General features: G+C 45.8%; 3 protein-coding genes and 4 non-coding genes across 11 annotated transcripts; 2 read left to right on the top strand and 5 right to left on the bottom strand.

Annotated features, from left to right (window-relative positions):
* Nucleotides 1-1,333: 1,333 nt before the first annotated feature.
* MPZ (myelin protein zero) lies at nt 1,334-7,101 on the bottom strand. Its single transcript, XM_047840712.1, is given in 6 exon segments — nt 1,334-2,902; nt 3,027-3,084; nt 3,519-3,654; nt 3,909-4,122; nt 4,361-4,527; nt 7,018-7,101. Coding segments are annotated over 6 exon segments (936 nt in total). The 5' UTR covers nt 7,085-7,101; the 3' UTR covers nt 1,334-2,608.
* A 3,811-nt stretch (nt 7,102-10,912) lies between these two features.
* SDHC (succinate dehydrogenase complex subunit C) lies at nt 10,913-46,864 on the top strand. Of its 3 annotated transcripts, XM_047839848.1 has the most exons (7): nt 11,321-11,358; nt 11,998-12,042; nt 16,460-16,516; nt 17,898-17,999; nt 27,217-27,278; nt 42,751-42,914; nt 45,996-46,864. In XM_047839848.1, exons 4-7 carry the CDS (start codon nt 17,932-17,934, stop codon nt 46,098-46,100), a joined length of 399 nt encoding a protein of 132 aa, XP_047695804.1. In that variant the 5' UTR covers nt 11,321-11,358; nt 11,998-12,042; nt 16,460-16,516; nt 17,898-17,931; the 3' UTR covers nt 46,101-46,864. The 3 variants fall into 3 exon arrangements, with proteins under 3 accessions (XP_047695803.1, XP_047695802.1, XP_047695804.1); XM_047839847.1 differs by lacking the exons at nt 11,321-11,358; nt 11,998-12,042 and adding an exon at nt 10,913-10,950; XM_047839846.1 differs by having other exon boundaries at nt 11,231-12,042.
* A 1,603-nt stretch (nt 46,865-48,467) lies between these two features.
* CFAP126 (cilia and flagella associated protein 126) lies at nt 48,468-76,946 on the bottom strand. 3 transcript variants are annotated; one of them, XM_047839845.1, is made up of 7 exons: nt 52,596-52,678; nt 51,787-51,891; nt 51,629-51,691; nt 50,161-50,223; nt 49,881-49,959; nt 49,219-49,395; nt 48,468-48,883 (listed from the first exon to the last, which is right to left on the bottom strand). In XM_047839845.1, the coding sequence occupies exons 4-7, from the start codon at nt 50,220-50,222 to the stop codon at nt 48,545-48,547; spliced, it is 657 nt and encodes a 218-aa protein (XP_047695801.1). In that variant the 5' UTR covers nt 50,223; nt 51,629-51,691; nt 51,787-51,891; nt 52,596-52,678; the 3' UTR covers nt 48,468-48,544. The 3 variants fall into 3 exon arrangements, with proteins under 3 accessions (XP_047695801.1, XP_047695800.1, XP_047695799.1); XM_047839844.1 differs by lacking the exons at nt 51,629-51,691; nt 52,596-52,678 and adding an exon at nt 76,831-76,946 and having other exon boundaries at nt 49,881-49,961; nt 51,735-51,891; XM_047839843.1 differs by lacking the exon at nt 51,629-51,691 and having other exon boundaries at nt 49,881-49,961; nt 51,735-51,891.
* Nucleotides 76,947-85,001: 8,055 nt separating this feature from the next.
* TRNAV-CAC (transfer RNA valine (anticodon CAC)) lies at nt 85,002-85,074 on the bottom strand. The gene has a single exon. It is a non-coding gene; the product is annotated as a tRNA-Val (tRNA).
* Nucleotides 85,075-91,569: 6,495 nt separating this feature from the next.
* On the top strand, nt 91,570-91,641 carry TRNAE-UUC (transfer RNA glutamic acid (anticodon UUC)). The gene has a single exon. It is a non-coding gene; the product is annotated as a tRNA-Glu (tRNA).
* Nucleotides 91,642-92,441: 800 nt separating this feature from the next.
* TRNAE-UUC (transfer RNA glutamic acid (anticodon UUC)) lies at nt 92,442-92,513 on the bottom strand. Its single transcript has one exon. It is a non-coding gene; the product is annotated as a tRNA-Glu (tRNA).
* Nucleotides 92,514-100,403: 7,890 nt separating this feature from the next.
* Nucleotides 100,404-100,477, bottom strand: TRNAN-GUU (transfer RNA asparagine (anticodon GUU)). The gene has a single exon. It is a non-coding gene; the product is annotated as a tRNA-Asn (tRNA).
* Nucleotides 100,478-101,050: the final 573 nt, after the last annotated feature.

The following is a 101,050-nucleotide window of genomic DNA, read 5'->3' as shown; positions in this document are numbered from 1 at the left end:
TTTGACAGAGAGAGAGAGAGAGAGCATGAGTGGGGGAAGGGAAGAGAGACAGAGGGAGACACAGAATCCGAAGCAAGCTCCAGGCTCTGAGCTGTCAGCACAGAGCCCAACGTGGGGCTCAAACTCACAGACCGTGAGATCATGACCTGAGCCGAAGTCGGATGCTCAACCGAGCCACCCAGGTGCCCCTTGTTTTGGTTTTTTGATAGGAGCCATCCTAATGGGTGTGAAGTGGTTTATCTCATTGTAGTTTTGATTTGCATTTATCCAATGAAATCTATTAGCTTTTGTATTAAAATGAATTTGGGTTAATTTTTCTTTATAAAAAAGTAGAAGACCGGGCTGCATGGGTGGCTCAGTTAGTTGCGCATCCAACTCTTGATTTCAGGCTAGGGTCTTGATCCCAGAGTTATGGGATCTAGCCCTGTGTTGGGGCTCTGGGCTGAGCATGAAGCCTGCTTAAGATTCTCTCTCTCTCCCTCTCTCTCTCTCTCTCTCTCTCTTACTCTGCTCCTCTCCACCCCCACTTGTGCACACTGTCTGTCTAAAATTAAAAAAAATTTTTTTAATCAAAAAATAAAAAAGCAGAAGACATGGCTTGAAATAAATGAAAGCACTCTGGATTTGGGCAAAGCCGGTGTTAAAAAATCTTATCTTTAACCTCTTAATAAGGTGAAGAAATAACTTGCAGGAGCCTTGGGTTTTTTTTTTTTTGCCATCAGTGACCCCCCCAGGAAAATTTTATATATATCTTTCCACAATCATCTTAGTATCCCAGGCCATTAATGGTGTACCTACGTTAGCATACCAACAAACTAGATAATGAGGTATTAATAGCATAGCTAAAATAGTGCACCAACTAAAGTTACACATGCCTGTGTTGGTAGGGGGAATGGGATTTATGCTAATTTGTAAAGTGTAATCCTTTAGGCAAGATGTAGAAATATCTTCAAGCAATCTTTTTAGAGAAGGAGACAGTGGGGAGGGGGAGAGAGAGGGGGGGAGAGGGAGAGAGAGAAAGAGAGAGAAAGAGAGAATTCCAAGCAGGCTCCATGATCAGTGAGGAGCCTGCTGTGGGGCTCAATCCCATGACCTCGGGATCATGACCTGAGCGGAAATCAAGAGCCGGACACTCAACCAACTGAGTCACCCAGGCGCCCCTGTAGAAACATCTTTAAAAGACTGATCCTTAATATCTTAGTTGCATATCCATTTATGGTTTACAAAGGTTTCCATGTACAGGATCTCATTTGCTTCTCAAAAAAATTAAGCAGGGCAGGTATCATCTCAATTTACAAAGGCAGAAACAGAAAAGTCAAATAACCAGCCATGGGCCACACAGATGGGCGGGCATATTTTAAAAACTCAGATCTTGGTAAAGAGGGAGTCTGTGTTCTAACCCATGTAAACACAGAGGCTGATACACAGTTCAGCACATAGGATAAACTCACTGGATATTTGCTGAAGGCGTCTTGTGAGCCTTTTTCAGAGTTCTTTCCACTGTACTATGGAAGGGCCGTAACATAAAGCCAAATTCTTAACAACCGAAACCAGGTGATGAGGAAGAGGGCTGGGAGAGGGGAAGGATGGGGGAATGTAGGGGGCTGGGGATGGAATAGGGGGCAGGGATATTCCCAGGAGAATGAGGAAGTTGGAGATGGAGGCAGCACTTCTGGAAATGTCAGTGTTTATTAAACATTTAAGGACATTTGGGAGTTTGAGAAGAAATATACAGAATGTAGAAAAATCCTAAGAGTCCCCTGTGGCTGGGAGTGCAGCCTTCCCCTCCCCCCCATCTCCCGTTTATTTTTCCTTTCTGTTTGGTTGTTTAAAGCCCTTTCTTGAGGCTTATTTGCCCCGTCCTCAATGCCCTGACCTGTGAGGATTCTTTGCCTCTCTCTGTCTCTCCTTCCCCATGACCTCGAGTCCCAGAACAGTGCCCTAAAGTGGTCAGGGGCACCAGCCCTGTAGCTGAGGATTGAGGACCAGGGGCCCCTCTGCTCGGGCTAGCTCTCCGTGAAGGATTTAATGGGGAGGGGGGAGGGGGAAATGCAAAAACCACATGACGTCATTGGTACTCAGTCATGGGGGGAGGGCGCCGGTAAACAAACAAACAAGACTGGATTAAAAAATAAAAAATAACTAACAACCTAAGTAAACCCTGAAGGAGAGTCTGATCTGGATGTTCTGGGTGTTAGCCAGGGGGGACAGAATATGGAGCTGGGCCACCTGATGAAGGGGAGGGAGGGTCAGAAAGAAAAGAAGGAGGGACAGGCTGGGTGCCGCAAGGGATGGGAACGCCAGGTGGCCTGGAGCTGAGGCACGGGGTATCAAGGTCCCTTTCTTCTCGGTGCCAGAGGGACAGGCACCAAACACACAGTCCTTGGGGCCGGTGAAGGGGAGGGTGAGGCCCCCGGGTTCCCAGAAAGCCGGGGGTGCAGGTGGGGGGAGATGGGAGGGGCCTGGGGCGTGAACTTTGGAATGAAACTTACATCTCAAAGGGTGCTGAGGGCGGGGCAGGGCTGGGGAGTTAAGGAGGAAAGCACCTAGACGGGGGGGAAGAAGAGGAGCCTAGGTCCCCCTGCTCTGGGAGGGCCCAGGGGGGTGGTCACTTGTCGGAGTCCAGACCCATCATGTTCTTGAGGGCGTTCTTGAGGCTGGTTCTGCTGGGGGACTTGACCGCAGGCCGGAGCTCCGAGCTCTGCTCATCCTTCCGCAGTTCCATCTCTATGACCACCACCTGAGAGCCTTTGGTGGGCTCCCGCCCTGACCCCCGACCCCCCGCCCGGCCCGCTAACCGCTATTTCTTATCCTTGCGAGACTCCCCCAGCCCCTTGGCCTTCTTTTCACTGGCAGCTTTGGTGCTTCTGCTGTGGTCCAGCATGGCATACAGCGCTGGCGTCTGCAGGGAGGGGGTCACACCTCAGTCACCCTTCTGGGGGGGCCCAGCCCCACCCTGGTCCCAGCCCATCCCTTACTGCTGCCAGGTAGCTCCGCGCCTTGTCCAGGCCCCGAGTTCCACTGACCTGCCGGCCGCGCTTCGAGTCCTTCGCGGCCTTGTGCAATTTCCCCTTCTCCATGGCGCTGCAGGGAAAGGCGGTGCTGTGGGTCTGCCCCGCTCCGGGCCCGGGCCCCCCTGGAGAGCAGCTATAGCTTCCTCCTCCCTTTGCCGCTCCCCTCCACCCCCGCCCGCCAAGAAGTTTCTGCCCCCGATGGGGAACAGTGGGGTTAAAGGGAGGGTCGCCGTGGGGCGCCCGGGTGGCTCAGTCGGTTAAGCGTCCGACTTCAGCTCAGGTCACGATCTCGCGGTTCGTGAGTCCGAGCTCCGCGTCGGGCTCTGGGCTGATGGCTCAGAGCCTGGATGGAGCCTGCTTCCGATTCTGTGTCTCCCTCTCTCTCTGACCCTCCCCCGTTCATGCTCTGTCTCTCTCTGTCCCAAACATAAATAAACGTTAAAAGAAATTTTTTTTAAATAAAAAAAATAAAAAATAAAGGGAGGGTCGCCAGGCTCCCCTTACCTGAGCCTCCTCTGCAGGGCCGCCTGTCTGCGTAGCCAGCAGTATCGGGTCACATAGAAAAGCAGCAGCAGCAACAGCACCACCCCCAAGACACCCCCGATCACGGCTCCCAGCACCACCCCGTACCTCGTAGGCACTAGGAGGGGAGGGAAAACAAGTAAAGGGGTGAGCGGGGCCACGCACCTTCGGTTCCTAGCCCCACACCCATTCCCTGCTGTTTCAGAGGTACTGCGCTCAGCCACGGCTGTCTTCTGCCCGCCCTCCCAGAGCCTGAAGGGCATTAGCCCAGGTATTTTGCCTCTTCCCCCAGCCCTTCCCTCCCCCCCACACCCCCCCCTGCCCCTAGTCCTCCCCGTACTGCCAGACCCCCTGGGCCATCTCCTCTCACACCTTTTTCAAAGACATAGAGTGTGACCTGAGAAGTCTTGCCCACTATGTCTGGTGGGTTTTTGACGTCACAGGTGAAAGTGCCGTTGTCACTGTAGTCCAGGTTGTGTATGACAATAGAGCCATCCTTCCAGTGAGGGTCCCCTACCCACTGGATGCGCTCTTTGAAGGTCCCCACCTCGTCAATGTAGGGTTGTCCCTTGGCATAGTGGAAGATCTATGAGGAATGAGGGGAAGTATGTGGGTCTAGCCTCAGGGTAAGGGCTCCTGGGCTGGAGAGGGTAGTTGGGGGTGGGGGAGACAGTGTAGAGAGGCCCTAGTCAGATGGCTACTTACCTTGCCACAGTTAGGGTTAGGGCTCAAAGGATGTCCCCTCGGTTGCCCAAGTGCTCTTTTCTGTTGTTCTTCGGAGCACCGTTTGGTTATCCAATCCCAGGACGCCCCCAGGCACTCACCGAGATAGCATCGCGGCCCCCTTCGGGCTGGTAGCGCCAGGTAAAGGAGATGTCATCTGAGATCCACTCGCTGGACCAGAACGAGCAGTGCAAGGTCACCTTGGAGCCCACAGCGCCATGGACCTCCTTGTCCGTGTAAACCACAATGGCCTGGGCCAGGGGGAGCACTGCAAGCAGAGAGGGGAGTCAGATGGGCGCCCGGGACCCACTAAGGGATCCAGAGGAAGTGAGACCAATAGGAAGCCAAGGGCTGAGTAGAGACCATAGCAAAGCTGGGGCAGAAATGATCCACTGTCAAGCCCGGATTCCTCTGGGCCAGCTCAAGAGTTAGGCAGAAACGCTGCATTGGGTTCAAGTTCAGTGTGTTCATAAGAGGAAATGAAATCAGCAGTAACAGAACTCTCTTGAGGACTTCCAGAAGGTAGATTCTGTCTCCAAGTCTCCCTCTCCCTTTGGGTCAGTATTTAACTCTTAAAGTACCCCTAAGATGCAGGCTTAAAAAAATTTTAATTTATAAGTTATATGGTAATACATATTGCATTCTTTTTTAGAAACCATTCAAATAGAGATAAAGCTAAAGTCTTTCTTTAAAAAAAATTTTTTTTTAATGCTTATTTATTTCTGAGACAGAGAGAGAGCATGAGTCAGGGAGGGGCAGAGAGAGAGGGAGACACAGAATCAGAAGCAGGCTCCAGGCTCTGAGCTGTCAACACAGAGCCCGACGCGGGGCTTGAACTCACAGACGGCGAGATCATGACCTGAGCCAAAGTCAGACGCTCAACGGACTGAGCCACCCAGGCGCCCCGCTGAAGTCTTTCTTGACGCCTCCCCCAACAAATGCTTTTCCTGTAGTCCCCTCCCAAATATGACCACTGTCAATCAGTTTGGTAAGTAACCGTTTTCTATGTATCAAGTGCAGTGTAAACCCGACAAACTCAAAACATGAAATAGTTTTGTCTTATGGAGCTTTTCTTTCCTTTTTGAGATACATTGCATTATATTGTACTTGGCTTTTTTTCACTTAAGAGGATGTATAATACGCCTATGTGTCTGAGGGAACTTCCCATGTTGATTCATAGAGATCAATCTTATTTTTAACAGCTGCGTAGTATTTCACAGCATCACACATTCAAATTTCTCACAGAAAAAAAAATGAAGATAATTAAGACTGTTTTTTCCTGGCCCAACTGTCCTCGCTGCTGAATCCCTGGTTGCCATACAGCTTGCTGTCGACTGGGAGGTCAGGGAGCTTCTCAGGGGAAGTTGGGTACAGAGGAAGATCCCAAGCTCAGAGTTCAGATGACTTTGCATGTGAGCCCTCTGTGGCTTGACCCTTGTCACCCTCCTCTTGGCCATGCTGGCCCAGTGCCACTCCCAAGACTCACCCACACAAGGAAGGCCATTCCAGGGAGATTATGTGTGTGGGCTGGCCCGGGGTGGGGGCAACTGTAGACCCTTTTGTTCTATGGGAGGGGGAGGAAGCGACCAAACAAACAGAGACCCATTGTCTGACCCATGTTGGGGGCTCCTGCCATCCCCAGACCCCATAACCACCCCCCACTCCTGCTCCATAGTCTCAAATCTCCCACCTCAGCATGCAAGATCAGCGACCCGCTTCTCCTTAGAGGTCTCTTGGGAATCCCAAATGCAACAACGAAGGTTATTCATTGGATCTAACTTCTATTCCTCCTGTTCTAGCATCAACCACTGCTCTTCAGCCCTGCTCAATGGTACTGTGAGAGGGACAGGTGCTAGAACAGAACCCTCTTCCTTATTCTCCAACACTCCTTCTCCCCATTGCCCTCACTATGACCTTCTCTAACTCCTTGTCTTCAACATTTTCTCTGGGTGTCCCAGACTAGTCCAGCACAGCACCCAGAAGGGTCTGGATCCTGGGGTTAGGACTCAAAGAGCTGATATCCTGAGCAGTTCTCCCCGACCCCCAATTTGCCTACTACTCATCTACTGTGTTAGGCTTTGGGGCCGTTTGGAGAAGGGAACTGTCCATTCAAATGTCCCTACTTTTGACTTTCACTTGCCCACCCAACATCTGCCACGGGGTGAGAAAGGGTTTGGTCACCTTATAAAGGAAGACTGCTTTAGATGGACAAGATCTTAGAATCTCATAGAACCTCCCTCCTACTCCTTTTGCCTGCATAATAGACAATGGATCCACAGAGAGAAACTGAGGCACCAAGAGACAAAGGATTCGAGGAGTTGGGACCACAGACCTTGGGCTCCTTCCTTAGATCACATTCCCCGACCTTCCTATTCAGGGGAACTAAGGTTAAGTACCTCAGGCACTGCTAGGGAATGATTAGGTACCCGACCCAGGTGTCTGTCCTGTTCCTTACCGCACCGTAACACTGCTTCCCACCAGGTGCTCAGCATGGCTTTGGGGGCATGTTACTACCTTCCCACCTGGGTCCAGTCAGGTCCACCCCAGGGAAGCTCTCTACGCTCTTTTACCTTCTCCCTTCACAGAATACCTTTATTGTCTCCCTCTAAGCTATACATATTTTTTCTCCGACTCTAATATCACCTTCCTGCTCCTGCTCCCTCTTTGGTGGCGGTGGGGCATGCAGTGAAGGCAGGGAGAAGGTTGCTGAGAGGCAAGCTGAGCTCCAGGGCTCCCAGACTGGGGTGGCTCCACTTACCCAAAGAGGAGAAGAGCAGCGCAGCCAGGATAGGACTGGGGCTGGACGAGGGAGCCCCAGGAGCCATAGCTGGGGCAGGGGCAAGGGCTCGGAGCGTCTGTGGGGATGGGAGAGTGGGGGACAAGGAACTGAGCGGGGGGTTCCTGGAATCCGCTTAAAATCCCCTGGGGCCCCAGTATGAGGGGGCTGTCCTGAGCCAGTAACCAATTGCAGCCTGGCATGTGCAGTTGAGAGGTGGTGGGGAGGGGGGAAGAGTACAGGGAGCAGAAGGGGCATTGTGTCCTCTCGGTGGAGGGGTGGGGGGGGGACACATACCACCCCATACACAGAGGGCTTTGTGTCTGATGGCCTCCCCCTGCCCTAGGCTGGAATGCCTGGGGGGGGGGAGGTGAGGGAGAGGGACAGAAAAAGGGACATAAACACACTTCTCCGAGGGATAGATGGGCAGGGGAACCTGAATCCTTAGGCCATGAGAGGGAATTTCTCTATAGCCTCCTTCCCAGAGAATGGCTCCCCCAGAGAACTCTGAAAATGGGATATCCCTTGTCTTTTTTTAATTTTAATTTTTAATTTTTTCGATGACTGTTGGTTGCATTATAGGCTTCTTGAGATGACCAGGTCATTTGGGAGTCCTTCCCCCCACCCCCTATCTCCCTGCATCCTGGGTGATTCTTCCCTGATAGAAGCTTTCGCCACTGGAAAATATCCAGGAAACAATTTCCCTGAGCTTTCCCTCTTTGTCAGGGAATCTTTCAATGCCTCATGCTGCAGTTTAAGGCCATTGCGATTTAGGACAAGGCAACAAAATTGTATTGAATGCCAGCTATATGTAAAGTATGGGTTTGTGGGTAACAGAAAGAGGAATAAAAATGAAGTTTCTCCTTGAAGGAGTTTAAAATCTAGTTGGCGGGGGGCAGAGAGGGGAGGATCAAAGGACAAATCCATCAATACCCAACATGATCAACCATCGTGCTTGCCATAGCAGAGTGATGAACCAAGTGCTTAGTATACCCAGGAGGGCACAACCAGATCTGCTTGAACATGCGCAGTAGTTCACAAACATCCGGGAGATTAAGTTAGTAACGGAGGGTTAAAAACAAAAACAAACCATTTAATAAAGGAAGTTCAGAGGCAGGGGAGTTGTGTCTAGAAGGCAACTTTAGATATGGACCAACTTTGAAGGATGTGTGCCATTTTGAAGAAAATGAATGGGTAGTGAAGCTATCCAGGTAGATATAGCAAAAGCAAAAACAAAGACAGAAGAAAATGTGTGTGTGTGTGTGTGTGTGTGTAGGTTTCTGAAGTATTGAGGATATTCAAGCCAGATCTTGTGGCCTCCACTTTGACTTGATTTAGGGGAACATGAGGGGCATCATAGGAAACAAGTCTGTACAGGAAAGTTGAAGCCAATTGGTGAAAGGCATTAAAGGGCAAATGAAAGAGGGTGGGCTTCATTGGTTCATCATAAGAATTTCCTGATGGTTTGAGGGTGATATTTTGGGTTAGAGATGGGAGTGTCCACATGGTCAGAGCTGAGTTTTAAGACAAACCTGGCTAAAAAAAAAAAAAAATCATTCCCACCAGAGCTCTCCTAATTGTTGTCTCCTTTGTTTCCTTTCTTGGGATTATCTGAAATGATTTTGTTTTTCACTGAACCTCTCATACTTCCATTTGAAATGTTTCCCCTTCTTTTTCCCCCTTTCTTTCTCTGACCTCAGGCCTTGGATAGACCCTGCTTTTTCTCTCCTGCTTATTTGAAAGATAAACCCTGGTGATAAGGGGCTTGACTTAATACCTTGTTTGAATTTCAGTGTAATTAATTTCAATCAGTTGTGAGCCCTACAGGGTTAATTTGAGGGGAGAGGCCACTGTTTTCCTGCGATTGGGACCACTGCAGCTTCACCTGTAAAGCCACAGGCTCCTGGTACCCACCGGTCATCTCCTTACACAGGAGATGGAGGGTTCCATGATTAGTATTGGATTTGAGCTGTGGAACTCTAAATGTGGGACTTGATCATAAACGCCACAGGCAAAATTGTCAGTAAATGTTCACGGGATGTTGTAGTCAATTACACCTCCCTAACCACGTCTCCCCAGCTGCGAATGACCCACTTTCTGCTTTCATCCACCCCTTTTACCTATACCTCTTTCACGGGGTTGCTAATTTCTTTGTTGTATTTACTTACTGATCCTGCTAAGGCATAAGCTGCTTGAGGACAATTACGTTTGTGTTTTTGAATCCCCTGAAGCACTTTCACATCCTCTACAAAAAGTTTATATATATATATATAGGCATATATGTATATGCCTCTTGTACTTAGCTCTTTAAATGAATTCATTATATATATAATTATTATTTATTGTTATTATGTGTGCACGCATGAGTGAGTAGAGGAGGGGTAGAGAGAGAATCCCAAACAGGTTCCTGTGCTGTCAGTGCAGAGTCCAATCCTGGGCTCAAACCCATGAACTGTGAGATCACTACCTGAGCCAAAATCAAGGGTAGGACGCTTAACTGGCTGAGCTACTCGGGCACCCCCAATGACTGGAAGTTCAATAGCAGAAAACTGTATTTTATTTTTTTTTTAAAGATTTTACTTGTAAGTAATCGCTACACCCATGTGGGGCTCGAAATCACAACCCTGAGATCGAGGGTCATATGCTACACTGACTAATCCAGCCAGGCTCCCCAGAAAACTTTATTTGAATGTAACAACTTTCTAATGATTAAGCAGTTTACTAAAAAAACAAAAACTTGTGTTTTGAGGTAACCTTTACCGAATGTGTTAGTGTTGAAGATGAGTGGCCATCAATGTTGTATAGGAGATCCCTGCACTGAATAGAAACTAAAGTTAGAGAGCCGCTAAGGTCTCTTAACAGTCCAAAAGTCTATAGAAGTGCTTTCTTTGTCAAGTATTATAGAAATGCACAACAGGATTTTCATTTGATGCAGAGATAAGTGAATGTGTGCTATTTAAATCCTGAAAGTGCAGGAGTGCTAAATATAAATGAGATCTGAATAGTAATGTTAGCCGAATGTTTTATTGTAGAATAGGAGTTGCTCTAGGCTGTCTCCTTCACTTCTCTTTGCCCCGCCCTCGCCCGCAAAAAGACTCAAGAACTTTTTCAATTTTCTATTCCTGTCTCCCTTTTTCTTCCTTAAGTCACAAATGCTCTGCAGTTGATTGCAGTGCTTGGGTTCCTCAAAACCATATGTGTGTGTGTGTGCGTGTGTGTGTCTATGAGTGTATAAATCAAAGCGAGTTCTCCCCCACTCCAGGTTCTTCTGGCTGTGGGCGTCACCCACACAGTCTTGAAACAAGGAACAAAGGAGTGTTGTATTTGGCTAGTGGGCGTCCAGCTCAGGCGGCAGCTGAAGCCCAGGAATTGTGGGCACAGAGCTGATCCAGGTGGTTAGACGAGGCTCCCAGGCCTTGGGATGGTGGTCTACGTAGTTCTCACGATCCTTCCTCAACTTGGGCCTCAACTCGTGTTCTCTGTACTCTGTTGCGGAGCTTCCCATCAGAACGGATGGAGCCCGTTTCCCTGGGAGCCTCGGCCGGCCTACCTGGGAAAGAGGGAGAGCGAAACTATTCTGGAGTCCCTGGTGAAGAATCAGGGCAAGTCAGAAGTTCAGTGGTGCGAAGCAAAATGAATATGTTCACAGGTGAAACGCAGACCGCAGAGTCTGAGTCAGCGCCATTTCTGCCGACCCCCTGGCAAATTCTAGCAGAAGCCAGCCGAGGGAAGCCGTGCAGACACACAAACCGGAAAAAATCAAGCGTGAACAACGCTGAGACGGACCGCCTGCGAGCCTTTTAAAGAGCCGGAGGCGTCACGTGACACAGCCCCGCCCCCCCCCCCCCAGTGGCGGAGACGTTGTGCGTCACTTCCGTCCAGGCCGGAACTCAAGATGGCTGCGCTCCTGTTGAGGTGACTTTAGCCCGGGGCTGGGAGTCTGTGTCCGCGGCCCTGGGGAGGCCTGCGCTGCCCCTTCTGTCTTGCTGACGACTGTTTGCACCGTCCCGGGGCGGGGGAAGGGCCCGTGGGTGCGCGGGTCGCGCGCCCTGGCGTCCTAGGGCCCCTTCCCTTCCCCCCCAGCCGCTCCGGTCCCCGGGGTCACGGGCCCGTTATCTCCTCCTGAACTCCCTACCGAGGAGTCGCGCGGCTGTCGCCCCTTCTGCTTCCCCCAGCTTCAATACTTTCCCCCCAGGTTGCGTTCGGGGCTGCACCCAGAGCCACGCTCCGAGAGAGTAAATAGTTAGAGGACTTCGAGGTCAGCGGACCGTCGGTTGTACGACTTCGAGCTCTTATTCGGGCCTCGGGAAGAGAGATCTTGGTGTACTTCGCTTTTGCTTCGAACTCCTGCAGACACTAGTTGCTGGCAACGAGTGGCCACTGAGTTCCTAACGGGCCCCTGGGGGAGGGGACAGGAGTCCTGGATCCCTACCGCGCCGGCGATTAGAAATAGCGCCCATAGCGGTCGCTCTACTGTCCTAAAGCAGCCCAGGGAATTCAGTTTCAATTTATCTTTCTCTGTGGGGTAGGGAGTGGATGTCTCAGTTTTTCTATACAACGTCATTCGCCGCCCGGAGAAGTATCCTAGATTTTCTTCTGTTCTGTCCTGTCCACTGTCTAGACCTCATTCTCCACTCAGAGCCTTTCTAGACGCGGCAACTCGAGTGACTTTAGACACTCCCGGTACAAATCCCAGCATAGTTTCGTGCCAGGCCTATTTTTGGAAACTATTTGTTATGGAAAGTTAGTTTTAATGTCGTTGAGATTTAATTCCTGATTTCCCCAAATGCCTTCTTATTTCTCTTTCCACAGCAGTACACCCAGTATAAAAATAGAGGGACTTTATTTAGTTTTTCTCTGTGACAGAACGATTCCTTTCGGAGTTGAGATCAGGAGCGGGTTATCTTAATCCATCATTTTCCTCCTTCCCTCTCATTTCCAAATGTATCTTTTTTTCCTAAGGTGTTGCCAGCCCCAGTCTTGCCAGAACTGCACTCTTTATTCCAGGTAGTTTTACCGTAACTGAATGATTTTGAATCCTTGGTGTATTTTGGTGGGTGTCGGGGGCCTTTTGGTGGAATTCATGTTTAGCTTGAAATGATCATGTTGGTTCTAAACAGTTCGTTTTAGGAGTTTCAGGATTATTGTTTGGAAGGTGACAATTATCATACTCAGTAAATATGTCCAGACAGTATCATTTTGAGATGTGTACGACTGTCACCACCAGGATTCAATGCCAAGAAATAGACTTCTTTTTCATTAGTATTCATCTGAAGCTCATGGGAAGGGCGCCTCTCTCTTCTTTTTTCACAAGGGATTTCTTAGGAGGGGGCATAGGGAATTTAAAAAACAACAACAATTTCTTTTTCTGATTGAAATTCTGAGTCTAATTCCATTTCACTAGAGGGATTTGGAACTGTTTATAACGTGCTAACTTAGCCTCAAAGAAAAATACCTTCTAAGAAATCCTAGGAGCTAGATTCTAGTTCTAGTGTCACTAGTTCCATTTATTTTGGACAAGTCAAGGTCATCAATCCTCATTTGTGAATGAAAATAGTAATAACTTGGACCCACTTAAGAGAAGTATTGGCTAAACATTTTTAATGTTGGCTAATTGGCTAACTAAAAATGATTAGTTTTCAAAGTACCGTACATCATGGCTTTTAAATAGTGCTCTGTATTTTGTATATTCCCTAAACAGTTCACAGACTAGCCAGGAATGAATAACCAGCTGAGTAATGCAACGCCATTGGCATTTAGTCAAGGAATGGTTTGCCAAAGCCAAGACGGAGATGGAGAACTAAGCAAAGAACAGCTAGGCTTCTGTCTAATAAAGTTCATGCCGCTTAGGCACAAAGTCGCCAAGAGTTGTTAACTATGTGCACGTTGCTCATCATATAAAATACTACCTGTGAAACACCTCTAAAAATAGGGCTTAACTTTAAATATATAATACTGCTCCTTAAAATAAGCATACCTCATTTACAAACCTTTTTTTTTTTTTGAGCCTCTTCTATGTGTCAGACATTATCATAGGTGTTATAGACACAGAGCATTCCAGTCTTATCCTTGAGGAGCTCAAAGTCTAGTAGAGGCGATAAATAGATTAATTATTAAGCACCATAATATGTGTTGCTATAGAGATATGAAGAAGCGGTGTGAGGCATGGCAGGGGCAGCAAGTAAGGCGAAAGAAACTGAAGTTGCCATCCAGGAGTTGTTGGGTTTTCAAGGATGAGTTTAATCAGACTGTGAGGGAGGTTCCAATCAGAGAAGAGCATGAGCGAGGGCATATAATCCTAAGAGGGCTTGCTCTGTCTGGGTGTAGTGCAGTACTCAGTGTGGCAGACATATAAGGGGCTGACGGGAATTTGGAGGAGAATGGGTCCAGAGAGTTGGAGTGGGCCGTGTTGAGAGCGGCCTTGTTTGGCTACGGTGTGGACCTTACACTACAAGCAACGGGGAACTGTTAAAAGACTTTGGGCAGAAGACCAATGAAATCAGCTTTATTTTTCAGTAAGTTAGCTTTGGTAATATTGAACGATTGGGAAGAGACTGATGGTAGGGAGATCAGTTCAGGAGCTCCTCTTATAGTTCTCTTTGTGAGAAATGGAGAGGGTAAGGACTAAAACAATGGACTGAAGTCCTGGATAGCATTGATAGGACTGGGTGATGCCTCACGTATATATGGGGGTGAGAGAAAAAAAATCAAGGATGACTTCTGTTGTCGTTTGGGAGTGGGTGGGGGCTAACAGTCATGAATCAGAATTTTCGTCTTTAAGTGATTTCTCTTCATCCTGTTCTTCGAGGTTATACGTCTATTTTAGTGTTGCTCTTACCCCAGATATTTCTGAAACTTTTTGGCATACCATCAGATCAAGTTTAGAGGTCATATAAGAGAAACTCATTATATTATAGTCGCATCTTGTTTTGGACCAAAAATGGTTTTATTTAGTTTGATCCCGTAGACTTGGCTTTGAAGAACTTTTTTTCCCCCCAAAAGTCAAATCCATTTTCAGCAGATGAATATTTTTATCACCACTGATGGTTTTAAAAAGAATGTGATGTGAATTCTAAAGACCTTGGGGGAAACCAGTGAAATACTGGTCGTATCTGAAATACTGGGCCGAATTGCAGTTTGGAGAATGATTTTCTGGCCATTTTCTTACGTAATCCTCCCAGCAACCTATTAGGTAGGTCGTTTCAGTCCCATTTTATAAATAAAGAAGGTGAAGCTCAGCGGTCCCCTAAAGTTACATGATTTATGCAGAATCGGAATTCCAGTTTTTACTTTAATATTCTTCCTGTGTCGCGGTTGTCACCCCAGTCCAGAGAAGAGTTTCACAAATGATTTGAACAGCGATTACATTTTTTGGGTACACATGTATAATGCATTTAGAAAGGGACAGTGCTAACTAGAATGGTAAGTTCTGGCTTGTTCATTAAAAAGAAAACAAAGTACGATTACTTTTTGGCCATAACCTAGAACACCAAGTTCCTTGGTGGAACTTGCCAGAGTTCCTGGTTTCCCACAAAAGGCAAGGATTGATACCTACTTTGGTCCTCTTTCAAATAAGGCTATGGACTTCGTGCACCTAATTTCTGTGAGGGCCTTGTGGAAAGCTTACATTGGTATTTGTCTGGGAAACAATAGCATTAGACAGAGTGCTGTAGATTCCAGCCCACATCTGCAAACTCTTGCTGGGCAGCCGAGTGACTGGACCTAGCCTGGTGTGCGGAATGCATGTCCTGCGAACTTCAGAACCACAATTACTTCAATTGATTAAAGAGATTTGTTCCCACTTCCTTCTGGGAGCCTGGGGTACACAATGTCTGCATTCACCTCTTGTCTCCAGGGCTGGAGAGAGAGAGGAGCTGAAGGAAGTGTTGGCTGGATTATTTTACCTTCAAATAGCGTACCCTTCCACTGTCCTAGTGTAAAGCAGAGGGATTTTGAAACGTTTGTGCCTCTAATAGCGAGGGTGGGATGGACACTGTGAGCTTTTTTACAAGGTCATCGGACCTCAGTGTGATTTTATTTCCCCACGGTGCCTTGCGCATAGGGGATATACAGTAAACTTTTGTGGAAGCAACATATTTTTCATTTTAATCCCAGTGCTTCACTCTGATACCTTTCTTAAATACTTCTGGAAAGATTTGATATGATAACGTGAATAGAGGGGCCTAGTAGTCATATTTTTCAGTTCGTGTGTGCTCTCTGGATCAGTTAAACTCTCTTTACATAGAATGCCCAGGCACGTCTTAGTTTTAGGCTTGAGGAGCAGTTCTGGTACTGTTTTGATGCATTTCGAAAATAGCAACTTTTTAGTAGAAAACTTGTGTATCCTCTTGGTGCAACTCTTCACGTGGTCCATGAAATCTTTGCATTCCCATACTTTTTGCACTATTAGAGACTTTTTTTTTTTTTTAAAGTAGACTCTATGAATGCAGTGTTTGAACTCAGGACCCTGAGATCAAGACCTGAGTTGAGATGAAGAGTCAGGTGCTTAACTGAGCCACCCAGGCGCCCCTGTTACAGACTTTTTGACTTGAAATTCATCTGTGTTGTCGGGAACTTGATGGTAGTTCCTAAAATGACAGCTTAATGTTTAAGACCCTCTTTCTACAAACCCCTTATTCTTCAGCCTTCTTAGTTCCTCCCTTTGCAGCAGTTAACTGGGTTGTATTCTTGTTCTTCTTCTTTACCCCAGTCTTTTTTTTTTCTTTAAAAAATTTTTTTTAACATTTAATTTTTATTTCTGGGAGAGAGTGTGAGTGGGGGAGGGACAGAGAACGAGGGAGACAGAGGATCCGGAGCCGACTTTGTGCGCTGACAGCAGTGAGCCTGAGGCGGGCCCAAACTCACAAACTGCGAGATCATGACCTGAGATGAAGTTGGACGCTCAACCACCTGAGCCACCCAGGCGCCCCCACCCCTGTCTTTTAACCATGACCTCCTTTAAAACCTCACTTAAAAATAAATCACATTCTATATTTCTCTGTTGAACGTTACCAACGCTCATTATTCTTTTACCTTGTATTATTTGTGTTGGACTAAAACTTTATTTTGCATTTGGAGGTTGTATTTGTGATTATTCTCAAGTTATTTAAAGTTGTAGCTTTCTAACTAAAAAATCATTTCAAGGACAGTGATACTGTCATTGTTTTCATCTTATTCTTAATTTTTCCTTTCACTCCTAAGTCTAATATGGTACAAAAATAGAGAACTTGATAAACTGAAATTGATCTCGAAATGTGTGTTGCTTTTTATTCTCTTTCTCTTTTCTTTTTAAGATTTTATTTTTAAGCAATCTCTACACCCAACATTGGACTTGAACTTGCAACCCCAAGATCAAGGGTCACATGCTCCACTGACTGAGCCAGCCAGGTGCCCTCCATTGACTCCTTCTTCTCTTATCTTGCAGACAGGCTGGCCGTCATTGCCTCCGTGCCCACCTTAGTCCTCAGCTCTGTATCAGAAAGTAAGTTTCTAAATTTGTGGAGGCTATTATGACTTAACATTTTTTCCTTCGGGAACAGCAATGGGTTGTTGTTTAGATTTGGGGGGTATGTGTGGAAGAAAATAGTTGTAGATGGTTGGCTGAAAACTTAGTGATCGTGGTCACTATTTTTCTCATCTGGTAGTAGAAGAAGGAAGGATTAGAATATTAAATTTTAAATTTGGGAAATATTTTATACTTTCAGAAAAGTTGGAAGACATTTGCTATGTTTACTTAGAGCTCTGTGTATTTTATTTTTTTTATTTTTTATGTAAGAAAAAATTTTTTTAAGTTTATTCATTTTTGATAGAGAGAGAGAGAGAGAGAGAGAGAGAGAGAGAGACAGCAGGGGAAGGGCAGAGAGAGAAGGGAGACACAGAATCCGAAGCAGGCTCCAGGTTCCAAGCTGTCGGCACAGAGCCCGACGCGGGGCTTGAACTCACGAACTACAATACCATGACCTAAGCCAAAGTCAGAGGCTTAACCAACCGAGCCACCCAAGGCACCCCGTTACTGACGTTTTTGAAGAATACGGGCCAGTTGTTTTGTAGAATGCCTTTCAGGTTGGGCTTGTATGATTCTTTGCTATGATTAGAGTCAGGTTACCCATTTTGGGCAGGAGTAATATGTAAGTATGTTATATTCCTGGTTATATTCACATCAAGGGCATGTGATGCCATTTGTCCCATTGCCAGTGATTTTAACTTTGATCATTTGAATAATGGAATGTCTGCTAGGTATTTTTCCACTATGAAGTTATTGGGTTTTTTCTCTTTTTTATAATTAATGGGTCATCTGTGCGTAGGTTATATTTTCTTGAGGGGGATGGAATGTATTTAATACAGGCATGTAATAAATTATTGGACGTAGCTGTTCAACACTTAGCTTCCATCCACCCCATTGACAAGGGAAACCCAAGAAACTGTTCAGAGGTGCTGAGGTCTTGATTTTTGAGGATGTGAAAGGGAGTCTTGACAAACCAGATGAGAGCAGGTGGTGCTGATGTAGGAGACCACACCCGTGCCCTCGGGAAAGGATGATCCATTTATATAAATGATTTTGAAATATTGTACTGGCTCTGCTGCCTGGCACCAAAGAAGTAGAGCTTCTGTGGCAGGACCTGCGTGGTGGGGAATTGGAAAGAGTTTTCCTCTGCTAGGACTTCCTTGGGTGATTGAGGTTGTTAATAACTGAGTCAAACTTGGCCTAAAGATAAGAGGATTGGACAGACATGTTTTCTTTATACAGTGGGTTCATCCAGCCCAGCTTAGCTTTTTTTATTTTAACTTTTTGTTACGTAAAATCTTGAGACAAGTATATTTCTAATCATTTTAAAGTCTTCCATCTTCTGGTTTTATTTTAGTGCTGTTCCTTTGGGAACCACAGCCAAAGAAGAGATGGAGAGGTTCTGGAATAAGAACGCTGGTTTAAACCGTCCTCTGTCTCCTCATATCACTATCTACAGGTGAGCGCTGTGGAACCAGGGAATCTAGAGGTAATGGGTGAAGGTCCTGGAGGTTGGGCCATTGCGCCCCTGATTATTTCCCTCAGGCCTTTTTTATAAGAAGACGACTGTTTTTTGCCTTCTGGCCTTAGAGGGTAATTTGTCCTGAAGAACTACCATTTGGAAAATGGCAAGTCAAAATGTAATTTCTATTAGTCGAAAACCAGTATTTTGAAATGATTTCAAATTTATATAGATGTTGCAAAAACAATACACTCATTTCCTGGATACTGTTGTGCACATTCCCAATTTGTGAACATGTCCAAGTGATTTAAGATCAAGTGCAGAGATGATCGTGTCCCATTACTCCTGTGTTAGCTCTTATGCTGCTGTAACAAGTGATCATAAACCTTGTGGCTTAAAACAGCACATTTGTTATCTTACAGCTCTGTGGGGCGGAAGTCTGACAGGTCTCACTAGGTTAGAATTAAGGTGTTGGGAGGGCTGCATTCTCTTCTGGAGGCTCAAGTGAAGAATCTGTTTCCTTGCCTTTTCTAGTTTCCAGAGGCTACTTCGAATTCCTTGGCTTGTGGCCTCCTCCCTCCATCTTTAAAACCAGCAGTGATGGGTGACATTCTTCTCCCTCCCATCACTTCCGCCCTACTTCCATTGTCACATTTCTTCTCTGATTCCCTTCTGCCAGCCTCTTCCACTTTTAAGGACCTTTGTGATTATGTTGGTACCATCCAGATAATCCGGGCTAGTCTGTTTAGCTCAAGGTGAGTTTATTAGCAAACTTAATTTCATATGCAACTGTTAATTCTCCTCTGCCATTTAAGGTAAAATACTCACAGGTTTCAGGGATTAGAATGCGGACATCTGATTAGAATGCGGACATCTTTAGGAGGATCATTACTCATTACTCAAGTAGGCTTAATACTTGAGTGCATGTTTCATAAATTCAAGGACACTCTGTAGTACAGCCATCACAATCAGAAAGTTAACTTTGACCCTATGTTACCATTTAATCGTCAGATCTCATTCAAGTGTTGTCAGTTGTCCTAATATTGTCCTTTATAGGTCCAAGATCCAACCCAGGATCATGTAGTGCATTTAGTTATCTCTTTAACTCTTTAATCTCCTTTGGTAAGGAAAGAGTCTTACCTTATCTTTTATGACCTTAACATTTTTAGAATGTTCCTCAGCTTGGGTTGTTTGCCTGATGTTTTTGGCAGGAATGCCTCTAACGTGATGCTGTGCTCTTCCCAGTGCGTGGGGCCAGGGATAAACATCATGATGATTTATCCCATTACTGGTGATGTCAACTTTTTTTTTTTTTCCATGTTTATTTATTTTTGAGATATCGTGAGCAGGGAAAGGGCAGAGAAAGAGGGGGACGAAGGATCCAAAGCAGACTCCATGCTGACAGCAGTGAGCCCGACGCAGGGCTCGAACTCACGAGCCATGAAATCATGACTGGAGCCGAAGTCGGACGTTCAACCAACTGAACCACCCAGGTGCCCTAAGACACGTTTTAACTAATGATAAAAGTTATATCACCAGGGGCACCTGGGTGGGTGGTTCAGTTGGTTGAGCGTCCAACTTCAGCTCAGGTCACGATCTCACGGCTTGTGAGTACAAGCCCCACGTTGGGCTCTGTGTGGACAACTCGGACCCTGGAGTCTGCTTCGGATTCTGTGTCTCCCTCTCTTTCTCTCTGTCCTCCTCCACTTGAGAGTGCATGCGTGCTCGCTCTCTCACAAAAATAAATAAACATTAATAAATAAATGTGTCTGCTTCGGTTTCTCTGTAAAGTTAATGAATAAAGATAGTGTGCTTATTAGTTGATCATTATTTTGTGGGGAGACTTTTACCACCATCTGTTGATGGTACTTACCATCAACATTTATTAGTTATTACAATGAGTTATTACTGTGACGGTTGCCAGATTGTAATTTTTCTAATTCCATCATCCCTTCTAGATTTATTTGTAATAAATAAATTAATAGGATGAAGCATACTTTATTGGTGCAGACTCAAGGAATCCTAAAAGGAAAAACTCTTTTCTACTGTGATGACACCAACTAAAGGAAAAACAACCTCCTTTCCTCTCTGCTGTTGATACTTCTGACATCGAATGTGTGGAGGTTTTTCCCACACCAACCAGTTTTCCATCTCTGTGGATACCAGTTGGGTATCCAGGAATTCAGTCATGACGCTTACTGTGTGGAGTTAGTGCAGAGCCTACAGGTTAGGGGCTCAGTCCCCCAGGCTGTCCCCCGCTTCAGATGCCTGTTTGCAAGTCCTGTGCTTTTGACTGACCAGCTATAAGTCAAGAGTTCTCTCTACCCCCTCCTTAGGTTCAATCATTTGCTAGAATTGCTCTCAGAACCTGGAAACATTTACTTAACATTTACTAGTTCGTCATAAAGGGTACTACAGATGATACAGATAAGCCATAAGGTACCCTTTGATGCACCTCTATGTGCAGAAAAGTTCTGAGCACAGGAGCTTCTGTCCCCATGGAGTTGAGGTACACCGCCTTCGTGACATGTGGTTGTGTTTACCAACCTGGAGACACTGAACCATTTACTTTTGGGATTTTTGCGGAGGCTTCATGACATAGGCACGATCAATTATTAACTCAATCTCTAGCCCCTCTTCCCTCCCTGGAAAAAGAGGGAGTGGACCTAAAAGTTCCAAATTTCTAACCGTGGCTTGGTCTTTCTGGTAACCAGCCCCCACCCAGAGTCACCTCATTAGAGCAAAGGACGCTCTTACGGCCCAGGAAATTCCAAGGGATTTAGGAACTGTGTGTCAGGAATCAGGGTCAAAGACCAAATATTAGAACAAAAGATGTTCCTAGCCCTCCTATCTCTATGGAGTTGATAAGGGTTTTAGGAGCTCTGTGTCAGGAACCAGGAAGAGAGACAGTGTAGATACATATTTCTTATTATTTCCCAGTGCCTATTCTGCCTAAAGGGTTACGCTGTTACTCTCCTTTATTTTGATGTTCAGACTGTCCCACACTTAGCCGGTGGGAGTGCTTCAAGAAGGCTCCTGCGAAATCAAGATCTGGGTGCTAGATGTTCTCATTGCTACCAGGATGTCATTGCTTGTAGGCCCTTTTCAGTAGACAGAGCTAGGATATGTGTGGATGCAGATGCAGGTGTCCGTGTAGGTATGTGAGTGTATACATATACACAGATGCATCTGTAGCTGTTCATCCGTTGTCCTCGGAAGTAGCATCGATAACTGGTAAGCTGGTGTCTTCAAAGAAAAACCCCTCTAGATCTGCTCCTTTCCAGTTCATGCAGCAAAGCAGCTGGAGCCCCGCTACCCTCTCTACTTGGGTTCCTGCCAGGGAGGCTGGCCGTTTCTTTACCACCTCCGCAAATACCACAACCCTTCAGATTTTTTCCAAGCCAGATTCCAGAAATAATTCTGATTGCAGAAATTGGGCATTCTACTAAAACAGAAGGAGACTAGTAGGTGATCTTAAGCCTTGCAACTTGGTGGAACTTTTTTTTTAAGAGAGAAAATATTTGGGGAAAAATGATAATGATGAAGAACTTCTCAAATTACTCTGAATCTGTATTTAAAGCCCTGGTCTTTTTGCTTGGGTCACGTAACGAATGTTAGTAGGCTGGTGGCGTGAGTCTTTCACTACCTTCTAGACATACTTGTGGGGGGAAAAAAGCATCAGAGAGCATGGGGCTGTTTCCAAGGTGATATGTCCAGGAAAGATGTCTGATTTATGTTTTATGGAATCATATTTTCTATTACTAACTTCTTTAGAGTTTTTTGGAGGAGGCATGGGAGGGAGTAAATGGTCAAGGGAGCACTTTATGAAGTATTATTTATTTCACTAAATTGCATCAATTTATCAAAGCTTAAGTTATCAGGAGAACAAGAGCCACTGAAAAGGATGTTAGAAAACTTTTTAAAACTTAGGGTTGAAACTTAGAGATGAAAGGGGCCGTAACATTTAATTTCCTCATCAACCTCATTGGTGTTTTTTGTTTTTGTTTTTTAAGATTTTACTTTTTAAGGAATCTATACACCCAACGTGGGGCTCGAACTCACAGCCCCAGGATCAAGGGTCTCCCACTCTACTGACTGAGCCAGCCAGGAGCCCCAACCTCACTGTTTTAAGAACGTTCCTTGGGACTTTGGCTATTCCACTAAGCTTCTGTGGGTAGTTGTGTGTGGCTGGCCAACATGCAGCTATGGGCCCCGGCCCTGGGTAACCAAAGCAACTTCACTTTGATCTGTTTTACATACAGTAAAACCTTGGTTTACAAGCATAATTTGTTCCAGACACATGCTTGTAATCCGAAGCACTTGTATATCAAAGCAAATTTCTCAATTAGAAATAATGGAAGCTCAGATGATTTGTTCTACAGCCCAAAAATATTCATAAAGAAATGATTACAATACTGTAACATAATACCAAATAATAAAGAAAATACAAAGTCTAAAGAAAAATAAACTAACCTGCACTTTCCTTTCAAAACCATGGCTGGTGGGAAGGAGACGAGAGGTGGGTTATTGTGTAGGACGTCTTTCACTATCACCAATGGATGTTGGCTACAGTACAGTATTTTTTTTTTAATTTTTCTTTTAATGTTTTATTTATTTTTAAGACAGAGAGAGACAGAGCATGAGTGGGGATGGGGCAGAAAGAGAGGGAGACACACAGTCTGAAGTAGGTTCCAGGCTCTGAGCTGTCAGCACAGACAGCTCAGATGTGGGGCTCGAACTCACGAACTGTGAGATCATGACCTGAGCCGAAGTCGGACACTCAACCGACTGAGCCACCTGGGCGCCCCTACAGTACAGTATTAATAAACTCTTGTCATGTTCTGTATTTAACGTAACTGGCAATAAGGCAGCAGAGGAAAAGGTCTATATCTGCAGGCAGCCTGACCTAGAATGAAGCAAAGCATTCCTAAGCTTACTCTTGGATGGAAAATAAAGGACTGCCCATAGGTGCTTTGGAGTGACAAAAAATACACAAGTGCCAGAGTGGGCACCTTCCAACGTTCTGAAAAAAATTACTGATTTCTGCCAAACACCGTGGCCTGAGACTGAGCATCCGAGCGTGGGAGACTATCACTCACAATCCTGCAGAGAGAGAGAGAGGAACCGTTGGCTCATTTGGGATCATGTGACGTTCCACATCACATACTACTTGTATTGCAAGACATCGCTCGTTTATGAAGTCAAAATTTACTGGAAATGTTTACTCGTCTTGCGGAACACTCGCAGAATAAGTTACTCGCAATCCAAGGTTTCACTGTATTGGGTTTTTGCATTTTAAGAAAGGTGCTGCTCACCAAAAAAAAAAAAACAGAAAAGAAGTTTAAAAGTCACGGTTGTACCTGATGAGTGAATCTCTTCTGCGTTATTTTCACGTGGTTGTCTCTACCTGGGCTTATACCCCTCTAGCATACAAGGAACTCCCTACCGCCCTTTTCCAGTTTGGGAATTTCTTTATCAGACCCTTCTTTTATTGAAGTTGCTGCAACTTATTATTATATTTTTAAATTTTGTATGTTTATTTATTTTTGAGAGCGAGAGAGTGAGCCGTGGAGGGGCAGAGAGAGGGAGACAGGGCACTGACAGCAGAGAGCCCGACGCAGGGCTCAAACCCACAAACCATGAGATCATGATCCCAACCGAAGTAGGATGGCTGAGCCACCCACGCACTGCAGAAGTTGCTACAACTTACATCTTCTATCCAGTGGCTCTGGGTTTACCTTGAGTCATGTGAAATAAATCCAAGCACACTTTTTCTCCAACATCCATCTATTGATTTTCATGTGCTTATTGGCCATTTGTATGTCCTCTCTGGAGAAAGGAATATTCAAATCCTACGCTCATTTGTTTAATTGGGTTGTCTTATTTTTTAACATTTTTTTTATTGCGGTAAAATATACATAATATACAAAACTTGTCATTTTGACTATTTTTAAGTATACAGTTCAGTGGCATTAAATGTCTTCACCATTGTACAAACCATCACCACTATCCATCTCCAGAATCCTTTTATATTCCTAAATTGAAACTCCATACTCATTAAGCAATAATTCCCATTCTCTGCCTCCAGCCCCAACCCCTAACCACTGAATTTCTGTCTCTGTAAATTAGACTACTCTGGGTGCCTTGTGAAATGGAATCATACAATGTTTGTCCTCTCGTGCTTGGCTTCTTTCACTTGGCACAATGCCTTCTAGGTTCATCCATATTGTAGAACGTGTCCGAATTCCGTTGCTTTCTAAGGCTGAACAGATGCTTTGGTGTACGTATACATTGCATTTTGTTATCCATTCATCTGTCCACGGACATTTGTGTGGCTTCTACCTCTTGGCTACTGGGAATAATGCTGCAATGAGCATCGGTGCACAGATACCTCTTTGAATCCCTGCTGTCAGTTCTTGTAGGTATATATCCAGAAATTGAACCGCCAGGACATATGGTAATGATTTAATTTCTTGAGGAACCCGCCATACTGTTTCCTACGGGGAGGTGCGCTGGTTTATGTTCCCACCAACACTGCCCGAGGGTTCCAATTTTTCTGCATCCTCACCAGCGCTCATTCTTTATTGTTTTTGTTTGTTTGTTTTTAACAATAGCCATCCTAACGGGTGTGAAGAGGTATCTCATTGTGATTTTGATTTGTGTCTCCCTAATGATTAGTGACGTTGAGTATCTTTTCGTATACTAACTGGCCATTTGTATATCTTCCTTGGAGAAATGTTGTTTACTTTGTCGATGGTATTATTTGCAGCACGATTGTTAAGTCACATGCTGAAACTCATATATCCTAGGTCTCTAGCTTTTCCTTGATTAGCATTCTATTAGCAGTCCAAAAAGGAAATAAAATGAATACATTTCAAATCAGGTATTTGTTGATTGTTCAGTGTGCTTGATACTCTTTTAGGAGTTGGAAATACAGAGATAAGATATCATCTGTGTTCAAAGGGATCTCATGTCCTGAAAAAAAAATTTCCTAAGGGAAAATTTTAGTGGCTCTTAGTGATTATCTTTTCTGTAAATGAATTAAAACAATCTTGATTTTCTATACTGGACTCTTACCTAATGTGTGAACAGGAAATCGTGGAAATGATTTGTCTTTGTGATATTTAGGCCTCAGCTAGAAAACACAAAGGCTGGGGCTGAATTAATCTGAAGATCCATTCACTCCTATGTCTTGGGTTGATTTTGGCTTCTAAAGGCACCGTCATTTTCTCTCCACCCGAGTCTTTCTCCGTGATCTCTCTGCATAGGCTATTTGGGCTTCCTCTTAGCAGGAGAGAGTGTGTTCTGGAAGTCACGCAATGTCCAGTCTGCTACGTTCTGTTTCTTGAGGCGGTCAGTCATGAAGGTTCAAAGGGCTAAACGCTTACTTGCCTGAGTTACAAGGAGTTATAAGGAGTGACAAGTGACAAGATTCTGGAAGGTCACGTGAAACTGGAAATAGGACTGTGGTTGTTTGGGAAATAAAATCTCCTTTACCTACTCAGCACTAAGCTAACCCAGGCTATGGTTTTAACCATTTTTGAAAATTAGGGTAACATTTGACTTCAGCAGTTTCTCCTATCGCTCCCATTTTCCACTTCAGTATGTCTAAATACCAGAGCAGTTCACATGTTTTATCGGGTAGCTCTTTCAGTCATGGGATTTCATTCACTGGCCATGGGCCCTAAGTGCATTCGGAATGCTAAGCAGTGTCTTACAATTTCCCCACCTCTGTTTTTTTCAGTTCTCTCAAATCAATATTTGTTCTGTCTTTTTCAGTCTGATAATCATTCTCTTTGACAAATAAAATAGTTGAGCAATCTGCTTTGTACTCTGTCATCTATTAACATAAAATTGTCCATCCCGGTTAGGAGGCTTTCTTTCCCTGAATACAATTTTAAAAGCCCCTTTTTGTTGTCCTTGACATTTTTGCAAGCCTCAGCTCATTCTGGGTTTTAGTCTCCTGATTTATCTAACCAAATTATGTCATTGTTCTCTGCTTGTCCTTTGTTATGTGGCTCTTCTTCCGCCTTTTATATTTATCCTGTTAAGTCTGAGTTAAGCAGAGTGGTGTCTAGCCAGTTTTTTTGGTTTCTTTGGACATTACTCCTTTCTTACTGTGACCATTTTCATTACATAGTTAGAATTTCTTTTTGAGATTTTTTTCAACTTGCTTGGGTACCTTCCCTCTAGAGTGTTGAAAATATGGTCTGAGTAGGCTCAGCATTTCCTATCTAAGCTGACTCTCTAGGGTGAATGTTCACTTTATCCAAAGACTTCTGTTCTTTCCATTTCACTAACCAGTTCTCTCGAGCATGAGAACCAGGTCCAGAATATAGCAGTGTTAGTTGTCCTTCTGTGGAAACGCTTTGGCAAATTAATGATTCAGAGCGTGATTTAGAAAGGGGTTTAATGACAAAGTATTTCAAAACTACCGTGGATTAGGAAACATACACTAAATCCAGGAAAATTGGATTTAAAAATTTGGGATAGGTAATTTACCAGGGAGTAAATGGTATGCTCAATTTGAATATTTACGGGCATATAGTAAGAGTTCGGGGTGACTGTGTGTTCTGTGAAACTAGATAAACAAAGCTCACTTGGTTTTCCTTTTCCTCCAATCTTGTGACTAGAGCAAGGGAAGACCCAGGTGGTTGTAGTCTGGTGATTATTTTCTAACTTGATGCAACTTTAATTGGCGTCTTTGACCCACCCACATTGTTCCTTCTTAGGAAAGGAGTTTCCTTCTGGTGAAAGGGAGGGATGCTTCTCCTGAAATAAATCAGTTTTCATGTATTCAAACTAGAAAGTGGAAACAAGAATGCAAAAGCTGTTTTTGTTTTTATATGTAAATAGTGCCTATATCCAAGTAGTTTATCTTCTCTTCGCCAAAATGGGCTCTGTATTGGGATCCCTGGGTGGCTTAGTCGGTTGAGCGTCCGACTTCAGCTCGGGTCATGATCTTGCAGTTCGTGAGTTCGAGCCCCGCATGGGCTCTGTGCTGATAGTTCAGAGCCTGGAGCCTGTTTCAGATTCTGTGTCTCCCTCTGTCTCTGGCCCTTCCCCTCTTGAGCTCTGTCTCTTTCTCTCTTTCTCTCTCTCTCTCTCTCTCTCAAAAATAAATAAACATTAAAAAAAAATTTTTTTTTTTAAATGAACTCTCTATTGTGTCATATTTTCCTTTTTTTAATTGCCTTTGTGTATTTCTTTGCAGTTGGTCGCTTCCCATGGCGATGTCCATTTGTCACCGCGGTACTGGTATGGCCTTGAGTGCAGGTATGGACACGTGTATTTACGCATACGTGCACACCGGCACACGCACTTTGAAGAGCTTTGCTGTTTCTGTGTCTCTTAGCACCCCCTCCTGTGCAAATCAGCAACTTGATTTAGAGAAAATGATGAGTCCATTTAAGCTTATTGTTCATTTGTTCCTTTAACAATTCATCATGAGTTCCCAGTAAGCTTATGTTCTTTCCTTAGCCAGGTGTTTTGTTTGTTTGGTTTTTAGTAAGCTTCACACCCAGCGAGGAGCCCAATATGGGGCTTGAACTCACGACCCTGAGATCAAGACCTCAGCTGAAATCAAGAGTCGGACACTTCACCAACTGAGCCACCTAGGCGCCCCTATCCCTAGCACACTATTATATATTTATTGAAATTACAGAGAACAGAGGTAGAAATGTCATAGAGATGTGTGGGTCGACTACACATTGACCAAACACCGTCCAAGATTAGTCATCAACCTTATTCTTCCAGAAACTCAGCTTTAGCACCCATTCTGTATCACCTAGAATTGATTAGGCCCAAAAAACCAAGTCCTTCTCCAGTCTTGCAAAATCTTGGTTTACGGCCCAGAATGTCTATTTATTTACTCACGTGGTATGAATTGTATGCTGGTCTTAGTGCATCCATTTCAGGTAGTCAGGTTTATTACAGGCAGGAAGGATGCAGATTTTAATCAGGTTTTGGGATCTGATGCATCTTTCTACAATAGAGAGATACTTTACAAGAGGATCAGCTGTATTTTAAATTTTTCCCTGGCTGGTACAGGAAATATGGACATATTTTTGTTTTCTGTGATGTTCTTCAGGGACCGCCCCCCTGGACTCCTGTAGACTGTGGGTTTTTTTTGTTTTTTTTTTTTAATTTATTTTTTTTTCCAACGTTTATTTATTTTTGGGACAGAGAGAGACAAAGCATGAACGGGGGAGGGACAGAGAGAGAGGGAGACACAGAATCGGAAACAGGCTCCAGGCTCTGAGCCATCAGCCCAGAGCCTGACGCGGGGCTCGAACTCACAGACCGTGAGATTGTGACCTTGCTGAAGTTGGTCGCTTAACCGACTGTGCCACCCAGGCGCCCCCTGTAGACTGTGTTTTTACAGAAGTGCTCATCAGCGGGACTGCTGGCTCAAGTGTAGGGACCCTGTATTTAGGCAGCTGCTGCTAAGACATTGGCAGAAATTAGCTAATGCCATGTCTTTGCCGTTCAAAGTCACATTTGTTGGTAATCAAGTAGGGATAGGAACTCCTACCTAAGATCGGCTATTATCATCCCTACTTATCATTCCTTTGGTTGGTAAAGGGATGATTGCTATTGTCTTAGAATCTGTGTATAGTTTCTGGTTTTTAACCCACTTGGACTGAAAATAATATAACAGACTTCAAGATTAGGTTATGCTAGCTGTAAATTCAGTTACTTTCTTTCTGCCTACTTTGAATCTTAGAATTGCTAGATTGATTCTGTATGCTTAGTTTGGTGGTGTTGATGAGCAAATTTAATCCTAAAAATCATTGAAAGAACAAGAGCAGTTTATCAGGCTTTAGTTTCCCTTTTCATCTCAGTGTATTTATCACCACCGAATGAGACAGAGGATGTTGACTCTTTCATAGACCATACTAATTAAAAAATATTCGTTTGCCAAACATAGCTAACGGTGATACATATTTTTTTCACAACCCTACTTAGCAGCAACTTACTTCTTTCCTATCTTTACCCCCTTGAAAGACCTTGTATTCATCAGCACGTATCCAGTTTATCCCTAACGTTTTCCCCTAATTCCAGGATGGAACGTAGTGGCTGTTGTGTATATGGTAGTAGTTTTCCTGTTTCCCTCAAATGCTGAAGGTCCATTCAAAACTGGAAGGGAACCTATTTTCAATAGGTGGGTGACGCAGGCAACCCGGTCAGCTCTCTGAACCTCAGTTTTATTCCTTGTTAAAATGAGCATCTTATTAATGCCTCTCCCAGAATTGATGGGATTTCAAGAAACCACACTCTGGATGTTGACTTAGGAAAACAGGAATGAGAAGTACGATAAATTTAATGGCAGCGGTCTCTTAGAAGATGAAGTGCACTGGACCAGATGGTGAATTTGGCCTGAAATGAAGTCAGTCCCAGCATCTGTGATCTTTGCATTCTTGTGGCTCTCCTCCAGTCTGTTCTTCACTTAACGGCCGGAGAAACAAAACCTTATGAAAATAAATTGAATCATGTCACACTTAGAGTCACCCTATCACTGCATTTGCCTTTGCGCTTAGATTAAAATTCAAATCTCCACCGTGGCATAAAGTGCCCTGCCTCGTCTGGCCTTGCCTCCCCTTGCTTCCTGTGCTCTGGCCACACTGGTCTTTGAATTCCTTTGAATGCGCAAAAGCCTTTCTCACCCCAGAATCATTGCATGATTGCATTGACCAGAATCATCAGGTCATAATCCCAGGGTCAAGGGATCAAGCCCCACATCGGGCTCCGTGTTGAGTGTGGAGCCTGCTTGGGATTCATTTGTTTCATTTATTTTCTCTCTCTCTCCCCCCTAAAAAAAAAAAAAAAAAAAAAAGTACTTTGCCTACCACCATCTCTAATTAAGGAGTTTCCAGTTCTAGTTCTTTTGTTAATTTTCTGTTTCACAGCACTGTTCCTTCATAGTTCTTATTGCACTGGTCGCCTCTTTCAGAGCTTTTATTACATATTTGTAATTCTTTTGTTTGCTTACTTTTTATAAATCTGTCTCTTTTATTAGACTGCTAACTCTACAGAGAGTGGGGACTGCATGTACCTTCTTTACCCTCCATACCCACTGGCAGACACGCAGTAGGTGCTTAGTAGATCTCCGTTTACTAAATGAATACAACCATCTAAGTCATTTTGCTCATGGGGGTCATTTCAGAAATGTTCATTTTTCCTGCCTTCTAGTTCATCTCCTGCTTGCATTAGACATTAAATAGTGATAGTAATGGCCCCTACCCTCAAGGGCAGAGGAGTCTAAGGAGTAAGATTAATAAATATATATAATGCTCTGCAATAACTTTTTCATAGAAATATGGGGTCCCTGAGGAGACACCATCTGTGAAGGAGTTGGAGAGCTTGAGAGAAGGATGAGGAGGAGAGTTCATTAAGAGGTGGTAGAGGAGGACATTCCAACAGAGAAACTACCTTATGGCCTAGGGGTTGGGAAGTGTCCAGAGTCACTGGATGGTGATGACTGGGTCTGGTTGTTTGAGAGTAGTGTTTACGGGAGAAGTGGCAGAAGGTAAGGCTGGAAAACGTGCTAGACAGTGAAGGACCTTGACTGCCGTGTGGGGAAGTTGGAACTTGAGCCTGTAGATCTTTGGAAGTCATAAAAGTTTCCTGTTTTCGGGGTGCCTGGCTGGCTCGGTCAGCAGAGCACTTGACTCTTGATCTTGGGGTTGTGAGTTGAAGCCCCACATTGAGCATAGAGCTTTACATTAAAAAAAAAAGAAAGAAAAGTTCCTGTTCTCATTCCAGTAATAGGACAGGCTGGCTGGGACAAGTCCACTGTAGAGATTTTGCAGCCAATATGTAAATTGTGAAAAGCATGTTGAACCAAAAAGTGTGATGACGCTAGTTTGACTTTAAAATAGAATTTATTGCAAAGGGACTTCGTAAACAATCCTTTAAAATATGGGAAGAGATGGCCAGTAATACTCTTCCATTGCTTAGATGCTGTAGGGAGTAAAACACTCATGGCTTTTCATAGTGACAGATGGTATAACAGTCTTGATGCGATCAGGTCAGTCCCTTGAGAGTGGCAGGTAGCGGAAGCTGCAGCAAGAGTGAGGCTGGGGGAGGCAGTCAGGATGCGGCAACACCACCGGAAACCCCGTGAGTTTAGAAGAAGCCCGGGTGGGTGCAAAATAGCAGGTATTCAGAGGAATTGCAACTACAAATGAAGCTTACAGTGACCTCAGAGGGGTGTGGGAATGGTCCTGAAGGTCTGGGGTTGTTAGTAAATACGGGTCAGGTCAGAGACCTTCAGTGAGAGATTGCCTGAATGCATACACGAGCCTTCTGCTCAGGCCGTCTGTTTCTTTTCTAGAAAAGCTAAAGGCCTTACAGATTTATAAAGTAACTAATGGAACTTGAAAATGACTGCTTTTTTCTTCTGGGCTTGTCATGAGATGGGGCATTAGTCATTGATTCTCGAATGTGTTAGGGATCCTAGTCACTGAGGCAGTGGAGACAAAGTAACAAGAGTAAACTTTGGGAGTAGGACAGATCTGTGTTCGGTTCCCAATGTGTCACTAACCAGGTACTATACAGGCTCACTTCCTTTCCTGCTTGTATTAATGCCTAGTTAGGATTGTGGGAATTAAACACTAGATAGAAAGTTCTGGCTGTAAATCAGAGTCTTCATGACCCCTCCCTTGATAATTTGCTAGAACGGCTCATCAGAACTCCTGAAAACACTTTACTTACATTTAGTGATTTTTTTAAAATGAAGGATGCCCCTCAGAAGAGCCAAATGGAAGAGGAATGTAGGACAACATATAGGGGTGGACGGGCGGCTGTCAGTGTGCGTGGAGTTCCCATGCCCTCTCTGGTGTATTTAAAATAACACCAAAGTTCAGCTGAGTAAAAGTGAGGATCTGATTGGCTTTATGAATTGATTCATGAATTGGGCAGCATCCCTTTTTAGCAAGGAGATGCTCTGCTGAGCTAAACAAAAGAAAGGTTTTTAAAGGTAGAGAGAAGGCATTAAAAAAAAAAAAAAAAAAGAGGGGCGCCTGGCTGGTTGAGTGGGTAGATCATGTGACTTTCAATCTTGACGTTGTGAGTTTGAGCCCCACATTGGGTATAGTGATTAGTTAAAAATAAAATCTTAACATGCTTATTTATTTATTTTGAGAGAGAGAAGAGAGAGAGAGCGAGCAGGGGAGGGACAGAGAGTAGTGCGATAGAGAATCCCAAGCAGGCTCCGCGCTGTCAGCACAGAGCCGGATGCGGGGCTTGAACCCACGAACAGTGAGATCATGACCTGAGCTGAGATCAAGAGTCAGATGCTTAACCGACTGAGCCACCCAGACGCCCCCAAAATAAAATCTTCAAAAAAATCTTCAAAAAAAAAAAAAAGGAAAGGAAGGAAAAGGAAGGAAAAATGCATTGTTTAGGCAAGGTTGCCCTCCTGAGGGGCATGGAAGGTATCTATCAGTAAATTTCCTATCAGTAAATTTACTCAGATTGACCAGGAAATTCCGTGTTGACTGGTTACACTGCTGGGAAGTTGAAACTGCAGTTAGCTTAGGTATCAAGTTAGGTTTGCTGCTTTGCCCTAAGCGTCACCATGGTCGGCCTGTGGGTTTTTCTAACACCACCCTTTCTGCACCTGATGTGTTCAACAACTTGAAAGCAGCTCAAAACCTGTCGTTCAGGGGGTTTTATGGAGGTTTCTCACGTAGGCAGGATTGATCACGTTATTGGCCATATTAGCTCAAGCACCAGCCACTCCTTTGCAGAGATGTGGGGGGTGGGGATGGGGAGGAGGGGGTGGGGATGGAAGTTCCAACCCTCCATCCCTGCCTTGGTCTTTCTGGCAACTAGCCCCCGTCCTGAAGCTGTCTAGGGGCCCCCAGCCACCGGTCATCCCAAGACACTCTTCCCACTCTAGAAGTTCCAAAGGTGTCAGGACTGGTGTGCCAGGAACTAGGGGGAGAGACCAAATATATATTTCTTACCATAGCACATCTTTGAACAAGGAATGTCAATCAGTTAATTCAGTCAAAAGTGACTTTGGCCAAACCTTTCCTCATTATAAGTGAAAAAATATGAGAGGAAACCAAATATGCGATTTCCCAAATTCCCCTCTGATGCCTAGTATACCAGGAAGCTGGTGATAGCCTCTCCTCCAATGACCTCAGTGCCCAAGGGGGGGCTCCTCTAACAGCTAAACTATGTAAATTAGGAAAACAAAGCCACTGAAGTTGTCCCATCTAATCAGTCAGACAAATTAAGTGGTGCTTTCCCTGGGCTGTGGGGACCAGCTCTGGCCTGCTGCACTGCAGTAAAGCGCTACATACAGAGCCCCTCAGGTTGGCAGCAAGTCCTGTGGCCACTTCCAGAAGCCATCCGAAGCCCTTTCAGACCCTTCTTCCCAGCACGGCCCTGCAGATGTCCCTGCAGATGAGAACGGAAACCTGTGCAAGAGCCTTGCTGGAGCCGTCCACGTGATGGTTCACCCAGCCCCGGTGACAGCACCTGATTGTTCTTGTATCCGAAGTGCTCGCACACTAATCTCATCATGTCCTGTTGTGCCTGTCGGCCTCCCTGCAGCCTCTGGCGGGGTCGGCGGCAGGAGGGTTCCTGCACTGAGAAAAAGTAAAACCCTTCGGAGAAGCATTTGCTCTTCTGGAGACCATCGATTTTGCCAGGCCACTTCATCCTGGTAATGCGAGGACAGAACCGTAGCGCTTGTGAGTAGGAAAGGCCGAGAACAAGCTCTTCAGCTGCAGATGATGAGACATTTTCTGAACGGTGCAGAAGTATCCCAAGCATTCACAGAAAGAATAATCGCCACCAGGCCTGTATTCGGAAATTCACGTCTAGTATTTAATTTAATTCTCACCATCCTAACTGGCATTAATACAAGCAGAAAGGGAAGTGAGGAGTAAGTGGCTGGTTAGTGACAGTAAGAACTGGACTGCTTTGTCTTACTGCACAGGTTGTGCTGCTGCTTTCTCCACGCCGCCTCAGTGGCCAGGATTCCTGCTGTGTCCGTAACACGCCACATTTGAGAATCAGTGACTGATGTCCCTTCCCTCTCATGCCAAGCCCAGAAGAGAAAAGCAGCCACTTCAGAGTTCCGCTGATTACCTATAGGTCTGTACGTAAGGCCTTTGGCGTTTCCAGAAAGGAAGCTGACTGCCTGAGCAGAGGTTTGCCCGTGTATGCGAGCAGTCTCTCACTGAAAGGCTGATCCTTCCGCCTGGCCCGTGTGAGAATCTGTGGACCTGGAAATGATGATGGTGACGGCCAGTCTGATAGCCGGGGTTGGAGAAGTTGTGCAGTATTCAACAGTGTATACATCCCATTAGTAAGTCATTGTGGTTATTGACAGCTGAAATTAAAAAGAAAATTCCTCTTGCCATTATGTGAATAGTTTTTTTGTTTTTTGTTTTTCCAGATGGCTGCTAAATTGTCAGGACATAAATACTTGAGTTGTTTGGATCTAATTAGTTAAGAAACAAAACTGTTAGGTATCTCTTTTGGCTTAGGGATACCCTTAAAAAAAAAATTACTGAAAACACTGAGGTACCATGAACTGAGAGAGTTTGAGAAGATTTGAGAAGATATGGCCCAAGAGGATTCAAGGATCTTTGGATAGATTTGGTCTGGATAGATAGAAAGTTAGAAGGTCACAGGACCCCTCCACTGTTCTTGGAATTTCAGTGCAAACCTTCATCCGAAACTTTGATAGGCACACATATGCCTAAGATATCCAGACAGACTCCGCTCTGATCTGTGCACACCATGTAACAGCAGTCTAACTGCTGAGTCCCAGGAATGGCCGCTCATAGCAACACTCCCCTCCCAGAAGACCAGACTGGTCAGGCTGCCTCATCTTAGAATAACACCACCTACTCTGGGATAACCTTCCAGAGTCAAAACTAATGGAAATCCTGGGATGTGAACAGCAACATCTTCAGCCTTTGCTTCTATGAATGTCATAGAATTTTGTCAGCTTAATCAATTTGAAAGCAAACAAACGTCTCAAAATAAATCAGTTGTTCTCGACACCATTCTCCTCCATAACCCCGAGCCAGTTTTTTTAAGATCAGTATTTTTTAAACAGTGGAAACACCAGCAAGTCTGAAAAAACAATTACGAGTCAGGAGTTTATAAGTGCTTAAGAAAAAAGTGTGGTGTTAGCAGAAAGGATCTGAGTTTTGTGTTCAAATCCCAGCCCGTTCACTTGATGCTAAGTAAACTTGGATATGCTTCTTAATGTTTCTGAACCTCATTTCATTCACTGCTAAGTGAAGATGGTGCTAATTTTTCAGATGGTTAGGAGGATTAAATAATTATGTAAGTTTTCAGTAAACGATGGCTGTAGCAATAATTGTATTTGCAGTAGGTGGTATTTTTCTGATATGAAAATGACATGAAATGACACAGTGTCTCTGGATATACACAAAATGGTTATCTCTGAGTAGTGGGATTATGGGGAACCTTTGTAAACCATACTCTTCTATAATGTTGTAGTTCTTTGCGATGTATTTTTGTAATCAGGAAAAAAAAAATTAAGTGATGTTTCTGGGAGGTCAGGGAGATCTGGGGATCACCACACAAATTCCAGTCTATGTATAATTAGAGGAGAGACCGTGTTGGCTGGCTGCCTTTATGTTCTTTTTAAAAAGGGCTTTTTTTTTCTGGGGTGCCTGGGTGGCTCAGTCAGTTAAGCGTCCGACTCCAGCTCAGGTCACGATCTTGCAGTTTGGGAGTTTGAGCCCCACATCTGGCTCTCTGCTGTCAGTACAGAACCCGCTTCGGATCCCCTGTCCCCCCATTCTCTCTGCCCCTCGCCTGTACGCACACACCCATACATACTTGCTCGCTCTCTCAAAAATAAATAGACATCAAAAAACAGGGGCTCTTTTCTGAACTGTTTTACACACAACGGTCTGACACCAAATTCATATTTTTCCCATTAACGACAAATTTTTCAATTGTCCACGCACCGAGTGTCCTCCAATTCAGTTCAGTAGTGATACTCACCACTCAGAGTTAGTGCAGACCTCACGGGTTAAGGGGTTCAGCCCTTCGGGCTGATGGTCCCCCACTTCGGGCTCCAGTCACAAGTCCCAGGTTGCCACCTGTACTCCTCGACCCAGTCGCGTAGAGACCTTGGTTTGTGCCGGTCGCTGTGTGAAATGCTGTGGTTACAGAAATGAGTAAGTCATGGCCCTTGCTCTTGAGGACCTCATCGCCAGGTGGATTTCCCTCCCTCAGTTGCCGCGTCCACACTTCAGACTTCACTTATCACTGACCTTGGGATGACGCTCAAATCTGTGTCTTCAGGTCAGAGCTTTAGACCTTGATCCAGCTGCTTACTGCATATGCAACCTTGACGTTCCTCCCGTACCTCCACCTTAGGTGTCCTCTGAATTGAACCTGTCTTTTCCTTCCCGGAGTATCAACGTCAGTCCTCTGACAAACCAAACCTGAATGTGTTTCCCTCATTCCCTGTGTGGGTAAAGGGCATTATCAGTCGCTCATGCAAACCACCACCCTTGACTTCCCTCATTTACCCCATGTCCCCAGATCTTACCTCCTTACATCTTTTTTAGTTGTCCATTCTTTATTCTGTTACTGTCTTCAGTCAGGCTACCACCTTCATCCACCGAAGACCCGGAATTACCCACAGCCTCCTGTTCAGACTTCCTGCCTCCCCTGTGATTACTGTCCTCTGTCCCCTGTGGCTGCCAGGTTGACCTTCTCAAAGGGCATATGTGACCATATCACTGTCCAGTTTAAAACCCTTAATGATTTATCAGTCCCATTAGGAATGGCAGGATTTGGGGCACCTGGGTGGCTCAGTCGGTTAAGTGTCCAACTTCAGCTCAGATCATGATCTTGTGGTTCCTGGGTTCTAGCCCCACATTGGGCTCTGTGCTGACAGCTCAGAGCCTGGAACCTGCTTCAGATTCTGTCTCTCCCTCTCTCTCTGCTCCTACTCTGCTCATGCTCTGTCTCTCTCTCTCTCTCTCAAAAATAAATAAACATTAAAAAAAAAAAAAGAATGGCAGGTTTTGGCTCAAGTAAACATCTCCTCCTTCTGAGCCGAGGGCAGATCAGTGTTTGTGTATGTGATACAGCCTCACAGTCCTTCTCACTACAACACCTTTTTTCTGGTTGGTTGTTTCAGGTGTACAGTATATTGATTTGACAACTCTGCATTTCTCAGTGCTCAGTATAAGTGAAGTCACCACCTGTCCCCGTACAATGTCATTACAGTATTACTGACTATATCCCCTGTGCTGCACTTTTCATTTCTGTGATTTGTTTATTTTATAACTGGAAATTTGTACCTCTTTTTTTCTTAAAATTTTTTTAATGTTTATTTTTGAGAGAGCATGAGCGGGATAGGAGCAGAGAGAGAAGAAGACACAGAATCTGAAGCAGGCTCCAGACTCTGAGCTGTCAGCACAGAGTCCGACGCGGGGCTCGAACTCACGAACGGGAGATCATGACCCGAGCGGAAGTTGGACGCTTAACCGAGCCACCCAGGCGCCCCAGAAATTTGTACCTCTTAATCCCCCTTACCTATTTAACCTCTTCCCCCATCCACCTCCTCTCTGGCAACCACTAATTTGTTCTGTGTATTTAAGAGTCTGTTTGGTTTTTTAGATTCCACGTATGAGTGAAATCATATGCTGTTTGTCTTTTTCTAACTTGTTTCACTTAGCATAATACCCTCTCACTCCAGCCATGTTGTAGCAGATAGCCAGGTCTCGTTCTTTTTTATGCTTGAGTAGTATTCCACTGGGTGCATACACATCTTCTTTGTCCATTCACCTACCAGTGAACACTTGGGTTGCTTCCATATCTTGGCCATTGGTAAATAATGTTGCCATAAACATAGGGGTACATATATCTTTTTGAATTAGTGAATTTTTTTAAGTTCATTTATTTAAAAAAAATTTTTTTTGATATTTATTTTTGAGAGAGAGAGAGAGAGAGGAAGACACAGAATCCGAAGCAGGCTCCAGGCTCTGAGCTGTCAGCACAGCGAGGCTTGAACTCATGAAACGTGAGATTATGACCTGAGCTGAGTCGGACGCTTAACCAACTGAGCCACCCAGGGGCCCTAAGTTCATTTATTTATTTTTTTAGTAATCTCTACACCCAATGTGGGACTTGAACTCATGACCCTGATGTCAAGAGATACATGCTCCTCCAATTGAGCCAGCCGTGTGGCCCTGAATTAAATTTTTGTTTCCTTTGGGTAAATACCCAGTAGTGGAATTACTGGATCACATGTCATTTCTGTTTGTCATGTTTTGCGGAACCTCCATACTGTTTCCCACAGTGTTTGCACCGATTTACATTCCCATCACCAGTGCGCAAGGGTTCTCTTTTCTCCACATCCTTGCTGACGTTTGGTATTTCTTTTCTTTTTGATACTAGCCATCCGACAGGTGTGAGGTGATGTGTCCTTGTGGTTTTGATTTGCATTTCCCAGGTGACCCTTGGCGTGCATCTCTTCGTGTGCCTGTTGGCTGTCTGCATGTCTTACTGTAACACTTGAGACAGTCATTATTAATTGGTACGGATTGGCGCTGAGGTGAACTGCGTTTGATTGGTACCAGGATGAAATCTCATCCTTTTTTTTTTTTTTAATGTTTTTATTTATTTTTGAGAGAGAAAGAGAGAGAGAGAGAGGGACTGAGTGCGAGCAGGGGAGGGGCAGAGAGAGGGGGAGACACAGACAAAGCAGGGTCCGGGCTCTGAGCTGTCAGCCCAGAGCCCGACGCGGGGCTCGAACTCACGGACTGCGAGATCATGACCTGAGCCAAAGTCGGACGCTCAACCGACTGAGCCACCCAGGCGCCCCTGAAATCTGTCATCCTTGACTGGCAGGATCAAGTTTAAACTGTGTAGTTTGGCATGTAAGGCCCTCTTTGATGTATCCCGCCACTCCCCACTTTGCTGTCCCCTTATCTCTTTTCTCAAAACTCAGCTCAGGGGCGCCGGGGTGGCTCAGTCGGTTAAGCACCTGACTCAGTTTCAGCTCAGGTCATGATCTTCAGGTTCCGTGAGTTGAAGCCTGTGGCAGGCTCTGTGCTGACAGTGCAGCATCTGCTTGGGATCTCTGTCTCTCTCTGCCCCTCCCCTGCTCACACTGTCTCTGCCTCCCTCAAAAATAAATGAATAAACTTAAACAAAAGATTTTTTGAACTTAGCTTAAAAGCACCTCCGCGAGAAAGCTTTTCAGGGTACTCTGCTCCTCCCACCAGATGGATCTTGGTTGTTGTCTTTTGAGTTCCTTAGCGCCCTGTGCACACAGATACCTTGGTTGTGGGCTGGTGCCCTTTAGCACCTTACTTGGTCCTGTGGATTGATTTCCCTAAGTAAAAAAAAAAAAAAAAAAAGCTGGACACTAAGCTTCCTAAGGGCAAAGACCAGGTCTTCATTTTTCTGTCTGCAAGCTTCATACAGATTTAGTACGAAGGATGCTTTTCGTAAGTGTCTGTGAAATGGAGGCGTGTGTGTTTGCCACACTTGACAAGAGTGGAGTAGAATGGCCTTCTAGAAGTTACACTCCCTGCACGCTGTCTTCCAACTCCTGCCGCTGTAAATATTTCACGTTCTTTTTTTTTTTTTAATTTTTTTTTTTCAACGTTTATTTATTTTTGGGACAGAGAGAGACAGAGCATGAACGGGGGAGGGGCAGAGAGAGAGAGGGAGACACAGAATCGGAAACAGGTTCCAGGCTCCGAGCCATCAGCCCAGAGCCCGACGCGGGGCTCGAACTCCCGGACCGCGAGATCGTGACCTGGCTGAAGTCGGACGCTTAACCGACTGCGCCACCCAGGTGCCCCAATATTTCACGTTCTTTAGGATCTTCTTGGAGGGGCGCTTGGGTGGCTCAGTCGGTTAAGTGTCCACTCTTGATTTTGGCTCAGGTCACGATCCCTGGGTTGTGGGATCGTACCCCTCACTGGGCTCCATGCTGAGCGTGCAGCCTGCTTAAGATTCTCACTCTCCCTCTGCCCCCTCTCCCTTGTTTGCTCGCTCGAAGAAAAACAGATCTTCTTGGAAAGAGTTTGCGTAGCCATCCCAATAGCCTGACTTGCACAAGATTCCTTCTGGTGCTCAGTTGCCACAGTTCTGGTCCCTCTTCTACCTTGAGTGGAGATGGAAAATTAGATGCTTGTTAAAATAAAGTTAATAGCCTTTCACCGTGCTGTTGAGAATCACTCTGTAATGAGCCACAGTTACCGGTGGAAATGTGTAGGGGTGGGAACTAGGTGGCAGCTATTGGAGTAGAGATTGTTTCTCATGACCGCTTTATTGAGACATAATTCATACACCATGCAATTCACTTATTTAAAGTGTAGAATTCAGTTTTTAGTATATTCCCAGAGTTGTATAACAATCACCATGATAAGATTTAGAACATATTTTTTTTAAATATAATTTATTGTCAAGTTGGCTAACATACAGTGTATACAGTGTGCTCTTGGTTGTGGGGGGCAGATTGCCGTGATTCATCGCTACATACAACACCCAGTGCAAGTGCCCTCCTCAATGAAAATTTAGAACGTTTTAATCATTACAAAGGGAAACCCCATATCATTTATCACTCCCCATTTCCCTCCCAATCGTCTAGCCCAAGGCAAGCACTTACCTACTCGGTCTGTGTAGACTTGTCTGTGTGGAACATTTCATATAAGCAGATTCTGCAATACGGGGTCCTCGGTGACAGGTGTCTTTCACTTAGGATAACGTTTCCAAATTTCCTCCGTGTTGTAGCATGTGTCCGTATACGGCTAGACTGTGTTTAATTTACTCATTCGTTGATTGATGGGTATTTGGGTTGTTCCCAGTTTTTGGCTACCGTGAGTAATGCTGCTATTGTGTATAAGTGTTTGAGTAGACTTCTGTTTCATTTCTTTTGTGTGTATACCTGGAAGTGAAATTGTTAGGTCATGTGTTAATTCTGTTATCATTTTGAGGAACGCCAGACTGTTGTCCAAAGTGACTGTAACACCATTTCACATTCCCACCGGCAGTGTTTGAGATCCTAATTTGTCTGCATCCTTGCCAACACTTGTTATTATCTGTCTTTTTATATTTATGTTACTAAAGACAGACTGAACGCTTTTGATACTTATATAAATGTGCATATTTTATGTCAAGGTGTGCGTAATTTTATATTTAGATATAGCATCCTAGTAGATGTGAAGTAGATTCTCACTGTGATTTTTTTTAAGATTTTTAAAAATGTATTAGAGAGAGAGGGAGGGGCAGACAGAGACAGAGGATTTGAAGTGGGCTCTGAGCTGACAGAGACAACCCAGTGTGGGGCTTGAACTCACAAACTGTGAGATCATGACCTGAGCCAAAGTCGGACACTTAACTGACTGAGCCACCCAGGGCTGCTCATTATGGGTTTGGTTTGTGTTTCCCTAATGGCTAATTGTGTTGAGCATCTTTTCACGTACTTATCAGCCATTTATTTATCTTTACTATTTAGATCCTTTGCCTATTTTTTTAAGTTTATCTTTTTTAGTAATCTCTGTTAGCAGTGTGGGGCTCGAACTCCTGACCCCGAGATTAAGAGTCTTACCCTCCTCTGACTGAGCCAGCCAGGTGCCCCTCCTTTGCCTGTTTTTAAATTGGGTTTTTTTTTAAATTTTTTTAACGTTTATTTATTTTTGAGACAGGGAGAGACACAGCATGAACGGGGGAGGGCCAGAGAGAGGGAGACACAGAACCGGAAGCAGGCTCCAGGCTCCGAGCCATCAGCCCAGAGCCCGACGCGGGGCTCGAACTCACATACCGCGAGATCGTGACCTGAGCCGAAGTTGGACGTTTAACCGACTGAGCCACCCAGGCGCCCCTGAGTTGTCTTTTTATTATCGAGCTGTAAGAGTCTTTGATGTATTCTGGATACAGGTCCCTTATCAGACAGACGATTTACAAACAGCTTCTGTGTTTTCCTACTTTTTCTTTTGAGTGTAGTTGACACACAGTGTTGCGTGTTTCGGGCGTACAAACACTGACTTAGCTTCTCTGTACATTATGCTGTGCTCGCTGCAAGTGTAGCTACCATGTCACTATATGTGTCTGCGTCGCTGTTACGGTGTCATTGACTTTATTCCCCATGCTATCCTTTTATTCGTCTTTTGACTTTGTTGATGACATGGTTCACAGCAAAAAAAATTTTAATTTTGATAAAGCCCAATTTATTCTTTTGTCACCGATGGTTTTGCCATCATATTAAGAAGCCAGTGCCTAATCTAGGGTCATAAAGATTTACTCCCGTGATTTCCTGAGAGTTTTACTGTTTTAGCTCTTCCATTTAGCTCTCTGATCCATTTTGAGTTACATTTTGTGTGTGTGTGGGGTAGAGATTTGAACGACTTAAAAAATGTTTCTCAGTCTTGACATAGGACTGAATATCCTGTTTTTATTTTTTCCTTCCAGAGATGATAATCTAGATGCGGTCAGAAGGTGACTTCTGGAGTGGCAGGTGTCACTCTTGTAGAGAGGGATGTTGACGGGAGGAATAATGTGCTAACGTGTGTGGCAGATTTCAGAGATTAGGGTCAGGTGCCAGGCAGCCTCCCGCTCACCACAGACTCGAGCATTAGTTTAAATCTTGCCGTTTCAGGATGGGTGAGAATCGTACGACAGGTGCCAGGGGCTGTCGTAGAACCAGTTTTGTGTGTGACGTTAGCCGTAGCGGGTGGGCAGCTCTAATGGGCTTATTTGGTTTTCTCGTCAGGGGTCTCTCTGTTTGGTTTGTCGGCCCTCTTGGTCCCTGGGAACTTTGAGTCTCATCTGGAACTTGTCAAGTCCCTGTGTCTGGGGCCATCGCTGATCTACACAGCCAAGTTCGCTCTTGTCTTCCCTCTCATGTATCACACCTGGAATGGGATCCGACACTTGGTAAGTTCATTGTTTACGCGCTTTCGGGGTGAAGGGAATATAGGGGAACGTAGGGTTCTCTCCTTTGTTGCCTGGGTTTGGTGCTGCCCCTGAAGTTAGTTGTGCTGACCTTTGCCCGGGGGCCGCTTGGGGAAAGCTCAACGGGTCCCCGGGTCCCGTGCCCTGCTCGGCAGCCCCGCCGAGCACTGGCTGTAGGCCAGCCAGACCCTTGCTTGGTCTCACTGCGAACTCGTCCGTTGTGTGAGGCGCGTCACTACAAGAGACCCCTGAAGCCAGGACGTCCCTCTGGCCTAGGAGGCGTACTTAGTACACGCGTAATTAACTGGCGCCTACTGTGTGTCAGCCTCTGTTCTAGAGCCTGGGGTTTCAGTTATGAGCTAGATGGTTGCTGATTCCTGTCAATCCAGGTGACAAACTGCTGGAGTCAAATATATTAACTTCTGTTAACTTCTGTTATCTTAACATCGGATCGAGTTGACTGTTGTTTTTTTTTTTTAACTGGAAATAAGGGGTGGAGTGCTTGGTTTTTTTTGTTTGTTTGTTTTTGTTTTTTAGTGTTTATTTTTGAGAGAGATAGAGTGTGTGTGTGAGTGGGGGAGGGCAGAGAGAGAGGGAGACACAGAATCCGAAGCAGGCTCCAGGCTCCAGGCTCCGAGCTGTCAGCACAGAGCCCGACGCGGGGCTCAAACCCACAAAGCACAGGATCATGACCTGAGCTGAGGTCGGGCGCCCAACCGACTGAGCCACCCAGATGCCCGAACTGTTTTTGGTCTTTTGTTGAGCTGTTAGAGAGAATGGGGCCACCTTTAACAGCAGCTGGGTAGCTAGGATCCCAGATTTTAATATTGGGGTTAAAAATTTGTTGATGGCCTAAAAGCTGTCCTGGTGTTGCCTCCTGTGTGACCTTGGGTCAGTTCAAAACTAGTGTTTCCGTCTCTATTTTATAAAGGGATTAAAGCTTAATCACGCCTGCCCCGGGTCAGAGATTAGTCTCTCCTCCAGCGTTTTAAGATTTTGTGATCTCCCTACCCCAGCCTTGCTTTCTTTCCCAGGAAGACAATTTTGATTCCATTGTTTCTAATCTTCCTTCCTTCTGAACCTGAGTCATCTGCCAGATGGATACTTTTGCCTTAATGTGACCTTTAAACCTTCCACATCAGAGTCTAGAGACAAGCACTTTCTAAATTTCAGTCTGGTCCAAAAGACACTTTAATGGAATCAGAAAAGTGAGGGACTGAATGACCTATTTAATTAAGTGTATCTATCAACTGTTCCCTGGGGTGGTGTCCAGTTTGATTCACAATGACTTCACTGCCCTCTGGGAGGGGATAGGGAAGGAGGGCATTTCCATTAATGACTTCTTATTCCGCAGAACAGATCTCTCTAATGAAAATCAGCCGATCAGCTTCCTCTGGTCACATCCTGGCTCAGGCGGGGTTTGCCCTGTATCTGCTTTGGTCTCAGTAAGAGGGGGGGTTAGGGGAAGAGGTCTTGCAAAATCTCAGAATGCAGTCAAGGTTTTTCTGCCCTGGTTCCTGCCTGTAATGGTAATCTCTTTGTTGACACAGTGGGGAGCCTAAAGGCTTTTCTTAAGCCCTTAAATCTGCTTTTATTTTTTTTCTTGTGGCGAGTGCTGGCTCTGAGTGTGGGACAGGATTTGGTCTACTCTGCACGGCAGTGCCAGCTCTCGCCCTCTGAGCCTCTCTGAGCCTCTCTGAGCCTCTCTGAGCCTGATAGCTGCCTTCCCTGAAGACCTGATGGGGCGTGGTCAGTGGCATTGATGTAGGAGACTGAGAAGTGACAGGGTCTCTGGTGTTCTGAGGAGTGTCCCTCCATCACTACCAGCCAGTAGGGCTCCTTTTTTCTGTTTTGTTTTGTTTTGGGGTTTTTTTGTTGGTAAAACACCGTTCCTATGTAGGCAGAACAGCTCTATGTGGAATCTGCTTGACTCCTAATCTGGTCCAGGTAGAGGGAGGCCTGACTCCTACTCCCTGACCCCGCGCTGGGCTCTCCCTGACTTTTCTCTGAAGTGCTCCTGACTTAGCTTAACCCAGAGTGTGGGCGTTGGTGCTGTGCAGGGGGCAGCCAAGTGTGGAAAGTGTAGAACCTAGAAATTCTGCTTTTGCCCTAGGGGATCTTTTAGTGACTCAGAGTACAGTATGTTAGTGTCCCTGGGGTACAAGAGAGTCGAGATCAGTGTTTTTAAACCCCTGGTTTTTGTTGCAATGGGTAGAAAATCAGGTTAGTGGGTTATTACCCACAAAACCAGAAATTAGGGGTGCCCGGCTGGCTCAGTCGGTGGAGAGTGCGACTCTTGGTCTTAGGGTCGTGGGTTCAAGCCCCACATTGGGCATAGAGGTTCTTTAAAAAACAACAAAACAGGAATTTAGTAGGATGCGGCATACAGAACGTAGCACACACACGCTAATGGTAAATATCGCTTATTCTTTCGTGAACTTTCGCTATAAATATACTGACAAACAGAACTGAGACGTCGTGGTCTAGATCCCAGAGTATTTTCTTAGGGTACTGGTTCTCTGACAGATGTGACTTCTCAGCGGGGGTCCCGTGAGCCACCGTGTCTGAGGAATCACGTGTAGTGCGCCCCCGTTGTGGAGCTTCGCGCTGTACGTGAATAAGTTGTTTCAGAAGTCTTGCAGCTAAACGGCCACCAAATTCACTTGACCATAGAAGTTTTCTCGTGCAGTAACTCTCAGCATTCTGAGGGACTGGTTTGTGGAGGGACACACTTGGGGAAACACTGATTTGGTGGTGGTGTCACGAGGGAAAGTTACATCTCTTCAGTCTGGAAGCTTCTGTATGTAGGGGCCGAGGATGCCTTTCCTGTCCCCGGGAGAAGGGGGGGGTGGGTGCCATGTCGCACGGGCTTTGAGAAAGGTGGAGGTGGGTCGGGTGTGAGAGAAGCACTTTCCCCCTTGACCCGGGCTGAGGGCGGTTGCCCTCCATGAGGTGGGGCTCCTGTGTCAGAAAGGACAGTAGCCAGGACCCTGATTGCTGAAATCCTTTCTTGCTTGCTTTCTTCTCCTTCTTTTTTTTTTTTTTTTCTTCTTTTTTCTGCAGATGTGGGACCTCGGGAAAGGTCTGAAGATCCCCCAGCTGTACCAGTCTGGAGTGGCTGTCTTGGTTCTTACTGTGTTGTCCTCTGTAGGGCTGGCAGCCATGTGAAGAGTGAAGTTCCCAGCATTGTCTTCCCATAAATGATTCACTGACCTGTCTTCCTGTTGGTGACTCTCTTCTCCAGCCGAGGCGCAGTTCTCCTGATTTCCTCAGACCCTTTGTGCTCGCACATCCCCTTGGAGCTCAGTAGCAGTAGATACCTTATAGAGCCATGGCAGTGGGAAAGGGCCCAGTTTCCCCTCGTTTCTAAAGATGGAATGACTCAAAAATTCCCTTTTCCTGCCCCCAGCCTACAGCCTACTCCGGGCCTGGGAGCCCTCATTCTCTGTCCATATTGGGCCTTGATTTGTGCTGACGGTCAGCTTTTGGCTCCTTCTTCCTGAGACAGTGGAAACAATGCCAGCTCTGTGGCCTCTGCCACGGGGACCGGGAGTGGGGCTGTGGGCGCCACCGCCTGTGGGTTGCTAGCTTAAAGGACAGTTCTGTTCACTGGTCAGAGCCCAGGGTCTTCAGCGCCCACACAGCATGACCGAAAGCACAGGGGTGGGGGTGGCGGGGAATTAGCCTGTCCCAGCTAGAGGGAGATAAAGAGAATCAGTTGACTCTTGAAGCAGGTGCTCGGGGGGGGGGGGGGGGGGGGGGGGAGAGATACACAGCTCTTGATGCAAAAGGAAGACCCAGAAAGTTATCGCTGAACCTATGAAGGGTTATTTTTTCCCCCTGCGTTTCTGGAAAAATGAGCCTCTTTGCTAATCCAAGTTCGTAGGGCATCTTTTTCTGAAACTGAATTAAAAAAATCGTTTTGTCTTTGACTCTCCTTGAAATCGAGAGAAACCCAGAGAACGGCGGTCGGGGAGGAGCCAGTTTCCTCCCCACTCCCTCTGCTCTCAGGCGTTCACATCCCCCAATCTGACCTTTCACAGGAGGGAAACCGCTCGTCCCTCTGCCACTGACCACTGGAACGGTCTTTAGGGAATCAAATGCAAGTAGCCAGAGATCGAATATCATACAGAAGCCTCAGAGACGGAAGGAGCAAGAGAAAGGAAGCTTAGCATGTGGAAGCTCGGCGTTCCCACAGGCTCCAGAATCCCGCTGAGAACTGCTTATAAACCTCCTGGTGCAGTTCAGCACGCTGTGAGCCAGGAAGGGAGCCAGAGCCCCAGAGGTGGCAGCTGAGGGATCATGAGCTGGGTACATAGACTGGGAGAGAAAGGGGGGCAGAGACGAGACAGGAGGGATTATTCAAGACCCGGCAAAAATTTGTAATTTAATGGGAAGACTTGCTGCTTTGAAAATCTATATGAGCCAGGCTCTTGGGTCCCTAACTCCCTTGGTGGGAGTGCTGTTTTGATATTCTTTGGAAACTCAGGGGTAACATCTGTCTTGTCTGTCTGACCTGTTGGCCAACTGGTTAATGCTGTGGGTTGGAGAGGAGGAACAGGGACTGTGTAACTGGTGGCCGTTGGGCAGGAAGACCTCGTTTAAGCCAAGACCGCGGGGACCTGCTGCCACAAGAGTCTTCCTCCCGGCCCCCAAGGGGTCTTTGGCTTTCCACGCTGATTGCTTCTCCCTTTTTGTGCAACTAGCCCTGAAGAGTCTTTGTAGCCTTCCTCCGCTTAAACCCTATGTCCTTTGTCCTTGTCCTTGGAGTGAGGGACAAATGTCCATGAGGGAAGGTTTTGACATCGGAACCGGGAAAGGTTCGGCAAGGGCATTGCATTGAACAGTCAGCACCAGGACGATGTAGAACAGGAGAATGGTAAACAGGTGTTAGAAGCCGGGAAGCGGATCTTAACTTTTTTGGTGGCTTCTTAACCATTTGACTGGTTGGGGTTGGGGTCCAGTGGTCATCAAGTTTGTTATTCTGCCCTCAATTCCTACTTACCATCTCTCTTTGTTTTTTAGGGTTTTTTTCCCCCCCCCTCTATCTTCTAATCACTTTTGTATCTTCAGTTTTCAAACTATGGATGTACGTTTGCTTGAGTTTCACTTTTATAGCTCTCTCTAGTTTGTCTTCCTGGTGTGTTCACCATCCTCAGGTGTGAAGTCTTACACAAAGGTAGTGTCTTCTGCCCGTGTCTGGCTTTCCTTACCTTTTCTCCCCCATCTTCTCCAGACACACGCATGCAGCCTCTACTCAACGCCTGTACTTCCGACCCAGAAGTTGCAGTAGGAATGCTCGGGGTGAAAAATGAGGGGTGGCAGTGAGGGACTGGTGGTTTGAGATTTCTTTTGCTACGATTCAGACCAACTTACTCTTGGTCGCTTTTGGAGTATAAGTGACTCAACCTGTGTAAACACGTATTCCACCTCAAGCCCCTGTCATGTTCTTATTCCTATTCTGTTTCCTCCAACCCTCCTCCTACTAACGGGTTACCGGGGGCAACCATAACAGGAGGAAAACATCCAAGTCACTAAAAGATTCAACAAATGATGTTTATTTTCCAAACGTACCTTTATTCCCACCCTGAAATCTCCCTGTTCTATATCCCTCACCAGGGGTCTTGCTTCCTTCGCTCAGTCTCCAGACAGGTTTTCTCAGTGGGGTCCCTGGGTGTCTCCGGAGTTCCAGGTTTGTACGTCTGGACCTCAGCTAAATTAGGACCTGCCCAGTGCTCCGGCATGCGCGGGCTCCCAGGTGGGCTCTTGGGAGAGATGGCTGGGCTTTGGGGGCCTGGAGTGTGACCTGCAGAGGGGTGTGAGCTTTGGGGTTGGTCTGGGGAACTGAGGTTTACAGCTGGGGAGTTGGGGATTATGGTGGGACTTGGTGCTTGTTGTACGGTCTTTGTGATCCACTTCCCGAGTTTCCTCTGACTGTCTGGGTCCTGAGGCTGTCGGGTAGAATGCAAGAGTTATGTTTCTGGTCAGGCCTAGATCGTTCCTGGTCCTTAGAATCCTTAGAATCCTAGCTCCCTTTCTCCCCGTACCATGGACAAAAGGTCAGGTCAGGTCATTTTACACTGGGCAGGGGGGAGGGCGTAAGATGTCATTAGCTCCTCTCCTTAGGTGTCAGAAGACGGGGACTAGACAGGCTAAGACAGAGCTGGTTAGAGGCTCCCCTGCTGGGATAGTGATGCCGTAACAAGAGGCATTTTTGAGGTTGAAAAGAAGCGGGGGGGGGGGGGGGGGATAATAGGATTTGAGGTTGGGTGGGAGGAATAGATACCTTGCCGAAGATTTCAGGACGCAGCCCGTTGGAGGCCTTGAGTAAATCCGGATTTTTCTGTATCCACTTGGTGAGGGAGGCAGCACCAGCCACTGTACGGGAGGTCAGGGTCACCCGGGCGGGGGGCACCTTCAGAGGCATTTGCCAGGTGCCCATGAAGGATCCCCAAGGACTTGCCTAAAAGGAAGATGACGCGGTCCTGCGGCAGGGTCCCCACTCCCAGTACCACACCTGTTGGCAGGTCTGTTGTCTCCCTTCCACCCTGTACCCTCGGGAGGCGTGGCGACGAAATCAGTCAGAGACACAGCCTCCCCACCCTCGCTTTACCCCCTTTCTCATTTAGGCCACTCTTATTTTTTTCAGCATATTAACTCTGAGGGCCTAAATTAAATCCTGTGTCCTTGGGCTAAGTCTGACAGAGTGCCCACTGCATAAGTATCATCACGTGAAGGTGTTCATCAGTGTAAGGAATTCTGGGTGCTCACTCTGTCATGTTGGATAAACTGGCAGTTTGGGGGTGGTCGTGTTGCAGTGGTGAATTAGATGGAATTTTAATTTCCAGATAGTGGCTGTGCTAGATTGCAAACCTCCAGTCTCGGTCACCCCAGTTCTGTGCCTCAGTTCTTTACCTTTCTCAGTAGGGATGAAGATCAGTATCTCACCTTGGAACGGGGCACCGAGGGCAGCAGATGGCCACGATCATTGGCGATAAACTGAGTGTAGCCTTCGTGGGAAGAAATTCTCTAGGGTAGAAGCGAGGAGAGAAGTGTTTGTGAAAATGGAGTGGAAAAGAGAGAAGGTGTCCTAGGGGCTTGAGGTAAGGGCTGAGGGAGAGGAGGGTCTTAGACTTTAGAACAGGCTAAGGAGTTCGGTGCCAGTCAGTGACAGAGAACATGGGGTAAAGAATCAGAAACCGGCCTTGCAGGAGCCCTGCCCATGAACCTCTTTTGTTGGCTTGGCGGGAGACCAGTTCTGCAGATACTTGGGTGAGAAAGCTTTTTCATACTGTGGAGAGAAAGACGAGAATCTCTGTGAGGCTCAAAGGCCCCATGCCCAGGAAATGATAACTAGGCGAGTCCTTGAGAGCGGAGGACCAAAGACCTGAAGGCTTTAACTCACTGTAGAAGGGATGTACTCTTGGGTCTGCATGTGTGCTGTTCAACATGGGCCACTAGCCACATGTGGCTAGTAGACACTTGAAACGTGACTAGTCTGAATGGTGGTGCTTTGGAAATAGAAAATACAATGAAGACAGTACAAAAAAGAGAATGCACACATTTAAAGTATTGATTAAACATTAAATAATATTTTGGACTTACTAAGTGTATCATTAAAATTAATTTTATTTCGGGGGCACCTGGTGGCTCAGGCAGTTGAGAATCCTACTCTTGATTTCAGCTCAGGTGATGATCTCCTGGTTCGTGGGATCGAGCCCTACATTGGTCTCTGTGCTGAGAGTGCGGAGCCTGCTTGGGATCCTCTCTCTGCCCCTCTCTGCCCCTCCCCTGGTCACGTGCGCACACACACACACATACTCTCTCTCAAAATAAAATAAACTTAATTTGATTTCTTTTTAATTTTTTTCATGTAGCTACTAGAAAATTTTCAGTTACGTTGCAACTCGCATTATCTTTTTACTGGGGACCCCTGGTCCAAAACAGGGGTCAGCAAAGTGGCCCGTGGGCCAAACCCATCCTCCAGTCTGTCTTGGGATGACCTGAGAAAGCTAAGAATGTTTTTTATAGACGAATATTTGCGATTGATATGATAAAAGGTAACACTAGCTTTGTATCCCAATTAACTAAAATGTTTTCTCATCCCATAAGAATTCCATTTTTTTCGGGGCTCCTGGATGGCTCCGTCAGTTAAGCGCCTGACTCTTGGTTTCGGCTCAGATCATGATCTTGCAAGTTCATGAGTTCCAGCCCCATATTGGGCTCTGTGCTGACAGTGCGGAGCCTGCTTGGGATTTTCTCTCTCTCCCTCTCTCTCCCTCCCTTCCTCCTTCCCTCCCTCTCTCCCTCTCTCCCTCTCTCCCTCTCTCCCTCTCTCCCTCTCTCCCTCTCTCCCTCCCCCACCCTGCTGGTGCTGCCTCAGTCTCTCTCGAACTTAAATAAACACGATCTAAAAAAAATCGTTTTTTCATTAGTATTCCCAAAAATATGCAGTTACTATATTTTCAATCTTGTCAAAATTTTATGGAAAAATATTTTGCTGATGTAAGTACCCACATAATATCTCTGATTGTGTCTCTTGGCCCTAAAAATAAAATATTTATCCCTTTGCCCTTTACAGAAAAAAAGACTTGCTGACCTCTTGTTTAGATCCTACAAACTTAACCCTGAAATACCTTTTGCTCATCATTGGGCCCTCTACCCTGAGGAGCTAAGGAGGTGAAAAATAGTCTCACCCCACTTTCAGCTGTCCATTCAATAATCAGAATCCCATGGGAGGGTCAGTCCAAACTTGGAGTCTGGAAGGCAAGATGAAATGTTAGAGATGGGAAAAGAGCTTACCTGGTTTGCACTGTAGTTGGTGGCCATGATCCTGCCACTTTTCGCTGTTTACCTTTGTTGCCTGGCAACTGCAGAAGGCAGACCTTCCGGGACTGCCGGTCCCTTCTACTTGTTCTTCGCTTTCTCCGATGACACTGCTCCAACCTTTCCCGTGACACTTAGGTTCATTTTCGTTTTAGGGATGTGAGAGAGTAAATAAACATGAAAAAATTAGCTCAATAGCAGCCCTCTCTCTTCTTTAAAGAAACTTTTTTTTGAAGTTTGTTTTGAGAGAGAGTGAGCAGGGGAGCGGCAGAGAGGGGGAGAGAGGGAATCCCAGTTAGGCTTTGCACTATCAGCACAGAGCCCAACATGGGGCTTGAACCCCTTGAACCATGAGATGGTGACCTGAGCCGAAACTAAGAGCTGGGTATTTAATCGACCGAGCAACCCAGGCACCACCCTCCCTTCTAAACTCGTGTAGACTCATTTGTATTGTGAAGATAATAGGGCCTCCCTTTACAGGGTAAATGAGATAAAGTGCAAAGTGTCTAAACAGTGTCATTGCATAGGAGGTACTCAGTACTAGGGCAACTGTTTATAGGTCCCCTACTTCATTTTCTCAGACAGAAATAATGTTTTATAACGCGACTTAGATTTATCCCCAGAAGGAAAAAGCATCTCTTGTCCTTTGTCCTTAAATGGCTCCTGTCTCCTCCATCACTTCAGAATCTCAGGGCTTAAGAACACAGATACTTGGTGTTGGCAGGGATGGGGTAGGATCAGGAGCCGGTGGGGGGAGATCGGGCAGGGATGGTGAGAAAACCATGGTGTGGAAGGCACCAGATTTGGGGAATTAAGTGGTGGTGCCAGGGCACAAACCTAATGTTTGTGGGACTGGGCAAGCCCTCTGAGACTCCTGTAAAATGGCATCAGCATATCCATTTACTGGGTTGTCAGAATTCATGAGAAAGTGGCACTGCCACATAAGTTGTAAAGTCTGTTTATACATGAGATGTTGACATGAAAAAAGTCAGTTCAAAGAAATGATGATGGAGAACCAAGAGAGCGTCATAAGGGAGAGTCGTCAGTCCCTTCTCCCTTCCTCTCCCCCCACCCCCACCCAAGTCACCACCCCAACCAACACACCGGGTATAAGAACACTCCTGCGCTTCTAGAATTGGAGGTACAAAGAGCCTTGGTTCTGTAGGCTCTGGCAGTTAACCCCGGGATAACCTGAAGTCTGGAAAGGACGTGTGTGCTCATTCCCTGCGGTCCTCAGCACCCTAGGGTGATACCATTAAGAACCAAGGACTGTGCTCTAGGGTATCCTTTGTGGTCCTGAAAGCACAGTGACAGTTAAGCAACTGCATTTCTCATGGAACTTCTGCCTTCAGCTGGTTCGCTCTTCTGATAGAGTTGTAATTATCTGATGACCGCATTCTTATTTTTAAGAATTAACTAGTTGTTGTTTAATGGGCGAAGTAATGTACTGGGGGTGGGGGGAGTTCCAGTTTTACAGAAGGATGTCAAGTCTCCACCTGACTTCAACCCCCAGTCTTGCTCCTCAGAGGCAATTACTGTTACTATTGCTGTCGTAACTACTTGACCATTTAGGTTATTTCCAGCCTTTTGCTGTTATAGACGTGCTTGCAATGAAAATCTATATATGCATATATATCTTTATGAATAGATATAGATAGACCTGTATGTATTCTTACGAACGTACGGGATTGATAGGATACGTTCCTAAACGTGAATCGGAAAGTCAAAAGGCTTGTGCATTTAGAACGTTGAGTAGACAATGTCACGTTGCCAAAGATACTATGCCAGTTTGTACATCTCCTGGAAGTGCACGAGAGGGCTAGTCCTCCACTCTCTTTCTAAAACTATTACTAATGTTTTTCCTGTTTTTGTCAATCTGACAATAACAAGCATAGTTACTATATACCAGCCACGGTTTTAATTGCTTTTTATTACATTTTCTTACTTGGCTCTCGTAACCACCCCAGCCAAGGAAACCGGGGCATACCCAGGAAGGATTAGAGCCAGGATTTCATCCCAGGTATTCTGACTCTACAGCCATCAGTTTTAACCACTTCCACCATATTATCTCTTAAAGTTGGAGGTAAACCGCGGTAAATCATTGGGGGCGCCTGGGTGGCTCAGTCGGTTGAGTGTCCAGCTCTTGGTTTCAGCTCAGATCATGATCTCACAGGTCATGAGTTCAAGCCCTGCATCAGCGTCTGGGCTGAAAGAGTGGAGCCTGCTCAGGATTCTTTCTCTCTACCTCTGTCTCTGTCCCTCCCCTGCTCCTGCTTATTCTCTCTCTAATTAATAAACTTAAAAAGAAGGACAAACCATGGCTTATCATTGTTTTAAATTTGCATTTCTTCAATTATGATTTTTTTCCCATATGTTTATTAGCCTTTTTATTTCTCATATTTTTTTTCCCTGAAAATAACCTTCTGTGTCTTTTGCCACTTGCAATTGGGCTGTTGATCATTTTTTATTAATCTTGAACTCTTTATATATTAAGGAAATTAGTTCTTTTGTCAAATATGCTGCAAACATTGCAAACATTTCCTGCCAGTGTGCTTGTCATTTAATTTTTTGTTGTGGGCTTTTTTTTTTTTGGCCATGGATGTGTTTTTAATATTTACATAGTCAAATTGATTACTCTTTCTGTGCTTCTGTATCTTAAGCTTTGAATGGCTTTTTGTAAATTTGAATGTTTAAAAAAATAATTCATAGTTTCATTTTTTATATTTAATTTTTTTTTTAATTTATTTTGAGAGAGAGAGAGACCAAGTAGGGGAGGGGCAGAGAGCGAGGGAGAGAATCCCAAACAAGGCTCCACGCTGTTAGCGCAGAGCCCAAAGTGGGCTCAGTCCCATGAACCGTGAGATCGTGACCTGAGCTGATACCAAGAGTCAGACACTTAACCAACTGAGCCACCCAGGTGCCCCTAGCTTTAAATTCTTCCTGGAATTTATTCTGGTGACTAGACTGAGATCAGGCCCCAGATGCCTAACTAGCTGTCTTGGAATCATTCATTGAATATACCATGGTTTCCTTGCTGACTTGAAATGCCACCTTTATTTTATTTCCTAATTTATTTAGGTCTATTTCTGGATCCTCTAACCTATTGTTCTTGGGGGGAGGGTAACCATTTTAGGTTGTCTCTTTAAAATCCAATCCGGGCTTGGACCCGTGTCAACTCTCCAGTTAGAATTTCACAAAGACTAGGAAATTGTAAATAATAACAGGCAATTTTCAAGCTTCTTATAAAATTGTACTGAAATTTTAGTCTTTCTTCAGATTGATTGGTTGACTTCCGGAACAGGAGATGGTCTTTCATGGGACCAGATTTAACTCTTTCAAAGTTGGAAGGCCCCATAAGGGTCCCAGTCACAAAATATGCCTCAAGATATTTTCATTGTTTGCTTCAGTTCTGTGATGCCTGAAATTAGACCTCAGGAAGTCTTTCATTTGGATTCCGATCACTCATCACTCGCTGTGGAGTTGCAAGTCTGCTTTGTATCTGTAGGTAATGTGTAAATTGTTTCTAGCTGAGGGTAACCACCAGCCTGGACCCTGGAGTCAAACTGCCTGGTTTAAATTCTGGTTTTGCCTGAACACGTGACCTTGGACAGTGACGACATCTTTCTGTGTCTCAGTTCCCTTGTGGTGTGAACTGGGGAGAGTCTTCGTTTTGAGCGGTAGACACATCTGATATGCCCAGATAGCAGATGTTTGGGTCTTAAAGAGTTCTAGAATGCAGAAGGTAGAACGTGGTCACGAAGAGAGATTGCTTTTCCTCCATCTGTGTTTTTCCCTGGACTGCTTTCTTCCTCTCTGAAAGCCAGCGTTCCCTCGTTGGCAGCCATCATCCTGAAATAACATAGGCTTTACCTTTCTTTTTAAAGTTTTATTTATTTAAGTCATCTCTACACCCAATGTGGGGCTCAAACTCATGACCCTGAGATCAAGAGTCACACACTCTTCCGACTGAGCCAGCCAGGCACCCTGGGCTTGTACCTTTCTTGCAACCTAGTAAGAGTCTTAACTAATGTCATAGAATTTGGGAAGAAGAAAAAGAATACTGGTCAGTTTAAGTGGAGAGAGACCATAGAAGGTGAAAGTTTCCTGCTTTTGCTTTGAACCAGTAGATCTTAAAAAAAAAAAAAAAAAAGTACCTGGAATTAAAAAAAAATAGTGATAAAAATTTTTAATTAAAAAATAAATAATAAAAACAAATAAATGAAAATTTAATTAATTAATTAATTAATTTAAAATAAGGAATAGCTTTCCGAAACCAATGATCAGTTCTTGTATAGTTTTACAAACTACACTTTGTAGTTTGTGCCTACACAAAAACTAGAAATAATAAATACAAACATGTATTTTATTCATCACTGTTATCTTTTACAATAATTATAGCAAGCTATACTACTTACTTTTAAGATTAAGAAATATGTTTAGGAGGCACCTGGGTGGCTCAGTTGGTTGAGCGTCTGTCTCTTGATTTAGGCTCAAATCATGATCCCAGCGTTGTGGGAATGAGCCCTGAGTCAGGCCCCATGCTTGAGCACGGAGCCTGCTTAAGATTCTCTCTCTCTCTCTCTCTCTCTCTCTCTCTCTCTCTCTCTCTCCTTCTCTCTCTCTTTCTCTCTCTCTTCTCTCTCTCTCTTTCTCTCTCTCTTTCTCTCTCTCTCTTTCTCTCTCTCTCTCTTTTCTCTCTTTTCTCTCTCTTCTCTCTCTTCTCTCTCTCTTTTCTCTCTTTTTCTCTCTCTCTCTCCTTCTCTCTCTCTCTCTCTTTCTCTCTCTCTTTCCCCTGCTTGCACTTTCAAGGAGAAAGGAAAAGAAAGAAGGAAGAAAAGAAAGAGGAAAGAAAGAAAAAATGAAAGGGAGGAACAAAGGAAGAAAGAAATACATTTTTGGGGTGCCAGGCAGGCTCAGTTGATGGAGCATGCGACTCTTGGTCTCAGGGTTGTAAGTCTGAGCCCCACGTTGTGTGTGAAGATTACTTAAAAATATTTTTTTTTAAAGAAACATTTTGAAAAGAAATGTAAAGTTTATTTTTGAGAGGGAGAGAGAGACACAGCATGCGAGTGGGGGTGGGGGGGTGGGCGCAGAGAGAGGGAGACACAGAATCCGAAGCAGGCTCCAGGCTCTGAGCTGTCAGCACAGAACCCAACGTGGGGCTCAAACCCACAAACCATGAGATCATGACCTGAGCCGAAGTCAGAAGCTTAACCAACTGAAGCCACTGAGGCGCCCCTAAAAGAAATGTATTTTGAATATCATTACATATTAGTGTATCAAGAGCCTCCTTGCTTTTTTTATAACTGCATTACATGGATGATATATTACACTTTAATCAGTGTCCTATTATTGAACATTTAGTTTGTTTCTTGCTATTACAACAATGCAGAGATGAATAACTTTGTACTTGTGTTGTTTGCATCTCTGAGTATATTTGTGGGATATGTTTATAGAAGTGAAATTATAAAGTCAAAGGGTATTGCATTTTTTTTTAAGATTTTATTTTGAGGTACTCTCCCCATCAACGTGGGGTTGAACCCACAATCCCTAGGTCAAGAGCTGGATGCTCCACTGACTGAGCCAGCCCGGTGCCCAAAGGGTGTTGCATTTTGATAGACATTGCCAAAGTGTCTTCCAAAGAGGTTACACTCCCTCCAGCAATGTGTCAGAGTTCTCAGGCAAATTTTGGAATCTTGATAGATTGATCAGATCTCCCACGTTGTTTCCTTTCACCCCATACTCCTTCCCAGAAATTAAAGGGATCTAGAGCAACTTCTCCCTCAAAAATTTGCATTGTTAGACAAACTCCCTTATTTGGTGCTTTCTAATTTATAACAGCCAAAAGTCAGCAACTTATACTTTTCATGTATCCCCCCCCCCCCCCACGGTAATTTTTTAAATCAGAAAAATCATTAGTGACCCCTTATGACTAAAACTTTGGGTATCTTATCTATTATGATTTGGCCTCCTGAATCACTGTCTCTGGTCCTACCATCAGCTCTCGAAGGTTTCTTCCAGATAGTTCCAAGGGTACCTTCATGCTACTTTACTGGGGCAGATGGCGGTGAGTCTTACATGAGAAACCAGGCTTGTGGCTATTTTCCTGGGCTAACAGGATCTTATCCCACCGAGTACTGGCCCAACCTTGAACTATCTATCTCCCCTGGCTTCTGTATATTCCCTCAGAGTTCCAGACATAGTATAGTTCTAGACACAGCACAGAAGAAATGGAGGGCCCAAATACACAAGCTATTTCAAAGTTTCTCTATAGATTACAAATTGCCAATTCTGTTTTCTTCCTGCGAGGAATCTAAGGCTCCCTCTATTGGAAACTACTACATCTCCCCACACACACCGGAAAAGAATATTCTTGATCAGAACCCTTCGTGAGGAATCTAGAGAACAAACTGTACGCAACCAACATGAGCAGACACCGATATGTGTCACTAGTGGTGAGAGTTAAACTTACGTGTCCTTGCACAACTAAGAATAGCGACGGCTGTGATGGACACAGTGTGGCATGTGCTAAGCCATGTGCTCGGACAGCACGCGGGGTGGCCCTACCTTTGAGAACAGATACGATTATTCTCCAGCGTATTGAAATGTAATCTCCACAAACCAGTAATATGTATTCTTTTATGTCAGGTTTCGTAACCCTGTAAATGTAGTACAGCCATCAGCGAGGAGAGTTTGGGGAGAATATTTAAGAAGTAGACTGCGTCCTGATTGTCAGGTACAGACGTCAGCTAGGACTAGCAGGTGTAAAAGTACTCAGCAAGAGATTTTTAATCTTTTTATTTTTTTTATAATGTTTTAAATGTTTCCTTATTTTTGAAAGAGAGATCGGGAGCATGAGTCGGGAGGGGCAGAGGATCCAAAGCAGGCTCTGTGCTGACAGCCCCAACGCAGGGCTTGAACTCAGGAACCTCAAGATCAAGACCTAAGCCAAAGTCGGAGGCCCAACCGACAGCCCCCCAGGCACCCCCTCAGCAAGACATTTTTTTTTTTTTTTTTTTTTTAATTTTTGGGACAGAGCGAGACAGAGCATGAACGGGGGAGGGGCAGAGAGAGAGGGAGACACAGAATCGGAAACAGGCTCCAGGCTCTGAGCCATCAGCCCAGAGCCTGACTCGGGGCTCAAACTCACGGACCGCGAGATCGTGACCTGGCTGAAGTCGGACGCTTAACCGACTGCGCCACCCAGGCACCCCGAGACATTTTTTTTTTTTTAAAGGAGAGACTCCTAGATGGGTTTGCTGTTTCTCCATATTAGGGGTTTTTCAAACACACTGCTACCACGTTCACACCACTGCCGACACCAGATGTGTGTGTGGGTTCCACACCAAGCAAATCTGTGGCTCCTCCAGCTGGGTGCCCTACAATTGAACTCAGTTCTGACACTGTCCACCTAGAGATCGTATCAGGTCCCTGAGGCGAAGGGCTCAGTCCCACAAGACCGCGCCTCTCCAGCCACCCCCAGTTCAGGTGCCAGTTGCAAGGTCCAGATTGTCACCTGATAGCTATAAGCGAGAAGTTCTCATGACGCCTTCCTTGAGTTTAATTTGGTAGAGCGGCTCACAGCACTCAGGAAAGCTGTTTACTTACTGTTTACCAGCCTCCCGTAAAAGGATACGATTAAGGACACAGAGGAACACCCAGATGAAGAGATGCTTAGGGCAAGGGATGCGGGAAGGGGTGTGGAGCTTCCCGCCCTCTCCAGGTAGGCCCCTCGCGGCACCTCCCCGTGTTCGCCAACCTGGAGAGCCCTCCAAACCCTGTACTGTTGGGATCTTGATGGAAGCTTCATCGCGTAAACATGATCAATCACTAACTCCACTTCCAGCCCTTCCTCCCTCTCTGGGAAATGGGGGTGGGCCTGAAAACTCGAGGCTTCTAATCTTGGCTCTTGTCTTTCTGGTGACCAGCCCCTCACCCAAGAGCCCACCCAGAGTCGCCTCATTAGAACAAAAGACACTCCTACTCCCCAGGAAATTCCAAGGGATTTAGGAGCCCTGTGTCCGGAACTAAGGTCAGAGACCATCTATTGGCACAAAAGATGTTCTTAGTGCCCTTATCACGTAAGAAATTACAAGGGTTTTAGGAGCCCTGTGCTGGGAACAGGGATGGGAGGGGCCGAGACCAATATATCCATTTCTTCTATGTTCTCACACAGACAATAGCCAAAAAGAGAGAGAACTTACGTATTATATAAAAGTTTTAGGATCAAGGTGACCATTAGAACAAGAATATAAACTCTTCCTAAATGCCAGGAAGTATGTTAAAAAAAAAGGTGGGTGGGGGGAGGAGGGAGAGGAGGAAACAAGTGAAAGAGATCACATGGCATAAAACTAAAACATACAACGAATGTAACATAGTAAGGCAGATCTGAAGTCAGACATATTGATCACGTTAATAAATATACTAACAAGTCCACCATGCCCATCAAAGGAAAATGATTTTCACGTCGAGTAACGAAACAAAATCCAACAGTATGCCGTGTCAACGAAACACATCTGAGATGAGGAAAATCAGGAAGGCTACAAATAAATGACAAAAACAAAAACAGGCCAGAATTTTTTTTTTAAACATAAGCAGGGATTACAGTTGTAATTATCCAGGAAAAGAGAGTTCTGACTAAACTGTTTTAAGAGAGAAAGTTCTACCACAATTTAAAAAAAGGAGAAAGAATTAGATGTAACACAGGGAGAAACATAGGCATACCAATAATTGGAGATTTTAACAAATCTTCTCAGATGCAGCGAGCACAAAATTAGTAAGGGTGTAGAAAACCTAAATAACATAATAAGTAAGATTTAATGTACATGAAACTCTGAACCTTGGTAATACAGGATACACTTTTCCCCCAAATGCATTCTCAGGCATTCACAAAATCCACAAGAATGTAGCACATTCACATCAAGAAAATCTCAGTGAATTTCAAAGGGGAAAAAAAAAATAAAATCGTACTCTCTGGCCACAGTGTAATATAACAAGGTATCAACAACAAAAAACCCAAAAGGCACTTCTAACAGGAAATGTAAAAACATGCTGTGAAACCACTCCTGGGTCAAAGGGGAAATGCAACACAAATTGTAGAGTTCTTTTTGAAAATAGTAATAATGAAAACCAGAATCTCTGGGAAATAGTTAAAACAGCTATCAGAGAAATATTTATGACATTAAACACCTATATGGATCAAAGTAAAAAGGAATGAATAAACATTACAACTCAAGAAACTAGAAAAAAAAAGTAAACCAATGCCAGCAGAAGGAAGAAATAAGTAAAAAGAAAGGCAGAGATTAATGGGCTCAAAAGCAACAGCAACAGAAAGTAACACTAATAAACGCAGTTTCTTGGGAACAATAAAATTAACTTCTGAGCTAAACTACTCAAGAAAAAGGTGAGACAGCACATATACATGAAATTAGAAATGATGAGACATAGAAGAGGAAATTTTAAAAATATTCTCTGTAAATATATTTGAAAATATTTTTTAATATCTCAAAATTTAATTTCAATATTTTAATACTTTATAAAATTTTTAAAATAAAAATTTGATTTAAAATTAAAAAAATTTTATTCATTTTTGAGAGACAGAGAGACAGAGCATGAGCGGGGGAGGGGCAGAGAGAGGGAGACAGAATCTGAAGCAGGCCCCAGGCTCTGAGCTGTCAGCACAGAGCCCGATGCAGGGCTCGAACCCACAGACTCCCACAGACCATGAGATCATGACCTGAGCCAAAGTCAGATGCTTTACCAACTGAGCCACCCAGGTGCCCCAAGGTTTTATTTTTTTAATTTTTTTTCCAAGGTTTTATTTATTTTTATTTTTATTTATTTATTTATTTATTTTCAACGTTTTTTTATTTATTTTTGGGACAGAGAGAGACAGAGCATGAACGGGGGAGGGGCAGAGAGAGAGGGAGACACAGAATCGGAAACAGGCTCCAGGCTCTGAGCCATCAGCCCAGAGCCCGACGCGGGGCTCGAACTCACGGACCGCGAGATCGTGACCTGACTGAAGTCGGACGCTTAACCGACTGCGCCACCCAGGCGCCCCCAAGGTTTTATTTTTAAAAGTAATCTCTACACTCAACGTGGGGCTTGAACTCATGACCCTGAGATCAAGAGTCACACGCTCCACTGACTGAGCCAGCCAGGCACCCCTGAAAATCTACATTAAGTGAACAATTTTGTAGAAAAATCCAATTTAACAAAATTGACCCCTGTGGGGACAGAAAGTCTAAACAGACTATTTAACATTAAAAAAAAAAATTACTAGCTAGAGTTCCTACAAAACAAAACAGGTTCAGACAGTTTCACTAGGGGATTCTATCAAACTATTAAAAAATAAAACCTTCTTAAACTATTCTAGAGAATGATAAAAGAAGGAAAACTCCCAAATTGATGTTATGAAATGAGTTATGAATTCCCAAACCTGAATTTTGGAACCGTGACAAAGACTGTAACAAAAAAGAGCAGTATAGGTCATTTCACTTGTTAATAATGATGCAAAAATCTTTTTTTAAAGTTTTGTTTAAGTAGTCTCTACACCCAACATGGGGCTTTAACTCACGACGCCAAGATCAAGAGTCTCACGCTCTTCTGACTGAGCCAGCAGGCGCCCAGATGCAAAAATCGTATATAGGGGCGCCTGGGTGTCTCAGTGGGTTGAGCTTCCAACTCTTGGTGTCCACTCCGGTCATGATCTCAGGGTCGTGGGATCGAGCCCCATGCCGCATCCGGCTCTGTGTTTATGCAGAGTCTGTTTAAGATTCTCTCACCCTCTGTCCCTCTCCCCTGCTTGCACTCTCTCTCTCTCTAAAAGAAGAATAAAAACAACAAAACCCCCAAAATCTTATATAAAACGTTGCAAACAGAATCCAACAGCACATTAAAAAAAAAAAATATATATATATATATACACACACACACACACACACACACACACACACACATATATTTATCATGACCAAATGGATAACTCCATGAATGCAAGAATGGACAATCAGGGGCACCTGAGTGGCTCAGTTGGTTAAGCGGCCGACTTCGGCTCAGGTCATGATCTCGCGGTTTGTGAGTACGAGCCCCACGTCGGGCTCTGGGCTGACAGCTCAGAGCCTGGAGCCTGCTTCGGATTCTGTGTCTCCCTCTGTCTGCCCCTCGGCCGCTTGCACTCTGTCTCTTGCATTGTCTCAAAAATAAACATTAAAAAAAATTTTTTTTTAAGTGGACAATCAAATTAGGAAATCTAATATCTATCCTATTAATTGATCCAAAGTGAACCAAAACATATGATTATCTCCACAGATGCAGAAGCACAGATTTTAATACATAATAACAACAAAAAGCCAAGTGAAAAGTCAACTGAGAAAAATAGTATAAATTATAGACAAAGAGTTAACATCTCTGGTAAAAAGAGAAGAAAACCAGAAGAGAAAGACCCTGATAACCTAAGAGAAAACTGAGCTAGAGATACAATCAGACATCTCACAGAGAAAGAAAGAAATTGCTGTGAACCATATGAAAATGTTCAACATTGTTTACAACTGTAAAAAAATGCACATTAAAACTACATGGAGATATCGTATCTCACCAGTGAGATTGGCATAAATCCAAAATCCAAAATGTAGATAGCACGCTCTGCCGGCCAGGCTGTGAGGAAAACAGGCTCTGTGATACGGTGGGTGTGGAAATGCAAACTGGTACAACCTCCATCACAGGGAGTTGGGCGATGTCTGGCCAGCTGACCACAGCCAGCAATACCTTTTTATTAAGCAATGCCACTTCGAGAAATCTGTCCCAACGATACTCCAGCAAAAAATATGAAAAGAAGTGGGCACTATTAAACACAGCATTATTTGTAACAGCTGGAAACAACCTAAACTACTGTACTATGCAACTGTAAAAAAGCAAAGAGGGGCTGGCTCCGTTGGTAGATCATGCAACTCTTGATCTTGGGGTCTTGAGTTCAAGCCCCACCTTGAGTGTAGAGCTTACTTAAGAAAAAAAAAAAAAAAGCAATGAGGTGCGCCTCATTGGCTCACTCAGTTGAGCCTCCAACTTTGGCTCAGGTCATGATCTGGCATTTTGGGCCTGAGTGGGGTCTCTGTGCTGAGGGCTCAGAGCCTGGAGCCTGCTTTGGATTCTGTGTCTCCCTCCCTCTCTTCCCCTCCCCCACTCGCGCTGTCTCTCCCTCTCTCTCTCTGTGTCACTCTCTCTCAAAAATAAACATTGAGGGGCGCCTGGGTGGCTCAGTCGGTTAGGCGTCCGACTTCGGCTCAGGTCACGATCTCGCGGTCCGTGAGTTCGAGCCCCGCGTCAGGCTCTGGGCTGACGGCTCAGAGCCTGGAGCCTGTTTCTAATTCTGTGTCTCCCTCTCTCTCTGCCCCTCCCCCGTTCATGCTCTGTCTCTCTCTGTCTCAAAAATAAATAAAGGTTAAAAAAAAAAATTAAAAAAAAAAAATAAATAAACATTGAAAATTGTTTAAAAAAAAGTAGGGAGGCAGAGGCTACTATGGAATGATCATCAAGAAATACTTCTAAGTGAATAAAGCAAGGTGTCGGACATGTGAATAGTATTTCTAACATAAAAATGATGGAAAATAAACGGTATAATTAAAGAGTGATGACCGGGGAGAGAGAAGAAATAAGGTGGAAAAGACAGGGATAGAAGATAAACTTTGACTATGCCTTCTTTTGCAGAGTTTGGAACCATGTAATTACATAAGTATAAAATTAGTTTAAAAGCGAAAGCAACTCCTAAAATTAAAAAAAAAAATGAGTTGCATTAACAAAAGAGGTTTTTTGTTTTTTTTTTTTTTTAAAGAGAGGTGTCTACAGTACAAAAGCTGTATAGACGAGTTAACACCTCTGCTTCCCCTGAGTACAAAGTTCCACCTTGTCTTTCGTGAGGCGAAGTCTCCCCCTAGTGGAGGCTGGTTTTACAACTAGTCCCGGCCACCCCGCGCCACAAAGGAAGAAATCTGCCCACTTTCCCCTGCCTCCCCGTCTGTAAATTACGTCGGTAGCAGACTGTCCAGCAGGAGGACGTGGTGCAGGGTACTGAGCAAAGAGTCAGGGGCTGAGTCAAGTTTTAGAAGGAAGTAGGGGTCGGGGTGGGGGGACGAGGAACTAACTGGAGAGGCTCTAAGAGCCTTGATGACTTGGGGGGGGGGGGAACTTGAGCTTCCGGTGGGTGGAGGTTTCCCACCGCCTCGGGCCAGAAGGAGGTGATTAACATGCTGACGTCACTGTGCTCTGGGGCAATAGCTTTTCTGGGGAGAAGTGGACGGCGCGGGTAGGGATTCTCAGGAGCCAGGTTAGGCGTCATGGGGATGAATTCCCGACGTCCCCGCCGTCCCTCCGGACTCCCCCAGAGCCCCAGTGACGCGATGATCAGAGGCGTGAACGCTTTGCCTTCCCAGAGACTGATGGGGGGAAAGGCCGTGGCACGGCCTCTCCGGTTCCTGGCAGGGAGGGCAGAGCCTGGCCCACCCTGAAAGTGGCCCCTGGGGGTGGGGGGTTGGGGAGGGGGATGGGAGGGCCCTTGTGTCCTGGCTACCCTAGCTCTCATCTGACCTCACCTACAGGAAACTACCCGGCTGGAAACTCCCTCAGCAGGGAAGCCTTTACGTGGAACTTCTTCTTCTCCGCCCCCCCCCCCTTTTTTTTTTAATTTATTTCTTTGGAGAGAAGGTTCACGGGTGGGGGGAGGGGCAGAGAGCGAGGGAGAGAGAATCCCACGCAGGTTCCATGCGGTCATCGCGAGCTCCGCGTGGGGCCGGGGCAGAAGTGGGGCGCTTAGCGAACTGAGCCACCCAGGCGCCCCGCGTCTACTCCGGTCTCAGAGACTCAGGTACGCAGGCTTCCACATTCCGTCACACTGTGGCCCTCCCCTTGGTGAGGAACGTTGGGGGCAGCCACGTCAGTGCGTGTATCTCCAGTCCCCTTTGCACTTCTCAACCGCAATACTAGAAGCAAGGAAGACAGTCTGGTTTCCTGAGTTCGACTGCTGGTCCTACAAAACCTAGCTCTTCAATTCGGCTCTTTTGCTCTTTCGCATAGCTAGCTGGAGAATGCCGTCCAGGGAGCCACCCTGGAATAATTATTTCTGCCATTCCTGCACCTCTCTTTGTCCTGCCTGCACTTCTTCTCTTCATTTTTATTTTTATGAGACAGAGAGCACGCAGCACGTGAGCAGCGGAGAAGGCGGGAGGGAGAGTGAGACTCTTAAGCAGGCTCCAGGTTCAGCACGGAGCCTGATGTGGGTGGGGCTGGCTCCCAAGACCCTGGGAGCAGGACCTGAGCCAAAGTCAAGAGCCAGATGCTCAGCGGCCCGAGCCACCCAGGCGCCTCCCACTTCTTCTCTTTAAAAGGTGAATTTCCAGGGGCTCCTGGGTGGCTCCTTGGTTGAGTGTCCAACTCTTGGCTTTGGTTCAGTTCATGATGTCACTGTTGGTGAGTTCAAGCCCCTCATCGGCGGGCTCTTCACTGACAGTGGGGAGCCTGCTTGGAATTCTCTTTCTCCCTCTCTCCTCGCCCCTCTCCCGCCCATTCTCTCCGTTTCTCTCTCAGAATAAATAAATAAACTTAAACATTTTAAGGAAAAAAAGGTGAGCTTCCAGACACTGAAATTCTGGAGGGAAAAAAATTGGACTAACTAGCTGTGGCAATGCTTCTGGGGTGCAAAATGCAACATATTTCTCTAGGAGTCCATTGACAAGGAAGATAGCTGATGGAGAAAGGGTATTTCTTTCCCTGAGCATGTCGCTAAAGGACAGCCCCCAGATCATAATTCTCTTTAAGATGGTAGTTTTTAATATAACAAAAAGTATTAGGAACCCTATACGAAGGAGTGTTGTTCTGCCTTGAAAAGGCAGGAAACTCTGGCACGTGTCACAACATGGATGAACCTTGAGGACATTATGCTAAGTGAAATAAGCCAGACACAAAAAGACAAATAGTGGATGATTGCATTTATATGAGGAACTTAGTCAAAATCGTGGACACGGGAGATTGGTGGTGGCCATTCTACTGGGAGGAAGGGGATGGACGGTGGTGTTTAATGGGTCCGGAGGGTCAGTGTTGCCAGACGACAGGACTTCTGGAGATGGAAAGACGTGACCAATATGCAGCAATATGAACGTACTTAATGCTTTTGAACTATACACTTAAAAGGGTTAAGGGGTGGCTCAGTCGGTTAAGTGTCCCGACTTCGGCTCAGGTCATGGTCTCGTGGTTCGTGGGTCCAAGCCCCGCGTCGGGCTCTGCACTGACAACTCATAGCCTGGAGCCTGCTCTGGATTCTGTGTCTCCCTCTCTCTCTGTCCCACCCCCGCTTGCTCTCTGTCTCTCAAAAATGAATAAATGGTTTTTTTTTTTAATTTTTTTTTAACGTTTATTTATTTTTGAGACAGAGAGAGACAGAGCATGAACGGGGGAGGGTCAGAGAGAGGGAGACACAGAGTCTGAAACAGGCTCCAGGCTCCGAGCTGTCAGCACAGAGCCCGATGCGGGGCTCGAACTCACGGACCGCGAGATCGTGACCTGAGCCGAAGTCGGCCGCTCAACCGACTGAATAAATGTTTTTAAAAATATATATATATTTTTTTTAAACATTAAGATGGGGGGAGCCTGGGTGGCTCAGTCAGTTAAGCATCTGACTTAGGCTCAGGTCATGATCTCACGGTTTGTGAGTTTGAGCCCCTCTTAGGGCTCTCTGCTGTCCTCGCAGAACCCGCTTTAGATCCTCTGTCTCCCTCTCTCTCTGCCCCTCTCAAAATAAAGAAACACTAAACATTTTTCTTAAATGGTTAAGATGGTAAGTTTGATGTTATGTGTATTTTAGCACAATAAAAAAAATCGAAGAAAAACAATTAATGAGTACTGTGAGCTTCACTACAGGCTGCCAGGGGTACCGAAGGAGGGTACCAGGGCCTGATGCTGGCAGAGGCTCTCTCGCCTCAGTTTACCCAGCACCAGCAGGAGCCCTTCTCTCCAGAGCCTCCGTATCCTTCCTTCCACGTGCATAGATCACACAGTCATCATTCATGCCCCTTGTCTGAAACATCTGGCCTCAAACCACTCCCAAATGTTACCCTTTCCTTTTTATTTGTCAACGAACCGGGCACAGAGTCAGTCATTTCCTAAAAACTCTAGATCAGACTACTTTCCTCATTATCAATCCTCAGTTTTTGAGCAATTACAAAATGCCGGTGTTTTAACTTACTTTTCCAACAACCCCGTGCAAAATTGGTGAGGGAGAGAGGCAGAAAAATGTTCACCTTTAGCCCAGAAGACTGACCCACAGCCTGCGTCGTCCCGATAAGGATCAAGTGAGTGTCGGGTGCTGCGTTCTTCAAGGGTCTCATGACTGCCCGTGCCTCTCACCGATTGTTAACCTCGAGCTGAATGATAAGCACCACAGACATCTTGCGAAAGTGGTTTTAGGAGTAGAAATTCGGAGAAATGTTTATGATCCAATACTTCCTGCATGTCTGTCGCCTCCCACTTGAGCGTATGACCACCAGCTTCAGACAGCCAAAGCGTGGCTCTTTCAGCCCGCGGCTCCTGTCCCCGTGCTACGTGCTGAAATAAACTAAGTTGCGCAGTAAAATGTCTCAAGAATTCTTTCCCGACTGGCGCGCTCAATGATCCCGCAAGAGAAAGAGAATAGCATTAGTGCATTTTACATAGGACAAAATGGAAGCATAGGAAGGTTAAATACTTTGTCCACAGCAGCACAGCTAGGAAGACGCAGAACCGGCTTTCACGTTCCTGGACTGGCCTGGCCCTGAAAGTCCAGACTCTGAAATCTGGACGCTCTAGCCCTCCTTGAATCTGATTGGGCTACTGATGGGAAACAGTCTTCTCAGATGCTTAATTTCCTAAGGCACACGGACGCTTCAAGGGTGGGACAGGGCTATACTATGCAGCATCACTTCAACCTATTTGACCACTGGGCTTCTTTTTCACGAAGCATCTCAACGAACTCTCCCGGCTGCAGTTTTGCAAAACTTTGCATCGTTAAAACAGTGTAATAAGCAACACTGCTTTTGAGAGAGAGGGAGACACAGAATCCAAAGCAGGTTCCAGGCTCCGAGCTGTCAGCTCAGAGACCGACACGGGGCTTGAACCCACAAACCGTGAGATCGTGACCTGAGCCAAAGTCAGATGCTTAACCGACTGAGCCACCCAGGCGCCTGAGAAAATTTTTTTTCTTGTGATAAAGATTTTAAGGTCTATTCTCTCAGCAACTTTTATTTTTTATTTTTTATTTTTTTTTCAACGTTTTTTTAAATTTATTTTTGGGGCAGAGAGAGACAGAGCATGAATGGGGGAGGGGCAGAGAGAGAGGGAGACACAGAATCGGAAACAGGCTCCAGGCTCCGAGCCATCAGCCCAGAGCCTGACGTGGGGCTCGAACTCACGGACCGCGAGATCGTGACCTGGCTGAAGTCAGAAGCTTAACCGACTGCGCCACCCAGGTGCCCCTCTCAGCAACTTTTAAATATACAATACAGTACTATTAACTCTACTCACTATACTGTACATCACATCCCGAGAACTTACTTATTTTATGATGGAAACTTTGTACTTTTTGATCTCCCTAACCTTTTTTGCCCATCCCTAACCCTCACCTCGGGCAACCACCAATCACTTCTCTGTATCTATGAGCTTAGTTTATTATTTTTGGTTTTTTTAGATTCGACATATAAGTGATATCATATGATGTCTGCCTTTCTCTATCTGACTCATTTCACTTAGCATAATGCCCTCAATGTCCATCCATGTTGTCACAATGGCAAGATTTAATTCTTTTTATTTATTTTTAATTTTTTAATGTTTATTTTTGAGACAGAGAGAGACAGAGCGTGAGTGGGGGGCGGGCAGAGAGAGAGGGAGACACAGAATCTGAAGCAGGCTCCAGGCTCGGAGCTGTCAGCACAGAGCCTGGTGTGGGGCTAGAACTCACTAATCATGAGATCATGACCTGAGCCTAGGTCGGACGCTCAACCAACTGAGCCACCCCGGCACCCCAAGATTTAATTTGTTTTAATGGCTGAGTAATACTCCATCACACACACACACACACACACACACACACACACACACACACACACACTCACCTTTATCCATTCATCCATCGATGGGGAATTAGGTTGTTTTCATGTCTTGGCTATTGAGTAATGCTGCAATCAACATGAAGGCCCATATATCTTTTCAAATTAAGTGTTTTTGTTTTCTTTGGATACCCAGAAGCAAATTGCTGGATGATATGGCAGTTCTATTTTTAATTTTTTGAGGAACCTCCATACCGTTTTCCACAGTGGCTGCATCAACTTACGTTCCCACTAGTAGTGCAGGGGGGTTTCCTTGTCCCCATATCCTCAGTAGTACTTGTTACCTCTGGTCTTCTTGAGGACAGCCATTCTAACAGGTGTGGCATGGTATCTTATTGTGATTTTGATTTGCATTTCTCTGATGATGAGTGATGCTGAGCATCTTTTCAGGTACCTGTGGGCCATCTGGATGTCTTCTTTGGAAAAAAATGTCTGTTCTTAGATCCTCTGCCCATTTTTTAATTGGAATGTTTGGGTTTTTTGCTATTGGCTTGAATGAGTTCTTTACATATTTTGGATATTAACCCCTTATCAGATGTATGATTTGCAAATATTTTCTCCCCTTTACTAGGTTGCCTTTTCGTTTTGTTGATGATTTCCTTTGCAAGGATGAAGCTTTTTAGTCTGCTGTATTTCCACCTTGCTTATTTTTTACTTTTGTTGTGTTTGGTTTTGGAATCAGGTCCAAGAAGTTATCACCAAGGTAAGGAGTTTACCACCTGAAGTTTTCTTTTGGGAGTTTTACAGTTTCAGGTTGGCACTAAATAATCTGAAGTGCTTGTTATGTATTCTTTCAAATTGTTATGTCTTCTGGTACTGTATACATTACTCGGCAACTTGCCTTCTTCATTTAACATATCATTGAGATAACAGAGTCCTTAGTTGAGAGAAACACAAACGGGGCACCTGGGTGGCTCAGTCGGTTAAGCATCCGACTTCAGCTCAGGTCGTGATCTCGTGGTCCACGAGTTCAAGCCCCACGTCGGACTCTGTGCTCACAGCTCAGAGCCTGGAGCCTGTTTCAGATTCTGTGTCTCTCTCTCTCTGACCCTCCCCCATTCATGCTCTGTCTCTCTCTGTCTCAAAAATAAATAAAGGTTGAAAAAAAATTTTTTTAAATGAAAGAAACACAAACTGGGGTGCTTGAGTGGCTCAGTCAGTTAAGCGTCTGACTCTATTTGAGCTCAGGTCATGATCTCATGGTTTGGAGATCAAGCTCCACATTGGGCTCTGTGCTGAGTGTGGAGCCTGCTTGGGATTCTCTCTCTCTCTCTCTCTCTCTCTCTCTCTCTCTGCCTCTCCCCCACTGGTCTCTTGCTCTCTCTCAAAATAAATAAACAAACATCTAAAAAGAAAGAAAGAAACACAAACTAAATCTGGCTAATTCAGCAGGAAAGTAGCTTATTAAAGGCCATTGTGTAGTTCGTACAATTTCTGGAAAGTAGGAGCATTAGATTTTAGATTATTAGATTTTAGGTTATTCCCGATTGTCCTGCGAAATGGCTACCCTGAACTGTCACTGCCACTGGGCACAACCACCGCATCTTGCACATGTGACTCACTGGTACTCTCTCGGCTGGCTCCATGGACACATGACCTGTGCGATCGCCTGTGGCCCTGCACTTGGAAAGGCCACGCTCTTGGTTGAATACTCTGCTGTTTCCATCTTGAAATTCCTAATAATTGTTTAACAAGGGGCCCCGCATTCTCATCTTGCACTGGGCCCTGCAAATCGTGCAGTCAGTCCTGGGTTCTGGACATTGGGTGCCTGCTCTTAGAGTCACTATCACCTCTAGAAACGGGACGAAGTTGCCCCTGTTGTCATTAACCCTCACCAGGATGCATTCACGCATTCCTTCCATGCCGCTCTCCCTCCCCTGTTTCCAATTCAAGATGTGGGACCCCTGCTTCTAACCTGCAGGTTTTCCAGCTACAATGGAGCTAGAAGAATGAATATCTAGTCTTTTATGGTGGGAGGAAAACTGTATCTTCTAAGGCAGAGGTGGGTGGTAGTCCCCCAAACATAGGAAGTAGGTTCAGATGCTCAATAGTTGAATGGAATCACAGCTGCTCAGTAAGATAGAGCCACATGAGTATGTATAGATTTGTCACATCCTTTTAAATAGCTGTCTAGGGGTACCTGGATGGCTCAGTTGGTTAATCGTCCTACTCTTGGTTTTACCTCGGGTCATGATCTCACGGTTCGTGAGTTTGAGCCCCGCATCCGGCTCTGTGCTGACTGTGCGGACCCTTCTTGAGATTCTCTCTCTCTCCCTCTCTCTGTTCCTCCTCGACCTGTGCTCTCTCTCTCTCTCTCACTCTCTCTCTCAAAATAAATAAATAAACTTAAAAAAAATAGCTGTCAGGCACCAGGTGGCTCAGTTGGTTAAGCATCCGACTCTTGGTTTTGGCTCAGGTCATGATCTCATGGCTTGTGAGTTCCAGCCCTGCGTTGGGCTCTCTGCTGTCAGCACAGAGCCTGCTTCAGATCCTCTGTCCCCCTGTCTCTCTGCCCCCCCCTCTCTGCCCCTCCCCCACTTGCACACACACTCTCTGTCTCTCAAAAATAAACAAACATTAAAAAAATAGCTGTCTTCACAGACATCTTTGTACATTTGACCTTATGTACTTACGGTTTTATTTCAGTAAGCTGGATTCTTAGAAGTGGAGGATCTGGACAACTGTGAATATGTTGTGTCTATGTTTAGTATATATTGCCAGATTACTTTAAAAAAAATTTTTTTTCAACGTTTATTTATTTTTGGGACAGAGAGAGACAGAGCATGAACGGGGGAGGGGCAGAGAGAGAGGGAGACACAGAATCGGAAACAGGCTCCAGGCTCTGAGCCATCAGCCCAGAGCCCGACGCGGGGCTCGAACTCACGGACCGCGAGAGCGTGACCTGGCTGAAGTCGGACGCTTAATCGACTGCGCCACCCAGGCGCCCCACCAGATTGCTTTTTAAAATATACAGTAATTTAGATTCCCACCAGCAAGATACAAAAGTGCCTTTTTCTTCCATCCTTTCAGTCTCTGAATATTATCACTCTTTTTATCAATCTCATGAGTGAAAAATGACATTATCAGTATTCTTTTGATTTCTGGTTTCTTGACTACTAGCACCTTTTCATATTGTTTATTGGCTACACGGAGTTCCTTTTTGATGCTTTGCCTGTTCCCATCCTTTGCTCATTTTTCTTTTGTTCCTTTTGTTTTAATGTTTATTTTGAGAGAGAGAGTGTGAGAGAGCACGATTAGCAGTTCTGCAAGGGGTGTAGGGAGGGACAGAGAGAGAGAGGGGGAGAGAGAATCCCAAACAGAGAATCCCAGCATGGGGCTCGAACTCACAAACTGTGAGATCATGACCTACCTGATGCCGAAATCAAGAGATGCTTAACTGACTGAGCCACCCAGGCGACCTGTTTTTTTCCTCTTTCTTATCAAGTTGTTGGTACCCTATGTGTATTAGAGATACTCTTTATTAGTCATATGTGTTGGGTTATTTCTCAGAGCATGTTTTTAGTGGTTTTTTGTTTGTTTGGGTTTTTAAATTCTATTTATGATATGCTTGAACCCACGAACCCTGAGATCATGACCTGGGCCAAAGCCAGACACTTAACTGATTGAGCCACCCAGGCACCCCTGGCTTAATTTTTTTTAAGGTAGTTAAATATGTCTTTTCCTTTGTGGCCTCTCTGTTTTTGTTATTCTTAAGGAAGTTTTATCATTCATTTCTGTGTTGACTGGTTACAATAAGCACATGTTACTTTTGTAAAAATTATATATGTATTTTTTAAAGGAAAAAATGTAAAAGCCATGAAAGAATATCTTATGAAGACTTGTATTCTTAGACCCAAATCTATTACCAGCTAGTTACAGCCTCAGACAACTCACCACGCCTCTCAGTATTTCCTTGTGTTAATTTTACCAACTGAGAATAATAGCACCACCCTGCTGACTTCACAGGGTCACTATAAAGATAAAATGAGATTTTAAAAAAGTAAAGGCTTGAGGGACGCCTGGGTAGCTCAGTCGGTTAAGCGACCGACTTTGGCTCAGATCATGATTTCGCGGTCTGTGGGTTTGAGCAGCGCATTGGGCTCTGTGCTGATGGCTCAGAGCCTAGAGCCTGCTCCCCATTGTGTGTCTCCCCACTCTCTCTGCCCCTCCCCCTCTCATGCTCTGTCTCTCTCTAGAAAAAAATTAAAAAAAAATAAAGGCTTGAAAAGTGTCAATAAGGGTTGTAAAAATATGATGTTATTAACATGCATTCCCTCATTACTTGAAAGGTAATGGGGTGAGTAAAAAGATCACTACATTAGGAACTCGTGTTCCATCTCAGGCCAATTACTGAGTGGTACACTTCTAAGCAACTTATTTAACTTCTGTGAGATTAACTTGCCTCATCCCTAAAATGAAAGAGTTGGTCTGTACGTTCCCTTCCAGTGTTAAGGATCTGAAGATACTACAGCAAAATCCCTAACAAGAAAGTTATTTAAATTTCTTTTTGTAGTAAAGGCATATTCTTAGGATTAAGTGTTTAAATATGTATCTTAAAGATGCATCAATGGAGAATGGGTTGGAAGAGGACAGCTGTGGGTGCAGACACTCATTAGGAGGGTCTGTGGTAGTTTAAGTGAGGGATGGTGGAAGACTGAACCAGGATGAGAGCAAAGGAAATGAAGAACAAGTGAATGAGGCTTCAAAGTCTCACCCGATCTTTTGATCCACCTTAAGGTGTTTGTTAAGTCACGGCAAGTACTGAAATGATGGATAGATGCAGGTATAAAAGCTTTAGCATCAAAACCAAAATTAATGTATTTCCCATCCTGATCCACATTTGTTACCCAGTTTGATTTCTTAAGGCCAGGACTCTTCCTAATGCATACTAGCATTTTGACATATGTAGTGGCTCACAATTTACTTAAAAAAAATTTTTTTTAAATGTTTATTTTTGAGAGAGACAGAGACAAAGAGTGCAAGTGGGGGAGGGGCAGAGGGAGAGAGGGAGACACAGAATCTGAAGCAGGCTCCGGGTTCTGAGCTGTCAGCACAGAACCCGATGCAGGGCTTGAATTCACAGACCGTGAGATCATGACATGAGCTGAAGTCGAACGCTTAACCAACGAGCCACCCAGGCGCTCCCCCCCCCCCCATTTACTCTTTATACTCAAATATGCAGGGGAGAAAAAGTGGCATATTCACAACTGATCTTTTTCCTAAGCCTCTGTCCCACAAGATGGGATGAAATAGGGGAAAATTTAACGCCCAATTAAATATCTCTGTTTTTTCTTGTTTTGCACAGTAGTGGTGACTGTGTTCCCAAAGATGACCACATCAATATCTCCCCTCCCAAAAGCTCTTTCGCAATGTGACCTAGACAATTACCCTTCAACAGATGGAGTCTACTTCCTCTCCCTTTGCATGGGGGTTAGCCCTCTGACCTGTTCTGACCAATAGAACCGGATGGAAGCACTAACATGTAGCTTCTGGGGTGCAAGCCTTAACAGACCTGCAGCTTCTGTCTCTTTTGGTTGGAACGTTTCTTCTTGGAAGTCAGTTCCATGTCCAGTCACCTTGCCAGAGATCAAGGCCATCGTGGAGCGAAGCCAATGGCTATTTTGATCGTTCCAGCTCAAGCCAAACTCCCATCAGAACAGCCCAGCCTAAGCCCCAGCCAAACAAAAGAACCACGAGAAATGGTGAATTATTTCAAGCCACTAAACTCTGAAGTGGTTATGTAGAAAGAACCAAAACATAGTGTGTGGAGGCTAACTCAGTCGTTCTTGGTAAAATGATCGCTCGTCATTCCTTTAAATCTTTCATTAAGACTGTAACAAGATATTCCACAACACGTGCTGTTCTTAAATGTGATGCGGACACTCCTCCCATTGAGGGCTGGAGTCAATATTCAAGTCTCCTCTTGAATTTGGGGGTGCCTATCGCTAAGGTGGAAGTGATACTAAGTTTTAAAAAAAGATGATCTCCTCTGCTTGGTTCTCTCGGGAGCCTCTCTCTTGGCATCCAGCCACCCTGATGTGTGGAAGCTGGGAGACCCTATGGGGAGGCAGCCTGTAGGTGTTCCTGCTGAGATCCTAGCCCACAGCCAGCACAAGGGAGGAGTGACTCTGGATGATTCCAGCACCGACCTGGCAAGTCACCTCTAAGCCTCCGTCTTCCCAGATGGAGTCCCAGAGATTTTGGACCAGACAAATGCTGTTTCTACTCCTTCCAAACTCTTGACCCTGTAGTGGTTTGTTACACAGCAGGAGATCATTAGAACACTCCCTAATGCCACTCAAGGTGGCACCTAGGTGAGTGTGGAACTACCATGGTAGCAGAGAAAAGGAGGCAACCTCAGGTCCCTGTGACTGGCCTCTGGGACCTTACTGCCCTCAGCTGTGTTGGCCTTGGGTACAAGGGCGGCGGATTTGGATGACCCTACCGCGACACCCCGGCTCTGCTCCGATTCCCTTCCGCGGCGTGTTACCGGCACTGCCGGGAAACGACACCAGCCCTTCCCCACCCTCTGGTAGTGACTCAGCCTCGCAGGCGGGAAGCCTCCCGACCGACGGGGCGGACACACGAGCGGGGGCGGGGGCGTCCGCGGGCGTGACCGCGGGCGGGAGGCGGGGCTGGACGTGACCACGGACCCGGAAGCCGGGACTTCCGCGGAAGACAGGCGGGCGAAGCCGGACGCGACACGAGGACTGGGGGAGCGATGACGTCCGCCAGCGGGAGGCGGGGCCGGACGTGACCGGGGGCGGGGGAACGGGGACGTCCGCCGGCGGAAGGCGGGGCCGGACGTGACCGGAGGCTAGGGAGGTGGGACATCCGCGGGCAGGAGGCGGGGCCGGGCGTGACAGGGGGCGGGGCGTGCGGGCGGAGACCTCGGTGGGCGCGGTCGTTGGGTGTCCTCGGGCTCCCGGGGAACGCTGGCTCACCTTTTCTCGGGCCTCAAGCGTCTCATCTGGGATTTGGATTCCCGGGATGTTTGATGAGGCTGGCGAGGTTGGCCGATGTGCAGGGTCGATGTCCCGGAGAAGACACTTCCGTGTCCCAGGGCACGTGGGTGTGGCTGGCGCACTGCGGGCACCCGCCCTGAGCCTGGGGGAGACGGGTCAGGGGTTAGGCGCAACTCGGACGCCCCCAGAAGTAGGAAGGCGAAATCACCACGTGACGAATAAGTTTTGGGGAAATAAGCGTTAATGTGGCCCCGTTTGTCTTTGTAATGAAAAGGTACTCATAATCTCGCCTCTGCCTGACTCTTCCTGGCTCTTCCTCTTCCTGGCTCATTTGACATGAAGCCGCCCGTCTTTTTACCGTACTCGCAATTCGGGTTGCACTGACCTTTCTTTTACGAACGTTTGTCATTTGGTAGCTACTATGTTAACGTGATAAAAATAAGTTCATGGGAGTGCGGAACCACTTCAGAGAAAACTTGGCCTCCGTTTTCACAAAGGAAAAAAAAAATAGGATAGGCTTCCGTGGTGCGAAGGGGAAAATGGTTTTTGTTTTCGTTTTGTTTTTAAATGGAGCCCTGAGGCATCAGCTATTATACTTGGGACTCTACCTCTCACTCACTATATGCTACCTTAAAGCCATTCAACAAGGAGTCCAGTAGGTATCTGAAACTCAATATTCAACGGACTCCTCTTTTTCAGCTGTATTTTTCAGGTACTGCGTGGTGAACGCCCCCCTCGTGTCTCTTACAGGGCCACTTTGGTAGTTGTGTATCTGCTCGTGTATGTGGTTTGACAAACCAGTTTTTTTTTTTTTTTAAACAAATGGCTTTTAAAAAAATAATAAGTTCAAACATTAAAGTACATGCAAGGAAAAGTAAATCTTTCCACCTCTGCCCTCAGTTCCCCATTCCCTTTCCCAGAAGCAACCAGTTACCAGGGTCTTGTAGGTACTGCACAGATAATCTACGCGTGTGTATTTCTCTATGCATATGATGTGGTTTGAAGGAGGGCTCAGGAGCCAACAGCCCAGAAGGAATTCTTGATACATTTGCATAATAAAAGGTGGTTCTATTATAACAGGGGGACAGGATCCCTGAGCAGAGAGAGCTGCCCCGGGATTGTGAAGGCAATTGATTTTTATACTTTGGAGTTGGGGGTGGGGTGGGTAAAGACCAGATGAGGTTTCCAAAAGGATTTTCTGACCTTAGAGAAGATTTGGAGGAATCTGGAGGCCTGCCTAGGGTCAAGCTAAGATTTTTCCCTTTAGCAAGGCATTAACATAAAGATGGGGAGTTCCTCGAAGAATGTTATACTCTCCCTGTCTCAAGTATTTGTCAATGGGCTTTAAGTATAAGGAAATTTAATTTTACCTCTAGTTTCTTTTGCCTTGTTCTCCACATCACTTACATATATGTCCTCCATTTTTCCTTCCCCAAACACCACATACTACACACATGGCACTGTACCCGAGTCTTTCAATTATCATAAGTTGGAGCCCCTGAATGAGTCCAAAAGTGAGGCGCTATGCAAGATTCTATGGTTGGGCTTTAACGTGCTTTCAGCTTTTTGACAAGTTAGGCAGGAGTCCCAGCTATGGGAATTATAGATGCATTTCTGGCCTCTGCCATGCACCGGCTGTTCCTAAACAAAGGGAAAAGGTTTGTTTAGTCTTCTCACTGGAGTTGGGCAGGAATGGTGATGCCTGAGACTCCTGACTCAGCCACGTGGAGCCCATCCCCCCGCCGCAGTGTGTGCGGCTCTTACCTGAAGCACCAAAACTTGAGTAGAACTACTGGCCTGTGTAGCGTGGCCTCTTTGAAAGCCAAGGCTGCTTTTGCATCAGTGGGGGTTCCCTGGGGCCTCACCAAATAGGTAGTGGTGATGCTTGCTGCCCGGGAGGCCACGTTCAGGCAGACAGGCTAGAGCAATGGAATATGGAAAGGGCCCACGGTTAGCACTTAGCTGAATACAAACAGGCCCATCAGGCAACCCACTTCAAAATAACCCCCTCAAAGTATTCATAGGCCGTAACTAACCAATGGACGGACTATTTACAACTAGGCACTGTTATCAAAAACTAACCAATGGACGATTTACAACTAGGCACTGTTACCAAAAAAGGGAAAATTCCAAAAGTCACCATACCTCCTTACTTCCCCCCCCCTTTTTTTTTCAACATTAAAAAAACTTTTTGGGGGCACCTGGGTGGCTCAGTCGGTTGGGCGTCCGACTTCGGCTCAGGTCATGATCTCATGGTTTGTGAGTTCGAGCCCCACGTCGGGCTCTGTGCTGACAGCTCGGAGCCTGGAGCCTGCTTCGGATTCGGTGTCTCCTTCTCTCTCTGCCCCTCCCCAACTTGTGCTCTTTCTCTCTATGTCTCTCAAAAAATAAATAAATGTAAAAAAAATGTTAAAAAAATAACTGTTTTGAGAGAGAGAAAGAGAGAGCGAGCATGTGCACATGAGCAGGGCAGGGGCAGAGGGAGAGATCCCAAGCAAGCTCCGACACGGGCTTGATCCGACAACCCTGGGATCATGACCTGAGCCGAAATCAAGGGTCAGATGCTTGGGGCGTCTGAGTGGCTCAGTCGGTTAAGCATCCAAAGTCGGCTCAGGTCATGATCTTGCGTTCGTGAGTTTGAACCCCACGTTGGGCTCTGTGCTGACAGCTCAGAGCCTGGAGCCTGCCTCGGATTCTGTGTCTCTCTCTCTCTCTGCCCCTCTACCACTCAAAAAATAAATGTTTTTTAAAAATTAAAAAAAAAAGAGTCAGATGCTCAACCCAACTGAGCCACCCAGGTGCCCCTCGCTTTCCCTGCTTAAAAGAAGCCCCCCTCCCACTCTCTTTGCAGACAGAGTCTCCTCCGCTGTCCTGCCCACCACTCCCCTGTGGTGGATTCAATAAAAATCTCCTTTGTTCTGCCTCAGGTGAAATCTTTCACCTCTCATGCCACCAGCTTCGGCCCATCATTACCCCACGTTTGGGGGCCCCCATCCAACCGGACAGACACCCCATTTAGGCAACGACAGAAGGTTCTTGGTTCATCATGAAAATGAAGTCAAGGACATGCACGCAGCACGGCAGATGGGTGACACAAGCTGGAAAGTTTATTAAAGCGAAAAGTACACTCTTGAGATAGGAGAGAGGCCAAGCTCAAGAGAGAGAGAGCTGCGTGCCTTTGGTGGTTGTGATGTGGAAGACGTTGGGGTTTGGAGTCAATGGGCAAGAAAGAATTCTTGAGATGTCTTCAGTGCAAAAAAAGTGGTTTATTAAAGCACAGGACCAGGACCTGTGGGCAGAAAGAGTTGCCCTGGGATTGTAAGGGGCAGTTGATTCTTTTTAAATTTTTTTTTTTAACGTTTATTTATTTTTGAGACAGAGAGAGACAGAGCGTGAACAGGGGACGGTCAGAGAGAGAGGGAGACACAGAATCCGAAACAGGCTCCAGGCTGTGTGCTGTCAGCACAGAGTCCGACGCGGGGCTCAAACTCACAGACCGCGAGATCACGACCTGAGCTGAAGTCGGCTGCTTAATCGACTGAGCCACCCAGGCGCCCCAGGGGCAGTTGATTCTATCCTTGGGGGTTGGAGGAGGGAAAGGCAAGGGAAGTTTCCAAAAGGACTTTCATATGCTAAAGAGGCCCAGCGAGGGTCCAGCTAAGGTGGTTTTTCCCTCTAGCAAAACATTAACATTAAGACAGTTTGGAGTTCCTGGAGGAATGACCTACTTTGCCAGCCTTTATAAGGAAATTTAATTTATCTGCATTTCTTTCTGCCTTTGTTCCCCACATCAGTTGTTTCATTTTTTTTTTTTTTTTTTTTTTTTTTTTTTTGACTGTTGTTAACTAGGGAATGGAATATGTGTTGCCTGAGGTGGGAAACAGGGTTTTGCACTTTTGCTTCGTAATCTGGTCAGGGGTTTCCTGTGGTGGCATCCGCCATCTTGGGCCTGTCTGGTTTGATCCGGCTTCCTGGGGAGTGTTTCCCGGACCGGCCTCAGACCTTCCCACAGCTGGCCACGACTTCTTTATTGCTGGCCTCCGGGCGTCCTGTCAGAGCCTCGCTAACTGTGTATGCTGACCTGCAGACTACCCATTTCAGGCCCAAAACACACGCGACCCAGCCATTTCCTCATTTCTAAGCAAGCCTCGCAGATTCTATCCTGAAACTCCGCAGAAGGCTCATCACACTTTTCCTCGGACCTGGGGCGACAGCAGCCTGGGTTCTGCCTGACGGCAGAGAGGGGACTTGTTTGCTCCCGCAAAGAAGGTCTGTGTCCCTGCCCCCCGAATTTCCCTCCTGCATTCCGCCAAGGATCAGACTTCGGAAGATGCTGACCAGTCTGGGTAGCACAGGCCTATCACCCTACTAATTCTTTGTGCTCTCCATAAAGCCCTGAAATATTCTGACCAACAGGGAGGGACTCATTTCAAGGTGCACAAAGCTCTGAGGAATTTGCCCTTCTCCCCGACTGACCCAGGTTTCTGGCGTCTACTCAGAAAGCAGCTAGCGGAATGGGTAACCTAGGAATGCTAGGTTAGTTGGTCTGGAACAAGGGTGAAGAAGAGCAGTCGACCACTTTGGGCTCAGGATAGAGAAGAAAGCAGGGCCACTGAGGGAGCTGTAGTTATTCCTTCCGTGCTGCTGTTTGGCTGCTGTTTCGCCATGTACAGCCGCAATGGCCGTATATCCATTCTCTGCCCTATTGTGCATTGCAGGGACACGCGTTTCCCAAGCTTGCAAAGCAAAAGCCAAATTTCTTAATATGTCTCACAGGGAATTCGACTGCCCCCTAGCTCACGCTGATCCAGTCACAGGGGTCTTTTTGCTATATCCGGAATACAGTAGCGCCTGCCACAGGACCTTTGCACTTGCTGCTGCGCTTGCTGGAAGCTGGGCACCCAGATATCTACAAGGCTAGTTTCCTCACTTCTTGTAGGTTTTAACTCAAAAGTCACATTCTCAGGACCCCTTCCTTGGCCGTGCTAAAACTTCCCATGCTCCCCCCCCCCCCCCCCCACACACACGCATATCGCTGACACTTCCTATTCTGCTGCCCTCTTTATTTCCTCTTAGTATTTGGGAGGATAGCATAAGTATAGTATGCTTAGTATCACTGAGCATACTATATGTTTTATCTTGTTATTGTCTGTCTCACCCACTGGACCGTAAGCTCCATGCAGGCAGGGATTTGTTTTTGTCTCTCGTTGTCATTACCGAATCCCCAGGGGTTAGAACAGTACCTGGCACTTAGGCACTCTGTACATATTTATTTAATAAAGAATGTATGATGGCATTGTTTGTCCTGGCAAGGAGTACGTGACAGCCTGGTATCCATCATGGGGGAAGGGGAGGTAAAATGGGTGAGTGCTCACTATAAAATTATTTACAGTAGTTAGAAACAAAGGACTAAATGTGCGTACAACCACGTGGGTAGACCCTAAAGTTACAGCGCTGAGTGTTTCACACCTATCAACTGCACACTTTACAAGGATACATACAAATCCAAGATATGAAACACATTAGAGAGGGTGGGAGTAAGGAATAGGGATAAAGGAAAGAAGATTAAGACAAAAATAAAGAGTTTTGTACCCATCCATGTGGACAGAGGACAATGAATTGAGATTAACACTGTACCTGAGGTCCGCCCAAAAACTAATTAATGTGAATATATATTTTTGTTTCATACAAACTTTTTTTTTAAGTTTATTTATTATTGAGAGACAGAGAGCGAGAGCATGAGCATTGGAGGGACAGAGAGAGGGGGAGACACAGACTCTGAAGCAGGCTCCAGGCTCCGAGCTGTCAGCACAAAGCCCGATGCGGGGCTGGAACTCAGGAACCGTGAGATCGTGACCTGAGCTGAAGTTGGATGCTCAACCAACTGAGCCACCCAGGTGCCCCTTGTTTTTGTTTTGTTTATTTTAGAGAGAGAGAATGAGACCGCATGAGCAGGTGAAAGAGGCAGAGAGAGAGAGAGAAACAGAGAGACAGAGAGAGTATCTTAAGCAGGCTCCATACTCAGCACGGGGCTCAGGACCTGAGCCGAAATCAGGTCAGATGCTCAACCCACTGAGCCACCCAGGCACCTCAAAAGGTTTTTAATATTTAAAAAATAGTTTTTATGAAGGAAGTGGCCTACAAACGTCCAGGTGCCTATGGCCAATGAAAGTCACAATATAGATCTGCTACGATTAAGACAATGAGCATATTCATCACCCCCTTCAAACTTCTGCGGGCCCCTTTTTATTTATGTATTTAAAGTTTATTTATTTTGGAGCTCATGGGTGGCTCAATCAGTTAAGCTTTGGACTCTTGATTTCAGCTCAGGTCATGATCTCACATCGGGCTCTGTGCTGACAGTACAGAGCCTGCTTGGGATTCTCTCTCTCCCCCTCTCTCTGCCCCTCCTCTGCTCATGTGCTCCCTCTCCCTCTCTCAAAATAAATAAATAAACCTAAAAATAAAATTGAAAGAAATACACATTAAAAAAGTAATAAAAATACACAAAATACATTTGAGAGAGAGAGAGGTAGGGGTAGAGAGAGGGAGGGAGAGAATTCAAAACAGTGCAGAGCCTGATGCAGGGCTGAACCCATGAACCTCGAGATCATGACCTGAGCTGAAATCAAGAGTCCAAAACTTAATTGACTGAGCCACCTAGGCACCTCTGGGCCCCCTTTTTTTTTTTTTTAAATTTTTTTTTTAAACATTTTTATTTATTTTTGAGACAGAGAGAGACAGAGCGTGAACAGGGGAGGGTCACAGAGAGAGGGAGACACAGAATCTGAAACAGGCTCCAGGCTCTGAGCTGTCTGCACAGAGCCTGACGCGGGGCTCGAACTCACGGACCGTGAGATCATGACCTGAGCCGAAGCCGGACGCCCAACCGACCGAGCCACCCAGGCGCCCCAAGGGCCCCCTTTTAATCCTTATCACCTGCTATCCTCCCATTTCCCAAGCAACCTCTGATCTGCTTCTGTCATTATAGTTTTCATTTTCTAGAATTTTACGCAAATGGACTCCTATAACCCTCTTTTTTGGTTGGGCTTTCACTCGGCATAATTATTTTGAGGTCCATGTTGTATCACTAGTTCACTCCTTTTTGAGGAGTATTCCTTTGCATGGGGATACCACAATTTACCTTCATCTGCTCATTGGCATTTGGGTTGTTTCCAGTGTCTGGCTATTACAGATAAAGCTGCTATGAACATTTGTAGACAAGCCTTCGTATGGGCATTTATTTTCTTTTTGCTTGGTAAATACCCAGGATTGGAATGGCTCAGTCGTATTTTAGCAGTTTAACTTTCAAAGAAACTGCAAAGTGGGCTTTTACATTCATACCAACACGTATGAGTGTATCGATTCCTCTGCATCCTGGACAGCCTGACACGGCAGGCGTTAATAACAGCGTCTAGTGAAATCCCAGCGTGTTTTTGATTTGCGTTTCTCTGGTTAACCACGTCGAACACCTTTTCGTGTGAGCATTTGCTACTCCTCTGTCTTCTCTGGTGAGGTGTCCGAGGGAGGGGTTGGATTGCGAGCGTAACTCTTTAATGAGAAGAAAATGTCTCGTTTTCACCTGGTTGAGAACCGAGGGCCTTAGGATCCCCGTGGGGAGGGGCAGAGAAGAGGGAGGGAGGAGATCGCTGTCGTCGACTGAGAACCGGCGGGGTGGGGGCAGCGGGCATGGGGGAGGGAGCCCAGTGAAGGCAGGTTGGGCTGGGGGCACGGCTCCTGGATCCCGGCACCCGAGAGCCGGACCGTCGCCAAGCACTAGCTGGGTCCCCGCACAGCTTTGGCAGATTGTCCGCAGGAGGTGCGACCGCCGCGGCCCCGGCCGGAGGGGGCGGAACCGAGCAGAGGCCGAAGCACAACCTGCTCATCGGGGGTCCGCAAAGGAACCGAGGGGCTTCGCTCACTGAGCAGCCAAGAACGCTCTCCCTTTCCCGGCCGGAAAAGGACCCCGCAGCGGAGCGCGCCGAAGGGCTGCGGCGGCGCCTGCTGACCCGCGCGGGGCCGAGCCACCTGCCCACCCGCCTCCGGCTCCCGGGCGCCGGTAGTGTCCCCGCGGTCTCGGCGGATTCCTCCTCAGGACTCCCGACGGGGGTGGGGGTTTGTAAAAAAAAAAAAAAAAAAGAATGTACGGTTGTTTCCGCCCGGTTTCGAACCGGGGACCTTTCGCGTGTGAGGCGAACGTGATAACCACTACACTACGGAAACTGGCCGGCAGCGAGTGCCTGGAAATCCGCCTTGGAGCTCTCCGGCTGGGAGCCGCTGGCCGGCCGGCGGCGGTGAACCCGAGCGCGCCTCCCCGGGGAGCCCCCGGCCCAGCGGGCCCCGGCAGGTGTCGCCGGGGTGGAGAGTCGCAGTCTGCCCCGCAGATGCTGGCCGCGCTGGCGACGTGCGGTAACTACAGGTGGGAAGGGACAGGTGACGGACTTGGCCAGGGTAAGGAAAGCCAGCTTCTATTCGAAACAATACAAATACACTTGGTGTTCGCCCAGCACGCAACTTAGAAGGCACTTAGGCGGGAAAACTCCGTTTTCTCTTTCCTATGTCTTTCCTCCTGTGAGTCTCATTTCTGCTCAAACACTTCCTGTCCGCTCCCCACCTGGGTGGGAGGCCTCCCCACGCCCAGCCTGGGACAGCAGCTCAATTCTGACACCATGATCGCAGACACAGCGTCAGATCCCCCAGGTTAAGGGCTCGGTCCCACCTGACACCCCTTGCCCCCCTTCAGGTACATATCACAAGGGCACGCTGTCACCTGTGCTTCTGACCAACCAGCTACAAACCGGAGGTTCCCACCACCTCCTTCTGGGATTTGACAATGTGCTAGAATGACTCAGTGAACTAAGGAAAACAGGTTGCTTACCAGAGTGTCCCTTTATTATAAAAGGATGCAACTCAGGAATAGGCTGACAGAAGAGATGCATAGGGCGAGGTGCAGGAGAAGGGGCATAGATAGGGGCTTTGTTGCCCTTTCCGGGCCCTCCCTGTGTTCCCCAAGCTCCCTGAACCCCCTACCTAAGGGATCTTTTGCAGACTTCATCAAGGAGGCATGTCCCATTATTAACTCAGTCTCCAGCCTCTCTCCAGAGTGGTGGTGGTGGGGGGGGGGTGTCACTGAAATGTCCAAACTTTTAATCACAATGGTTTTTCTGGTGACTGGACCCCCATCCTGAGACTATCCAGGAGCCCACCAAGAATCACCCCCTTAAAACATGACACATGCCTCTCCAGGAAATTCCAAGGGATTTAGGAGCTCTGTGACGGGAACCAGGTCAAAGAGCAAATGTTAGAACAAAAGATGCTCCTAGCACCTTTAAAAAGAATTGTTTTTTAATGTTTGGTTATTTTTGGGAGAGAGAGAGACAGAGCGTGAACAAGCAGGGGAGGGGCAGAGAGAGAGGGAGACACAGAATCCGAAGCAGGTTTTTTTGTTTGTTTTCCTAGCACTTTTCTTTCTTAGGAAATTACAAGAGTTTTAGGAGCTCTGGCCCGGAGCCTGGGACGAAGACCAAAGTATACATTTCTCGTTATGTCACAGTATCACATTGCCCACGCATTTGGGCGGGGCCGCATTATTTTATAACACTGACTATTAAGTCAGACAGATGCTAGCACCTTCTCTCTCTTTCACTCGGGGCCAGGAAGGAGTTGGGGCCCTCGGCAGAGACCAAAACTAAGACTCAGAAAGTTGGAGAACGAACGAAGGCAGGTTGAAACGTAGGGGGCAGGGCAACTCGGGATGAGGTTACAGGATGGTCACCTCAGAAAAGGTTGTCCAGGGACAGGATCGCACCCGCCGCCCTGAGTTCAAAGCTGAAGGTGGCCGCCAACGGTGCCACGTGCGGTCGCGGGCAGGGCTTCCCAGGTAGGTCTTGTCTTGTTCAGGCGCTCGCCGCAGAGAGGGAAGGCTGTACTTCACGCTCGGCCCTGCTGGGCCCAGCACCGGCCCTCGCCACCGCCCGGGGCCCGGCACTGTGATCCAGAGCCTGGTAACAGGACGGACTCGGGTGATTGCAAAAGCCAGACGCGGAAATCATCACCACCACCTTCGGGAGCCCAGCACTTCGCTTCATGTCTCCCAAAGCCCCACTCCAGCTGAAAGCCACTCTTTCTTTTACCCAGAGTTGAGACCCAGGTCGAGAATTAGGCTGGACCCTGTGCTGGCTTGAAGGGACCCTTCCCTTGGACTGAGGGAGGGGGGTGCCAGGGCGGGGGAGGGAATTCCCATCCACCAGCCCTCCGCCTGACGATAACAGCTTCTCGGCAACCTCTTGTGTAAGCTAGTTTCATTACTTCTTTCTGAAACATATCTTATTTTTTTTTAATTTTTTAATGCTTATTTTTGAGACAGAGAGAGACAGAGCATGAACGAGGGAGGGTCAGAGAGAGAGGGAGACACAGACACAGGATCTGAGGCCGGCTCCAGGCTCTGAGCTGTCAGCACAGAGCCCAAGGCGGGGCTCGAACTCATGGACGGTGAGGACATGACCTGAGCTGAAGTCGGACGCTTAACCGACTGAGCCACCCAGGTGCCCCTGAAATATATTTTAAAGGTAGGGGTGCCTGGGTGGCTCAGTTGCTTAAACGCCCAACCCTTGGTCTCAGCTCAGGTCATGATCTTGTGGTTTGTGGGTTCAAGCCCCGCATTGGGTTCCGTGCTGGCAGCACAGAGCCGGCTTGGGATTCTTTCTCTCTCCCTCTAGCTCTGTCCCACCTTTGCTTGCGCTCACGTGCACGCTCTCTCAAAATAAGTAAATAAACAGTACAAAAACTTTTAGGGTCGCCCTGGGTGGCTTAGTCGGCTAAGTGTCTGACTCAAGCTTGGGATTCTCTCTCTCTCCCTCTCACTCTGCCCTCCTCCTCTGCTCGATCTCTCTCTCTCTCTCTCTCAAAAAATAAAATAAAACATTAAAAAATTTTAAAGTAAAAATGCTGATCATTTACTCAAAAGTGTAAATGAAGAATGGCAGTGAGCTCCTAGTCTCCCTAACTGTAATTCTCAAAAGAAACAAAGCACAGCATCCAACATCCGGCTGCTAGGTCCATCGACACCTGAGGGGCAGGGAGGCTGTGAAGATTGAAGATGTCCTTCAAGTAGTTCCAAAATGCGCCCCCGCCCCGTGGAGAATCACTGATTTGTGATTAAACTTTCACGCTGACACGTGCACGGTATTTCAGAATCTGCTAAATCTAGAAAGGTTATGCCAATAGACGCACAGCATTATTAATGATAAAACCTCTCTCACTTTGAAGTCCTAAAAATAGTTACAATTACAGTTCTAGGCAGCCCAATAATTTTACATTTTTGGCCTTTCCACTGGTGGCCGTCACCAGGAGCTCAGGGTACCGTATAGGGAAGCCCAGAGTCATGTAATGCACTTCCTGGACTTGCGAAGTCGGGAAAGTCACACTTCATCCCTTTGGATTTCTTGCAAATAGGAATGTATTTCTCTATGGTAACTCACTGCTTGATTTTACTTGTGAGCCAGGAAATAAGATGAATAAGCCAAAGTGATGTGGTAACAGATTGGTTAAATGAACGGTGAATTAGGTCCTATTCTTCTATGATGGATGGGAATAAATCACCACTATACTAATGAGGAAGGAAATGGCACTTTTCATCAAATCGGTTCTCTATATCTTCCTTCTGCTCTGGGTCCAGCTACCTACAGGGCTTTGTTTGCTCTTGTGCCATAGCTCCCTGGTGACCACCAGCATCCAGTCCCCAGCTGGCGGCCGGAGAGAGTGAGAGACCAGCATAGGAGTCACACAAGGTGGAAATGCCAGAAACACTGCGGGCTTTCCACCCCTCCCCCTCCCAAGTCCACAAGGTGGTGGAAGGTGGTCATAGACAGCCCCTCTTCCCACTGGGGACGAAGAGGTGGCCTGGGGGGTGTGGGGCCCACGTGTGGGAGTGGGCAGAGCAGAGCAGAGGCTTGGCCTTGCAGAAGTGGTGGGTCAGCAAAATCCAACCGCGGGCTCAGGCCAGAGGCCTGCCTGCCTGGCTCCTGCTGGCGGAGAGGGCAGTAGGCGATCGCAAGGAGCCCTCTGTTGGCGTCTATCCTACAGGCGAAGCAAAAAGAGCGATTAACCGGGTCCAGGGTCCAGCCCAACGCCTGGCTGGGAGTTGTAGCCTGGGCTTCCTGAGCTCTTAGGCCTTGTGCAGAAAGCATCAGGAAAAGGGCTGTGAAAGGTAGGGAAATATAAAGCTTTTCCCTTTCTTCCATGGCCTCCCTCCCAACTTGTCGTGGTGTCGTTTTTACTTGCTATTTAATGTCGTTCTGTGTGAAGAAAAATTAAAATAATTCGCACAAATGTTACCTGTCATCTTTATATTGTACAAGGCCCATTTCTTATCCTCTACTTTATCTGGTTTTTTCTTAAAAATTTTTTAACATTTATTTATTATTGAGAGACAGGGCATGAGCATGGGAGGGGCAGAGAGAGTTGGAGGAGACAGAATCCAAAACGGGCTCCAGGCTCTGAGCTGTCAGCACAGAGCCCAACGCAGGACCCGAACTCACACACCAGGAGATCATGGCCTAAACTGAAGTTGGACACTTAACCGACTGAGCCACCCAGGCGCCCCTCTTCTGCTTTATCTTGAGCTCCTAGAGTCAAGCTTCTCTCCTCCCCATAGGTCCTTGGACTTTGACGTGTCCCCAAGATTGAGCAGGCACCCCTATGCAGAACATGTCCCATTTACTAGCTGATCCTGACAATCGGGTGACCAAAGGGAAACACATTTCCTGGGAAACTGTAGCATCATCATGTTCTGTTCACTCTCCCTTGCTGCCTCAACTTCCCCTTAAAAGTTTCTGCTAAGCTCTGCTTACCTCACCCTATGACAGAAATGCCCTTTGCTGTTTGATTTTGAGATATTTGCAGATTTCTGAGATTGGAGCATTCTCTCTATTGTGGTAGTCTTTTTTTTTTTTTAATTTTTTTTTCCAATGTTTATTTATTTTTGGGACAGAGAGAGACAGAGCATGAACGGGGGAGGGGCAGAGAGAGAGAGAGAGAGAGAGAGAGAGAGAGAGACACAGAATCGGAAACAGGCTCCAGGCTCTGAGCCATCAGCCCAGAGCCCGATGTGGGGCTCGAACTCACGGACCGCGAGATCGTGACCTGGCTGAAGTCAGACGCTTAACCGACTGCGCCACCCAGGCGCCCCTGTGGTAGTCTTTTTTGAGAAGTCTCTCCTTAACTAAGTCCGGATTTGGTTTTAGTTGGCAGTGCAAATTCAAAAGCATTTAACTCATAGGCAGAATCACCAGAATCATGCACATAAATTTAAAAAAAATGTATTTCAATTCTAGTTAGTTAATATATGGTGCAATATTGGTTTCAGAAGTAGAATTTAGTGATGCATCACTTACATACAATACGCAGTGCTCATCACAAGGCCCTCCTTAGTACCCATCACCCAATTAGCTCATCCCCCCCCACCTTCCCTTCAGCAACCCTCAGTTTGTTCTCCGTATTTAAGATTCTCTTATGGTTTGCCTTCCTCACTTTTTTTCCCCTCTTGTCCCTTATGTTCATCCGTTTTGTTTCTTAAATTCCACATATGAGTGAAAACCTACGGTATTTGTCTTTCTCTAACTTATTTCACTTAGCATAATACATTCTAGCTCCATCCACATCCTTGCAAATGGCAAGATTTCATTTTTTTGATGACTAATAATCCATTGTTCATATATATATATATATATATATATATACATACACATGTATATCACATATCTCACATCTTTTTTATCCATTCATCTGTCGATGGACATTTGGGCTCTTTCCATAATTTGGAAATTTCCATAATTTCCACAGTTGTTGATAGTGCTATTAACATGGGGGTGCATGTGCCCATTCAAATCTGTATTTTTGTATCCCTTGGGTAAATACCTAGTAGTGTAATTGCTGGGTCTTAGGGTAGTTCTATTTTTAACTTTTTGAGGAACCTCCATACTGTTTCCCAGAGTGGCTGCCCCAGTTGGCATTCCCACCGGCAGTATAAGAGGGGTCCCCTGTCCCCGCATTCCCAGAACATGTTGCACAGACTTAACTCAACTGTTTTTATTTTACTCCTGAATATGCCCATCCTACCGCCATTGTCTGCCTTCAGCTTGCTGATATGGAAGGAAGGACTGGAAGGAAAAGGAACTCTGGCTTGTGCTGTCTTCACCTTTCCTTCTGTGTCATCCTTTCCCCCCTAAGCAGTTGGCTAATACAGGAAGTAAGGGAAGAAAGGATATGATAGGATTATTTGGTCTTTGGTCTTTTTGCTTAGAACGCCATCACCTTCTTTTTGCGTGTGAAGCAAATTCTGCTTGGAATGGAAAGCGTGGCCTCGGGGCTGGCAGGTCAGTTTATTCTGTCACCAAGACGACGTACTTACTGTGCACTCGCCTTAAGTCTCTGAACTCCCATTGCGGCAGTGGGTCCATCCCGAATTCTGTGTTCATCAAAGGTAGCAAATGCTAGGTACAAATGCGCCACGAGGAAGGTGGACACGAATGTTGCTGGTATCTTCTCTGCTCATACGCAGGCGCCCTAGTTCCGATGGACTCTGTTACAAAACCCACATTTAAAGGTTGTTTAAAATTTCAAGGACATTTCCCGGACATCCCCCCCGAATTCCAAGAGACAGAATCAGTCCTAAGCTCCTTTTCCAGGAGGCGCTACTTAACGTTTGCTGAGCGCCGCTCCCTGGTGGTCTAGTGGCTAGGATTCGGCGCTTTCACCGCCGCGGCCCGGGTTCGATTCCCGGTCAGGGAAACCTGTTTTCTTTCTGATCACGACCGACATTCTGCTGTTGCGGCCAACAACTCGGTTTTGACCAAGGCTCACCTGCGCGCACCTCACATGCCATCCTGTCCCGAGGTGTGTCAATATCACGGGAATGGGGTACACGGGGTGTATGTGAAGAATGAAAAATTTCTCTAAGCCTAGCCAAACTCGCCTCTGCCTCACTCTATTGGGAATTATGGATTTGTTTTTTCCATCTAAGAAAATTTCTACATGAAACGAGTTCTATCAAATAGACCCACATCTATTACGGTTTGATTGGCATAGGACGGTTTTAGTAATGGATGTATTTTTTTCCCTGTTCATTGAAACCCTAAGGTACATGCAAGAGGTGTAGACAGCTCAGGTGATTTTACCAGATCTGGGGCCGTTTGGTCTTTTGTAAGCGCAAGAATACATTTCTATATGTTGATTAGTTCATTTTACCTGTAAGACAGGAACTATAATGCAAAGATGAATAGCAACTCATATGACACCAGTCTTTGGCTCCCTGGTGACTTTGTTCTCAGCACTGATTTCAGGATCACCTGGGAAAAGCTTGAGAGGCAGGCAGATTTTGCGAGGCATCGTCTTATTCCGGGGATCCCTGAGCTTGGCCTTGGCGGGCAGGAGTGGGGAGCCACGGGAGCACTGGCTGGCCTGCAAGGCTGCGTGCAACCGGCCTTGGGGGTAACCAGGCTCAAGAGCCGTAACAGTAGCAAAATGTCAGCGGTGGACAGAAAGGAAAAAAAAAAAAAAAAAGAAAAAAGAGTAAGGAAGGCGAGACCAGCTTCCCTGACCGGGAATCGAACCCGGGCCGCGGCGGTGAAAGCGCCGAATCCTAGCCACTAGACCACCAGGGAGAGGCGTTTGGGGCACCTGAGCAGCAACTCCTAGAATAAGATCTTAAGAGTGATGCAGCCACCTGTTAGGGGCCTTTAGAAACGTCTGGAGAATGTTCTGTAGGGGAGTGTGTGGTGCTGGATGCAGCGACTGCCACGTGGGTCAGAGGGTGGCAGGAAACTTCAGTGGCAGAAAAGTTGCAAAAAAGACTGTCACAAGTCAAGCCAGGGAAGAGGACACTTTTTCCTACATTTTTGTCACCGACTCCCTCTGACCACAGGGCTCGCTCGTGTTTTTCTTTTTTCCCCCTCTTCATTCCTAAAATGTTTGTGCCTCTCTCACTTCTAGATTCCCCGTGGTTGATTGAGGAAACCCATGTCTCTCTTTTGCTCCCTCACCCCTCAAAAAGGATCCTGTTCCTGATCTTCTCCGATTATGGCCCTCCCCTGTGCAGAGGGAGGAACATTTAGGGCCAAGGGGACATGCCCACCGGAAGCCGCACCCCTCTCCCCGGCCTAGCTCTGTTATTTGGGACCTAGAATGACCTGCACAAACGGCTGACGTTTGGTTACGGCGCCCCTCTCCCCCACCCGCGTGGTGGAAGTGGATTAGCCTCCGGTGCGTGCAAGTAAGGCTCGACAGGTGGCCAAAGGAAGGTTGTTTGCAGGGGTTTGAACAGATCCTGGTGCCCACACACCTGCACAGGACCCCTCTCAGTGCAGGAAGGAGCTAGAATTGAGAGGAGAGGGTCTTTCCTGGGCCACGGTGGTCAGGCAGAACTATGAGGAGTCTCACAATTCTAAATGCAAATCTGGACCCACAGGTCTTTAAGAAAATATTTTTGTCAATGTAGATGGAAAGCTCTTATTGTATGTTACTGCTTATGAGCTTAACTGATCAATTTAAAACATCTAGACATATGGTATGTGGCCCTCCATTTGTACTGTTCCCCGCAATCACAAATATGAGGCACTAATGGAGGGTCTTTTGGGCTATTCCCTTTTGTATTCCTTCCAGGCCCACCCCCAACAGAGCTCTCAGCTCCTTACCCACCACTGGGAGGATCTAAAGTCATGCTCCCCCAAACTAAGTCATCTTCCTCCATTCCCCCAACCAGGAACCTTTCCCACGGCCCCACCCCACAGCACCCTTGGAAATAAGCCCAGAACCTTTTCTACCCACCATATCTGTGGAACGTACGGTCCTTTCTGTTTTAACCTCTGTGGCTCTCCCTCTGGTGAGGACACTGCCAAGTTCTTTGGGGGGTATTTTCACCTCAGCAGCTCAAGCAGCCCGCGTGTGGATTAAGGTAGTGGGCTAGCAGGTAACAGGTATGCAGTTTCTCCTTAAAATTGTATTCAGTAGCATGTTTCCAATTAAAAAAAAAGAAATTATAAAGTTGTTTCTGTTTCTTGTAATTTGAGGAACCCTCAGATCTTCTGCTAGGAGTTAATGAGAGGAGGGAGAAGAAGGCACCTGCTTGCGTGGTGTATCAGAGTTCTTCAGAGACACAGAACCAATCGGAGATCGACATCCACAGGTATATTTGTATCTATGTCTGTGTGTATACCTATATCTATACCTGTACCCACATGTATATCTGTATCTTTATCTATATCTATATATGTTTCTGTATCTGAAGATCACATGATCATGGAGTGTCGAGGTCTGCAAAGTGAGCTGGCAAGCTGGAGGCCCAGGAGAGTTGGTGGATCCAGTTGGAGTCTGAAGGCCTGAGAACCAGGGAAGCTGCTGGTGTAGTTCAAGTCCAAAGACCAAGGCCAGTACGCTCGAGACCCAGGAAGAGCTGGTGTTGCAGTCCAAGTCCATAAGCAGGAAAAACTCAATATCCTAGTTCAAAGGCAGTCTGGCAGGAGGAGTTGTCTCATCTGATTGGATGAGGCCCACCCACATTAGCCAGGGCAATAAGCTTTACTCAGTCTACTGACTTAAATGTTAATTCCATCCAAAAACATCCGCACAGAAACACTCCAGGGGCACCTGGGTGGCTCAGTGGGTTAGGCCTCCGACTTCGGCTCAGGTCATGATCTCACGTTCGTGAGTTCGAGCCCCGCGTTGGGCTCTGTGCTGACCGCTCAGAGCCTGGAGCCTGCTTCCGATTCTGTGTCTCCCTCTGTCTGTGTCCCTCCCCATCTCTCTCTCAAAAATAAATTAAAAAAAAATTAAAAACAAAACAAAAAAAAGAAACACTCCAAATAATGTTTGACCAAATATCTGGGCACGACACATATAATTAAACATCCTAGAAGGTGATGCCTTATACTAAACACACAGAAGAGAGATCTGCCTTGGTTAGGCTTCAGTGTAGGATAGTTGCTTCTTCAGAGCACTTTTGCCTTTGCCTCTGCTCTCTCTGCATATAGTGCAAAGTTGCTTTCATCCGGTCACATAAGAGGGATGAATTAAAAAGAAAAAGTCCGTTCTGACAGAGCAACAGCAGGGCTGGAGAATAGCAGGTTACCAACACACCTCCCCCAGGGGACTCGAACCACCAATATATTGATTTATGGTCAAACCAGCTGACCATTGGACTTCAGGAACTCTGCGGCTGAGTTTTGTTTTTTTTTTTAAGTGGAATGCATATAAGTTTAACTATTTTAGAGTGGAACTATTCAGTTACAGAACTATTCAGTACATTATTAATGTACTAAGTAACTTTGTGTAACTACCTTAACTATCTCGTTCTAAAACATATTCATCATCCCAAAATAAAGCCCCACATCCATGAAGCAATTACTCCTCGATACACGCTCCTCCTGGAAGCCATCATCTTGCTTTCTGTTCCTATGGACTTATCTATTCGGGATATTTCATTTACACGAAATCATACAACAGGTAACATTCTGTCTGTGGCTTCTTTTACTTAGCTTGTGGTTGGAGTTCCTTCAAGCTGCGACATGTATCATTTAAATGTTAATTCCATTCCTTTTTATGGCTGATTAACATTTCATTGTGTGCATATGCGACATGTTTATACATTCACCCACTGATGGAACTTTTGGTGTTTCTCCCTCTTGGCTGCTGTGAGTAGTGGCGCTGTGAACATTCACATGCAAGGACTAGTTTGAGTATCTAGGTTTTTTTTTTTTTTTTTTTTTAACGTGTATTTATTTTTTGAGAGGCAGAGACAGAACAGGGGGAAAGAACCGAGGAGGGATAGAGAGAGAGGGAGACACAGCATCTGAAGCAGGCTCCAGGCTCTGAGCTGTCAGCACAGAGCCTGACACGGGGCTCAAACCACCTGAGACACCCAGGAGCCCCTTGGTGCCCCTGGTTTTAATTACTCTGAGTATATACCTAGTAAGTAAAATCGTGGGGTCATTTACATTCTCACCAGCAATGTTTGGTGGTCCTCATTTCTCCTTCCTGCCAACACTTTCTATTTTCTATTGTTGTTGTTGTATTTAAAGTGACAGCAATCTTAGTGGGTATGGAGTTAACACCACATGTGTTCTAGAATGACTAAAATTAACAAGATTCGTGATACCAAAGGAAAAAGAGGACCTTCGGTATGACTCCATTTATGTAAAATCTAGAAAATGCCAACTAATCTACAGTGGCAATAAGCAGATCCGTATTCGCTCGAGATGCGCAGGTCAGTGGGGACGTGACTTAGCAAAGGGCAGAAGAGGGGAATTATCAAGGGCTATAAGGACACTTCTGGGGATGATGGGTACACTCATTATTTTGATTGTAATCATGGCTTCAGTAGTACATACATATGTCAAAACATCACACTGTATATTTTATTTATTTATTTTTATTTATTTATTCAATGTTTGTTTATTTTTGAGAGAGACAGAGAACAAGCAGGGAAGAAGCAGAGAGAGAGAGAGAGACACAGAATTTGAAGCAGGCTCCAGGCTCTGAGCTGTCAGCACAGAGCCCAATGTGGCTCAAACCCAAGAACCATGAGATCATGACCTGAGCCGAAGTTGGACACTCAACCAACTGAGCCACCCAGGTGCTCCTTTATTATATATTTTAAACATGGGCAGTTGGTTGTATGTTAAATACTAAAGTGTTAAAAAAAAAAAAAAAAGAAACAAGGTGAGGGGTGCCTGGGTGGCTCAGTCAGTTAAGCATCTGACTCTTGATTTAGGCTCAGGTCATGATCTCACGGGTTCCTGAGATGGAACCCCACGTGAGGCTTTTCACGGACAGCGCGGAGCCTGCTTGGGACTCTTTCTCTCCCCTCTCTGCCCCTCCCCCACTTGTGTGAGCTCTCTCTTTCTCTCTCTCAAGAAGAAAAAAAAACACCAAAAAAAGGAAACAAAGCCAAACAGTTTTACATATACCTTTTGGAGGTCACTAAAGTCTCTTCATTTTAAACGGTGCCATAAATTGAAAATGTAGGGGACTGATTACACCATTCTCTTTTTTTTTTTTTTAAACTTTTTTTTTTAATGTTTATTTATTTTTGAGACAGAGAGAGACAGAGCATGAATGGGGGAGGGTCAGAGAGAGGGAGACACAGAATCTGAAACAGGCTCCAGGCTCTGAGCTGGCAGCACAGAGCCCGACGCGGGGCTCGAACTCATGGACCGCGAGATCATGACCTGAGCCGAAGTCGGACGCTTAACCGACTGAGCCACCCAGGCGCCCCTCTTTTTTTAAGACTGTTTTAAAAGGAGACTTTCTGAGACTTTAAATTTCTCACACCTGTGACAAAGTCCTAAGTCATTAGCAATGTAGATTCCCAGATGGCAACAGATGACCCTTCACCGCTACACAGCAGTTCTCCGGTTGTTAGACTCCCTTTCCAGAGTATTCAAAATATCTTGCCTGCTTTCCAACCAACAAAGCCCTTTCACCTATTTCAGATACCCATATTTTTCTGTTACTAATGTCTAAATATTAGTGGTCTTGGATAGAAACTGCATAAATAAACTTTAGCAAATGAAGCAGAAAAGGAATTGAGAGATCACTGGGTGGTCATAGATTTATGAGAATTAACAACCAGACTCAGATAAAGGGAATAACCAAAGGGGAGCTAGGAGGCCAGAAATATAGCCAAACTCATGCCAAAGAAAGAGTCTGGGAAGGAAACTACAGAATCTGTCAAAACTACATGCTAGCTTTGACTTCCTGGATAAAGGAATTCTAAACTGTTTATGAGTCTACACATCATTGAATCAGAATCTGGGGGAGTACCTTATAGCTAAAAGAACCAAGAATTTTTCCTCCTCTACACTGCTTATAATGAAACACTAGAAAGGAGACATGAAGTAAGGACTGAGTATTCAGTTTTCAGCTGAAATTTGGACAAAATGTAAGGCTTGGGACAGTTTCCATCCAGCAAATGCTTCAGGAAGAAAGAGGAGCCAAGGAGATCAAACCCAGGTGCTGTCAGGAAACATGGTCCAGGGGAAAGAGGAACCTAAATCTGTATCTACAGAAGTCTTTATTAACACCTCAAGAAGATCGAAGGAATGCCTCCTAGACTTTTTCAAAAAGAAAGAAGGCCTTTTATGAATCTTAAGGGCTTGCCTCAGAGACCTTCCTGTTAAGAAGGCTTTTAAGGATCTTAAGGACATTGACCCACAGCAACCTTACCAGGGGCCCAATGTAGAAAAGGGCTGATCTCAAAGAGATTTGTGAGTGTGGCTTTGCCTAATAAGTGAAGTATATATTGATATATTTATAAGAAACTCTTCAAGCTTTTAAAGGAAGTATATCAGCTTGGACCAAAAGGGACAGAGGCAGTACAAAATTGAAAGAAGCCTTTGGACCTGCGAACTCCTATGAGCAGGAAGCAGGCTGAGCAAATGATCAGCTGTGAACACCGACTATTCCTCTGGAAAAGTAAGCAGAATTCAGGAAGCAGAAGTGAGGAATTCCCAGGGAGTAGTAATGGGGCTTAATCAAGGAACTGGCCACATGAATCTGACTGGATGTCAGAGTTGATGCGGACCAGTGGTCTTCAATTTCTCTCTTTCGAATGGGAGTGTCAACAGAGGTTGACCCATGCCTGTCCCAACACTGTATGTTGGAGATGTGGGGGCCGGATAACTTATTCTTTCACTCAAAAGTCTTTTGACCAAGAAGAAACTACTCACGGGGCCTCAGGTATAGCAGGAACAACTAAGAAATGAGATAAGGAGCTTATGAAGAGAGGGGAAACATGGAGTTCTGCAGGCAAAGGAAGCATGTTTGTGGCTCAAAGGACAGTAGTCTCTGGGTGGACTGTGAACCACCAAGCTTTAACCTAACAGCAGAAAGTCTAACTCGTTACAAAGATCAGGCAGAGTCCATGGGCTGGCATTTCCTATTGAATAATTTGTGGCCGAACACCAGACTGTACTCTTGGGTTAACTGCCAACTCCTGGGTGCAGCACTTTGGGGAGCTCAACTCTAGGCAGTCAGAGACCCTGCCCTGCTCTCCTGAGTCTGAAAACCTGGCAGTACAACGGATTTGGATGATTCCAGAAGCCAAGTTCTTTCGGCCAATATGGGGCGAGTACATAGAATAGCCTTGGAGCCTCTATAGCTTTGTAAATGGCAGGAGAAAGATTTAGGGACTATGGTGCCCCCATTTGTTCTGGAAATTCCCCCAGGGGGCACAGCTGGATCAAACTGATCTTGGTAGGAATTTCAGAAAGTAGGTTATGAACTGAAAAAGTATGGTAACTGTATCTGTTTTCTCACTCATCATTTTATTTACAGCTCTTTACAGAGTGCCTGGCATATAAGAGTTGTCAATAGGTTTGTTGAATGAATGTATGTGTGCATGAATAAATAGATGAATAACAGGTACTTATTTAGAGACTGGGGACAAGCCAGGATTTTGTGTTTTTCGAAAAGCCTTCAGGGAGAAAGTTTGATTTAGCCGACAGTTTCGTTTCCGTGGTCTTCCTGTCTGCGGACTTCTGAGCTAAGAAGGGCATCTGAGAGATGGAAAAAAAAAAAGTCAGCTTTGGCTGAGGGGAAAGTCCAGCTCACAGGAATTCCTGGCATGAGAACACACAGACAGGAGTCCTGGCAACACATTCCTTGTACTATAACAGGACTTCTCAAGGTGACCCGGGTCCAGTCCCCGAGGGAACCTGGCAGTGGGCTAACAGGAATGGAAGGCAGAGAAGTTAAATTGGAAGAACTCGATGACGGATGGATTTGCTGGGTGAGGGAAAAAGACTTGAAGGAAGTCCCCTTCCCATCTGGCTTGTTTCCCTAAAGGTGGTGGTAATGCCATTCACTAAGAGAGGAAACACTGGAAAAGACTCTCATGCCTCGGGGATGAGGAGAAGGTGAACTCAGCTTGGGAGAGGATAACCCTGAGGGCAACGGGTCATGTGAAGCAGGCAGGTGGAGGCGTGGGTAGGTTTAGAACTCAGAGAGGTTCTGGAGACACAAATTTGAAAGTCAACAAGATCACCAAAAGAGCACAATATGAAACGAGAAGCGTTGGAGCCCCAGTCAGAGCCTTGAAGGTTTATTTCTAGGACCTTCACTGCAGCCTTATATCTAAGAGCAGTGTCAGTTCTAAGTAAGTAGCAGGATAAACGTGAGAGCACATTAATGCAGGAAATGAAACTTTAATTCCTTTTAAACGCGGCCAGAGATCATTGGGTTTCTCCAGGTGCTTGCCATCTGCTACAAGAATTAACTGAACTCAAAACAGCCTTAACTGTTTTCTGTACTAGCAGTGCTCATTTGCAAAGGCCCACTTGCTGTGGAATTCTGCAAAAAAAGCAGCTCGAAAAAGGTTTTGATTTTAGAGGAAAGGGAAGTACAGGTACCTAGTTTCTCCATAGAAAGCTCCTGATCCTAAGATGTGGCACTCGGAGAATTTCTCTTAGTAGACAAGTAATTCGCGGAATTTTGGATTGGAAATGGAACTCTGATTTTTAAAATGAAGGAAAAAAAAAAAGCGAGGCTATCACTTCAGGCGTCCCTGGGTGGGATCGAACCACCAACCTTTCGGTTAACAGCCGAACGCGCTAACCGATTGCGCCACAGAGACTACCCACAATCCCTAGCAAAATTTCGCACATCCTATGTATGTGTAGACCATTAACCAAACACTAGCGTTCCGCCATCTGGGTTCGTTTCTTCATCTTGAGATTGCAAGTAGGTTCCAAGTTATGTGATTCTAAAAGCCAGAACAGTAAACCATCCCTGTCATACAACAGTTGAATCCTTGCTTCCTTTCTTCCCAATCTCTTAGCATCAGCGGGAAGCGACGTCCTCTTTCTCCCCAAGTGGAGATCTGGACCCGAGTTAAGACCAGATTCACCACCGGAGGAAATGGAGAATGGCGGGATGGAGTGGAGGACTAAGCAGGGATTAATGAGTGCTGGGGAAACAGCTTGCTGCTGATTTGAACTGACATCCCTGCTTGGGACATCAGCCTGATGTTCTTACTTCGCTAAACTTCTATGGAACCCACTTACATTACCTCTCTCTGAATTATAAAACCCAGATGCCGAGCGTTTATTTAAAAATGTAACTTCAAAAGGGCAGTGATCTTCAAAGCTCTTCCTGAATGTGATTCTCAAGTAATAGCGAATATTCCAAGGGGGAGGGAAGACAACCT

Source organism: Prionailurus viverrinus, chromosome F1 (genome assembly GCF_022837055.1).
Source record: "Prionailurus viverrinus isolate Anna chromosome F1, UM_Priviv_1.0, whole genome shotgun sequence".
Taxonomy (NCBI): Eukaryota; Metazoa; Chordata; class Mammalia; order Carnivora; family Felidae; genus Prionailurus; species Prionailurus viverrinus.
This window is presented reverse-complemented; position numbering and strand designations above follow the sequence as displayed.

Bases quoted from the DNA above. Each gene is read 5' to 3' on its own strand.
- SDHC (XM_047839846.1), top strand. From the start codon at position 11,978: ATGTATCTTTTTTTCCTAAGGTGTTGCCAGCCCCAGTCTTGCCAGAAC. The intron at 12,043-16,459 runs GTAGTTTTACCG...CTTATCTTGCAG, and splicing joins AACTGCACTCTTTATTCCAG to ACAGGCTGGCCGTCATTGCC. The intron at 42,915-45,995 runs GTAAGTTCATTG...TTTTTTCTGCAG, and splicing joins GGAATGGGATCCGACACTTG to ATGTGGGACCTCGGGAAAGG.
- CFAP126 (XM_047839844.1), bottom strand. From the start codon at position 51,761: ATGGCCACCAACTACAGTGCAAACCAG. The intron at 49,396-49,880 runs GTGAGATACTGA...TCTTCCTTTTAG, and splicing joins CCTCGGTGCCCCGTTCCAAG to GCAAGTCCTTGGGGATCCTT. The intron at 48,884-49,218 runs GTATCTATTCCT...TCTACCCGACAG, and splicing joins GTCCTGAAATCTTCGGCAAG to CCTCAGGACCCAGACAGTCA.